This window comes from Balaenoptera acutorostrata, chromosome 2 (assembly GCF_949987535.1).
Source record: "Balaenoptera acutorostrata chromosome 2, mBalAcu1.1, whole genome shotgun sequence".
Classification (NCBI taxonomy): domain Eukaryota; kingdom Metazoa; phylum Chordata; class Mammalia; order Artiodactyla; family Balaenopteridae; genus Balaenoptera; species Balaenoptera acutorostrata.
Window position 1 is genome coordinate 176,124,929 of NC_080065.1, and position 121,896 is coordinate 176,246,824.

Genomic DNA, 121,896 nt, shown 5'->3' on the forward strand with positions numbered 1-121,896 from the left:
AGATCTCTGGGAAGGCAGGGGTCTAAAACAAAGGTGTACCCCACAGTTCTCCCCAAGTGGGCTCTGCCTGGGGACATCCTGTTTCCTGGGCATCGGCATCATGTCTTCCAGGGCCATCTTGAGGGTATTTCTAGTTCTGAGTCCCACCTGAAACCTACTGTGTCTGCTGGGTGGGAAGCGTCTATAGAAATCCAGGTCTGTCCCGCTCGAAAATTTTTCTGCAGCAACGCCAGGTGGCTGTGAGCTGACAGGGCAGAAGAAGCAGTGACAGAAATCATGTCATGGGGCACATGTCCCTCAGCATCAACAGCCCCCACTGTCACAATTAGCAGCTCCACTTACAAGTTACTAATGAAATTAACTTTGGGTGGGGCGACAGTTCTAAAATCCGTTCGGACAACGGGCACTCTATGCGTATTTCCCTCCCCACACAGAGGCTTTCACAGCCGCCTGTCACGCCTCCCAGAACCTAAATACCCATGCTGGCCACAGACTGCTCAGGGCACTCGGCTGCAAGAAACTCTGCTCCTCCCCCTAGTGCTGCACACAATTAGAGCAGCCACTGCCAAACACAGACTCGACCTGCTGGAGTTGGAGGCTCTCACAGGCCCTGAGCTGAAGACCACGTACAGCTGGCTACCCATTTTGCCTTGAGTCATGAGGCAGCACCCTTCAGGCTTGCTTCACCACAGAGGCCACTTCATTGCAAAGATAACAATACTTGCAGAGAGAGTGAAACATGGCCTTCTGGCATATTCCACCAACAGGAGAAAGTGTTTCCCCTGTCCTCAGTTTGATGCAATGGTTCTGAGATCTCCCTTTTTCTAGACACAATGGCCCCTTGAGAAGCCTGCGATCACCTGAGTGACCAGGAGAGTTTGTATGTTTTATGGACGATGTGCTTCAAGCACAATCAGGAGTCCACTGGAGAGCTGCTGCTTTCTATCCCTAAAAAAAAAAAAACACCATCCTCGTTCAAAGAAGAGACCCAAGCATCAGCACAATTAATCAAACTCCTGGAAATCATTCTAGCACCAGAGGATGTCCTGGCCAACAGTCAGGTGCATCTGCACCCTTTTTTGCAAATTATTAGGCCATTGCCAATGGTCTAGCTGTCTGGTTCAACCACCACCAAGACCTTCTTATCCAAGGTCACCCCTTTAGGGATAAAGAACTCATAATATCTTGCCTCACAATTACCCAAATATAAGTCAGGGTCAGACACATCCATGCACATGATAAACCTCAAGCTTCAAAGGCTCATTTCAATACTCAAGCCAATAAATTGACCTGAGTTTCTGAGACACATGCCTACACCTCGGACCTGATGCTATAACCTTGGCCCAGGAGGCCCATAAAATATAAAAAACATTGAGAGGCCTCTGCCCTAAAGGTCTAGATAGAATGCCAGGACCCCCTCTGCCTTAGCTAACTTACAAATGTACCTTATTCCACATTTTTAAATTCCACTGGCAATAAAATTGATGGGTTTACTTCCAAGACTAAGGGTGGGGCCCCTACAGCTGATGGCAAATAGACTTTACAGGACCCTTCACCCCTCTGCAGGAGCTACTCATTACGCTCTGACCATGATAGATGCTTGTATAGGCATATTACTCATCTATGTCACCAGACATGCCACTTCTGAAGCCAAAAGGCAAGAACCCACCAAGATACTCCTTACTGCCTTCACTGTTCTGACCATTTTGTTGTGTTCAATTAATTTCTTAAAATATGCAACACTGGGCTCTTTTAAAAAGGCATATGGTGGAACTTTTACCTCCCTGACAACCTCAGGCTACAGCCCTCACAGAATGCCAGAAAGGCTTGCTTAGACAGACCATGTTAACATTGCAAAATTAATGCACGGTCTTCTAAATAGTTCTTCCTCCTTTTGGAGGCATTAGACTCAACCCCCGGCCTTTAGTACCCACTACTTTGTTGTGATCAGCCTTACTGGCACCTTATTAGTAGAAGCCTTCCTGTACCAGACATTTATGCCAATATGGTCACTCCCACAGGCCTTTGGTTTATTTTAACGGTGCCTGACTGAAGAGGATATTTCTGCCTCTGACACCTACAGCAAATAGTAAACATAGCTGAAACTCTAGGAGAAATGTAAAAGCTTACAGTAAAGTCCTATTTAACTCAGTCCCTTTCATGTAGTATATCAGGTGCAGCTTGCAACAAAAAATTTAAAGGCCTACCAAAAGATGGAAAAAACAAGTTTGAAGAGACAGGGCAAGCAAAGAACGAGGTTCAGATTTAGCAAAGATGTTGGAATTATCAGAACGTGATTAACATGCTATAGGCTCTAATGGAAAGAGTGGACGTCATACAAGAACAGATGGGTAATGTAAACAGAGATGAAAACCCTAAGAATCACAAGGGAATGCAATAAATAGAAAACACTGTAACAGAAATTAAGAGTGCCTTTGAGGGGCTCATCAGTAGACTGGAAATGTCTGAGGAAAGAATCAGTGAGCTTAAGAAATGCCAACAGAATCTTCTAATCTGAAATGCAAAGAGAAAAAAAATGATCAAAAAGAACAGACTCTGGAACAATTAACAAAAGGTGTAACATAAACATAATGGAAATACCTGAAGGAGAAGACAGAAAGGAACAGGAGAAATAACGGAAGATCTCAGTTAATTAATGAGATCTTCCCATAATTAATGATAGACACCAAAGGCACAGATTCAGGAAGCTCAGAGAATACCAAGCAGGATAAAAATTTTAAAGTGGGGACTTCCCTGGTGGTCCACTGGCTAAGACTCTGCACTCCCAATGCAGGGGGCCTGGGTTTGATCCCTGGTCAGGGAACTAGATCCCACGTGCATGCTGCAACTAAGAGTCTGCATGCCACAACTAAAGATCCCTCGTGCTGCAACTAAGACCTGGCGGAGCCAAAATAAATAAATAGTAAATAAATAAGAAAATAGTAAAAAATATGGTAGATATTAATCCAACTGTATCAATGATCATTTTAAGCATCAATGGTCTAAATACCACATGGGAAAGACACAAACTGTCATAGTAGATAATAAAATAAGACCTAATTATATGTTGTCTACAAGAAGCACACTTTGAATATAAACACAGAGATAGATAAAAGTAAAAGGATGGAGAAACATATATCATGCCAACACCAAACAAAAGAAAACTGGCATAGCTATATTAATTTCAGACAAAGCAGACTGCAAAGCAAGGAAGACTCACAGGGATGAGGAAGGGCAGTACATAATTATATAGGGGTCAAGTCTCCAAGAAGACATAGCAATCCTTCATGTGTATGTGTGTAACAACAGAGGGGCAAAATATACAAGGCAAAAACGGACAGAGGGACTTCCCTGGTGGTCCACTGGGTAAGACTCTGCACTCTCAATGCAGGGGGCCCAGGTTTGATCCCTGGTTAGGGAACTAAGATCCCACATGCCACAACTAAAAGCCCTCATGCCGCAACTAATAGCCCAAATGCCGCAACTAAGAAGTCCGTATGCCACAACCAAAAGGTCCTGCATGCCGCAACCAAAAGATCCTGCATGCCTCAATGAAGATCCCACATGCCACAACTAAGACCTTGTGCAGCCAAAATAAATAAATCAATTAATTTTTTAAAAAACTGATAGAGCTGCAAGGAGAAATGAATCCACTACTATAGCAGTAGACTTCAACACCCCCTTATCATGAATTATAAATTCTGGCAAGCAGAAAATCAGGAAGGACAAAGTTGAACTGAACAGCACGATGAAACAACTGGACTTAATTGTAATCTATGGAATACTTCAGGCAACAACAGCAGAATACACATTCTTCTCAAGTTCACATGGAACATTCACCAAGACAGACCACATTCTGGGACATAAAATGTACCTTAATAGATTGGAGAAAAAAAAAGAGAAATCATACAAAATATGCTCAGACCACACTGGCATTAATCTAGAAATCAATCACAGAAAGATAGTTGGAAAACCCCCAAATACTTGGAGATTAAACAACACACTTCTAAATAACACATGAATCAAAGAAGTCTTGAGAACAATTAAACATTATTTTGAATTAAATAAAAATGAAAATACAACTTATCAAATTTTGTGGGATACAGCAAATTCAGTCCTAGAGGGAAATTTATACCACTGAATGCATACAGTAGAAAAGATCTATAATCAATAATGTAAGCATCTAAATTATTAGAGAAATGCAAATCAAATCTACAATGAGGTACCACCTCACACCGGTCAGAATGGCCATCATTAAAAAGTCTACAAATAACAAATGCTGGAGAGGGTGTAGAGAAAAGGGAACCCTCTTACACTGTTGGTGGGAATGTAAAGTGGTGCAGCCAATATGGAAAACAGTATGGAGGTTCCTCAAAAAACTAAAAATAGGGACTTTCCTGGCAGTCCAGTGGTTGGGACTCCACGCTTCCACTGTGAGGGGCGAGGGTTCAATCCCTGGTTGCGGCACTAGGATCATGCATGCCACGCGGCACTGCCAAAAAACAAAAACCCAAAACTAAAAATAGAGTTGCCATATGACCCAGCAATCCTAATCCTGGGCATATAACCAGATAAAACTCTAATTCAAAAAGATACATGCACCCCTATGTTCATAGCAGCACTATTCACAATAGCCAAGACATGGAAACAACCTAAATGTCCATCGATAGATGAATGGATAAAGAAGATGTGGTACATATACACAATGGAATACTACTCAGGCATAGAAAAAGAATGAAATAATGCCATCTGCAGCTACATGGATGTACCTAGAGATGATCATACTAAGTGAAGTAAGTCAGAAACAGAAAGACAAATACCATATGATATCACTTATATGTGGAATCTAAAATATGACACGAACTTATCTATGAAACAGAAACAAACTCACAGACATAGAGAACAGACCTCTGGTTTCCAAGGGGGAAGGGGGAGTAGAGGAGGGATGGATTGGGAGTTTGGGATTAGCAGATGCAAACTACTATATATAGAATGGATAAACAACAAGGTCCTACTGTATAGCACAGGGAACTATATTCAATATCCTGTGATAAACCATAACGGAAAAGAATATGAAAAGGAATGTATATATATGTATAACTAACTGCTGTACAGCAGAAATTAACACATTGTACATCAACTATACCTGAATAAAATAAATTTTAAAAATATAATGTTGGATTTCCCTGGTGGCGCAGTGGTTAAGAATCCGCCTGCCAGTGCAGGGGACATGGGTTCGAGCCCTGGTCCAGGAAGATCCCACATGCCGTGAAGCAACTAAGCCCATACGCAACTACTGAGCCAGCGTTCTAGAGCCCGCGAGCCACAACTACTGAGCCCACGCACCTAGAGCCCGTGCTCCACAATGAGAGAAGCCACCACAGTGAGAAGCCTGCACACCGCGACAAAGAGTAGCCCCCACTCACCGCAACTAGAGAAAGCCTGCGCTCAGCAACAAAGACCCAACGCAGCCAAAAATAAATAAATGAATAAATAAATTTATTAAAAAAAAATAATGTAAGTGTCTACCTAAGGAAACTACAAAAAGAAAAATGAATTAAATCTAAGTAAACGCAGGAAAAATAATAAAAATTAGAAAATGTAATTGTGGGAAATCAACAGAGATCATTTAAAACAGAAGCAACTTGCCAATTTATACATCTATTACAATACATCCTAACTTAATTTCAAATTTTTACATCTGTTTTAAGTAGAATAGTCTTTTGATTCATCCTCTTAGTTAACCTGTGTAAGACTTTCCATTACATGTCAAGAATTAGAACACTGAGTAAGGGGAAACATAGAGATAATGACAACATTTGAATAAAGTGCTTTCTTTCTCAAATATTTATTAACACTTCTATTTTGTATAGCAAGTGAATGCCAACAATATTATTTCTCAATTTTTCAAATTTATTCACATTATTCATTTGTGAGTTCATTATAGAAGGAATATACAGTTCTTTTTAGATCCCAATATAATTTGTGAAGAATCCTATGTGATATGATCCAAATTTCAATTAGAGACAAAATTAAAATTACCTAAGAGGTTTATAACTTCTTTGAAAATGGAGACAATCCAAAGGATCAATATATTCTCTGGTTTACTCATCAGGAGCAGGAACATTAATTTAAATGACAGTCATATCATTTGTTAGTCTTCCTTTAATAAGATATATTGCATTATTTTTTTAAATATATTTATTTATTTATGGCTGTGTTGGGTCTTCGTTGCAGTGCGTGGGCTTCTCATTGTGGTGGCTTCTCTTGTTGTGGAGCACGGCCTCTAGGTGCGCGGGCTTCAGTAGTTGTGGTTTGTGGAGTGCAGGCTCAGTACCTATGGCGCACAGGCTTAGTTGCTCCATGGCATGTGGGATCTTCCTGGACCAGGGCTCGAACCTGTGTCCCCTGCATTGGCAGGTGGATTCTTAATCACTGCGCCACCAGCGAAGTCCCTATTGCATTATTATCTTAAGGAATCTTAATTATAAATAATAAAGGATGTGTATAAATACCACAATCATTTTCTTAGCATTATTAGACACAAACACTACCATGAATTTTAAATCCCAAACCACAATATGAATACTTAGATATTTTGTATATGTGTATCCATATGTGTATCTATTAGTTAACCTGTGTAAAAATATATATACCCATATATATACTTATTAGTATACTATATAGTATGTACATTATATAGATTATATGTATATATATATATTATATATTATTATTATATATATTAATACACATGTTAATATATTATTAATATGTATATTATTTATACATATTATTAATACACATATTATATTAATACACATATACTCATTAGTCTGGATATGTAGATATCTATATATACTTAGTATATCCATATATAGTATTGAATATATATATCCATATATAGTGAGTATGGATAAATAATATAATATGCCTTTACAATTGACATCTATCACATCAACTGCCTCACCCGTATGAACCTCTTCCATTCTTAAACCTACTCCATCCCTGGTTCCTTTGCTTGATTTTCACATATATTCCTCAAGGTTCACTAAGAAAATCATCACCTGGCAAGCCTTTGTGACCATCTCTCTCTGATTAAGGAATTCCTTTTAGATACTCTAATATCTCCCTATGCTTAAGTATATCTGAGGACTGGCGGCTATGATATACATCAGTGATTTTCTGTCTCACCTCTTAGAGAAACACATTTCAAATATCATAGAACTGACAACTCTGCTTTGTATCACTATTTGCCCTTCTTGTAGAGCAGTGCTTCTCAAAGTTTAATGTTTACACTGAACACTAGTGCCTTATTAAAATGCAGATTCTGATTTAGTGGGTCTGGAATATGGTTTGAAATTCTGTATTTATAACAAGTTTCCAAGTGATGGTAATGCTGATGATCCATGAACCACTCTCTGAGAAGCAAGGCTTTGAAGCTGTGATAACAGTGATTGGGACATTCACACCTACGGCCCCAGCATGCGTGCAGTATCTCCAACATGGTAGCACCTCAGTAATGTTCGTTGGATGAATGGATAAATGAAATAGTAACAATGTAACTAAAATAAATATTTTTGATTCAATGAACCATATTAAATACTTCATACTCTGTGTTCTAATTTATTCTCACAACAGTCACATAGGGTAGGTTTCACTGTTTATAAATATTCAAGTGGTTTAGAGAGGTAAATTAAATATTTCGTGGTATGTACAAAGAGCTAGGAAATGTCAGATTTCTTATTCTGACTTCACCATCAACCTTAGTTTATTTTGTAATGTACAATATGTTACTACTGTACCTGCCTATTCTTCCTTCTTATAACCACCAAACAACATTTTCAGATAAATTTTTCAAAGAATATGTGTGTGTTCTGTGTATTTATATGTCGCTTTACCTTTCTACATGCCTCCGTTTCATCGTTTACATAATTTTAATAATAATAATTCCATTTCATTGTGGTGGTGTAGGGATTCAGGTAGAAGGTCCATGTAAAGCAATTGGTAAAATGCCCAGAATGACATGCATTTAATAATTGTGTGACCTAATCACAGAGGGATGGGTCTGGATCCACAGGCGAATAGTCTCTGTTAAGGGGAGAAAATACAGTATAATTGAGATTTGGTTCTGTTTTTCTTTCATGGAAAGTAGTAACTGGCATAAGATATAATGAAATATGACTGTGTTCAATTTACTGTGCAGTTTTTCTTAGAGTAGGTGTGTACAACCAAAGAATGGTGATTCATCTATGGAAAACGGTGCTCTCCACCTGCTAAAGAACTCAAAACATGTTGGCAGATATAAGATAAACATGATGGCGTCTTTATATATATACTTTATATATATATATATATACATATATATATATATATAAAGTGGTTAAAAATATCATGAAACCCAAAGTAATAATATAAAATTCATATACCAAAAAATTAGAAAACAATGTAATTGAGGGAAATCAACAGGCATAATTAATAAAACCAAAAGCTGGTTCTTTGAGGTTAATAATATTGATAAATATCTAGTCAAGCTAACTGAGAAAAAAGAGGGAAGACAGAAATTACTAATCTTAGAAATGGAAGGGGGGGCGGTTAATGAAAATGAAAAAGTATTTTAAAAAACCAACATCCATTTATAAGAGCAAGCTAGGAGAGAGGGGACTTTCTCTTCTTGAGGAGAAACATCCATAAGAAACTTGCAGCTAACATCATAGTTGATGAGAGACTAGAAGCCTTCTCCTGGTAAGATCAGAAAGAAGGCAGGGGTGTGCCCCTCTTCCGAATATCTTTACGTTCTGAATGAATGTGAAACGAATGTCCTCAGAGGAGAACGTCATTAATGTAACGTCACACCTCTGCTCCTGGAGCAGGTGTCTGCAGTTCAAGTCTTGCCTGCAGAGGCTGTGTGCCATCGCAGTGGCGCTGAGGTTCCCTGAGGGTAGCCAGATAAAGGTGTGTCTAAGAGTCACTGAAATAGGCACTGAACAGAACACTGAGTCAAATCTGTGATAACAGGATATTTACCCGTTGCTGAGTGGATGGAGTCAGTAATTTCCATAATGCTGGGGACTGGGAATAGGGGCTTATTTGGTGAGACCAGAGCCTCAAGTTTGCAGCAATCCACTGTGAGGTGTCATTCATTCTTTCCAGGTTTAAGAAAATGCCAAATCTGGCTGTTCAAAGGAGAAGCACCGGGGATAATGATAATTACTCCTTCACTAAGTAGATTTTGTACAATGGTTTCATACTGTAAATAATTATACTTTCCTGTATATTATGATGTTTTGACATCAGTCTTTCTAGCTGAGGAGAGACTGACCCTTGGGGTCAGCCACTTCTTGAGATAGCAAAGGGTCCACCTAGAAGTGTGCCTTTGATATGCAAGCCAACCAATCCAGAGCCAGACTTGGCTTTAACCCATCTTTAAAAATACCCTACCTGGCCTTAACCCATCTTTATGAATTTTCAATCTTGCCCCCATTCCATAAGGCTGGAGGCCAGATCCAGGGCTCACACTCTCCTGGGACCCATCAACCATAAATTATCCAAGGGCCAGACAGTTACTCCTCTGGTATGGGAACCATTTGAGCCTAGACTTCACAAACAAACACAAAAAACCCTGTCAGGTGCAGCTGCACACCATTCTATGGACTATTAGTCTTATTACTACTGGTCTGGGTGCTTTCTCACTGGTTTACAATCTGAAGGTCCAGAGCCTATGAGTAAGCCATTGTTTCAACTAAACACGGCAAATGTCAAGATCCATATCAGCTGGTGGGGATCCACTTGGAAGGGATACTCCAGTCCCATATCCCAGACAACATCACCATAGCCCAGGAGTTGTGAAAGGAAAATAAAAATGGAGTCGGTATTGCTCTCTAAAATGGAAGCGGGAGGCCATTAAGGCACTGTGACTTATGCACATCTCAGTCTGGATGGAATCTGACCTTTTGACCACTTACTGTCCTAATGAAGTCACCAGAACATCTGCCAGAAACTCAAGATATTTATCAGACCCCTACCCTAAAATAACTAGTGATTCCTGTTGATTAATATATCAACAGGACAAGTATATCCTGACTCAGAAATTTCAAGTCAGAGTCAATCACAGTTCTCACCAGGAACTTTTAACAACCTCATGGCTTTTTGTGTTTGCAAGTCCCTGACTTTTTCTATTCTCCAGAACATTCTTCTGGGGTTACCCAAATCTGTGCTTCCTGAACTGCAATTCTTCTTTTGTTTGTTTGTTTTTGTTTTTGTTTTCGGCTGCGTTGGGTCTTTGTTGCTGCAAGCGGGCTTTCTCTAGATGTGGCAAGCAGGGGCTACTCTTTGTTGCGGTGCACGGGCTTCTCACTGCGGTGGCTTCTCTTGTTGCGGAGCACAGGCTCTAGGCGCATGGGCTTCAGTAGTTGTGGCTCGTGGGTTCTAGAGCGCAGGCTCAGTAGTTGTGGTGCACGGGCTGAGTTGCTCCGCGGCATGTGGGATCTTCCCAGACCAGGGATCGAACCCGTGTCCCCTGCATTGGCAGGCGGATTCTTAACCACTGTGCCACCAGGGAAGTCCCTGAACTGCAATTCTTAAGATACCAAATAAACTCTTTTCTTATTTGCAGCCTCCTGCATTATTTTTTTTTGGTTGACAGAGGTCACCACTGGAGAGGACACTGCCTCAAATGACATTGCCCCTGTCCAAGACTTGCCTTTGGAAATGACTTCACCCCCTGCACTGGAGACAACTTCATCCCGACACTAAAACCTCTGCCTCAGTGACCCTATGTGCTGCCTCTCCTAAAGCACAGATTGGACACAGAACATTTATTGCTTTTTTTTTTTCCTTTAAGAATTGTGTTGGGGGGGCTTCCCTGGTGGCGCAGTGGTTGAGAGTCTGCCTGCTGATGCAGGGGACACGGGTTTGAGCCCTGGTCTGGGAAGATCCCACATGCCACGGAGCAGCTGGGTCCGTGAGCCACAACTACTGAGCCTGTGCGTCTGAAGTCTGTGCCCTGCAACGGGAGGGGCCGCGATAGTGAAAGGCCCGCGCACCGCGATGAAGAGCGGTCCCCGCACCGCGATGAAGAGTGGCCCCCACTTGCCGCAACTAGAGAAAGCCCTCACACAGAAACGAAGACCCAACACAGCCAAAATAAAAAATAAATAAATAAACAAATGTGGGGTTAAAAAAAAAAGAAAAAGAAAAACCTAAAGCCAAAAAAAAAAACTATATAAAAAAAAAAACAAAAAAACAAAAGAATTGTGTTGTTTCTGAGCTCACTGTCTGCTTAGCCCATGATCCTGGTATATTCCTTGCTCTCTGCTAAAATGTACACCCCTTACACGCCCAGGCCTAAAGGGAAATCTGGCAAAGGTTACTACTATCTGCACCATCCTGAAAATTAATGGAGACCACTGCTTTCCCCAGGAGGCACCTACCTCTTATCAGTCAACCCCTGGACCCCCTGGTAAGGGAACCACTCACTGCTCAGTGCTTTCCTCTACTCCTCTCCTCCAGCTTTCCACCATGATCTCCACAACCACTCCTTTCCTATAATTACATACAAATACCACTAATCTTTACAGAAGTTACACGTACTAACTTATTTCATACCCTCTAATGGAAGAAAGTTTCACATACTGAGGTATAGGGAAGTCATTCTGGCATACACATGATTTAACTTGAACTTTTTGCTAACTAAAATACGCTTATGGCCTGTCAAACATACACTGTACATCTGCTTTAGCTATTAAAGAAACTATTAAAGAATGAAGGATGAAGCATTCTGTGCTTTGGATATATGGCCTCCTAGATAGTTAAGATACATATCTAAGAAAGAGTTTCAATGACCCCAGATTCTTGCATCTCCCAACAGATGGAAAAACACTAAAACCATTAACTTGAGATATCTGTTCCTTGTGATGAGCAGTAATCTTTCACCAAGATGTATGCTTGTCTACATGTATTTCCCAGCCAAAACAATTCACATATATCCTGGCTCCTCCACTACCTCTTTGGGGCAGTCCCCACAGAGCTACTGAGAGCTGCTTCCCGGGCTACAGTCCTCAGTTTGGCTTGAATAAAACTCTTTTCTTTTTTTATTTTTTTAAATGGATGTTTACTTTTTTAATAAATTTATTTATTTTATTTATTTATTTTTGGCTGCATTGGGTCTTTGTTGCCGTGCATGGCCTTTCTCTAGTTGCAGCGAGCGGGGGCCACTCTTCATTGTGGTGCACAGCTTCTCATTGAGGTGGCTTCTCTTGTGGAGCACGGGCTCTAGGCACATGGGCTTCAGTAGTTGTAGCACATGGGCTCAGTAGTTGTGGCTCGCGGGCTCTGGAGCGCAGGCTCAGTAGTTGTGGTGCACAGGCTTAGTTGCTCCACGGCATGTGGGATCTTCCCAGGCCAGGGATCAAACCCGTGTCCCCTGCATTGGCAGGCGGATTCTTAACCACTGCACCACCAGGGAAGCCCCTTTTCTATTCTTATTATAGATTATTTATTATTTCCATCGACACCTCCAACAACATAACTTGACCTGAGCATATTCCTAACACAGTTCACAACTCCACCAAGATATATTAGAGCCCCCCCCCAACAATTTCAGATTGATTTCAGCTAATGCCATACAATGGGAACCTAATTATGGGCCGGCCTGAGGTCACTCCTTGTACTTCTGTTGTATTCCTCCTTTACTCTCATAATAAATTATTTTCTATGCTGTTTAGGGCAATTTATGCCCTACTCTCTTAAAATCTTTACCAATCTATCATCACCCCAAACTTTCCTTAATATGTCAAAACATCAGAGGACCAACTGTATTGTAAATATCTAAAATTTTCTGATTATGATGTTTTGACATCTTACAAAACCTTTCTGTCTGGGGAGAAACTGTCCCTTCCAAGGCTAGGCAATTTAAGAGGCAGCAAAGGGCCCAGCTGGGAGCATGCCTTTGATATGCAAACTAACGAATTCAGAGCCAGACCTCCTCTGCCTGGCCTGTACCCACCCCCTCACCTCGTCCCCAGCAATATTCCCCTGCCTGAATCATCCCAGGGCCAGGTGCCAGGCAACTAGGTACCACCCCTGTAGTCCAAAGCCCACCAAAATTATTCAAACTAGCCAATCCTAAACTGTTCACTCTGCCCTGCTTTGCTTTTGCTGGAGAAACCCCCAAGAAAGGCTGTAGCCTAAACACTATCCACTCCCACCCTCCAGACTTCTGCCTCCTGACTGCCCTGGTATCTTTCCCACATGGCCCTGCACGGGATGGTGTGGCATGCCATGCCTCCTGTCTCTAGGATGGGTGTAGTGTAAGTGCCCAACAATAAGGCACATTTTTTTTTTTTAAGGATTTTCTTTTTAATTAATTAATTTATTTATTTTTGTCTGTATTGGGTCTTCGGTTCGTGCGAGGGCTTTCTCCAGTTGCGGCAAGCGGGGGCCACTCTTCATCGCGGTGCGGGGACCGCTCTTCATCGCGGTGCGCGGGCCTTTCTCCATCGCGGCCCCTCCCGTTGCGGGGCACAGGCTCCAGACGCGCAGGCTCAGCAATTGTGGCTCACGGGCCCAGCTGCTCCGTGGCATGTGGGATCTTCCCAGACCAGGGCTCGAACCCGTGTCCCCTGCATTAGCAGGCAGATTCTCAACCACTGCGCCACCAGGGAAGCCCAAGGTACATTTTTGACTGTAACATAAGCGCCTGATTTTAAGCTTCTGACTGCTCAGGCATCCATTCAAAGACATCCATCTTGCCAACTACACAACTAGACAGAGCCAGGCTGCACCAACCATGAATTCCCTATCTAGAAAGCCCTGGGTGACCCAGGCAACTGACCACTTGAGTCACCCAGCTTTTCCCACCCTGGGTTTTTCTGGGTTTTTTTTTCAATATCCTCAAGGTTTGTATGTATGTATGTATGTATGTTATGTATTTATTTTGGGCTGCAATGGGTCTTTGTTGCTGCACGCGGGCTTTCTCTAGTTGTGGCGAGCGGGGGCTACTCTTCGTTGCAGTGCACGGGCTTCTCATTGCAGGGGCTTCTCTTGTTGTGGAGCGTGGGTTCTAGGCGTGCGGGCTTCAGTAGTTGTGGCACACTGGCTTCAGTAGTTGTGGCTTGCTGGCTCTAGAGCACAGGCTCAGTAGTTGTGGCGCACGGGCTTGCTCACGGAGTAGTTGCTCCGTGGCATGGGGGATCTTCCCAGACCAGGGCTCGAACCCGTGTCCCCTGCATTGGCAGGCAGATTCTTAACCACTGTGCTGCCAGGGAAGTCCCCCCACCCTGGGCTTTAATTCTCGCTCTTATGTTTTAAATTCTCCAATAATGGGTGAACCCGAGAAACCCTAGCTACCTTGCCCTTGGACCCCAGTAAAGGCTGAGTCTCCTGGTGTGCTCCCCACTACCACCCACAAGCCTTGGGCCCAGAACTTTTTAGTAATTAATCTTGTTTTTTCCAATAACCCTGATGGTTGTTGCTGAGATTCATCTTACCATCATGATAGAACCACAAAGGCCTGTCCAGCAACCACACTGACTCAGATGGGGAATTGTCTGTCAGGGCTCACCACAAGCAGTACAAGCCTAGGTGAGTATCTCAGGCATTCCTGGCTGATCAAATTTTAGCATCACTGCCGTAGGCTGAGACCAACATGAAACAGTGTGAGTATAATAAAATGCTTTTTTTTTTTTCCTGAGCCTCTCCTGTCTCCACCTGTGGCTGCACATTGACTGACCATCTCAAAGAACATAAATCATTCAAGGCCCTGTCAACTGAAAGAAAAATGCATAATGTAAAAGTTGTCAGTTAACTTTTATTCGGGGACCTTACTGAAGACTATAGCCCAGGAGACAGCCTCTCAGAGAGCTCTGAGGAACTGCTCTGAAGAGTAAGGGCGGAGCCAGGGTATATATGAATTTTTTTTGCTGGAAAAAACATGTAGTCAAACATAAAAAAATTACTGCTGGGAATTCCCTGGTGGTCTAGTGGTTAGGACTCTACGCTTCCACTGCAGGGCCATGGCTTCAATCCCTGGCCAGGGAACTAAGATCCTGCAAGATGCGCCGTATGGCCAAAAAAAAAAAAAAAAAAAAATCACAAAGAACAGACATCTCAAGTTACTGATTTTAGTGCTTTTCTATGTATGGGAAGATGTAAGAATCTGGGGTCACTGAAATTTTTCTTAGATATGCATCCTAACCATCCCAGGATCAATATATCCAAAGCACAGAATGCTTCCTGTTTTTCTCCATCCTGAATTCCCCTTAGGATGCACTGTTGGTGGGTGAATCAAGCTAATGGCTTGATTCTTGCAGAACTGGAATCACGGGAAACATTTTTTCTTTACAATGCCCCTTGGGCATAAATCTTATCAAGGTTTTGAGAGGCATTTCATGACCAATTTGACCTCTGGTGCTAGGAAGGCTCATTGCTAGGTCAGGTGAGGATCTCGGTGATAGGCTATTCATGTGCTGTATCTGGATTAGACCCTATTAATAACCCAAAATTCTCTGGATCATCCGTCTTACAAGTCTATTATCAACGAGGAAATGTTTTCCCTTGTTGCTTCTTCCCATATCTAGAGTTGCACTATTACAATTATGTTTGTTTGTTTATTTATTTATTTATTTATTTATTTATTTATTTATTTTTGGCTGCACTGGGTCTTCGTTGCTGTGCATGGGCTTTCTCTAGTTGTGGCGAGCGGGGGCTACTCTTCATTGCAGTGCGTGGCTTCTCACTGCAGTGGCTTCTCGTTGCAGAGCACGGGCTCTAGGCGCGCGGGCTTCAGTAGTTGTGGCTCACGGGCTCTAGAGCGCAGGCTCAGTAGTTGTGGCGCACGGGCTTAGTTGCTCCGTGGCACATGGGATCTTCCCAGACCAGAGCTCGAACCCGTGTCCCTTGCATTGGCAGGCAGATTCTTAACCACTGTGCCACCAGGGAAGCCCATACAATTAATTTTATATAGAGCTATAAATGTGATCAATTGCCTCAAGATGTTTAGCCATCATTAATTTTGTCAGAAGCCTGGTTACACATTGGGTAATGCAAGAGACAACCATCCTATAAAACAGACAGGATGTAAGTAATATAGCTAGTAACATTAATAAGGTCATAGTACAACAAAAAGAGATACAAAGCATAAACAGCTTGAAAACAACAAAGAGAGAACAAATTAAACCAATGATTAGTATAGTATAACTAGTTGTAATCTGGATCACAAGAATTCATCACGTCCAGAGGGGAGCCAGCTGGAGAAGCCAAATTCTGGAGGGATCAGGTAAAGAGAAAAAGATTAATGTTTTATCTTCTTTTACAAAGGTATACTTTATCAAATTGCTGCAGGTCATAGTTAGCCTAAGGGGAAAGGTTTTCCAGCTTAGTAGTATGATCTACAAGTCATCAGAAACCTATATTTGTCAAAAAGTCCTTTTATGACTCTTCCTGAAGATCTTCATTTTATAAAAGCATCAGAGTAAAACGATGATTGTGACAAAAGACTTAAAATGGCTGTCTTAGGTCAGTCTCCCAAGGCAACAGAAATAAAAGCAAAAATAAACAAATGAGACCTAATCAAACTTACAAGCTTTTGTACAGAAAAAGAAACCATAAACAAAATGAAAAGACAATCTATGGACTGGGAGAAAATATTTGCAAATGATATGACCAACAAGGGCTTAATTTCCAAAATATACAAACAGCTCATACAACTCACTAACAAAAAATAAATAACCCAATCAAAAAATGGACAGAAAACCTAAATAGACATTTCTCCAAAGAAGACATACAGGTGGCCAGCAGGCACACAAAAAGATACTCAACATCACTAATTATTAGAGAAATGCAAATCAAAACTACAATGGGGGGGCCTCCCTGGTGGTGCAGTGGTTAAGAATGTGCCTGCCAATGCAGGGGACACGGGTTCGAGCCCTGGTCTGGGAAGATCCCACATGCCGTGGAGCAACTAAGCCCGTGAGCCACAACTACTGAGCCTGCGCGTCTGGAGCCTGTGCTCCGCAACAAGAGAGGCCGCGACAGTGAGAGTCCCGCACACCGCGATGAAGAGTGGCCCCCGCTCACCGCAACTAGAGAAAGCCCCCGCACAGAAACAAAGACCCAACACAACCATAAATTAATTAATTAATTAATTTAAAAAAAAAAAAAAAAAAAGAGTGTAGATTCAGCCTGCCACCTAAGGGCTGCCATTCCCCTTCTCACCTCGGTTTTCCTTTCTCTTTTTAAGGAACTGTCCTTTCAGGAGTGACCGGCCAATGGAGCCAGCTCTTGCACAGAGTATACCCACCCCCCCCCATACCCTGTACTTTGAGGCCAAACAAGCACCACACTCAACAGATTCACTCTAAACACATGGATAGGTTCCCACCAAGACATCGACCCAGGACCACTTTAAGAAGGGCCCAAATCCTGTACCTGCTCCCAAACAACAAGAAATTATCTGAATCTAGAACTGGTGGGGTCAATAATACAACACAGGGCAGCACAGCTCACAGCACGAGCTCCCCATCACCCAGCAGCCCACAGCGCCGGCCGCCATCAGACAGCAGAGCAGGTGAGCGAGTCAGAGCAGAAGACAGACCCACGGGTGGTGGTCATGTGTGGATGTAGTGTGCCCCCCGCCAACACACACACACCAAGGGGGAAGGAAAAGGCTTATGAATCACAGAACTGAGGTCTCAGGGAAGGGCCGGCCTCTCAAGCAGCACTGAAATGGCTTCAGACAGCAAGGAAAGGAGCCTGGCCTGGGTGTTCACTGCAGTTAGGGCTGGGGCAATAGTTCCTGCACTGGCAGGGCTTATGTGGCTGGAACCTCCTGCTCTAAAGGAGAGACCACTCAGGCTTCCTCATCAGTTTGCCCAGGTGGCGGCACAAGGGGAAGGGAAGGGAGGCTTAAGCTAGGGGCTGTCAAACATCAAAAAAAAAAAAAAAAAAAAAAAAAAAACCAACAAGGATCTACTGTATAGCACAGGGAACTCTACCCAATATTCTGTGATAACCTATATGAAAAAAGAATCTAAAAAGGAATGAATATAGGTTTAACTGAATCACTTTGCTGTACACCTGAAACTAACACAACATTGTAAATCAACTATACCCCAATAAAATTAAAATATTTTTTAAAATCATAAAAGAATAAGATCTAACGATTCAAAATATATACAAAAACTTTTTTTAAAAATGAGAACGACTGCTCGTTACAAGGACAAAGGTGGGTAAAAAAAACATGCATTTGTGGGCTTCCCTGGTGGCGCAGTGGTTGAGAATCTGCCTGCCAATGCAGGGGACACGGGTTCGAGCCCTGGTCTGGGAAGATCCCACATGCCACGGAGCAACTGGGCCCGTGAGCCGCAATTACTGAGCCTGCGCGTCTGGAGCCTGTGCTCCGCAACAAGAGAGGCCGCGATAGTGAGAGGCCCGCGCACCGCGATGAAGAGTGGACCCCGCTTGCCGCAACTAGAGAAAGCTCTCGCACAGAAACGAAGACCCAACACAGCCATAAATAAATAAATAAATAAATAAAATTCAAAAAAAAAAAAACCATGAATTTGCAACTGTCTCTTTTCATATAAAGAAACACCAACAGGATGCTCAAGAAATGATCGACACTGGTTATTTGGGGGTGGCTGAAGCTAGAGCGCTGGAGGGACCAGGATTTTCCGGTGATGAGTCTACTTTAGACCTTCTTATCTTTCAGATTTTTGCTAACCTTCTATGCATTTTTTCTTAAGTTTTTTTTTTTTTTTTTGATGTGGACCATTTTAAAAGTGTTTATTGAATTTGTTACAATATTGCTTCTGTTTTGCTTTTTGGCCACAAGGCATGTGGGATCTTAGCTCGCCGACCAGAGATTGAACCTGCACCCCCTGCATTGGAAGGCGAAGTCTTAACCACTGGACGGCCAGGGAAGTCCCCATGCATTTTTAATTTAAAATAAACTGAGTAATTTATAGAAACAATATTACCATTAAATAGTTTTTGTTTATCTTGCTTTTTAAATTTGATTTTAAATTAATTTAATCTTAACTCTTCTACATAGGAAAACATCCAAAGATTTAATCCTTTACAAACTAACAGTTATAAAACTGCAAATCATACAAAATGTTGATGAAATAAAATTTATATTTTAATGCAGGACAAGAAAATTTAAACATATTCTCTCTGCCCATTTGGGCCACTCCCCCCCTTTTATGTGCAGTGTGCCTCTATGTTCTACATTAACCAGATCTCCTCAAAGACAGGAATGCCTGCTTGACCATAAAGAACAATTTTCTTCTGATTCCAGTAAGGATATGCCTTAAAAGATAACATTCCTCTCTCAGTCCTATAAGGGGTCATGATGACCCATCACCTTGTGCATGCAGATCTGGACTATGTAAAATGTCAATATTTCATTTTGATGTATACTTCTTTGCCTCAAAAACGTAGATAACTGTGCTTTGACTTCTAAAAGGCTGAACAGTCCTCCGAGCTTTCTGAAAGACTGTCTCCTGCATATGAATCCTTGGGTTGGCTTGAATAAAATTCTCGATTTCTTTCTTAGATTAAGTATTGATTAATTTTTCACCAGCATTTGCTTGGTGTACTACACCAAGCAGGATATCAAAGATATCCACCAGGGGATACCTGGAGTCTACTCCAAACTGGCACCTGGTACCAGCCTGGACCCTTTGAGCCCCGCCAGCTTCTCAGTACTCCTCAGGTGCTCCGGTGAGTTCTGATATCCAGATCTCATTCCTTTAAGTGACAGTCCTAAAATTTTATTTGAGCTGTTTTTACTTGAGACTTGGTATCTTAAGGGGCACTGGTGCATTCTCATAGGTAGGGGTCTAGGGCAGCAGTCCCCAACCTTTTTGGCACCAGGGATCGGTTTTGTGGAAGACAATTTTTCCGTGGATGGGGGTGGGGGGGATAGTTTGGGGATGATTCAAGCACATTACATTTATTGTGCACTTTATTTCTATTATTATTACATTGTAATATGTAATGAAATAATTATACAAGTCACCGTAATGCTGACAGGAGGTGGAGCTCAGGCAGTACTGTGAGTGATGGGGAGCGGCTGTAAATACAGATGAAGCTTCGCTTGCTCGCTCGCCCGCCACTCACCTCCTGCTGTGCAGCCTGGTTCCTAACAGGCCACAGACAGGTACCGGTTCATGGCCTGGGGGTTGGGGGCCCCTGATCTAGGGGGATCAGGGTAGGAGACACAGGGAAACATAGGTGGCTAGTTTTTGTTAGTTTGGTTAAATTGAAAATCAAGCTGATATACGGTTTGAAGAAACTGCTAGTGAAATGAAAGACTGAATTACTCAGCTCTGAGGAAAAGGGACATTTTTTCCTTCTGGCCAGAAGGTGTCCTCAGGCGTCTGAGAACCTAGTGGAAGTGTCTTGAGTATTAATCCTCATGACGTGCAGGGGTCCCACAGGGAACTGCTCTACAACCATTAAATAAATTTTGCTCATCCGGGGATGCATGATATAAAGGCTGATCACCTAGTGCTCTAAGCACCCGTGGCAGTTTTAGACTGTTGGAGGAGAAACCAAGACATGTAAGAGCTGAACCAAGTCAAGGGTAACGCTCTGGGGAGCTGGACTTAGAAGCAGCACACATTTGATTCATCACACTGTCCTCACAGAGTTGTTCAGATCATATCTGAATTAGGCTACCAAATCAAGAATGGGGAATCATGCCTCAAAGGCCAAACAGCTCCTTGACAGACAGCCACCCATGGGAACCCCAGCTATGTTTATGTATAACACCTATGGAACTGACACTTGCAAGTATTTAACTAAACGGCAAGGTCTGACCAACGATAACTTCTCCCTGAGATGGCCCAAATGGGGCACTTTTGATTTACCTAAATTGGTTTATTTGTGCACTCAATTAGAAAAAGCTAACTATAAGATCAAACAGCCAGAATGGGAAGCATATTTTAATTGGTACCTAGAAACCTCAAAATGAGGGAATGATAGAATGGTTTCATTACAAGACACAAACCAAAAATTACTAGAAACGGTAGCTAAATTAGAAAAGACCTCAGAAGCCATTGCTTCTCCTCCTCCTTTCCCTCCTTCCCTTTCAGATTCTTCGTATCCTCTTCTTTCTGAGTTCCTCTGTCCTGACCTCCCTACTCTTCCACCTCCAATTTCAAAGGAAGAACCTATTGCGTCTAACAAAAAGGATAAAAACAGCCCTAAAATAATAGCTGCCCCCTTTAAGGAGAAACCCACAGATAGAGGGGAACCTGCTCTTATCCATATCCCTTAGACTAGGACAGAACTTAACTAAGGATTTTCCAGATCCTTTATAAGATCCTTTGGGTTTTGCTACAGAATTTGATCTTACAGTAAGAACTTACAAGCCAGAATATTCAAATTTGTACCAGCTTGTACATTGACTAGTCTCTGAAAGTAAAGCAAAAGAATGGCTTCAAGAAATTAACTGGAAAATGCCTGTGGAAGATCTTCATAAACATGAGGTGGCAGATCACCAGAAATGTAGAGAAATTGCCCACAGTCTGTATCAGGCTACTGTGAAAATCTTCCCAAAGAAAATAGGTTGGGCAAAAATCCATCAATGCAAAGGTCAAGAGACACTATTATTTCAAAAGATTTGAAAAGACATTTCAAACAACATTCTGGCATGACTCCAGAGAGTTTTCTGGACCATGAGAATGATCCAGTATTACATTCTATTTTTTTTTTTTTAAGAAGGATTAGATGAAGAATTGGCGTGACTGTTTAAAAGATATGAACTTGATTGGGCTACTCTGCATTCTTTTTTTTTTTTTTTTTTAAACAATTTAATAAACATCCAGGAAATGAGATTTTTTTTTTTAATTTATTTATTTATGACTGTGTTGAGTCTTCGTTTCTGTGCAAGGGCTTTCTCTAGTTGCGGCAAGTGGGGACCACTCTTCATCGCGGTGCGCGGGCCTCTCACCATCACGGCCTCTCTTGTTGCGGAGCACAGGCTCCAGACGCGCAGGCTCAGTAATTGTGGCTCACGGGCCCAGTTGCTCCGTGGCATGTGGGATCTTCCCAGACCAGGGCTCGAACCAGTGTCCCCTGCATTGGCAGGCAGATTCTCAACCACTGCGCCACCAGGGAAGCCCTACTCTGCATTCTAATGTGCTTGTCACCGTTGGTGACAAGCTCTCCAAAACCTTACAGAAATGAGAAAAAGAAAGCTGCCAAGTTCATGAAGAGCAGTTCAGTGGTCCCTTGAAATCACCTGGCCCAAATTTCCATCAGTTTTGAAAAAAACCGCACCCGTTTTTATTGCCAAACACCTGGGCATTTTAAAAGAGACTGCCACAGGTTTAAATTAGATTTAGAACACGGTAAGATTAATAAGGAACAGGGCTGCTCTAAGGATTATGAGAGGGCATTCCCCCTCCTCCTCACAGACACCTTAGGGGAAACTGAAATAACAATCGGAGGGGAGACTTCTAAGGCCCTTGAGGACACGGGGGCTACTTTATCCATTCTCAGCCCTACCCTCATTCATTGCCCTCTCCCCCCAGAGTAAACAGTCAATTCAAATGACAGGTGTTTCTAATTTACCTGTGCTAGTTTTAAAATCAGAAACCGTAATTTTTCAGTTAGGAACTAATCACAGGAAGACATGTGTTCCTTTTGGTGAAATGTGCTCCAACTCATTTGATAGGATGAGACCTTTTAGAGGCATATAATGCCCATATTGCCTGAAGGGCAAAATGATTTTAGAGTTAGAAAACTTAGATGCAGACCAGAACATAATTACCGAGAAATTGATGGTTGTGAAAACAAAAGTTCAGACAGATAAGGGGAAATTAACGATTCACTGTTACAAGTGCCTGAGGAATTATGGTCATCCTCCTCCTCAGATGTAGGGAAAATCAAGTCAGCCGCTCCCATTAAAATAACTACTGATAATCCCAAGCCTCTACCCAGTATTTGACAGTACCCATTTAGACCAGAGGCATTCCTGTTATTCAGGAATTCCTTGAGAACGGACTTACAATTCCTCGTACTAGTCCTCGCAATACCCCCATTTTGCTGGTAAGAAAGCCAAATGTAAAAGGCTGGAGGTTTTTCAGGACCTGAGAGCTATAAATAACACCATGATCCCTCGCCACTCTGTGGTTCCTAATCCTCACACCCTGCTCTCAGCCACTCCAGAAGACACCTATTATTTTTCAGTAATAGACCTATGCAGTGTGTTATTTAATACTGGAAAAGGAAAGCCAATACCTTTTTGCCTTTACATGGGAAGATCATCAGTATACCTGGACCGTTATGCCACAATGCTATACTAAAAGCCCTACTTATTTTTCTCAACCACTTAAAGCTGATTTGGCTGATGTACACTTTCCTAATGACTGTTTTAATTCAATATGTAGACGATTTGCTTTTGTGGTCTAGAGCTGGACAGAGACACTGTTCATCTGTTACAACAGTTAGCCTCTAAGGGGCATAAGGTGTCCAAAGAAGAAACTGTTAATTGACTCTGAAAGAATCAAGGGAATCCTGGCTTTCTCGCTTCCCAGAACAAAGAAACAGCTGAGAGGATTTCTAGGTCTGACTGGATATTGTAGGAACTGGGTATCTAATTTTTCCTTCATGGCCCAATCCCTCTATGTGTTACTTAAGTCTAACTGACCAGACCCAACTGAATGCAGAACAGAAGAAAACGTTATAGATTCCTTAAGATCTGCATTGACTTAGGCTTTGGAATTAGGCCATCCGAATCATACATTACCATTTTTTTCAGTTTGTGCATGAAGGTAAAGGAAACGCCCTAGGTGTGTTAACTCAGAGGCATGGTGACAGGCATCAACCCACAGGATATCATAGTCAGCAGCTAGATTCAGTGGTGAAAGGGCTCCCACCCTTCATGAGGGCTCTTTCAACAACAGCCCTCTTGTGCAAAGCTAGGGAAGAACTTATAATGGGGTCTCCTTTGACTACCTATGTTCCACACTCAGTTGAAATGCTTTTGAATTCTCATCACGCTCAGTACTATGCTGTGAGTCAACTCTCCTCTTACGAGGTATTGTTGCTTTCTTCACCCAATATTACTTTGGCTCAATGTAGTTATCTTCACCCTGCAACTTTACTTCCAGCAACCCAGGATGATAATGACCATGAATGCATTATGCTAACATTATCTTCTTATGCCTAGGAATGACTTACAAGAAATTCCTGTTGATAATGCTAACCTAATTTGGTTTACAGATGGATTTTACTTAAAGGATGTAAAGGGACATTACCTAGCTAGATATGCAGTAATATCCACTGTGGACATAATTGAAAGCTCTTATTTACCAGATGTAAAGTTGGCACAACAAGCTGAATCAATTGCTCTAACCAGAGCTTGCCAGCTAGCTAAGGATCAAGCAGCAAATATTTATACTGATAGCTACTATGCTTTAGGAGTATCTCATGATTTTGGAATGCTCTGGAAGTGAAGGGGATTTCTTACTTCCTCAGGCCAACCCATAAAGAATGGGAAGATAGTGTCAGAATTATTAGACTCTATACAATTACCTAAACAATTGGCAATTATTAAAATACCTGGACATTTCAAATTTGATTCAATAAAGGCAAAAGGGAATTAATTCACTGACATAGCAGCTAAATGAGGTACTTTAAGTTCCATTTCTGTCCAACTTCAAGGATGTCTGCTGCTCAAACCCAATGTAACTGTTAAGAAACTTCTTCTACAAGCTCAAAAATTAGTACCAGAAGATGAAAAACAAAAATGGAAAAAGAAAGGAGGATTCTTTGATCCCACCTCACAAATATGGTTCGGACCAAATAAGAGACCTATAGTGCCTATAAGGGCTCAGTTACCCTTACTCCAGCATGTGCATTCCCTGACCCATTTGGCTCCTGAAAAAATAATTTTAGGGCTTCCCTGGTGGCGCAGTGGTTGAGAGTCTGCCTGCCAATGCAGGGGACACGGGTTCGAGCCCTGGTCTGGGAAGACTCCACATGCTGCAGAGCAACTAAGCCCGTGCGCCACAACTACTGAGCCTGCGCTCTAGAGCCTGCAAGCCACAACTACTGAACCCTGGCGCCACAACTACTGAACCCTGTGCACTCTAGGGCCCGTGTGCCACAACAACTGAGCCCGAGTGCTGCAACTACTGAAGCCCATGAGCCTAGAGCCCTGCTCCACAACAAGAGAAGTCACCACAATGAGAAGCCCACTCACTGCAACCAAGAGTAGCTCCCGCTAGCAGCAACTAGAGAAGGCCTGCGCACAGCAACAAAGACCCAACGCAGCCAAAAATAAATAAATTAATAACTTTTTAAAAAAACACTAAGTGGGACCCTCTTACATGGCCAATTAGTGACACCTGTTCTGAACCCAGCCATAAGTATTCGTTTTCACTAGATGTTACTCAGTCCCAACCAGAACAACGTGCTAGAGTTAAACCTAAAAATGTAACTACCCATCTCTTTGATGGTGTTATCCTCCACTTAGGGGATGGATTTATTTGCCAATCCCAGGATATGGCCACATAAATATGAGGGCCCTTCTTTGCTGGGAGCAAACCAAGTATACCAAATATAATCAACCTAACAGCATTCATAAATTAGGGTGAATACCACCTGAAAATTGTCAACATACTATAACTTTAAGAACCAGTAATTCAGTGGGGAGGGGAAGGGGGGATGAATTGGGACCCTGGGATTGATATATATACACTATCGATACTACGTATAAAATAGATAACTAATGAGAACCTACTGTATAGCACAGGGAACTCTACTCAGTGCTCTGTGGTGACCTAAATGGGAAGGAAATCAAAAAAAGAGGGGATAGGGGCTTCCCCGGTGGCGCAGTGGTTGAGAATCCGCCTGCCAATGCAGGGGACACGGGTTCGATCCCCTGTCTGGGAAGATCCCACATGCCACGGAGCAACTAAGCCCATGCGCCACAACTACTGAGCCTGTGCTCTAGAGCCCGTGAGCCACAACTACTGAGCCCGCGTGCCACAACTACTGAAGCCCGCATGCCTACAGCCCATGCTCCACAACTAGAGAAGCCACCGCAATGAGAAGCCCGCACACCACAACGAAGAGTAGCCCCCACTCGCCACAACTAGAGAAAGCCCGTGCACAGCAACGAAGACCCAACACAGCCAAAAATAAATAAATTAAATAAATAAATTTATAAAAAAAAAAAAGAGGGGCTATATGTATGTTTATAGCTGATTCACTTTGCTGTACAGTGGAAACATAACACAACATTGTAAAGCAACTATACTCCAATAAAAATAAATTAAAAAAAAAAAAAAGAACCACTGATTTGGGACTTCCCTGGTGGTCTAGCAGTTGGGGGACTCCGAGCTTCCACTGCAAGGGGCGCAGGTTCGATCCCTGGTCGGGAACTAAGATCCTGCATGCTGCATGGCGTGGCCAAAAAAAACAAAAAAAAACAGTGGTTGGTTTGGAACTGACTGGTTGAGACAGCCTAGAATATATTGGGTGGCTCCTAATGAAACCCAATGGATCTGTGGAACAAATTTATGGTCTTAGCTTCCCCCAGGTTGGCTAGAAAAATGTGTAATTGGTTTCCCTTGGGCCCAGGGTCAACTACAGGTAACCCTGGAAACAACCCCTGCCAATCTGCCTTTAATGTGAGCACACTGGATTCGATCAGTTTTCCATTGGTATGATCATTTGGCTGAGATATTTGTTCCTTCACTTGGAGTAGAAAATGTTATTACTCACATAAAGGCTTTAACAAAATTTACCCAGCAAGCCTTGAATAATAGTAATCAAGCTATTGTGCTCAATTCAGAAGTTTCCACGATGAAAAAAGTCCTACAGAATCGTATGGCTCTCGATATTTTAACTGCTTCCAAATGGGAAACTTGTGCTCTAATACATCCTGAATGTTGTGTTTTTATACCTGATGAGTTTTCTAACACAACCCATCTTTTTTTTTTTTTTTTTTAATTTTTATTTATTTTTATTTATTTTTGGCTGTGTTGGGTCTTCGTCTCTGTGCGAGGGCCTTCTCCAGCTGCGGCAAGTGGGGACCACTCTTCATCGCGGTGCGCGGGCCTCCCACTATCGCGGCCTCTCCCGTTGCGGAGCACAGGCTCCAGACGCACAGGCTCAGCAATTGTGGCTCACGGGCCCAGCCGCTCCGCGGCACGTGGGATCCTCCCAGACCAGGGCTCGAACCCGTGTCCCCCGCATCGGCAGGCAGATTCTCAACCACTGTGCCACCAGGGAAGCCCATAACCCATCTTATAACACATACGAAGAATCAAATTTCTGCTCTGAATGATCCTCTTCCCAATTTAGGGGAAATACTAGGAAATGGTTTGGTTCTGGAGGATCTTGGCTTAAATCTTTACTGATGACATTGTTACTCCTATTGGTGATTTTGATTACTGTTTGTGTAACTTAGAAAGTGATTGTTGCTTGCCTTTTGTGCTGTGTTATCACCTACTCCTACTAAGAATGATATCTAAACAACTTGAAACTACTGATCACATCTTTAGTTCTCTATAAAATAATGGACGTGCACAATGCACATGCATGGTAAAATAGCCCAAGTCCTACTGGACAACTTTTCAGTGTGACAAAACCAGGGAGGGGCAGTGCTGGCAGGACAGATTAGCCATGAAAGTCTCCCAAGAGGAACTTCCAACCACAGCACTTCCCATAGGGAAGATCTCGGAGGGAGGGCACAAGGATTTCATGTAATGTAGTTCCAGGTGGTTATTCTCAGCTTTCTCTCGTGTAAAATATCCACAGACAAGAAATAAATCTTTTAAAAAGCTGTCCTTGGCTCTGTGGTAAAATGATAATTAAAATACTGCATCTATGGGAGTTCCCTGGTGGTGCAGTGGTTAGGAATCCGCCTGCCAATACAGGGGACACGGGTTTGATCCCCGGTCCAGGAAGATCCCACATGCTGCAGAGCAACTAAGCCCGTGTGCCACAACTACTGAAGCCCGCGCACTCTAGGGCCCATGTGCCGCAACTACTGAAGACTGCACGCCTAGAGTCCGGCTCCGCCAACAAGAGAAGCCACCGCAACGAGAAGCCCGTGCAGCGCAATGAAGAGTAGCCCCCGCTCGCCGCAACTCGAGAAAGCCCGCACGCAGCAATGAAGACCCAACGCAGCCAAAGAAAATAGTCTGTCTAAATTTCAAAAGATACATGCACCCCAATGTTCACTGCAGAACTATTTACAATAGCCAGGACATGGAAGCAACCTAAACATCCATCCACAGAGGAATGGATACAGAAGATGCGATACATATATACAACGGAATATTACTCAGCCATAAGAATGAAATAACACCATTTGCAGCCACATGGATGGACCTAGAGATTGTCATACTTAGTGAAGTAAGTCAGAGAAAAACAAATATATGATATCGGTTATATATGGAATCTAAAAAAAAGGTACAAATGAACTTATTTACAAAACAGAGAGTCACAGGTGTAGAAAACAAACTTATGGTTACCAAGGGGTAAGGGGGGAAGGGATAAATTGGGAGACTGGGATTGACATATACACTCTATTATACATAAAATAGATAACTAATAAGGACCTACTATATAGCACAGGGAACTCTACTCAATACTCTATAATGACCTATATGGGAAAAGAAACTTTAAAAGAGTGTATATACGTATATGTATAATTGATTCACCTTGCTGTACAGCAGAAACTAACACAACATTGTAAAGCAACTATACTCCAATAAAATTTTTTTAATTTAATAAATAAATAAATAAATAGGACAAGAGCCCCCATACAGTCCTAGATACTATCTCAACATAATCCCCTGGGTACACAATTTCCAGATATTAAAGTTGTGCAACTTTTGACAAAATAATAATAATAAAATAAAATACTGCGTCTATTTGAAATGCACCATAGAAGACAAACAGTTGATAATGATGCCGTGACCGGAGGACAGGTGCTTGCGTTTCAAACTGTGGGATGGAATCTGGACATTCAGGCACTGTCAGTCAGTCCTCGGAAGAGCTAGATTTGGGGGACAGGGTCGTAGATTTGAGCCCTGCTTCCCAAACATCCGGAAAACTCAGGAGAAAACGGGGCTGGGGACCCACCCCCCCCAGACCACAGCTCCTCCCGCGCACGAGCCACGAAGACTGAGTCAGGATTGTCCCTTGTTGACCATCCTCGTGGTCACCGCACAATCTGGGGCAAACGACGGGCTGTGGGCGAAGAGCTGCCCAGAAAGGCTCCGGTCCTGGAACCGAAGTTGCCGCCTGCAGTGACGGGACCAGACGCCCGGGGTCCCGACTGCCGGCCCCGTCCCCAGGCTGCGAGCCAGAGGGGACTGAGGTCTGAGCGGCGCCGGAGGCGGACTCGGCTCCGCAAACTCTGGGGTTGACCGAGGGGAGGCCCGGGTTCCGCCATGGCCAGTTTCGTCCAGCTCTTGTCTCTGGACGCCCAGTCTCGCGCACTCACCATTTCCCGGCTGCCGGCGTCCCCCGGAGTCGCCACTACGGCTCCCATGGCGGCTCCCACGGCTGGTGAAGGTCACAACGCGACAGACGGAACAGCAGAGCCACACGGAGCCCTCCAGGAGAGAGGAGACGCCAAGCCATAACCTGCATGATCTGAGTAGGAACGTCCACGCCGTTTACGGAGCGTCGCCCCACCCACCTACCCCAGCGGCGTCCCTGATTGGACAGTTCTTAAGGCTCCGCCCCTACGTGCGGATGTATCTGTGGGCTTGTCTGTTACCACCAGATATTGGTGTTTAACCAGAACTGGTCCTGGACCCCTGGTCGGTCACTACAGCTCCTTCCGAAAGCGGGAAACTGTGCACAGGGAATTCCAGTGTCAGTTTCCAGATGGAGAAACGCCCTTGGCCAGGGCAAGAGGAGCCCCCCCAGGCCAGGTAGACTAGAACAGGAGCGCCTGATATCCTACCAGAGTCAGGGTCTTGGGATAATGCTTCGAGGCCATTCATGGAACTGTGACCCTTGTTTACAAGCACACTTAAAAATTACCTGACGAGAGACTTCCCTCGCGGCGCACTGGTTAAGAATTCGCCTGCCAGTGCAGGGGACACGGTTTCCATCCCGGATCCAGGAAGATCCCACATGCTGCAGAGCAACTAAGCCCATGCACCACAAGTACCTAAGCTCTAGAGTCCATGAGCCACAACTACCGAGCCTGTGCACCACAATACTGAAGCCCCGCGCGCCTAGAGCCGGAGCTCCGCAACAAGAGAAGCCACCGCAATGAGAAGCCACCGCAATGAGAAGCCCGCGCACCGCAATGAAGGGTAGCCCCTGATTGCTGCAACTAGAGAAAGCCCCCACGCAGCGACGAAGACCCAACGCAGCCAAAAATAAATAAATTTAAAAAAAAAAAAGAATAGTCAAGAAAAAATTTTTTAAAAAATTACCTGACCATATGTAATAGAGTCTGGCTCCACTTGCATCCTTGACTGTTGACAGCGCTGAGGCATCCACTCATTCCTTCCCCACTCCCAGACATTTGTTACTTTAAAGATCCCGAGGTCTCGAGAGAAGTTGGCTCTGGTGGGAAGTTTGAACACACTAGCTAGCCTGAGCATAGGGACTCCTCTCAGACCAACCACAAGCTATGAGATGTGCTCAATAAAACTTTCAAGAGTACATTTTACACGGGAAGGAAATTTATATCTGTTTTTTAGTGTTTCTCTAGAGAACTTTGAAATGCAAACAGGTATAATATCCATAAGGCAATCGAATTCTTATTTTTACTGATATAAATAAATAAATAAATAAAAGGTTATTTAAATTGGGATGTACCTGGAAACTTTTTTTTTTTAATTCATTTTTGGCTGCGTGGGGTCTTAGTTGCGGTGGGCTCTCTAGTTGAGGTGCCTGGGCTTAGTTGCCCCGTGGCATGTGGATCTTAGTTCCCCAATGAGGAATCAAACCCATGTCCCCTGCATTGGAAGGCAGATTCTTAACCACTGGACCACCAGGGAAGTCCCCTGGAAACTCTTAATATGCTTAGCAGATTGGATCAAAACTAATGCATTTATCTATCTATTTATTTATTTATTTACTTATTTACTTATTTATTTACTTATTTATTTATACAGCTTTACTGAGATATAATACACATATTATACAATGGACTCCTTTAATTTTAAATTCAATGGTTTCAGGGCAATTCCCTGGGGGTCCAGTGGTTAGGACTCGTGGCTTTTACTGCGGTGGGTCAGGGTTCAATCCCTGGTCAGGCAACTAAGATCCCATAAGCCACATGGCCCACCAAAAAAAACAGAAACAAAAAAACACCCTATGGTTTCAGTATATTCACAGATACATGCAGTCATCACCACAGTCAATTTTAGAACATTTTCATCACCTCAAAAGAAATTCCTCTCCCCTTTAGCTATCAGTTTCCTAACTTCCCATTTCCTCCTCCAAGCCCCAGCCCTAGGTGATTGCTAATCTATCAATACTTTCCATTTCTGTAGATTTCCCTATTCTGGACTTTCATGTGAATGGAATTATATAATATGTGGTCTTTGGGATCAACTTAAGTCACTTAGCATAATTTTTAAGAGCCATCCATGCTGTAGCATGTATCAATAACTGATTCTTTTTTAAAAAAATTTATTATGGTAAAATACACCTGTAATATTTAGTCTTAAGCATTTTAAGTACACACTTCAGTGGTATGAAGTACATTTACATTGTTGTGCAGCCATCACCACCTATCCATGTACAGAGTTCTTCATCTTGCAAAACTGAAATTCTGTATCCGTTAACCAGTAACTCCCCATTTCCCTCTTCCTCCACCTCTGGCAATCCCCATTCTACCTTTTGTCTTTATGATTTTGACTACTCTAAGTACTGCATACAAGTGAAATCACACAGTATTTGTCCTTTTGTTACTGGCTTATTTCATCTTGAGCATGATATCCTCAAGGTTGATGCATGGTGCAGCATATGTCAGAATTTCCTTACTTGTTAAAGGCTTACTAATAAGGAAGGACTTACTGCTGTCATTTTGCTATTTGTTTTTTGTTTTGTTTTGTTTTTTTATTTTAACATCTTTATTGGAGTATAATTGCTTTACAATGGTGTGTTAGTTTCTGCTTTATAACAAAGTGAATCAATTATACACTGCTATTTGTTTTTTATATGCCTTAGAGGTTTCCTGTGCCACATTTACTGCATTACTCTCTTCTTTGTGTTTGTTTGTTTGTTTGGTTGGTTTTGTTTTGGTAGTGAAATCTCATTGGTAGTTCCTCCCTCATTGCCTTTTGTGTATATTCTATAGCTATTTTCATTGTAGTTACCATAGAGATTACGTTTTAAATCCTAAAGTTATGGGAATTCCCTGGCGGTCCAGTGGTTAGGACTCGGCACTTTCACTGCCAGGCGCGGGTTCAATCCCTGGTTGAGGAACTAAGACCCCGCAAGCTGTGCGGTGTGGACAAAAAAAAAAGAAAAAAGTTTTTTTTAATCCTGAAGTTATAATAACACTCTAATTTGAATTTATACCAGTTTAATAACATACAAACACTCTTACCCTTTACATTTCCATCCCCAGTCCTTTCAGTTGTTAATGTCCCCAAATTATATCTTTATACATTGTGTCCAAAAACATAAACTAATAATTTTTAAAACTCATTAGTTTCTTAGATTATGTAGAAACTAACACGTGGAGTTACAAACCAAAGCTACAATAACATTAGATTTTACTTTAATTTTTTTTCAAAAAAATTATTCATTCATGGTTTCACCAGCTATTTGCTAAAAACAAAAGTTAATCTCAGTGAATGCTCCTTGTTATTTATTAAACTATTCCCCTCTAGTGTCTTATGTCTACCAGATATATTAACCCCCTTCTCTAGACACTGCCAGGTATGTATCAAAATGTTATTACTATTCAATTATTTATTTTTGTGTTCTTCATGCAGGTCAACTCCCTAGTTTACTTTATTATTTTTTAAAATAAATTTATTTATTTATTTATTTTTGGCTGTGCTGAGTCTTAGTTGCTGGCTTTCTTTAGTTTTAGCGAGTGGGGGCTACTCTTCGTCTGGTGTGCGGGCTTCTCATTGCAGTGGCCTCTCTTGTTGTGGAGCCCAAGCTCTAGGCACATGGTCTTCAGTAGTTGTGTCACACGGGCTCAGTAGTTGTGGTACATGGGCTTAGTTGCTCTGCGGCATGTGGGATCTTCCCGGACCCATGTCCTCTGCATTGGCAGGCGGATTCTTAACCACTGCGCCACCAGGGAAGTCCCTCAACTCCCTACTTTAACTCATCATCATATTAAGCAGGTAACAACACAGCTTCCTTCTCCCATGGTTAAATTGTAGCCTTGAGACATTTTGGTCACCTTAACTAGATTGAGGCACTCTAGTTTTTATTAAACACAAGAGATGACTTGCTGGTTTTGCAAAAGGCTTGCTGAGTGTCTCATTAATATCCCTTTCAGATACTAACTGAAAGGCAGCTTGGTGGGGAACCTCCCACCCCTGTGCCCAAGAGATCTGAATGTCTCATGATGAGGAAAAGTATTTTAAAATCAAAACACACAAACGCAGTTTCTCATTCTGCCCATCTGGATGGCACCAAAGGTTTGCATTTCTGTCAAGCTCCCATATGATGCTGACGCTGCTGATATAAGCATCACATTCTAAGAACCGCTGCTCTAAAGGTTAAAAGTAATTAAATATGATCATCTACCAGTGCTGTGAGGATTAAAGGAAATACTATATATTAAAGTGCTTGATAATCTTAAACATGCAACTTTTTAAATGTTGGTTGTTACTACTCATTTGTTATGTGAATCTCAAGGTGAATAATTATATTAATCTTTGTTGAGTTTTCAAGAGAAAAATATAAAGAAAGGATGGAATATAAGTCTGATTAGTTTAAATGTTAACTTCATTGACTTCCCAAATTTCCTAATGATCATCTAGGTTTTTGCTAATGACTGTTGTTGATTCTTATTAGAGCTTCCAGAAAGACTGTGTAATCATATATTTAACTCAGTGACAAGGTTGTATCAGAAAGCTCACTCGTTGAAATATAACCTAATAAAATCAATGTAAAATGGATAGGTTCAGCCATCTATAAGATGGCACATTAATTTTTTAATGTATTAGTCTCATAGATCATGTAGAAAATAAAAAGTGGATTTACAAAGTGTTGTTACAATAATACCAGCTTTTATCATTGTCCCTGTATTTACATTTACTGAGATCCTTATTTCTTCATATGGCTTTAAGTTATGCTCTCGTGTCCTTTCATTTCAACCTGTAGGACTCCTTTCAGCATTTCTTGCAGGGCAGGTCTAATGATAATGAAGTCCCTCCACTTTTGTTTATCTGAGAATGTCAATCTCTCCCTCACATTTGAAAGACAGTTTTGCTGGGTATAGGATTCTTGGTTGACAGGTTTTTTTCTTTTAGCACTTTGAGTATATCAGCCCACTGACTCCTGGCCATAGTTTCTAATGAGAATCTGCTGATTATCTCATTGATGATCCCTTGTATATGATGAGTTGCTTTTCTCTTGCTGCTTTCAACATCCTTGCTTTCTCTTTGGCTTTTGACCATTGGATTATGTGTCTTAATGTGGGTCTCTTTGAGTTCATCCTACTTGGAGTTAATTGAGCTTCTTGGATGTTTATATACACAGGTTTCATCAAATTTGGGAAGTTTTCAATTATTTCATTATTTCTTCAAGTATTCTCTGCCTCTTTTTCTTTCACTTTTCCTTTTCTGGGTCTTCAAAAATGTGTACATTTGTCCACTTGATGGTTTCCCACAAGTTCCTTACACTCTGTTTACTTTTCTTTAATCTTTTTTCTTTCCCTTCTTCAGCCTCAATAATTTCCAATGTCCTATCCTACAACCTTGCTGAACTTGATGAAAAACCATTCTAGGGCTTCCCTGGTGGCGCAGTGGTTAAGAATCCACCTGCCGATGCAGAACAGACTTGTGGTTGCTGAGGGGGAGCAGGGTGGGGGAAGGATGGACTGAGAGTCTGGGGTTAGTAGATGCAAACTATTACATATAGAACGGATAAACAACAAGGTCCTACTGTATAGCACAGGGAACTATATCCAATCTCCTGGGAGAAACCATAATGGAAAAGAATATTTTTTTAAAAAGAATGTATATATGTGTTAAAAAAAAAGAAAGAAAGAAAGAAGAGGCCATCTTCAAATAGTAGGAACATTTTATGCCTCTTTTATTCATCCTTTCCTGACCCTCTCCCTGGCATGGTGGTGCCTGTAGTATGGAAGCAATGGCAGCCTGGTTCCCAGTTCCCTCCCTGGAACCCAAAGGAGTAGAGCAGACCTTAATTGCAAATTATTATGCATCTCTGCTCTAACCTGTCTGGAGGATCCCTGAAGGACTGACACAAGGCACTTGTCTCTGTTTCACCTAACTAGGAACCCCACTGGGAAAAGCAGCCTGAATGGCTCGTAAGAGCTGCAAGGTGACCACAGACCTGCAGATGCCCGGGGCAAGAGAACGTGGGTAGAGACATACGATATACCATCTGAGGCCTGAGGAGAAGATGGAGGGAAACTCTTCAGGAAATTAGGACATTTAAAAGCAGCTGTGGGGCTTCCCTGGTGGCACAGTGGTTAAGAATCCACCTGCCAATGCAGGGAACACAGGTTTGAGCCCTGGTCCGGGAAGATCCCACATGCTGCGGAGCAACTAAGCCCCTTGCGCCACAACTACTGAGCCTGCGCTCTAGAGTCCGCGAGCCACAACTACTGAAGCCCGCGCACCTAGAGCCCGTGCTCTGCAACAAGAGAAGCCACCACAATGAGAAGCCTGCGTACCGCAAAGAAGACCCAACACAGCCAAAAAATAGAAACAAATAAATAAATAAATTTATTAAAAAATAAATAAAAGCAGCTGTGGGCAGGGGGTAGGGATAAATTGGGAGACTGGGACTGACATCTACACACTACTACATACAAAATAGATAACTAATAAGAACCTCCTGTATAGCACAGGGAACTCTACTCAATACTCTGTAATGACCTATAAGGGAAAAGAATCTAAAAAAAGAGTGGATATATGTATATGTATAACTGATTCACTTTGTTGTACAGCAGAAACTGACACATTGTAAATCAACTATACTCCGGGACTTCCCTGGCAGTCCCGTGGTTAAGACTCCGCACTTCTACTGCAGGGGGCATGGGTTCGATCCCTGGTCAGGGAACTAAGATCCTGCCTGCTGTGCGGTGTGGCAAAAAATAATAAATAAATAAATAAAATAAATCAACCATACGCCAATAAAAAATTAATTTTTAAAAAAAGCAGCCAATGTACAGGGGAATTTAGAAGGCCATGTGCACACCCAGACAAGATGCACACTCTGAAAAAAGCTAAGACCTCAAAGTTCTCACCCCAGGTTCAGAGCAAGCCCAGCTAAGTGTTGAACGAGTGGCCCAGAGCAGATCCAAACTGCAAAGACCAGGAGTGCTCCTGACAGTCATGAAACACTGTCAAATTATCATACTAAGGGAGGTAAGTCAGACAGAGAAGGACAAATACCATATGCTATCACTTACATGTGGCGTCTAAAAAAAAAAAAAGTACAAATGAACTTATTTGTAAAACAGAAATAGACTCACTGATATAGAAAACAAACTTATGGTTACCAAAGGGGAAAGCAGGAGAAGAGATAAATTAGGAGTTTGGGATTGACATATACACACTACTATATACAAAATAGATAAACAACAAGGACCTACTGTATAGCACAAGGAACTATATTCAATATCTTGTAATAACCTATAATAGAAAAGAATCTGAAAAAGAATATATATATATATATATATATATATATATCTGAATCCCTTTTCTGTACACTTGAAACTAACACAACATTGTAAATCAACTATACTTCAATTTTAAAAAATAAATTAAAATTTAAAATAAATGTAAAAAAAAAATTTTAATTTTAAAAAAGAAACACTGTCAAAACATTAAACACAAGCTAAAGAAACACAGACTTCAGTAATCACAGACAAGGAATGGTGTTTGCAACAATAGTTTGGAAAAGTCTCAAAACAGGCTACTGCAGATTTCTACAATTAAAAAAAAAACACTACAAACCCTAGGTAAGGGAAAGAATTTAATTTCCAGAGTTATCACATTAAAATAGTCAAATCGGCACTTCCCTGGTGGCTCAGTGGTTAAGAATCCTCCTGCCAATGCAGGGGACACGGGTTCGAGCCCTGCAGGAAGATCCCACATGCCGCGGAGCAACTAAGCCCGTGCGCCACAACTATTGAGCCTGCGCTCTAGAGCCCACAAGCCACAACTACTGAGCCCCTGTGCCACAACTACTGAAGCCTGAGCACCTAGAGCCCATGCTCTGCAACAAGAGAAGCCGCCACAATGAGAAGCCCGCACACCGCAATGAAGAGTAGCCCCCGCTCACTACAACTAGAGAAAGCCCGCATGCAGCAACAAAGACCCAATGCAGCCAAAAATAAATAAATAAATTTTTAAAAATAAAAAAATAAAATAAAATAGTCAAATCCCCAATTTTTAACAACAACAACAACGAAAAAAGGACATGCAAAGAAACCAAAAAACATGGCCCACTCAAGGAAACAAAATAAATTGACAGAAACTGTCCCTGAAGAAGTCAAGACATCAGACTTACTAGACAAAGAGTTTTTTTTTTTTTAACAGAGACAAGAAAAACGATGGAGAAAATCAATGACACCAAGTTTGGTTCTTTGAAAAGATCAACAAAACTGACAAACATTTAGCTAGATTGAGAGAAGATGCAGACTACTAAAATTAAAAAATGGAAGAGGGTATGTTACTACTGATCTTACATTAAAAGGATTACAAGAGAATATCATGAATAATTTTCCACAAGTAAATTGGGTAATTTTGATGAAATGGACAAATTCCTAGAAGTATACTATACACCAAAACTGAATCATGAAGAAATAGAAAAACTGAATAGACTTACAACTAGTAAGGAGAACAAATCATTAACCAAAAATCTCCCAACATAGAAAAGACCAGGACCAGATGGTTTGACTGGTAAATTCTAGCAAACATTTAAAGAAGAATTAACACCAATACTTCTCAAATTCTTCAAAAAAAAATTTAAGAGGAGAGAATACTTCCTAACTTATTCACTGAGGCCAGCATTGCCCAGATTCCAAAGTCAGATAAAGACACCACAAGAAAAGAAAACTACAGACCAAGATCTCTGATGAATATTGATTCAAAAATCCTCAAAAAAATTAGCAAACCAGGGACTGGTGGCACAGTGGTTAAGAATCCGCCTGCCAATGCAGGGGACATGGGTTCCATCCCTGGTCTGGGAAGATCCCACATGCTGTGGAACAACTAAGCCCGTGAGCCACAACTACTGAGGCTGCATGCCACAACTACTGAAGCCCATGCACTTAGAGCTCGTGCTCTGCAACAAGAAGCCACCACAGTGAGAAGCCTGAACACCTGAAACTAACACAGCATTGTAAATCAACTATACTCCAATGAAAATTAATAAAATAAAATAAAAATTTGGTAAGGCGTGTTTGTCAAGGCCCCATATGTGACTACACCCAGGCCCAGGCATGCTCTTCAGGTGTCCCTCACCAGCCCACACTGGTGACCCCTTTTTGAGGGGAACTTGGAAACATTTTCAAGGGACGAATATGACAGCTGGGGCTATATGAGCCCAAGACCAAGACAGGGATGCTCTCTCCAGCCTCCAGGTCCAGCCAGGGCTGGTCACAGCCTGGGTGGGGGAACTTAGAAATGTTTTGGGAGACACCTCCAAGTACCAGGCCTGATCTGGGCTGTGGACAGGACCCGGGCATCCTCCCACAGCAGCTGGAGGGCCTCTCTGGCTGACTGACTGGTTACTACAGAGAGACTTAGAAAATGTTTCAGGTGGTGGATTCAGCGAACAGGACCCACATGTGACTGTAGTTCTCCTGGTATAGGGACCTGACCTGGGGCCCTTCCTCCCCTCAGGAAACATTTTCAGGAGGTACAGGTGGTGACCGGGTCCCGCTGAGGACAGCTGACTCCAAGAGCAACCTCCTCAGGCCTCCCTTGCAGCCCACTAAGGATTCAGCCATCTGAGGGAGACAGAAATTTTTTGGAGATTGGAATTGACATATATACACTAATATGTATAAAAGAGATAACTAATGAGAACCTGCTGTATAGCACAGGGGACTCTACTTAATGCTCTGTAGTGACCTAAATGGGAAGGAAGTCCAAAAAAGAGGGGATATATGTAGACATATAGCTGACTCACTTCGTTATACAGCAGAAACTAACACAACATTGTAAAGCAACTATACCCCAATAAAAAAGAAAAAAAAAAAGAAATTTTTTGGAAGGCCCACATGGGAATGAAGCCCCCAGGGCATCTAACTGGAACCTCCTTCACCTGCCAGGGCCAGGGCCACACCCTCACCCCAGGCAGAATTGTTACCATTCCAGCAGCTACTTCAGATGACCAAGCATCTCCTGAGGACCCTGTCCATGGTACCTACCTCTGCACCCCACTGGTTGGCCTGGGATGGTCCCTGCCACTGGAGGGAGGCTTGCAAAGGTTCGGGGGCGGGGGGAGTGCCCAAGAACAGGCCCCAGTGTAACTGCAGCTGGACACTGGGTACCCTCTCTCGGCCTCCCTGTCCCCTCTTCAGAAGGGAAAATTTTCTGGACGCACATCATGCAACAGTGCACCGCGCGATCCTGGCCCCAAGAGGGGGACCTAGAAAAATTCTCAGGAGGCACTCCAGACAAGCGGGCACCAGGTGGGAATGCAGCCGCGTCCTGGGCGCCCTACCCCGGTCACCTGCAACGCCTCAAGTCAGTCCTCGCTGGTGGAAGGGACTTCCGTGCGCCAGTCACCCTGCCCATGCAGTTCCCAGATGCCCCCTCCTTTATACAGCAGAGACAACCTCAGAGGAGCCCGTGTTCGGAGGCAGAGAGTGTCGCATCCCAGAAGACAGCGCTGCCGGCCTTATGGAACTCGCCCTTGGGCTCGGCAGTCGGATCCCACTTCAGTGGAGCTCCCGGGACTATATTTTTTAAAAGGCCACCAGGTGGCGCCCGACAACCAGCGCGACCTGGAGACGGACCTGGACCCCTAGACACCACCACTCCTGGGTCTCACTCGAACAGTGTATCTCGGCTCAGCATCCGGGGTTGGCCTGGTGGGCCCGGGACACCGTCCACGGAACTCCCTGGACGACCGGGGCTGATCTCAGCCTCCAAAGGGGGACTTAGCCATTTTTTAGGAGGCACCCCCAATGACCTGGCCCCACGTGGGACTGTGGTGGGACTGGGGACTGTGACGGGGCTGGGGGCTGTGACTCAGCCTTCTCCACGAGCCTCCAGGGCCATCTCAGTTCAGTCTCCCCCTCCCAAGAGGGCTTAAAAATATTTGGGGGAAGCACATCTGGTGACCCATCCCCACGTGGGACTTCCCCCAAGCCCTGGACAACCTCGGAGGTGGTCCTTAGCCCTCCTGGTCGCTGCCTCTCTGCAGAGGAGGAGTTGGAAACATTTTCCAGAAGCATATGTGATGAAGAGGGCCCACCTGTGACTATGGCTAGACTACATCCTCCCTGGGGCCTCCCTGGATGGCTAGGACCAGTTGTCTCCTCCAAAGAGAGATTTAGAAAAATGAAGCGGGGGAGGAGCACATCCATCAACTGGACCACACAGGTGTCTGCAGGTAGAAGTGGGGAGCCCTCTAAGCCCAGGCCAGTGGCCCTCATCCAGAGGGGGACTTGGAAACTCTTGAGAGGCACAATGCCAACACATGACCACAGTCATGTCTGGGTACCTGCCCCCTTGGCTGACTTCCTGGCTCCGACTAGTTCCCACCAACAAAGGGGGAACCTCTGAAAATGGGACCCTTAAGCAGGACCATATAGCAGGCCTCTAGCCGCTCCCCTCGGCCTCCATGGCTGGCACAGCTGGTCCAGTATTCTAAAGGGGACTTATGTTTTTTGGAATTGTCTCCAGTGACCAGGCCTTAAGTGGGTCATTGGGTGGACCTGGGGCACCCTCCCTGGTTGGCCCAGGCACATCCTCAATCCAGGCCCCAGACAGGCCATGGGCATTCCTACCCAGCCTGGGTTGGCCCTAGCCTAGTGAGGAGGACGTAGAGATCTTTTCAGAAGGCGATCTTAAAAGTTGGCACCCAAGCAGGACCACCATGGGCCGGTGTGCCCTGACCCAGCCTCTCTGCCAGCCTAGGCCTGTGCCCCTGCTCAGGACGGAAGAATGCAATGATCAGGGCAAAACAGGATGACAGCCAGGCCACGGTCACACTCCTCAGGACACACTGGTCCATCCAGTCCTGTCTATTCCACCAGAGGGGACTAGAAATGTTTTTAGTCATGCCACACAAGACCACTGGCATGCTAAGGTCCCCACACAGAACTCCCTGACTATCCCGGAGCCTGTCCACACTGGATCAGGACTTAGAAATGTATTAGGGGCATGTTTCTGCCAACAGGGACCCACACTGGATAGTAAGTGGGTTGCCATGCCCTCGGGCCTCCATGTCTGGCCCAGATCAGTCCTCCCCTCCACAAAAGGTCACATAAACTTTTCAGGAGGGGCTCTCAATGACCATGACCAAACAGTGATAGCACCTGAGCCCGTGGCACACACAATGGGCCAGCAGGTCCAGCCCAGGTCATTGCCTCTTTGAATGGGGATGTGGGTGGGTTTTCAGGAGGCACCACCAGGTACCATGGGTCCGATACCAGCACCTGTGCAGAACCACAGGCTGGCTCAGGCACCCACCCTGAGTCTTTCTGGCTAGGCTGTGCCTGTGCCCACTACCAAGGACACCTTAGAGAGGTTTACAGGATGCATCGGTGATTGGGCTCCATGCACAACTGAGGGAGGACCCAGGGCAACCTCCATGGGTCTCCTTGGATAATGCCCTAGATTTGGATACATTTTCAGAAGGCACATGGATGACCGGACACGAGATGCCACTCCTGGGGCACACTGCCTGGCCCAGCCTGATCCCTGCCACCAGAGGAATATTTACAAGCAGTTTTGGTGGGCACTTCCTATGACAGGACACGATGCAGGACAGCAGGCAGCCCTGGGGCACATGCCCCAGACTATCCTGGTCAGCTCTACTGCTGCCTTCCCCTTCTAGAATGAAATTTTTAAAAGTCTGGGGATGGGAGTTCCCTGGTGGTCCAGTGGTTAGGACTTGGCACTTTCACTGCCGTAGCCCTGGGTTCACTCCCTGGTCAGGAGAACTAAGATGCTGTAAGTCACACAGCATGGGTGATTGCACCCCATGCAGGATGGCAAATAGACTGGGGTGCCCTCCTTGGGCCTCTCTGGTCTATCTCTCTAGGGGGAGACTTAGAAAACTTTTCAAGAGGCACATCTGCCACCTAGACCCCATCTGTGATCTGCCCGGGGGTTCCAAGCCAGCCCAGGCTCATGCCTGTTCCCCCACCAAGGGGGATGTAGAAATATTTTCTGGAGGCACATCTGAGAATCAGGGGCCCGAGCATCCAAACACTGTTCTCTACATGGGCTACAGGTGGGCTTGACATGCCCTCCCAGCCTCCAGACGCCTTCAAGGGAACCACACAAGACTGTATCGACTGGAGGGCAAGTCACTTCCTTTCAACTCTAAACCTCAGGTTTCATCCCAAGGTCTTCTTTCTCTGTAACAGACTCCAGAACACACCAGAACCAGGGTATGCCAGGCTCTCTACCTGTCTCCTGGGAGGCCCGAAGCTCCAGCCCACCTGTCCAAGGCCCCACTTTGGGGCCTGCCTCTAAGTCTTCCTCCACCCCAAGACCTCCCAGATTCCCCACCTTCAGGGTCGCAAGGTAAAGTCTGGGAGGCCCTGGGGTATGTCTGGCTTTCAGGGCCCAAGACAAGCCAGCACAAGCCTGCCCTTAGTGGCTTCTCAAAACAGCTGTGTCAGGGACTTCCCTGGCGGTCCAGTGGTTAGAACTTGGCGCTTTCACTACCGTGGCCCCGGGTTCAATCCCTGGTCTGGGAACTAAGATCTCACAAGCCGCAGGGCATGGCAAAAAACAAAACAGAACAAAAAAACCCCCAGCTGTGTCACAGCCCTAGTGGACGGAGGAGTGACGCAGGGGTGGAGGACAGAGTGGTAGGTGAGGTGGGGTGTGAACTGTGTAGACTCTGGTGAGAGGATTCAAACCAGCAAGTGGTCTTCCTGCAAGGCCTCGGGTCAAGGGTCAGTTAGGGTTTGCTGACCTTTCTGGGTCATAAATTCCACTGCCTTCAAAAAAAAAAAAAACAACCCACACTCAGTTACACCTGGACCTGAGTCTATTCTTGGTAGTGGCATTTTAATGGCTTTCCTTGGTGGTAGCAGCAGCAGCAAGAGGAGAAGGGGGAGAGTTTGCCCCGCCCCTGGAGGAGCAGGCTCAGGCTCTGGGGGAATCTTGCCTCCACCGGGTCTAGCTGTCCTCTTCCCATTGGACTGAGGCCAAGAAGGTGCGGATTTCCATGGGCTGTAGCGTGATGGTGGTGGAGACCAGCCGTGAAGGAGAAGGATGGGGTGTGGGGCCTGGGGAGGTGGAGGGGAGAAAGAGTGAGGGACGTAGACTTCCTTTGCCTTAAAATCCCTATGCCACCCCACACCACGCCTGTGCTCCCTCTCCTGAACACAGACATACCACCTTAAATCTGTCCCCAGGGCCTCACTCGCAGACCCTTCAACTGCTTCCCAGGGCCTAGATACCACCCCCAGATCCCCAAATCCCTCCCCAGTGCCTGGTCACCATCCTCACACCCACAAGTCCCACCCCAAGGACCGTCAAGCCAACGCCTGCCTCTATGGACCTGGTCAACATTCCCACACCTCCCACCCGGCCCCCAGCTCTGGGCAGGCCCCCAACCCGTGTTTGGTGTCCACTGGAGCCTGGAGGCGTGGGCCCGGAGCTGGTTGGCCGCCAGCGTGGTCTCCCGCAGGTCGGTGATGGTGAAGGCGGAGAACAGGTCCTGCGGGCAGTGGATGGGCCGGCCGGGCTGTGTTGGGACAAAGCTGGGGTTTCCCCTCCCGCCTCTCTCCTGTCTCCTTCCCACCTCCTTCCTCCTCACCGTCAAGTCCAAGGTCACCGGAGAGCTCAGGTTGCGGCCCGAGTCCTCCCCTACGGCGAACTGGTGCTCTAAGCGCAGCAGCAGCGTCTCCGGGCCCCAGCGGGCCAATGTTAGTAGATGCACGGAAGGCGGCAGCTCTCGGCGCAACCCGGAAAACTGCGGGTAAGAGTGGCGCGGGGCTGAGCCAGGAGGGGCGGGACTGAGCGGCTGTCAGGAGGCGGAGACCCAGCGTGGAGGGGCGGGCCTTGGCCGCGGTGAGGGGGCGGGGCTTACCCGGGGAGTGGCGGGGCTCACCCAGGACAGAGCCAATGAGGGGACGGGGCGGTGCCAGGTTGGGGGCAGAAAGGATTTGGTCTGAGACTGAGTTAGGGCGGGGAGGGAGAGTGGAGAGACCCGGCTGGAGGAGGTGAGTAGACGAGAGGGCCGGGCCAAGGCTGCCGGGGTGACGGGGCTGAGCTAAGGGGACTGGACTAGAATACGTCCTCCCCAGGACAGTAGGGGCAGGCGAGGTGGGTCCCAGTTAAGCCTAGGTAAATCCGCCCTCAACCCCGCCCCTCCTCTGCAGGCTTCCTTCGGGTCCTCTTTCTGCCGGCCCCACCGCCCCTCACCTGCGTGCGAGGGGCGACCTCGAGGCGGTAGGGGGCGCCGCCACCTCGGGCCAGCACCACCTGCGGGGCCAGGACCTCCTTCTCCGCCTGCAACCGGTGCCCGGCGGCCGCGGTCTGGGCCTTGTCCAGCAGCACGAGGTGGCGCCCTCGCACCCAAAGCCCTGACCCCTCCTCCAGCAACGGCTCCCCTACTCCGCGGGCATCGTCTCTCAGCAGCCTTCTGTGCACCTGCGGGGAGAGTGGCCAGGAGAGGGTGAGGGTCCTTCTAGCCAATTTCTGGGCCAGAAATTGGGTAAAAGCAAGTGGGAATTTCAAGAAAAATTGAAGATTGGGGTGGAACGGATGAGGACGAAGGTCTGGTAGGGGGTCCCCAGTAGAAGTGGGGATCCGACCTAACAAGGGACTAGGACAGAGGGAGGTAAGGATCTAATGCGGGCATGGATAGGGCAAATCAGGGCCTGGAGGGGAGGCTTGGGTAAGGATTGGATAAAAGCACGGAGTAAATGTCTCACATAGGAATGGAGGGCTCCACTTAGCGGGGACCACAAACGGAGGGATGCACCTAGCAACAGAAACTGGCTTCAAGGTCCTGCAGGGGGCCAGGGAGGGAACTGGTGGGAGGACCCTGACTTAGATGGGGCTCGGACCACTCACCATGAGCTCTAAGGAGCCGTCACTCAGGCTGCTGCCCCCCTGGGAGCGGTCAGTCAACACAGTCAGCTGCACGTTCCCATCCTGGGGGGCAAGGGGTGAGTGAGGGGCTGCACTTCCAGCCAGCCCTGGCCCCCAGGCAGGCCTCACAAGGATGGTGGAGACTGCTGAGGACAGTCGGGAGATGTTAAGAATGAGAGGTAACCCCTGCTCTGTAAAGGGGTGTCAGGAAGATGTCGGGAGCAGGATGGGGGATGGGTACCGTGATGTAAATGCGACTGTTAACTGGATAGTAGTTTCCCGCCACTGGCTCAGTCTGGTTCAGCTTCCAGGTGAGTCGATAATCCCGCCTGGGGTGGGGTGGGATCTGATCAGGCCTGGGGTCTGGCTCCCCTTCCCCGTTCACCCACTCCTCACTCCCCCCTCACCCTCTCCCTCCCACACTCATTAGGATCAGCAGGTGCCCCCACTGGCCCTGGGCCCCAACAGACCACAGACCACCCCTCAGTGCCCCCAGTCACCCCACCTCCTCTCCAGGATCTCCCGGCCATTGCTGTCAGTGTAGAAGAGTCCGTCTGTCTCCAGCACAGTGTCAAAGCGACTGATGACTTCCTTCCCCCAGCCATCACTGTACCCAATGGGATGGCAAGGTGGTGAGCCTCACCTTAACTCCACTCTGCCCTTCGCTCAGCCCCCACTCCCAGCCTCCACCACTCACCCCACAGGTATTGGCCCCACCGTCCACTCCAGCTCCAGGTGCCGCTGTCCCGGGTACAGGCGAACCACCTGGGAACACCAGGCTGAGAAGTTCTGGTGCACTTCCTGCACCAAGGCTGTCTGCAGGCATATGGGGGTGAAGGGCAGGTGTAAGCGTGCAGCTGAGCAGAGGTGAGCCCTGCAAATGTCCACTCCTGCTGTGAAGCTCACAAAGGCCTACATCAGGGTCAACCCTGCTAATAGCTTGGGAGCCCCACCCACCTCCCCCACCTGCCTAGGTGTGATGCCCACACTTTGTACCTCAGTCACAGCCATGTAATTTTTTGAGTTTGGCATACATGCTTGCTGCCCACCATTACCCTATCTCTCCTCCTTAGAACAGATTCTAGCTTAGCACATGGCTACTGGGAATAGACTGTACTGTTTCATCTTCCCTGAGGTTCTGAGTAGCTGTGTGACCATATTGGGCCCAGTCAAAGTGGTGTGAACAATGTTCCTTGCCCCTTTCCCTCTTCCAGTGGCTCAAATGCAAATGTGATGGCTGGAGCTTGAGCAGCCATCTTGGGCCATGAGGTGGAAGCTGAATGTTAAGGAGGGTAGAGCAATAAGATAGAAGACTAGGACTTCCCTGGTGGCACAGTGGTTAAGAATCTGCCTTCCAATTCAGGGGACATGGGTTCGAGCCCTGGTCCAGGAAGATCCCACATGCCACAGAGCAACTAAGCCTGTGTGCCACAACTACTGAGCCTGCATTCTAGAGCCCGCAAGCCACAACTACTGAAGCCCGCGTGCCTAGAGTCCATGCTCCACAACAAGAGAAGCTGCCGCAATGAGAAGCCTGCGCGCCGTAATGAAGAGTAGCCCCCCCGCTCTCCGCAACTAGAGAAAAAGCCCACACACAGCAACAAAGACCCAACGCAGCCAAAAAATTTTTTTAAATTAAAAAATAAAAAAAGATAGAAGACTAGATGACTACTGAACCATCCCACCTGCCCGGACTTTCCATTAGATGGAAAGAAACTTCCATCTTGTTTTAGGCATGGTTAATTTGGGTAACTCTGTTACAGGAAGCAAAACTATATCCTAATACAGTGACCCAAGCATGCAGGCGTTCACCTCAAGGAGAATCATGTCAAATGTGAGGTTTGCCGTTACCTGCCCCATTCCCACCCTAAGAGGAAACGTCAACGAGAGGCCCCAGGAAACCCCACAAGCCTGAGCCCCTGTTCCCAGCCAGATACACCCTCAAATATCCACCCTAACTTAGAATCACCCAAGCCCTATCCAAGTGTGAACCTTTAAATATCCACCCCAGATAAAATCCCCTCCTACCACAGATCCTTGGTGAAATCTGCAAGCAGTTACACCTGGCTCTCCCTATCTGTTGGCCAAATGGGAACACCCCACCCCCAATTTCAAAAGCTAAGTATAATCTTGACACTCACAACAGATGTGAATGCCTTTCTATGTGCTTCCATGGCGTGACTGTCACACAACCAGCCATGAATATCAACCCTGTGGGAGGATCCTCAAGTATTCCCCTCGGGTCTTAGCCTTCTTATTTGTTGGAGATGTAAATCCTCCCCCCACCGCACACACGGCACACCCCCCTCCACACACACACCCCCCACATGCCCCATCCACAGGTGCCCACTCATCAGTCTTAACCCCTTACCTTCACAAGGTGGGTTTGAGCCCAGTGGCTCACAAGCAGTGGTTCCTGTCGGTTGGGTCTGAAGATGTAGGCACCTGAGACCTGGGAGCTTAGACTGTTGCCTGTACTGGCGTTGTACCTGGGGCCAGGGCAGGTGAGAGTCAGGCAAGGGACCCCAGTTCTGCTCACACCTGCTCCCTGACCTGGTGGTCCTCCCTCACCAGTAGAAGGCTTGGCGAACAGGCAGCCGGAGGTTCTGGTCCAGGTTCTCCAACTCCATCAAGAGCCCTGAGTCAGGGTCAAACCTAGCCCGGATGTACTGGGGAGAAAAGGGTGGACAGACATTAATGACCACCGCTTCAGCCAACGGCAGCTTCATCCTTCCTGGGGCTCAGGAGAAAACCCTGGAGTCACCCACCCTTCCCTCCTCTCTCTCTCTCACTCCTCATCTCTGACTCTTTTAGCAAATCCGAACAGCTCCGCTTTCTACCTTACCCTCAATCTGACCACTTCTCACCACCTCCATGGCATTCCTGGACTGCAGCCAACCCCTTCCTGGTGTCCCACCTTCCATGCTCACTCCCCAGTCTTTTCCCCCCATAACCGCCAAAAGGTGCCTGTAACACCAGAAGTGAGATCACAGCCCATCTGCTCAGGACCCAGGCTGCTTATGCAACTGACAGAGGAACCACAGTGCCAGGACCCACAAGATTTTTAGGACCCATGGAAAAGTATAAATCTCAATTTCTTTTAGGTTCAGAAGCAAACTTGAATGAAATAATAATGAATATATTATACTGAAGCCTGCATGGTTAATATTCATGTTAATATCCATACTATCATGAAATACAATTTTTAACATATTTTTATGGAAGGAGGGACCCACAAAGCCCAAAGTGCTAGGACCCACAAGAGTCTTAATGCAACCCTGTTTCTCCCATGGTTCCTTCACAGTAAAAGCCAGAGTCCTCCCCTCAGCCTGCCCTTAAGGCTCACATGATCTGACCTATCACCTCCACCCCAACACCCTGTTTCAGCCACACTGAGTGTTCTTTGAACACCCAACACCTGCCTACTTGAGGGCTTTTGTGTCTGCTGCTCCCTACCTGACTGGATCCCTCTTCCCCCAAATGGCCACACGGCTCCCTCACCCAAGTCTCTGACATGCCTCACTTAATTTGCAAAACCCTACCTCCATCAGCTCTGACATTTCTGTCAAGTGTCACCCATGATTACATTGGGTCCTCATAACAGCCCCAGGAGAGGACACTGAGGCTCAAAGGAAGAGGGTCACTCACTTGAGGACACACAATGGGGGGCTGATGATGCTAGACCATGAACCTAAGACCCACTGACCCAGGGTCCATGTGGCTTACTGCCACATCTCAAATTTGTCACCCAGGAATGGAAGGGGATATGAATAGGGTCTCACCTCATTCTGGATGACCAAGACACGAGACCAGGGCTTCTGGGATCTGGGATGGTGGATGTGGGCCTGGGGGCTTTGGCCAGGCACCTGGGTTACTGAGTAGATGCTGAAGCCCAAGGCAGGCACTGAGGCTGAGAAAAGCAGATCCTGACTGTCTGAGCTGGGAATCATCACCACCTCGGGTAAGGGAGGAAGGAAACCAAGTCAAGAAGCTGTGAGTACACATATAAAGCCACACCACACATACAGGGAGGGGTCAAACTTGAGGAGGGGAAGGAGTTCCAGGATGGGGAGAAGAAATTTAGGAGTTGGGCAGAGGCGATGCGAGTGTCAGAAATGCTGAGTTAAAGACTGCAAAGAGGGAATTCCCTGGCAGTCTAGTGATTAGGACTCAGCGCTTCCACTGCAGGGGGCACATGGGTTCGATCCCTGATTGGGGAACAAAGATCCTGCAAGCTGCATGGCCAAAAAAAAAAAAAAAAAGATTGCGAAGATTCATAAGGTGGGAAAAATCCACTAGGAGGGTGGAGCTACTGTGGGAGGTGGGAGAAGTGAGGGAGTAAATGCAGGAAGAGATCCTTGAGACAGGGGAGGGAGGGAAAGACAGATTCTTGGGGGAGGAAGAGGTTAGTGGGAAGAGGCCTTCCAGGATAAGGGGAATATTCATAAACAGGAAACTTTTTCATGGGGGGATATTTAAAAGGGGAAGAGGGCTTCCCTGGTGGCACAGTGGTTAAGAATCCGCCTGCCAATGCAGGGAACACGGGTTCAAGCCCTGGTCCGGGAAGATCCCACATGCTGTGGAGCAACTAAGCCCGTGCACCACAACTACTGAGCCTGAGCTTTAGAGCCCGCGTGCCACAACTACTGAGCCTGCGTGCCACAACTACTGAAGCCCACGCACCTACAGCCTGTGCTCCGCAACAAGAGAAACCACTGCAATGAGAAGAACCCGCACCACAACGAAGAATAGCCCCCTTGGGCTTCCCTGGTGGCGCAGTGGTTGAGAGTCTGCCTGCCGATGCAGGGGACACGGGTTCGAGCCCTGGTCTGGGAAGATCCCACATGCCGCGGAGCAACTAAGCCCGTGTGCCACAACTACTGAGCCTGCGCGTCTGGAGCTGTGCTCCGCAACGAGAGCCCGCAACAGTGAGAGGCCCGCGCACCGCGATGAAGAGTGGCCCCCGCTCGCCACAACTGGAGAAAGCCCTCACACAGAAACGAAGAACCAATACAGCCAAAAAATTAAAAATAAATAAATAAATAAATAAATAAATAAATAATGTATGTTTAAAAAAGAAAAGAATAGCCCCCGCTCGCCGCAACTAGAGAAAGCCCACGTGCAGCATAAAAGACCCAACGCAGCCAAAAATAAATAAATAAAATACATTTTTAAAAAGGGGGGGGGGAAGATACTCATGGGAGGGGGGAATGTTCCCAAGGGATATTAAGGGGTAGAGGGGGAAGATATTCAGAGGAAGAGACAGTAATGGGCAGAAGGTGTTCATGGAGGGGGAGGTATCCAAGAGAGGGAGGTGTCCATGAAAGGAGAGATCCATGGAGGGAAATAAACCTGCGGGAAGTGTCCACGGGGCCAAGAGAGAAATGCCCATGGCGGGAGGTTTCCAAGGGGTTAGGTATTCATGGGTTGTGGTATTCAGGGAAAAATATTTGTCGAGTGGGCTTACATCGCTGGGCACAACTGTGCCACTGGGGTCCCTCACGAGGAAAACGTGTTTGCTGACAGGCAGCCGCACCATCCAATCCACTTTCCGCCCCAAGGGGTTATAAATGGTCACCTGGAACTGGGGTGGGAGGGTCAGAGCAGGCACGGGTCACCATAGGCCTTCTGCAAATCCACCCACCATGTGCAGCAACGTCCCTGGGTGATTCAAACCCCCAAGTGGTGCACTGGTCTCCGTCCTGCCGCAGCATCACTGAGCCCCCAGTGACCTCGCCCCATAGTGATCAGCAACCGGCTGAGGCTTCGAGAGCCCATCAGCCCCGCCTCCTTTCCGCGCCGCCGCCGCCGGGCGGTTTCGCCGGCTCTCGTCCCACCCACCACCCACGGGACCGGTCCCCCCCGGCCCCGCCCCTCCCCGTCCAGGCCAGCTCACGCTCTCCGAGGTCTGGGTGAGCGGACAAACGCTGATGTTGAGCTTGCGACAGAACATGAAGTCCTCCTTGGAGCCACTGAGCCGCGCCAGCGCATTGCTCAGGAGAACCTGGGCAGGCGCGTAAAGTGAAAGGTATGCTCTGGCCGCCACGCGCGTCTCCTCCTCGCCGCCCCGCCCCCAGCCTCGCCCCTGCCTTCTCCGCCCCTCCCATCCCAGGACCCGCCCCTCCTTCCACAAGCCCCGCCCCACGAGCCCTTCCAGACGCCACTCCGCTGTTTTCGACCGCGCCCCGTACTGGCCCCGCCCCTTCTGTTCCAGGGCCTGCCCCTTCCTGTCTCCGCCTCTCCCAGGCTTCGCCCTCGCACCTCGCAGGGCCCCCAGCCTTCTGCAAGTTGGCGAGCGTAGTCATTGGCCACGTGCTGGCGGGAGGTGCCGCTGACCGCATCGTGGTGCTGGAGCACGGCCATCGCCTCATCTGCAGGCAGATGGTGAGCCGGGTGGGGTCTCCGCAGGACTCTCGGCCCCCCACCCCAAGGAGACGTGAAAAGTCATGTGCTGGCAGGCTGGGTTCTTAGGGGCTTTAAGAAGGGACTCGAGGGGGCAGTGGAGGTCTAGAGTCCAGCTTCAGCCTCGCCCCCGTCCCCTCACCCGCTGGACACCTACTGAGGGGTGCACTGTCTCCAGAACCATAGGGTCCCACGTTGGCTGCCGGACCCACCAGCGCCTCCAGCTGGTTGCACACCTGTAGAGCAGGGGGTATGCTGGGGCACCAGGCCTGTCAGGACCCCTGAGCCACCCCTTGAGCCTGGCGCCCACCTACCTGCAGGAAGTTGTAGCTTAGGCGCTCATAGCGTTTGAGGGCAGGCCGGCTGGAAAAGTAACCGGTCCAGAACATGTGGGGGCCGTCGGCGTAGGGGAAGAAATCATCCTCTTTCAGCGACCTGCAACGGCAGCGGCATTGAGGGCAGGGTCACGACCCACAGGGCATGCCACCCACCCCCAGGCTCCCCAGTCCCCCCAAGTACCAGGTGAGGTTGGCCTTGTTCAGCTGCCAGAGATAACAGGCCGGAGTGGAGTAGAGAACATTGACGCGGCTCCCGTTGGCCTGTTGCTGCGGGGAGGTGTCAGTGTGTGAGCCCTCAGGAGCCCAGGGAGGGGGGGGCCCACAAGCGTGCACAAACCTACTCACACACACACATGTGCACACATTCATGCATCCAGTCGGTTCAGATTCTCTTAATACACAGTTTGAGTGCAAACCAATGGCCAAGTGTGAAAATGAATGTTGGCCGAAGCTAAATATTACCAGCTTGGAGAGAATTTCAGGGATGCAAGAATAAACCTGAGATTTTACTAAACTTTAAATAATTCCAATTTTATTATTTAAAACTTTCATGGAAAAACTAAATATGACATTATAGGACAGGAGTAATAACTCCTCAGCACTGTAAGGTTATTGCCAGATGACACAACTGTTACAATGAATGGAGGCTCACTTTCAACTGAGGGAGGTGGAGGAACAAGAAGGTGACCTCCGTGAGTTAAAGGATGTTTGTTCTGCTCGAGTTGTGTCCCTAGTGCCTCGTACACAGTAGGTGCTCAATAAACACTTGAATGACCTAGAGAATATTATACTTAGTGAAGTCAGAGAAAGACAGATACTATATGATATCACTTATATGTGGAATCTAAAAAATAATACAAATGAATCTATATACAAAACAGAAACAGACTCACAGACATAGAAAACAAACTTATGGTTACCTAAGGGGAAAGGGGGGGGGGGGAGGGATAAATTAGGAGTATAGGATTGACAGATATAATCTACTATACATAAAATAGATAAGCAACAAGGATTTACTGTATAACACAGGGATTTATATTTGACATCTTGTAATAACCTATAATAGAAAATAACCTGAAAAATATATATATAACTGAATCACTTTGCTGTACACCTGAAACTAATACAATATTTGTAATACAATACAATATTGTAAATCAACTATACTTTAATTAAAAAAATAAACAAAACAAACACTTGAGTGAATGAAGTGCATAGGACTACATGCCTTTATGTGCAGACACACATCTACACCCCTGAACACACACTCATGTACAGATTTACATACATACACACTGTATTCACTGAGCAAACAATCACTTGATTCTGCAGCATGCTCAGGATTGTGGACACAATTTACAACCAGAGGCTAGCCCTGCTCTCACGGTATTCACAGCCAAGTGCAGAGGAGAGAAACTGAACAGATAGTCAGTTGGTTACAGTCAGCCTAGATGTATCATCACAGGTATTTGTGGGGACTCCTGTGAGCACAGAGGAAAGAGCAAGAGCTTGGCTGGGGCCTGGTGAAGGCTTCCTAGAGAAGAAGACATTGCAACTGGTGTCTTGAAGAAGCAGCAGAAGATTTTCAGCCCCAAATAATAATAATAAACAACCATAATACTTATTATTTACCTGGCACTGGTCTACTGGTCTATGCAAATGAACTCATTAAACTTTCATCAATAGCCCTGTCAGCTGGGAACCACCATTATGCCCATTTCCTAGATAAGAAAATTGAGGCACTGACTGCTTAAGAACATTCCTCAAGGTCACAGAGCCAGTAAGTGGCAAAACCAGGATTTGAACCAAAGGAACTCCATTTCCAGTAAAATGGAGTGTGTGAAGGAGCAGGCAGGAGAAAAACCAAAAGAATGTGATCTTCTGGCAGCCCAGGAACACGGTATTTGCAGGAGGAAGCAGTCAAGGTGTTGAAGCCTCCTCAGGGACCAGGGGCTTGGGGAGGAGTGGGAAATGTCTTCTGGAAGGCCCTTGGTGACGTTACGGAGAGCTGTTTTTGGTGAAACAGCAGTGCAGGGAGCACGTGGAAGGTGAGGACATTAAAGACTGTGCCAGGGCTTCTCTGGTGGCGCAGTGGTTAAGAATCTGCCTGCCAATGCAGGGGACACAGGTTCAATCCCTGGTCCGGGAAGATCCCATATGCCGCGGAGTAGCTAAGCCCGTGCGCCACAACTACTGAGCCTGAGCCCTAGAGCCTGCAAGCCACAACTACTGAGCCCACGTGCCACAACTATGAAGCCTGCGCGCCTAGAGCCCGTGCTCCGCAACAAGAGAAGCCACAACAATGAGAAGCCCGCGCACCGCAACAAGGAATAGCCCCCGCTCACAACTAGAGAAAGCCCGCGCACAGCAACGAAGACCCAACATAGCCATAAATAAATAAATAAATTTTTTTTAAAAATAAATAAAAATAAAAAAGACTGTGCCAGTAGACAACTCTGGGGATGAAATGATGGGGGGGGGGGGAGACGAGGTTCTGTGCTGATGGGAGAGTGACTGCCTGCCCACACAACCACAGACCACTTACAGAGGCCACATCAATACATCCACAGTAGACAGAATAATGGCCACCAAAAGATGTCCATGTCCTAATCCCCAGAACCTGTGACTATGTTAGGTTACATGGCAAAAGGGAATTAAGACTGCAGAATTAAGGCTGTTAATCAGCTGACCTTAAACTAGAGAGATTATCCTGGATTATCTAGTGGGTCCAATGTAATCACAAGGGTCTCTAAAAGTTGAAGAGGGAGGAGAAAGAAGTGAGAGTGAGAAAAAGAGATGTAACACCAGAGGCAGGGTCAGAGAGCTGCTATGTTGCTGGCTTTGAAGATGGAGGAGGGGGCCATGAGCCAAGGAATGTGGGCAGCCTCTAGAAGCTGGGCAAGGCAAGGAGACTTTTCCCTAGAGCTTTCAGAAGGAATGCAGCCCTGCTGACATCTTGATTTTAGCCCAGTGAGACCCATGTCAGACTTGTGACCTACAGAACTGTAAGATAACATGATTTCTGTTGTTTTAAGCCACTAAGTTTGTGGTAACTTGTTAAAGCAGCAATAGAAAACTAAGATAGCACCCATAGATAATGTACGTGACCCAAGGCCCAGGGATACAAGTACAGGTGCCCACGGGGTAGGCACACTCACCTGGGCGTTGACCAGCTGGATGAGCTTGTCAAGGTTCTTGAACCACATGTTGGCATTCTCATATTGGAAGTCTGAGCCCATGGTCATCACAGTGTGGTTGGTGCGGTATTGCTGGCCCTGTAGGTGGGATGGGGGGTGTCCTCAAGCCAGGGTGTCCTGGGCCACCCCTGTGGACAGCTGTGTCTCGATATATATGTGGTCAAGAATGTGGGTGCACAGAGGCATGGGGGGCAGGGGTGGAAGTGTGTCACGTGGGAGCAGAGGGACATACAGAAAAATAGCCACAAGCTGTTGAGTAATTCTCTTGGGCTCACCACCCAGACGTGGGTACTGAGGCACTGTGCCATGCTGTCTCATGATCATGGTGGAGGTGTGCAGTGGTGCAGGGGTCCGCATTTCTAGTCAGGAATGCACACAAATCCAGGAGGAGGGCATAGTGATGGTGAACGGAATACTACCTTCCTCCGAGGATGGTGAGGAGGTGCTAGGGATTGCCTGGGCCGGTGGAAGGGCCCCGTGCATGTACACCAGAGGCACAGGTTCTGGGTACCAGGTTACCTGGGCAGTGGCCAACTTCAGGAAGTAATGGACCAGGTCCTTGGCGTTGTACTCAGGGCTGAGTGGGTCCTCCACAAAGGGCCTGTCGGCACACAGCGTGTCCCAGCACAGACCATCCGGTGGGTTGTAAATGTTGGGGAGTACACCTGTGGACCGCACCAGGCTCAGGGGTGGCCCCACCCCCTAGACCTGCCAGGCCCCACAGGGGACGGACTTCAGAATTTGCGGGGCCCAGTGCAAAGTGCAAATGCTGGGCCCTTGTTCCTAAATTACTAAGAATTTCAAGACAGTGACAGCTGGCTATAAAACCAAGCCCAGGGCCCTTCTGAGCGTGGGGGCAGCCCTCTCCCCACTCCACCCCCTTACTGGTGAAGAGGTCCGCGGTGGGGGGCTTCAGGCTGGCGCTGGCCCGCCACACCTGCTCCATTTCCATCTTCTCCTTCCGTGCACTCTTGTCTTGATAATCCAGGCGTCCGAAGAAGAAGCCGTCAAAACCCATCTAGAGGTGGGGCAGGATGAGGAGCGGGATGGGAGAGCAGGAGAGGGCAGGATAAATAAGGGCCTAGCCCTCTCCTCACCAACCGCCACCCCTTCAGAGCACGGATAGAAAAACCAGGTCTAAAACCAGGGAGGCCCTCCAGTTCATTTCGAACTTGGGGAGGGTCGGGAAGTCCTGCGGGAGCGCCGGGAGGGAACTGATCCAACGCTAGAACCCACCACCTTCCCCAGCTCAAGGAGGTCTTACCCTTTCCGCAGCCTAAGCACGGGAAGGAGGCGGGGTCATGGCACAGGTAATGAAGCCAGCGGAAAAACGGTAGGCCATCGCTTGCCACCCCACTTGGGGAGGAGCCAGGATCAGAGCAGACGGGGTGGGGTCGGGGAGGGGGAGGAGCCAGCTGGACATGAGGGTGCGGGGGGGTCAGCCTAGGCTGGGACAGGGCAGGGTCAAGGCCAGAGCAGAAAAGGAATGGGATTCACAGGTCACCCAAGAGGCAGGGTCTCAAGGGGCGAGAGGGCCAGGGGCAGGGCCTGGTCCGAGTGAACTTTCAGGGAAGGGAGGGGCTTGAGTGACCGGGGGAGGAGTCAGAGGGAATGACGGGGCTGGCCCAAGAGGCCAGGAAAAGACCTGCGCGAACAGCGAGGCCTGCTCCCTAGAGTGGCCGAAGGGGTCGATGTGCCAAGCCACACGGGGGCGCCCGTCGCTGCCAAACGTGTCCTCCAGGAAGCGCAGCCCGAGTGTCATCTGGTCGATGATGGCTCCGTAGTGGGTGGCCGCCTCATCGTTCATCACCCAGCCACCATTGGCAAACTCTAGGCGTCCTGTGCCGGGAGGGGCAAAGTCCAAGTCAGCTGTCAGGGCCAGGAGTGGAGCCGGGGTTGGTGATGCCGGGACGAGAAGACCTGCCTGCATGCCCAGGCCTGAGAGGCGAAGAGAGGTCACCCCCAGGCCAGTGTAGAGAGATACTGAACAGAAGGCCTCCTGGCATGGCAGGCTTTCCAGAGGATTCACTGGAGGTGGGGCCTTACAGGACGCACAGGAGTTCTCCAAATACAGAGAAATTCCAGGCAGGTGCAGCCACATACAGGCAACACTTGGTATGATAAAAATCTCAGAAGCCAGAGTAGTAGAAACAGAAGTTGGGCTGGGTTTCCTCTTTTCACTTCCTTAGGGCAGGCTCACCCTGGCGCACCAGGTCCCGCACGATTTCCTGCGTTGCATTTGTCTGCTGTCGCCACCAACGAGAAAAGAAAGCGATTTCCACATAGATGAAGCGGCGGGTGGGCTCCGCCAGCAGGGAAGAGATGACCGAGTCTAGGATGTACTGCACGCCCGCGTGCTGGACATCATTCTGGACTGTGGGAATAGGGGTCAGGCAGTCAGGGACCAGCAAGCCAAGGGGCATATTCCTAGACACAGGAGCCCAAGCTGGGCATTGCCCCCACCCTAATGTCCAGGGCTGAAAAAGAATTCGAGGGGCTCCGAGGGGCCATGGGAGTCCTAGGGGTCAGTCCCCACCCTCTACTCACTGCCGTAGAAGTACTGGTCCACCGTCTTGAGCCAGCCCACATCATCATGTGTGTGGGGCACCAGGTGCACGTTCAGCATGTCCGGCTCCACCTTGGGGCATGTCTGCACAGGGACCCCAAACACAAACACACATACCCTGTCAATAACCCCAAGGTTAAGAGGCAGGCTGCAGTGGGGCGTTGGGGAGGACATAAGGTGAGCCTTGATTTAGAGGCAAGTGACTCAGGTGGGGCCAGGCCCTCCCAGGGAGGACACACATAGTTGTGTCACAGATGCAACTCCCACCTGACACAACTCAGAGCACCTCTCATTCACACCCTGGGGGAATAATAGTAGTAGCTAATGTTTATTAAGCATTTGCAAATACCAAGCAGTCAGCCTGGGGGGTGGGGGCGATATTATCTCCAGTTTTCAGATGAGAACACTGAGGATCAGAGAGGGGAAGTGACTTGGCCAAGATCACGCAGCCAGGAAGTGGAGGAGCCAAGCTAGAACTTCAGGCAGCTGACTCCCAGCTCTCCACCAGTCCTCTCCACACATACAGCTCCTCGCCCGCTCACGTCCAATCACACAGGTAAATGCATGCAAAGTCCAGAAGCAAGGGAGGCAGACACAGACAGCCCCATTCTCAGACACGCACAGCCAGACTTCTCAATGACACAAAGCATGCACTCAGACCACACTGTCATATTAGCAACCATTCACTATGCACCCACAAAACAGACCCACCCACACCTTCGGACCCTACTGGAGGCTTCACTCTGGCTCTTGTACATTTCCGCTCGCTGGCCGCGCTCACCTGGTATCCCGCGGCCCAAGCGCTGGGCGTCGCCAGCAACAACAAAAAGAGAAAGGAGAGAAGCGGGATCGATGGCCACAGCGCCCAGGAGCTCGTCCGGGACCCCGCCGCGCCCCGGCCGCCGCCAGCGTAGACCCCCGAAGACCGCGCGTCAGCGCCCATGGCTCTAACGCCGCCGCTGCCGCCACCGCCGCCACCGCCGCCACCTCCTCCGCCTCCGCCTCCCGGGGGTTCCCGGGCCTGGCTGGGGCCGGGTAAACGCCCCGCCTCCAGAACCCGGCTTGGCCAATGGGCACCGGTGGGGCGGAGCTAGGGAGTGGCCCGGCGCGTCACGAGACCAAGGCGGTAGCTCTGGGTACCGCTGGGGGCAATGCGGGCGCTAGGAGCGCAGGGAGGCGCTGGGCGCGTCCCACTCTCGGGGTGCTGGTTCGGCCAGAGGAGCCTTTAGCCTCTCGTGGCCTCTATGGCCTCCATGTGTACTTCGAGTGCCCTTTTGTCCCCCTGGGAGCAGAGGTCTCAGATTTTCCTACGGATGCTGTGTTTGCCTTGGAGGTAGAGTATGTGCCTAGGATCCTAGGGTAATTCCGTTGACTTTCTGGGCTAGGGTCCGCGAGGGACCTAGCTTGGCTAGGAACAGAGGTTAATGGGGGCTCTGTTCTGTCCTATGCATGGAGACGTAAAGTAACCACCCTTACGGTGCTGGGGAGGGGAGGCACCCAGCCTTGTTCGAGAGATACCGGTGTCCTCTGATGAGTGAGAACATGGCAGGTGGGGGAGAACTCAAGTCTTTCATGCCTTCCCCCAGTCCCTACCAGTCCATCCGATTTGCTGACATTACCCCCATTCCTCTGATAAGAAAACCAAAGCACAGATTCCTTAGATCAGCAGGGCTGTCTGCTGAGTTGCCAGAGGGCAGGGATCACTGTTCAGTCTCTGGCAGCTGACTTAAGGCTGGAGTCTTGTGAAATTAGCGAGTGAACTAACCAAAAGGCTCCAGACTGGGGACCCCACCCCAAGCCTGACTGAGTGGAGGAACTGGAGCCCTTCCCCCTGTTATGACAATGCACAGAAGGAGAGAGAGGTCTCAGAGAACAACCAGAATGCAAAAATTTATTAACTGGTTTCAACAAGAAAATGAGTGGATACACCTAGAAACATGGATAGTATCTCCTCCAACAGCAGGCAGGGTGGGGAAGGAAGGCAGGAGGGGTAGGCCTAGGAGATTGCCCTCTCTGCTCCAGCGAAGTGGGATCCCAAGGACAGGGCCAGGTTCCCTCCATCCAGCTGCAGGCCCCAAGACTACCTCACCCAGGGAAGCCCAGGACTGCAGCTGAGGGCAGGAGGCTGAGCAGCCACGGGCCAGGCCTAGGGCAAGGTGGATAGAGGGGTCCAGGATGTGACCCCTCTAGGCTGACATCACCAGGGGGGCGTCATGGGCTGAGGGTTCTGCAGATATGACATCACCACGGCAGAGATGGACAGCCTGAGATGGGAGAGAGGTGTCAGTCCAGGATGGATAGGCTTGGGGTCCCCTTCCCCTCACCCAGGAGTCCCTCCCTCTCCAGATCCAGCCTCACATGAAGCTACTCATCATCTGCTTAGTGTCCTCAGAGCTCCGGGAGTTGGCAAAGCTGATGAAGGAGCAGTAGACAGCGACCCAAGCGCACCACTTCAGCTGGAAGAGGTAGGTGGATGGGTGGGTTAGGTCAGTGAGAGGCACCCCAGTGAGCCCCCACAAGGGCCATTCCCAGACACCGGTTCCAACCCCAGTTCCACCTGATGCAGCTCAAACCCTGAGCCCCAGGAGTCTCAGTTCCAGATCCCCATAGTTAACTCCAGGTACCTGAGTTATGGTCCTACTCCCTGTCCTGCATCTCTGACCCCATCATGTCCCCTCTGGCCTAAGGAGCCTGGCCCTTGACATCCCCCGTCGTGCTAAGGACCCCACATTTTCTCCACCAGTCCCCACCAAGTTGCATTAAAGCCTGGCCCCACCCTCAGACTGACGTCCTGTGTGCCACCCTGACCCGGACACCTGGCTTCCCCGACAGCCCTAGCCTTCTTCACCCAGCATCACCCCAGCCCTGCCCCCTCAGCACTGGTCCTGCTTCATTCTGAATCCACGCCTTCCCCACTGTCAGGCGGAGCTGCGGGGAAGGAAACTCAGCCCTGCCCACCTTGAGCATGAGGCCACACATGCTGAAGATCATGCCGAGGAGGTTCATGTAGTCCGGTGTGGGGTCATCCAAGGCTGGGTTACACTCGCTCGGCGGGGGCTTGTACCTGCAGCAGGCTCAGGGTCAGGGGTGCTCAAATTCTGCCCCCAGGATGGGCAGGTGCTCCCCTGGGTCTCCAACCCACAACCTGAGGCCCATTCCCATTGTTAAAAATAAAACCACAGGCCCAAAATGGAGTCACTTATGCTAGGCCATGCCACTAAACTGGGGCTTAGTACCTAACCTAATTGGAGCTTCAGCCTCCCCCAGAAATGTAGTCCTAACCAGTCAGTCAGGAATTTTCTGGTCAGTACCAATGAGGTAGTCTGTCACATGGGCCCCTCTCCGCTCTCCATCCCCCAAAGGAAGAGGTAACCCACCTAATAAGACCCTTTTTTCCCAAAAGGGAGGTGACTTAATCTGAAATAATCCTTTTTTCTGTTTATGACTTCCTTGTCCTGTCTTTAAAAACCTTTCCCTTTCTGTAGCCCTTTAGAGCTCCCCTCTACTTGCTAGAGGAGATGTTGCCTGATCCATGAAGCCTTCAATAAAGTCAATTATATCTTTAAAATTTATTCAGTTGAATTTTGTTTTTTTCAACAGATCTGGTGGCAGCGACAGGATCCAAAGTGAACTTCTGACAGCATTTGGGGACAATGAGAAACATAAGCATGGTACCCATGAACCCCTTTTTGAGTCCACTGTCTTTCTCGCCGTTTCTGGGGGCCATGGGTAAGTTCCTCTCAGTTCTGAGCTCTGCTCTCTTTGTGTCACTCCCAATCTAATTGGCTTTCCAGCCAATTCCCCATTTGTCTGGAATCACTGGTTCCATGTTGGGAGCTGCTGGAAGTTCGGACCACAGTTCCTCATTTGGTTGGAAACCCCCAGCCTTGGTTCTATTCCCAGATTCCACGTTGGGCACTGCTGGTGGCAGCTGCGGTTCCCCATTCGTTTGGAATCAGCCCACAATCCCCATTTGGGGTCTGCTGGTTCAATCCTGTCCCCCAGCCCCAGGTTCTGTGTAGGCAGTTAGTGGTGGTGTGCACAGGGCCTTTTTCTTGGCCAGGCCGCAGTAACTGGTTACAGCTGGAATGTTAAGGTATTCATGTTTGTCTGTCTTGCTTTGTGTAGATAAAGCCAGCTAAGAGAGATGGGAGCTTTCACCTTTAATGAATCAAGCATGCCACCCATCAGCATACCTGCCTTTTTTATGTCTAAGAACTATAATCCCAAAAGCTGTAAATATCTACAAAAATGGCAAAATATTACTAAAAACAACCTAGAATTACAGTGGCCACTGTGGGGAATGTGTCAGTGAGACAAGATTGTTTATTTCAGAAGTGCCCTTGAGGGACTTCCCTGGTGGCACAATGGTTAAGAATCCGCCTGCCAATGCAGGGGACACGGGTTCGAGCCCTGGTCCGGGAAGATCCCACATGCCGCGGAGCAACTAAGCCCGTGCCCCACAACTAGTGAGCCTGAGCTCTAGAGCCCACGAGCCACAACTACTGAGCCCACGCACTGCAACTACTGAAGCCCGGGGGCCTAGAGCCCATGCTCCACAACAGGAGAAGCCACCGCAATGAGAAGCCCACACACCGCAACGAAGAGCAGCCCCCGCTGTCCACAACTAGAGAAAGCCCGCACGCAGCAACAAAGACCCAATGCAGCCAAAAAACAAATAAATAAATTTATTTAAAAAAAAAAAAAAAGTGCCCTTGAAAGTGAGGGTTTCCAAATTAAGCAAACAGAATGGGATACCTATTTTCATTGGTATATGGAAGCTTCCAAAAGGCTTCAAGTTTCCAAAATAGCTTCATTAAAAGATGGGTTACAAAAAGGCTAATGGAAAATCAAAAACACAAGAAGTACCTAAAACAAAAAAGGATAGGGCTGACATGACTCCTACTGCTCTCCTCTCTCCTTTTTTTTTTTTTAATAAGGCTTTTTTTTTTTTTTTTGGCTGCGTTGGGTTTTCGTTGCTGCACGCGGGCTTTCTCTAGTTGCAGAGAGTAGGGGCTACTCTTCGTTGCGGTGCGCAGGCTTCTCATTGTGGTGGCTTCTCTTGTTTTGGAGCACGGGCTCTAGGCGTGTGGGCTTCAGTAGTTGTGGCATGCAGGCTCAGTAGTTGTGGCGCACGGGTTTAGTTGCTCCACGGCATGTGGGATCTTCCCGGACCAGGGCTTGAACCCGTGTCCCCTGCATTGGCAGGCGGATTCTTAACCACTGCGCCACCAGGGAAGCCCCTCTCTCCTTCTTTACCTGAGTACTCATGTTTTACTGATTTTCTTTCTGAACTGCCTTTCCACTCTGAAGGGACTATTCAACAGTTACCATGTAAGAGAGAACTACCCAAGGTTGCAGACGAACCTCCTCGGGTATCTTTCACTCTTTGGTCAAAAATGGAACTAAGGGCCATAGTTAAGGCATTTCCTAAACCTAGGGAGGAACCCCAAAAGTTCTTTGAAGAATCTGGAGTCATTATCAGGGCCTTGACCCCAGGCTGCAAAATCTTTATCAGCTTGTGCACATGCAGGTAGGACCTGGTGAAGCACCAAATGGACACAGGAAGCAAAATGGCAAAACCCGGAGGATCTTCAAGATCCTCAACCAGAAAAAGCTGGTAAAACAGCACCTGACCTTTTATAAGCCATTCCTAGAATCTTCCCTACCCCAACTGATCGGTCTATTATTCAAACATGCAAACCAAAGAAAGATGAATCGGGCCAACTTTAAGGCACGCTTGGAAGCCCTCCACCTATGGCGTTCCGGTCCCATATAAAAGAGTCACTCAACCTGCTCTTAGCTGCCCTATTTGCAAATAGATTATCTCCTGAGATTATTAGCGCATTGATAAAAAGACAGAAAATAGGATGGGAGACCACCAGTCTGATGGAGCCAGCGACCATAGCTGAGCACTTTGAAACGACCTTAGAGCAAGACCACAAGCAAAAATTTTCCAAGTTGTTGGCCTTACAGCTACAAAAGCTCCAAGGCCAGAGACCTAACATAACACCCTCCTAGGGGTCCACCATCAAAACGCTGGCCCGAGGCCCAATGTCTCACATGTAATCAACTGGGACACTGGAAAAAGAGATTGTCCTCAAAGGTCTTATGCAAATTCTTCAACTTGAGTGCCCCACATCTACCCCCTCAGTATTCCAAGGGATTCTCCAGTAAGCTGTTATCAGTAATTCCCTTAAACAGCCAAGGGGAAGCTAAAATTAAAATTAATGGGAAACCCTGCCAAATTCCAGTCGATAATGGAGCTACACTTTCTACTTTTATTTATGTATTTATTTTTTAGTTGCAGCAGGCGGGCTTCTTAGTTGCAGCATGCAGACTCTTAGTTGCGGCACACATGCGGGATCTAGTTCCCCGACCAGGGATCAAACCCGGGCCCCCTGCATTGGGAGCGTGGAGTTTACCCACTGGACCACGAGGGAAGTCCCTACACTTTCTACTTTAAACCCCACTCCCATAGGACGACAAATCCCTCAGAGTGAAAAAGAGGTTTCCTTAGTAGAAGTATCTAATAAACGTTAAGAGAGAATTTCTACCTCAACCAATACAAATGACTCTGGGACCTTTGACTGAAAAGCATTCTTTTTTGCTATGTGACATAGCCCCAGTCAATCTATTAGGTAGAGATCTGCTTTCTAAGTTAAAAGGGCTAATACATTTTGTTTCCAATGGAGACCTCACCGTAAAATTTCCTGACCAACCTGAACCTTATGTTCTTTTACGTTCTTACAATCTGTCCTTGACGTGGAAGAGGAAGGATTCCAACAAAAGTCCCCTAATTTAACTGAGGTGCCCAAAAACCTGTGGGTTATTTCTAATACTGACACTGGGACAATAAAAAGTACAGAGCCTATAAAGATTCAGAGACACATAACTAAACCTCTTCCTCAATTACCTCAATATCCACTAAAGCCTGAAGCCACACAAAGCCTCACACCTGCAACAAAAGATCTCATCTCCCAGGGGGTAATCATACCCTGTATTAGCCCCCATGACACACAGATCCTGCCAGCCTGGAAACCTAATGGGTGAGGATGGAGATTTGTCCAGAACGTAAGAGTTTTTTTCCTTTTTCCCCCTAGGGAAAGGTTTTGTTTGTTTGTTTGTTTGTTTTAGTTTTTATTGGAGTAGAGTTGATTTACAATGTTGTGTTAGTTTCTGCTGTACAGCAAAGTAAATCAGTTATATATGTTTATATATCCACTCTTTTTTAGATTCTTTTCCCATTTAAGTCTTTACAGAGTATTGAGTAGAGTTCCCTGTGCTATACAGTAGGTCCTTATTAGTTATCTGTTTTATATATAGTAGTGTGTATTTGTCAATTCCAATCTCCCAATTTATCCCTCCCCTCAGGACTTAAGAGCTATTAACGAGATAGTTATTCCCCATTTCCCAGTTGTCGCAAACCCAGAACACCCTTTTGTCATGAGTGACACCAGACTCAAAATGGTTCACTGTTGTAGACCTTGGTTCAGCACTGCTGTAGACCCCAACAGCTGATTATCTGTTCGCCTTAAGTTGGAAAAATCAGCAATACACCTGGACAGTCATGCCTCAAAGGCTCACTGAGGCCCCTTATTTCTCCCAAGTGCTCCACCAAAATGCAAGGAGCCGCCAGTCCCGGGGAAATCAACTGTTTTACAATAGGCAGACAACCTCTTGCTGTGCTCAGTAACCAAAGAGGCATCCATAAAAGACTCCATGTATCTGCTGCAACAGTTAGCTGAGAAGTGATGGAAGAAATTTCCACATATTGAGGTATGGGGAAGTCATCCTAGCTCATACATGACTGGGCTTGAACTTTTTTTTTTATTATTAATGTATTTGTTTATTTTGGCTGCACCGCGTCTTAGTTGCAGCATGCGGGATCTTCGTTGCAGCATTTGGACCTCTTAGTTGCAGCATGCATGTGGGATCTAGTTCCCCAACCAGGGATCAAACCCGGGCCCCCTGTATTGGGAGCTCGGAGTCTTACCCACTAGACCACCAGGGAAGTCCCCTGGGCTTGAACTTTATGCTAATTAGAACAGACCGTCTTGTGGCCTGTCAAACAGACATTGCACATCTGCTTTAACCATTAAAACAAACAGACAAAAAAAGGAATACAGTTATCAGACTGTTCAGAATGTCCACTTTGAAGATAGGGATAAATGTCCATTCACCCCAACCCTAAGATGCCAATGCATCAACTCCTTTGAAGATGAGGTTCCCTTCCCCAAAACTAAGGTCATGCTGACTCACTGTGTATGTGCTAATCTGTCTCTTGAAACCTCGAAGGAATGTACCCCGTTATGTTTGATGTTTGTTCTTTGTTCTGACAAGACAGAACTGTGCTTCAGGCATCCAAATGGAGCCGGGTGGTCATTGTGGATGTGGATATATTCCTGCATCACTGAGAACTTGAATTTTCTGAACTGTATCAAACTTAACTACACCACTAGCTATTCTCAAGACAATATCTGCTAGCAGCTGCCAACTGCAACCTTATGGTCTCAAGATCTCCCACTGTAACTATACAACCACTTCAGACCCCAACCAATCCTTGCTTGACAGGCACCCTTACTTCTTGCCAGTTCCAGTTATAATTCCCTTTTTATTTTTTGGCTGCACCTCGTGGCATGCGGTACTTCCCTGACCAGGGATCAAACCGGTGCCCCTTGCAGTGGAAGGGTGGCGTCTTAACCACTGGACCACCAGGGAAGCCCCAATTATAATTCTTGACAAACAAGTTATGTAACTGCAGTTTTTGCCTATATAAGCCTCTGCCATTTTGTAGTCTGGCAAAACACAATTCAAGGGCTTCTTGAATCTGTGTTTCCTGGGCTACAGTCCTCAGTTCGGCTTGAACAAAATCCTTTTTTAAAAAAAAAATAAATTTATTTATTTGGGTTTTTTTTGGCTGTGTTGGGTCTTCGTTGCTGTGTGTGGGCTTTCTCTAGTTGCGACGAGCGGGAGCTACTCTGTTACGGTGCGCGGGCTTCTCATTGTCGTGGCTTCTCTTGTTGCAGAGCACAGGCTCTAGGCGCGTGGGATTCAGTAACTGTGGCACGTGGGCTCAGTAGTTGTGGCACACGGGCTTAGCTGCTCTGCGGCATATGGGATCTTCCCAGGCCAGGGATCGAACCCATGTCCCCTGCATTGGCAGGCAGATTCTTAACCACTGCGCCACCAGGGAAGCCCTAAAATCCTTATTATAGGTTGGTTGTTGATTATTTCCACTGACAAAAGGGACATAAACTCCGCAAGGAAAAATTACAATTATCTCTGTATACTGTTCATTACCTAGTGCTGAAGGAACCCAGCTATCTCCAAAAAGGATTAGGCTAAACCAAGAATGTCCTATGCCTATAACTAAGCGACAGCTTTGTGGATTTCTAGACTTGATTGGCTATTGTAGACTATGGGTTCCTAATTTTTCTCTATTGGCTTTCCCACTCTATGAACTTACTAAACTTTTAGTGCCTGAGCCCCTTCCTAGGGAAGATAAGCATAAGCAGGCTTTTCTAAGACTAAAACAAGTGCTGTAAGAACCGCCAGCCCTAGGCCTACCTAATTACTCAAAACCTTTCACCTTATTCGTGCATGAAAGAGATAAGCAAGCCCTGGCAATGCACACACAAGAGCACAGCAATAAACATAGCCTGTTTCCTATCACAGCATATAACCGGATTCAGTTGCCAGTCCCTATACCAACTGTCTTAAGGCTACAGCTGCAGCTGCAAAGTTAGTAGGAGCCTCAGCAGATCTAACCCTAGGTAATGGCATTTATTTACAAACGCCTCATGCTGTCCAAAGTCTTCTTAACTCTGAAATGACTCAACATTTCTCTGCAAGCAGATTAACCTCCTATGAGATCCTTCTGCTTCCACTACCTACTCAACATCTTAAATGTTGCAACATCCTTAACCCTGCTACATCACCACCTCTGCCTGACAAAGATGAGCCCCATGACTGCCAGGTAAGGACATCCTGATCTAATCTTGCTGATGGGTCCTACTCTAAAAATGAAAAAGGGATACTTTGTTTCCAAGCTGGTTACGATATTACTAACCAATATGAATAACTTGAAAGGGAAACTTCCCACAAACTAAAGCAGCAAGTTATCAGATGACAGACTGTTAATATTTATACCAATAGCTGGTATGCCTTTGGGGTCATCCATGATTTGGGGATGTTATGGAAACAAAGGGATTTTCTTATGTCCTCTGGGCCCCCAATCAAAAATGGGCAACAGGGCTTCCCTGGTGGTGCAGTGGTTAAGAATCCACCTGCCAATGCAGGGAACACAGGTTCAAGCCCTGGTCCAGGCAGAACATGCCTCGGAGGAACCAAGCCCGTGCGCCACAACTACTGAACCTGCGCTCTAGAGCCCACACCCCTAAAGCCTGTGCTCTGCAACAAGAGAAGCCACTGCAGTGAGAAGCCGCGCACTGCAATGAAGAGCAGACCCCACTCACCACAACTAGAGAAAGCCCGCGCACAGCAACGAAGACCCAACACAGCCAAAAATAAATAAATAAATAATTGTTTGTAAAAATGCTGAAAAAAATCCATTTTTTTTTTAAAAAGGCAACAAATAAACTACCTTCTTATTGCTATTCTCTTACCTTCTGAAATTGCTGTCATTAAAATTGAGGTTCAGACCAAAAGGACTGAACCTGAGTTCCAGGAATGCCCTAGCTGACTTTCATGTAAAGACAGCAGCAACAGAGTCTATAAATATTATGGCACTGGGAATTCCCTGGTGGTCCAATGGTTAAGACTGGGTGCTTTCACTGTGGTGGCCCAGGTTCAGTCCCTGGTCGGGGAACTAAGATCTCGCAAGCCGCACGGAGCAGCCAGTAAATAAATAAATAAGGCATATATGGATGAAGACGATTCTGCTTCAGCAAAAAATGACCCCTCACTGCCTGACTGTGGCCAAGAGAGACTTTTTTTTATTATTTATTTTTTTCTTTTTTGGCAACACCATGGGCGGCTTGTGAGATCTCAGTTCCCCCGCCAGGGACTGAATCATGGCCCTCGGCAATGAAAGCACAGAGTCCCAACCACTGGTCTGCCAGGGAATTCCCTGAACAGAGAAATTAAGATGCACAAACAATGGTTGTATATTAAATGAACAGACCATACTTTGACTAAACATGAAACCCTTCCTCCTTTTTCTTTTCTTTACTCTGGTATTGACCTGGAAAGATAATGTTTTCACCCTTCTCTCCCAGGCCATTGCTAAGGGAGGTAAGCTTTCAGACTGCTGGATTTGTCAACAAAGATTACAATATATCCATGATGCTAGAGACCCCCTGGTCCTTCCTGTGACCAATTTCTCTTCTATTCTCAAAGTCAAAGCAAACTACAATCGAACCCCCTAAAAATTTCTTACGCAGTTGAACTTGTACAGCCAGAACAACCTATGCCTTGTTGTTTCCTTTCTCCCATCATAACTTACATACTCAGTTAGACACAATTACCTAGGAAATCTTAGTGCATTTGCACCCCCATGTTCCCATGATAATCTAGATCAGATTTGCCCCCAATCACTAAGAGATCTCACCAGCAGCAACCATCTTTGCAAGGCATTTAGAACAACACTTTATTTCAGGATGGGAGATTCTCTTCCCGTACGTGCTGAAAACCTAACTGACACCTGGTTGGAATGGGTAAACGCAGTAATTCCTGTGACTGAATCCATTAACAGTACCTCCTTAACGGGAACGGTTTGTGTCCCCATAGGGTCTGTCTTTGTCCATGGTGGTTATCATTCTCTTTGGGCCTCTGAATGCCTAGATAGTCAGTGCACAGGGGGCAATACCTCTTAGGTTATGTAACAGGGCCCCTAACATTCCACAAGGGAACTAAGACACCTCATTGGTCAAATCCCCTGGATTTACATCATCAAGTTAAAAATAACGATGAGCGGGACTTCCCTGGTGATCCAGTCGCTAAGACTCCACGCTCCCAAGGCAGGGGGCCCAGGTTCGATCCCTGGTCAGGGAACTAGATCCCACATACCACATGCTACAAGGAAGATCCCACATGCCGCAACTAAGACCCACCGCAGCCAAATAAGTAAATAAATAAATATTTTTTAAAAAATAACGATGAGGGGCTTCCCTGGTGGCGCAGTGGTTGAGAATCTGCCTGCTAATGCAGGGGACACGGGTTCGAGCCCTGGTCTGGGAAGATCCCACATGCCACGGAGCAGCTGGGCCCGTGAGCCACAATTGCTGAGCCTGCGCGTCTGGAGCCTGTGCCCCGCAACGGGAGGGGCCGCGATGGAGAAAGGCCCGCGCACCGCGATGAAGAGCGGTCCCCGCACCGCGATGAAGAGTGGCCCCCGCTTGCCGCAACTGGAGAAAGCCCTCGCACGAACCGAAGACCCAATACAGACAAAAATAAATAAATTAATTAATTAAAAAAAAAAAAAAAGAAAATCCTTAAAAAAAAAAAAAAAATAACGATGAGGATTTCATGACTCAGGATTCATTTCCTTCGGCAGGGCCATCAGCCCAAGAAAGATCCTTAGATTCTCTGGCCAAAGTTTTTCTTTATAATAGAATAGTCCTTGATTATCTTTTAGCTGAGCAAGGAGTGTCTATGCTGTGCAATACCACCTGCTGCACCTGGACTAACCCTTCTGGATTAGTTGAAACTCTATTATATAAAATCACTGAACAAGTCAGTTGGCTTAAGAAGGTGACTCCTTCAACGGGAACTTTCTTTTTTTAGCAGGGATCGAACCAGTGCTCGCTGCATTGGAAGCGTGGAGTCCTAACCACTGGACCCCCAGGGAATTCCCAATGGGAACTTTCTTCGACGTATTTGATTTTGCCTGGTTTGGATCCTGGGGACCATGGCTCCGAAGTGCACTCCAAACATTGTGAATTATCCTGTTTATTATAATAATCTCCCTGGTGCACTTAATCTCTCAAAAGCTTTAAATGCATACTCACTGCCACTAACCACCAAGCAAAAGATCTCCCTAAGACTCGAACATCAGAAAAGTAACAAAAAAATGACCAACTTAAAAACTGTGAACCTGAAGCCAGCCAGGACCTGCGACTATCACAGGGGTTAAGCAAAAACATCATAACCTATGGTTAGCACACAAAGGAACAGGAAAAACTGCAAGAACCTCAGAGCAGTAGCTGAGAGTGGCACTCATGCCTTAAGTTTTGATCACATCTCTCAGTTAAGCTGAGAGTCTGATTAAGGTGGGGAGGGTGGGAGGAGGGGGCATTGTTAAAGAGAAAACCACGGGCCAAAAATGGAGTCCCTTATGCTAGGCCAAGCCACCAAAGCAGGGCTCAATACTTAACCTAACCGAAGCTTTAACCTCCTCCAGAAATGTAGTCTTAACCGGTCAGTCAGGAATTTTCTGGTCAGCACCAATGAGGTCGTCGGTCACATGGGTCCTCTCCCCTCTCCATCCTCCAAACAGAAGACGAGGTAACCCCACCTAATAAGACCCTTTTTTCCCCAAAAGGGAAACGACCTAATCTGAAATCACCCTTTTTTCTGATTATGACTTCTTTGCCTTGCCTTTAAAAAACCTTTCCCTTTCTGTAGCCCTTTAGCGCTCCCCTCTACTTGCTAGATGGGATGCTGCCCAATTCATGAATCATTTGATAAACCCAATTATATCTTTAAATTTTATAGCTGAATTTTGGTTTTTTGTTTTTGTTTTTTAACACCATGACAACTAGGATCCTCACCTCAGCACTTTGTTGGGCCTCCGTGGGTCCGACATATTGTTCGCGGACATAGCGAGTCGCGCCTCTTCCGCTGCGGGAGTCTCAGCTTCCGGCGGCTTCCAGCATGGAAACGGAGGATGGCTTTTAGAGTAACACCCTCAGCCCTCGCGCTTCCGTTCCTGCCGGCGGGAGCTGGAACTACCCCCGTCCAGGGGACAGAGAATTCGAAGAAGCCAAAAATATTCCAAGAAAACAGGACGTGGGGAAATAAACCGGGAAGCTGGAAACAAGCTTCAGTGTTTCCAACGCTTTCTCCAAAAAGCCTAAACGTTGAACCCGGAAGTGAGAAATAGGAAGTAGACTATGGAGGACAATAATAAGGTTACACCAAAGCGTGGGTTCCCAGGGCAGAAAGCCTCGGTGCAAGCTACTCTACGGTGGCAAGGAAGGGAGGGCGGAGCAATGGCTTTCCCGGAGCCAAAACCGCGGGGCCCGGAGCTGCCTCAGAAACGGTTGAAGACGTTGGACTGCGGGCAGAGGGCGGTGCGAGCCGTGCGATTTAATGGTGAGCGCCCTTATCTTCGTTCCGGGTCCTACCTCCGCCTCCTGAAGTCGGCGGCCCAATAACCCCCTCGTGGTGTTCCCCAGTGGATGGCAATTACTGTCTGACTTGCGGCAGCGACAAGACCCTGAAGCTGTGGAGCCCGCTGCGAGGGACGCTACTGCGGACGTACAGCGGCCACGGCTACGAGGTGCTGGACGCGGCAGGGTGAGCCGGGGGCCAGGCCGGGATCGAGGCGCTGAGGCCGGGATCAGAGCTGGACGCTGATCTTCCCTGCTCTGCCCTCTAGCTCCTTTGACAACAGCAGTCTCTGCTCCGGCGGCGGGGACAAGGCAGTGGTGCTGTGGGATGTGGCATCGGGGCAGGTCGTGCGCAAATTCCGGGGCCACGCGGGGGTGAGTGCAAGCAAGAAAAGGCCGCGTTAGAACGGACCTGAATTGCGTGTAGGTGGTGACAGGGACTCTCCCCCTCCCCACGCAATTACAGCGCAAGGATCCTTCCCCACGGCTCCGTCTTCACCAAGCCCTGTCCTTGCAGTTTCTCCAAAAACTTTCATCTCCCCTACCCCTAGCCTTTTCCCTTGCTTTAACTTGCACTGAGAACCCTGCTTTTATCCCCATCCTCCAAAGTCCAGCCTTCTCTAAGCTGCTGTTCCTGTTTTGCAGAAGGTGAACACGGTGCAGTTTAATGAAGAGGCCACAGTTATCCTGTCTGGTGAGTCCGGGGCCTAGGCAGGTGGGCGCAGGGGGCTGCCCCGGTCCCCCCCCCCCCAAACCTGATCCACCTTCATGCTGACCTCACAGGCTCTATTGATTCCACCATCCGCTGCTGGGACTGCCGCTCGCGGAGACCTGAGCCTATACAGAAGCTGGACGAAGCCAAGGATGGCATATCCAGCGTGAAGGTGTCAGACCATGAGGTCCTCGCAGGGTGAGTGGGGCCAGGACCTTGCCCCTCCCCAGGTGCCATTGGGGATCATAGCTGTCTCTGTACTTAGATTAAAATTTACTCTCCTCACTGCACTCACAAGGCCTTGCATGGTCTGGTCTCTGTTGTGCTCTCAGTTTTTATTCATTCCCAGGCTCATTTCTGTTAAATATGCCACACATGCTCGCACCCCAGGACCGACTTTTGCAATTGCTCTTCCTCTGCCTGGGCTACCCTTCTACTACTTATTCAGAGTGTGTTTGAGCACCACCTGCAGGTCACATTTTCAGTCAGTGAGCATACAGGAGTGAAAAGACAGGAAAACAAGGAAAAATCCCCACTTACATAGAGTTGATATTCTAACTGCAGGAGACAAACAATTAAAAAAAAAATATTCCCATGCAGGGCTGCCCAAATGTTGCCACAACCTGAGGGAGTGCCGATACCACCACTGGGGGCATTTGGGCTGCATGGCCTGTTGGCCTACCCAGTTCCCACACATCCCACCTTGGACTGCACATGGTTGGCTCCTTCTCATCCTCAAGTACCAATTCAAACGTCACCTCCTCGGGGAGCTGATTACCCTCAGTCAGCAAGGCTCCACGTTGGCAGCAAGTGCTCCTGGCTTGGTAGCAGCTGTGTCCCAAGCTCCCACACAGGGTTGTAGCCCAGAGAAGGAGCTCAGTATAAATCAGAAACAGATGCAGTGGGACCTGATTGGCCCCTGGGGCTGAGTCTCAAAGCCAGTGCCTCAGAATTCCACTCATGAATTCACTTCAGTGCATGTTTTCTGTGGCCGGTCCTGAACATGACATGACAGTGAAGGGTGCCCAGGAAGGGCAGGCACCCAGCCTTGCTCTCAGGGCCCTGGCCAGGTGAGAGGGTACAGGAGCACCGAAGCTGGAGCCCTGGACCTACTGGCCCCTGTGATGCTTCAGCTGGATCCACCCTCTCTTGCAGCTCCGTAGATGGCCGGGTAAGGCGCTATGATCTGAGGATGGGGCACCTCTTCTCAGACTACGTGGGCAGTGAGTGTGGCTGGGGCTGTGAGGCAGGCAGGGAAGGTGGGGGCAGCACGGGAACCCCAGCCTGACCTGCTTGCCCACCCCTCCCCTTCCCCCAGGCCCCATCACCTGCACCTGCTTCAGCCGGGACGGGCAGTGCACCCTGGTGTCCAGCCTGGACTCCACGTTGCGGCTTCTAGACAAGGACACAGGGGAGCTGCTGGGCGAGTGAGTCCTCAGGGCTGTGGGGCCCCTCCCCCACTCCCAGTAAGGCCCCAAACCCCCACTGATGCCACTCATATCCAGGTACATGGGCCATAAGAACCAGGAGTACAAGCTGGACTGCTGCCTGAGCGAGCGCGACACGCACGTGGTCAGCTGCTCCGAGGACGGGAAGGTGTTCTTCTGGGACCTGGTGGAGGTGAGCCTCTGCACCGGGGGGCCTGCCCTGTCCTTACCTGAGTCACTCCCAGGCCTCTATAACGGAGTGCTGTTAGAACTGGGGGCTGGAAGGAGTGAGTGAGGGGATGAGGCGAGAACGTTCCTGGCAAAGGGCATAGGACGTGCTAAGGCTCGGGGTTGTGGCACACACGCACTGGTCAGGAGATAGAAGCACTTTGGATGGCATTGGCGGCAGCAGAATCCAGGTCAGGCAGGGCCACTGGGACTGACCCTGGGGTAGGAGGAGCGGATAGTGGCATCTGACCTCAGGGGAGACAGGGCTGTAGTTGTTCAGGAAATCTGAGCTACCTCTGACCATCCGTGTGGTATCCAGCCCCCAAGCCCTGTGAGCCCTGTCCTCATGTGTCTCAGCCTGGTGGGGGCGTCAGGATGCGAACTGACCAGCCAGGCGTAGTGGGGTCAGAGCTGGGGCTTGGCCAGAGAAGTAAGCCTCCTAAGAGGATGGAGGGAACCGGGGGGCCCTGGAGAGTCCAGGGGCCAGCTCTCCCTCTGGGAACTAAGAAGGTGCCAATGTTCTGCCTACTTCTCGAGTTTCCTGTAGACCGGAAGTCACCCTGAAGGGGAGGGCACATGAAGGGACACTTTCCAGGTGGAAAGAGGAATGGTGGCCTGCTTGAGGAACTGTGTTTGTTGAGCTATGACTGCAGGGTGATGAAGGGAGCGGGCATTGAGGCTATCAAGTGGGCGGGCGAAGCCCAGATGGTGGCAGAGGGGGAGGGAAGCTGGGACCCACATGTGACCGGCCGTGGAGGAGGGCAGTGGCTGTGAAGGTGGAGAGAATCAGCAATCTCTGGGCATGGTCTAAAGGTAGAACCAACAGGATTTACCGACAAAGGGATGTGAGATGTAAGAGAAAGATTCAAGATGTTTGACCTGAGCACCTAGAAGGACAGAGTGACTGAGGGGCTGAGTTTGTGGCTGGTTAAGTTTACAGTGTCTCGGAAGCACTTAGACGCATGTGGCTGAAAGCGGGGGAGAAGCAGCTGAGGGGAGGGAGACACACTGGTGACACTCCCAACCCCCTCACTCCACAGGGTGCCCTGGCGCTGGCCCTGCCTGTAGGTCCCGGTGTGGTGCAGTCGCTGGCCTACCACCCCACGGAGCCCTGCTTGCTGACCGCCATGGGGGGCAGCATCCAGTGCTGGCGGGAAGAGACCTACAAGGCTGAGGATGGCACAGGCTGAAGCCAGGGGACCCACGACCAAGGACAGAGAGAGAGACACAGCCTGAGAAGGACCACTGAGACCATTTATTCTAGACATGCTGCTGACCAAGGAGTTGGGAGGAGCTGGGTCTGCAAACTAATAAATAGAGGAGGTGTTGAGGCCTCCCTGGGGCTGCACCGTCCAGCGTTCAGTCCTCGTTCTTCTCGGGCGTGAAGGCATCTACCTTCTGGGCAAAGGTTTCAGCCACGAGCAGCGGAAAGACCAGGGAGGCATCAGCATAGACCTGTGGAGGGGACTCAGGTGAGCCACGGGACCCAAGGCCGTACCCTGGGAGACCCTGTGCCCCAGCTGGCTGGCCGGCCCTCACCTTGACAGGCTGTGCGTCCACCCGGATCTTGCCCCAAGAGACAGCTTCATCTGGCCGGGCGCCCGAGTCAGAGCCATCAAACTCCTGGGCTGTGTTGATGTAGACGGCATAGTCAGCCCCATTCCGCTGTGGGGAGGGGCAGAGTGGGCTGTCAGCCACACAGGCTCCAAGGCAGGGCACTGTAGCTAGAGGCTGAGGGACGTGTTCCAGATGAAGGAAGCCCTTGGCGGCCCCTCACTCCAAGGGAAGGGCCCCACATCAACATCTGGGTAGAGTGAGGGGTCACGGGATGCTGGGCAGACAGTGGGCAGTGTTGCTCCAGACTCACCTCCTAGGTAGCAAGAGCCCTCCCACATCTGCCACCAGCTCTACAGAAGACCTCCAAATCCAACTTACCTCTCCCCTCTCTATGGCCCCCACCCTGGCCCCCTCATTTGTTCCCCCCAGAGCAGCCAGAGAGCGCCTCGAGAGCACCTGAGTGGCCCTCAAGGCCCTGCACTTTCTGCCTGTCACCTCCTGCCTCACCTCCTCCCACTCTCGCCTTCACCAGCCTCCTAGCTGTTCCCTGACCTACGTCAGGCACCTCAGAACCTTTACACTGACTGGTCCCTCTGCCAGGAATTCTATCTCGCCCCCACACCCCAGGACAACCACATGGCTCATGGGACCACCCCCTGAAAAACCTCTGCTCGCAGGTCACATTTCCCAGGAAGCTTTCCCTTTTATGAACAGCACCCCTTTCACTTGCCATCTCGACATCCTCCCTTATTTTTCTCCATAGCAATTACTGCCACCTGATATGCATGTCAGCTGTTTGCTGTCTCCCCCCACTAGAACATCAGTTCCAGGAGGGCAGGGATCTTGGCCTGTCTAGTCCACAGCTGTCTACCCAGCACATGGCATAGGCCTAGTACACAGGCCTGTCTGCATGACAGGCCTGAGTGCCACCCCCTACTAGGGAGCACACACACTCCATCCCTGCTCACCATGAGGTTGGCGTTGGCAATGTGGTGCTTGACCATGCCACCGCCCAGGATGATCATCCCAGTGCGCTTGGCGAAGATGGCCTGTGTGTTGATGAGCCTCAGGTCTGGGAAAGAGGGCTGTGTCAGGCCGCGGGCCCAGGCAGCCCTCCTCCCCCTCTCCTCTGGGGCCCCAGCACCTTACCTTCAACAATGTCCAGGACCAGGCCTGGGTTCTTATAGGAATGGAAGAAGATCATGTCACCCAGCGAGCCATCTGTGAGTGCCGGGCTCAACACAGGGATGTGGTTCTAGGAAAGAGCAAGACAGGAGAGCGGTTAGAGCTCAGAGCCCTGCAGGGGCAGTCTGGGGGCATTCCCTCCTCTCTGCCTGATTCTGGGCAGGGAGCTTAACTTCACTTGTGCCTGGCACATAAAGAATGGTAGCTCTTATTTTTCTGATTGCTGGACCCCATAGCCTCTGAGGAGCATGGGACCCTACACCAGGTCCCATGGGGGCTGCTAAGCACTGCCCCCAACTGCTTCCCAGTAGTCTAGGAGTAGAGCCAGAATACAAGGACCACACTCAGCAGCTGTGGGACCTCAGGCAAATTGCCTAACCTCTCTGTTTCTGAGGTTCCTCACCTAGGAGTGGGAATGATAAGAATAGTACCAACTCCCCAGGTGGCTGTAAAGATGAAACAACACATGCCAAAGCATGGCAACTTTGCCCCCACCCAGCCCCTCACCTTCTGGGCCCAGTAATACACTGACTCTGGGTTGTTTATCTCCTTGCCAAGCCGGGCGATCATCTTGGAAGGCGTCCACTTCACACCCTAGGAGGAGACATCAGCTTCAGCTAGCGGCACCTCCCCTGACACCCACCGTGCCACCCCCCCCCCCAGGTTGCTCCAGCCTCACCTCCGTGTTCTGCTCCAGCACCATCTGGTCCAAAATGGGCATCAGCCAGTCCTCAAACTTGCAGTAATTGTCATTGGGCACCAGCAGGTTTCCGATCCTGGGGACAGGAGGCATGTGGGCATCAGGGTCCAGGACCCTCAGCCTGGCTCCCCTACCCAGCACCACTCAGGGCCCCCACCTGTGTTTTTTTGTTTTTTTTTTTAAAGCCAGGTTGCATTGTTTTATTTATTTATTTATTTATGGCTGTGTTGGGTCTTCGTTTCTGTGCGAGGGCTTTCTCTAGTTGCAGCAAGTGGGGGCCACTCTTCATCGCGGTGCGCGGGCCTCTCATAATCGCGGCCTCTCTTGTTGCGGAGCACAGGCTCCAGACGCGCAGGCTCAGTAATTGTGGCTCACGGGCCTAGTTGCTCCGCGGCATATGGGATCCTCCCAGACCAGGGCTCGAACCCGTGTCCCCTGCATTGGCAGGCAGATTCTCAACCACTGCGCCACCAGGGAAGCCCCTCCCACCTGTTGATCCCGTTCTCACGTAGCTCCTTCCCCCTGAGGCTGAACTCGCCCAGGTATGTGGGCGCCAGGCACTTGATGAGATCCTCCTCCACACCCCCAGCCGTGGTCACCAAGACGTCCACCTGCAGTCATAAGGCAGTGAGGTTGGCCAAGGAAGGGACGCCCTGCTTTCGTACCAGGCAGGACTCCTAACTCCCAACTCTCATCCAGTGACCCTTGTGGGGAGCTCTGCTGCAAAACAAAACTGACCCATAGTTCCCTATCTCACTTCTATGACCAGTAATCTTATTGCCCATTAAGACCCAGAGAGGCCAAGGCCACAACCCCACCAGGTCCCCACCATGTTGTGCTGCACGAGGTAACGGATGGTCTCACGAATGCCCGAACTGATGAGGTTGGATGTGTAGCCCAGAAAAATGGTGCAGCCGGTGAGTGGGCGGCAGCTCTGGGTCAGGTCTGCATGTTGGTCTTCATCCTGAGCCAGCGGCTCTAGTTTCTTCTCTATCTAGGTGTATAAGGGCAGGGTCGAGTTAACCTCTGGCCCCAAACTCCAGCCCAAGGACCCCAGGTGGGTTTCAGAGACAGACTCCGCGCCCAGGCCCTGCCCACTGAGGGATATGGGACCACTTCTACCTGGAACCAGGGAATGAACACCCCTGTGCAGGCTCCGCCCTTTCCACAGCCCAAGTCTCAGGTCACACACTCAGGCTTCGCCCCTTTTCAGGAATCACTTTTGCAGGCCCGACCCCTCTCCCCAGTGGGAAAAGCAAATCCAACCTCAGGTCCCGCCCTGCCTTAGGCTCCTCCTTCAATCCCTTCCTCAACTGCGCGGTCTGGCTCCAGACTCCGCCCATTCCAAAATACTTGCAACATGTTGCCTATAACGCGCCCCCTACCTAGAATCAGTCCCAACCCACTCCCCAGCACAAAAACTCCAGCCCAGGAGGGGGTCCCCGTCTCTCTCCAACTATCGGACGAAAAACACACCTCCTCCCAGGGAAGTCCCGCCCCCAAGTACCCCACAGTGCTACTGGAGGCCACGCCCCTCAACCCAGGAAGTCCCACCCAGGCCTCACCATGGCGTTGACTTGCTGTACCGCGCGCCCGAAGTTGGTGGCCTGGAAACCAGTAGTGCCGAAGGCCTCCAGCAGCGCGCGGTAGTTCACGCCACGGTTGAAGTCGTAGCCTCGGACCTGGGCGCTCTCGGACGGCAGTGCCGAGCTGTGCTTCAACACGGCGGCCAGCGCCGCCGCGGGCGCCCCCCTCTCCAGGGGACCCTCCATGCTCCTGCGGCCGCACTGTCAAATCAGAGCCGCCCCAGGCCAGGCCTCCGGCGGCCTCGAACACCTTTAAGCCCCAGCACGCACAACCTGCGGAGGGCCGGAAGTTGTGTATGTCACATGACCCGCCGACGCCCGGATTCCAGGGTGCAGCCTTCTTTGCTTGTGTATTCCGTAGTACGGAAGCCTCAAGGAGCCAGTATCTCCTGTTTCTCGTGTTCTCAGTCTCAGATGAATGAGGAGCCCGCTGGAGACCCACCACGTTGCGTGGCGCTTGCCCATTCGTTTCTGTCCTCTCAGAGAGAGAGGATGGCTTCTTAGACGTCGCCCTTGGACAGAATTCGAATCACCAGGAAGTATCAGATAGTTTCTGCCTCTGAGCGTCTCTCGTCAAATGGTATAGTGATCCCTGTTCGTGTCTTGCAAGTCTCCAGAGCCTCAACATGCTGCATAACCTTCTGGTCTTCCTTCCCCTGGCAGCTGCAGCTGTCACCTCCTCTGGGAAGCCTTCCCTGACCTTTTTCTGGGTAAGAGACCTCCTCTGAGATCCAGGGCTGACATCTCTTTCCCTCCAGCAAGACTGAGATCCTGGAGGGTGGTGTCTATATCTCATAGGTCCTCCAAACCATGCATAGGGTCTGGTCCAGAGGGACCCCTTTAATCACTCACTCTGCAGTTTATGGAGTCTACACTATACATTGGGCTTTGTGCTGGGTGCTGCATATTTATCAGTGAACAGAATGCAGACCCTGCCCTTCTGGAGCCCACAGTTTGGGGACCTAGAAGGGTAACAACAGTGGTAAGTGCTATGTAGAATTAAACGGGCTGATGTGAGAGTCCATGGGGTTGGGGGTGGGTGGAAGAGTTGGTGGTTTTATTTGGAGGGAGAGGTGGTTGGGGAAGGATGCCAAGGAGGTGACATTTCAGCCAAGGTCAGAAGAGGCCCCATATGTGAAGATCTGGGGGAGGCCATTCCCACTGGGAGAGAGAACAGCCAGTGCAAAGGCCCTGAGGCTAAAAAGGAGCCTACTTAATTAGAGGAATAGAACATTCTCCTTGACAGCCCCCACTTGGATCTCAAACTCCTGGCCTCAGTTCCCTCGCCACCTAACCCTGATCTTCCTGCAGTCTGCCACATCTCTGCAAACAGCCCTACCTTCCACTCATCTAGTAGGCTGAAAACTGGGGAGTTGAGCCTGGTGTTTCCCCTTTTCTCACAACCCACATCCATCCCTCCACATGTCTGCCAAATTCTACCTACAAAATAGGTGCTTTTCTTTATTTTCTTTTCTTTTTATTTATTTATTTTTGGCTGCATTAGGTCTTCGTTGCAGCGCGCGGGCTCCAGTAATTGTGGCACGTGGGCTTAGTAGTTGTGGCTTCGCAGGCTCAGTAGTTGTGGCTCGTGGGCTGTAGAGCGCAGGCTCAGTAGTTGTGGTGCACGGGCTTAGTTGCTCCGGGACATGTGGGATCTTCCGGACCAGGGCTCGAACCTGTGTCCCCTGCATTGGCAGGCGGATTCTTAACCACTGCGCCACTAGGGAAGCCCTTCTTCTTCTTTTTTTTTTTTTTTTTTTTTTTTTTTTTATATTGAGATGTAGTTGACATATAACGTTATATTAGTTTCAGGTGTACAACATGATTCAATATTTGTATCCAGGTGTTTTTCTTCATCCCCACAGCCTCCATGCTGGGCACCTTCCCCTTCAGTTCATCCCCCAGCTGTAGCCAGAGAGTTCCTTAAACAAAAATCAGGTATGTCATTCTCTGTTAAAACGCTGTTACCGTGGTTTCCTCCTACGGGTAAACTCCGAGCTCTTCACCGTGGCCTGAGAAGGCACTGACTTGCCTGCCCTCGTGTCCCACCACTTGCCCTCACTCACTTTTCTCCAGCTACACTGACCTTCTGGCTGTTCTAGAACCCACCAAGCTCTTTCCTGACCAAGGGGCGACGCACCTGCTGCTCTGCCTGGAACACCCACTTCCCCAGCTCCTTCTCCTCTGGGCCTCAGTCCAAATGTCACCTCCTCCAAGAGGCCTGCCCTGACCACCTGCTCTCACCTTTACCTTGCTTTTGTTGTCTTTCACAGCACTTAATACATTTTGTTTGCTCTTGTTCATTGTTCCCTGACTAGAACAGCAGCTCCGTGAGGGCAGGATTTTGTCTGGTTTCACGCTGTTCCTTTTACTTTGCACAGTGTGGGGGCACATATTGGGACCTTGGCAAAAATGGACAAACAAACACACACAGTGAGGTCAGGGTGATCCATGAAGAATGAAGGGGGAAGGGGTTGAGAAGAAGTTAATTCAGAGAGGGCAGAAGGTGCCAGACCAGGCAGGGCCCTGTGTGCTATATAGTAAGGAGGGTGGGTTTTACTCTAAGAGGCTGGGAAACAATAGGAGAGTTTTTTAAACGGACTGAGGGGCTCTGATTTATTTTTCTCCGATTTTTTAAAATAATTTTTTTTTTTTTTTTGGCTGCCTTGGGTCTTTGTTGCTGCACATGGGCTTTCTCTAGTTACGGCGAGCGGGGGCTACTCTTCATTACAGTGTGTGGGCTTCTCACTGCGGTGGTTTTTCTTGTTGTGGAGCATGGGCTCTAGGCATGCGGGCTTCAGTAGCTGTGGCTCGCGGGCTCTAGAGCACAGGCTCGGTAGTTGTGGCGCATGGGCTTAGTCGCTCCGCAGCACATGGGATCTTCCTGGACCAGGGATCAAACCCGTGTCCCCTGCATTGGCAGGCGGGTTCTTAACCACTGCGCCACCAGGGAAGGCCTATTTTTCTCCAATTTTTAAAATTGTGGTAAAATACACATAAAATTCACCATTGTAACCATTTTTAAGTGCACTGTTCAGAAGCATTAAGTACATTCACATTGTTGTTCAACCATCACCACCATTCATCTCCAGAACTTACCCATCAAACACTAACTCCCCATTCCCTCTCTCTCCTCAGCCCCCAGCAACCCCCATTCTGCTTTCTGTCGCTATGGATTTGACTACTCTAGGGACCTCACATAAGTGGAATCATACATTATCTGTCATTTTGTGACTGGCTTATTTCACTTAGCATAACGTCCTCAAGGTTCATCCGTGTTGTAGTGTGATTTATTGAACAGATCCCACTGGCTGACTTGAGGAGAACGGGGTTGGGGCTGTGCAGGGCAGGGGAGACCAGGCAACTGCACTGGTCCAGGCACACTGAGCTGGGGGCGCCAGGACCCGGATGCTACCAACAGGGTGGAGAGAAGTGACCAGTTTGACAACTTGGAAGTTGATCTGTGTATAGCACAGGGAACCCTATTCAGTACTCTGTAATGACCTATATGGGAATAGAATCTTAAAAAGAGTGGATATATGTGTATGTATAACTGACTCACTTTGCTGTACAGCAGAAACTAACACAACATTGTAAATCAACTATAGCCAATTTAAAAAAATTAATTAAAACAAAAGAAAGTGGATCTGATGGCTCTTGAGAAAGGATCAAATGTGGGAATACTGGAAGAAAGGAATGAAGGAGTTAAAGATTTGAGCCAGAGAAGTTGGATGGATGGTGGTGAATTTGGGGGCTGGAGGTTTCGGGGGAAGATGATCCGGAGTCCAGCTTTGGCCAGGTTAGGTGGGAGACAACCGAGAGATGGGTGTGATGGACCGAGGAGGGAGGAGGTTCCTCAGGTGGGTCTGAGGTCAGGGGAGGGGCTGCGATGAGGCAGGGGAAGCCATCAGCATGAGTGAGTGGATTGAGTCATCTGTGGATGAGAACCCTGGGCCATGAGTGTAGCTGGAGAGAGGAGAGACGGGGCTGCACCTGAAGCAGGTTACACTTTGCACCTCCACCCATCGGAGTAGGGCCAGAGCCTGCCAAAGAAGGACCGTAGGGGCCACTTAGCAGCAGGGGATCAAACAGGTCAGTGAGAGCCCAGGGCCCCTACACTCCCCCAGCCAAGGTGACACGTGACACCAGGGCAGCCACTGGGCTTCTTGGAGCAGGGACCCCCCCCACCTCAGCCTCAGCAGCTGCTGCTGCTGCTGATGACATTTCGCTCCATGAGTGTCCTGGCTTCAAAGTCTCTGCAGGGGTTGGGGAGGGAGAGGAAGGGGTTGGAGAGGCCAGGGTGGTGGGGGCGGGAGCCAGAGCGGGGCTGCAGGAGGAGGACTGAGCAGCCAGGAGCCAGCCGGAGTCCTCAGCTGAGGTATGTGGTCCTGACAGGGGTTGGGGAGCAGCCACTCCCATCCCTCAGTCCCCAGGGGACACAGGAGGATGTGTGGGAGCTCAGGGTTTGGGGTTCAGCCTGCTGCCTGTGGCTCTGCTCACAACTCCCCCAGATGCCCGGCAAGGTGACCATTGGCAGCGACATCGGGCAGGCCCACTGAGCCGTGGAGCAGCTGCAGATGGAGGTGGGCATCGACCGTGTGAAGGTGAGGCCAGGGCAAGGCGGGTGCATCTGAGCAAGGGGGCAGGTGGACAGCCCAGCCCAGGTCTGGCTAACCGGGCTGGCCTGCAGGTATCCAAGGCGGCCACTGACCTGCTGCAGTTCACGGAGCAGGCCAAGAGTGACCCCTTCCTTGTGGGCATCCCAGCTGCCACCAACCCCTTCAAGGAGAAGAAGCCCTGCACCATCCTATGACCCTGTAGCCCAGACCACCCAGGGGGCCTCAATAAACATGAAGTGAATGCTCCTCAGGGCATGGCTTGGCCAGGTTGCGATGGGGGGCAAAGGGGGACTTTGGGCTTGCAGGGACCAGTGTGGTGTGCAACTGGCCCAGCCTCCCTCCCCGCCCACTCCAGGGTCACGGCCACAGGGGCCCACACACACCCTGGACCCTGGACAGAGGAGCACGCCCCTCCCTCACCCCTACCTGCTGCCCGCCCTCCAGCCTATGGGGTAGCATTAGCAGATCCCCTGTCCCACTGCACAGACACACCCGGGATTAGAGTCGCAATCTACATGCCAGCGCGTGCCACACGCATACACGCCCACATGGCGCACACACACACACACAGGTGCCATCATACAGGTGCCACGTTCTCAAGTGTCTCCCTCTTCCACACAGACATACACAGACAGGAATACTATAACAACACACACAGCCAGACCGGCCTCCCCGGGGACACTCAGACGCACGTGATCCCTGAAATGCACTCGGGCGGGCACAGGTGCACCGCCCCCCACACACACACAGCAGTGGCTGTCGCTGAGGCTTTCATACACCAACTCACAGACACACGCACATCCCTGGCATCCCAGCCCCAAGCAGCCTCGGGTGGAGCCCTCAGGTGACACCAAGCTCACGGTCCAGGCCGGAGCACCGGTACATCAGGTTTATTTGTCCTTTGCTCTCCAGGGAGAGCAGGCATCCAAATCATAACACAAACAAGGGCCCAAGGGTGGGGAGCAGCCCCCTGGGTTGGCCAAAACACAAACCTCACCTCCCCTGGCATGGGGCCCAGCCCAGGGACCTCCCCCCCGGACCGTGGCCAGGACCCCTTGTGCCCTACGCCTGTGGGGCGGGGCAGAGGCAGCACCAGCGTGGGGGAAGGTCCCCCCGAGAACGGAGGCTCCAGCCCAGCCTGCCAGCCGGCAGATCCACGTCCACATCTGCCTGCTCAGGCCTGCAGCCTCCAGACCTCCAGCGACAGGCCCCCAGAGGCGGCCACCACCAGGTTGCCCTCAGCGCAGATCTGCAAGGGTGGGGACATGAGGAGTCAGGGGTCCTCTGAGCAGCCAGGCAGGGTGCATGGGACAGGGCCTTACCCCATTCAGCACGTTGTGGTGGCTTCGAGTGCAGATGGTCCTTGGTGGGTCTGTGGGCACATGCACCTGGTGAGGGGCAATGGGCAAAGGTCACGAGGTGTGCTCCTGGAAAGTGAGGGCGGGTAGAGAGGGGGGACTGTCGCAGGGCCTCACCCGGATGGTCTTGTCGGTGGACGTGGTGTACAAGGCCCCCAGGGAGTGCTTGATCCCTGTGATCTGAGACCTGTGGCCCACATCAAAGGACTGTGGAAGGGAGGGACAGGTGACACTCAGGCGTGGCTCTCCCAAGGCCAGTCCCCCACTGCCACCCAGGGGTTAAGAGGTAGGGAGGCAGCCCAGGGCGGGTCGGGCGGGGGCAAGGGCCTTGGCAGACCCGGACGAGCTGGAAGCAGCCATCCCGGTTGGCGAAGACATGCAGCAGGCCCTGGTTATCGCCGGCCCAGAGCTGAGGCTCCTGGTAGGACATGCAGAGCAGGTAGGAGTCCAGCTGTGGGAGGGACATGGGACGGAGCAGCTCAGGCCAGTCCGGGCACCGCCGCAGCCCTGGTCCCTCCAGCCCCCCTGGGGAGCGCCCACCTGCAGCCGCTGCAGGACGCTGTTGGCTCTGCGGTCAAACACCACCAGCGTGTGGTCCTCGCTGCCTGAGATGATGTGCCGGTCGTCCGCCAGCAGCGCCAGCACCGCGCTTGAGTGCAGCCGCCGGCTCTTCAGCAGGGCCGGGCCAACTTCATGGGCGATGGGCCAGGGAGGAGGGGGGACATCAGAGCCCCTTGGAGGCCCCCTGGCCCACCCCAGGACCCTGGGTCTCCATCCTTCCTGGCAAAATACTACTCTGTCTGCTCCCCCAACCCCCATCCCACAGGTGACCCTGTTGTTCCTCTGCCACCCCAGCTGGATCCGGGCCTCACAGGACCACCAGACCCCCCCCAACCCATCTCCATCCCCTCTCCTTCCTCCAGTCCCATCTGCTCTCAGTACAGAATGGACCTCAGCAAGTCCCAGCATAAAATGCTTCCCTCCTCCTGCAGGTCGGCCTGAGACTTGCCCCCACCCCATCCCGGCTCTGGCTCTGCCTGGAAAAGTTACACTGGGCCCTTCAATTAAAATAAGAATGAATAAAAAAATAAATAAATAAGAATAAATAAATAAACAATGGAAAAGGCTTATGTGCCGGGCCAAGTTCATTCTAGGCATTTTAATGTAAACATTTAATCTACCGAAGTTCTTATTGTCATCTCCTCCCATTAGCCCTACGCGGCTGGAGTTATTATTATCTGGATTTGACAAATGGGGAAACCGAGGTTCAAACCTGACTGGGGTCACACAGCTAGGAGGTGGGGGAGCCAGAATTCTCAAGGACTGTCCTGCCTCCTATGGGACTCAGGCTCAGAGGCCCCTCCTCTGGGAGCCCTCCAGTACTTGACCCCATCCCATGTGGAGGCGGGGCTTCCTCTGCCCCCAATACCCACCCCCACCTGTCACCTTTGTGGCCCCCAGCACAACACAGGCCACTCTGAGTGGTCAGCCTCTCGTTATGTGACTGTCACCCCAGTTAGACTGTGAGGCCCAAGTGTCTCCTTCCCCAGGATGACCCTGGAGACACCAGGCAGCCCTGCTCTCCCACCTAGGCTTCAGGGTCCCCAGCCCACCTCTGGGGTCGTAGACGGTCACCTTCTTGTCATAGGTGCCAGTCACCAGGATATCAGGCCGGTAGGACAGGCACAGCACAGCTGCCTTGGCCCTGGGGACACACAGACCACAGGGCTGGGGCTGTGGCCAGACAGACCCCTGCCCACCCAGGCCCCCCTGCCCAGAACCCCTCACACTTTATCTCGCCAAACTGCTGCCCATCAGCCGCCATGTCCCAGAGCTTCACCGTGCTGTCCCAGGAACCAGAGCACACTCGGTGGTCCAGCGCCGCCAGTGACCACACCCAGCCCTGTGGGACCAGACCCGTGTGATCTTCCCCATTTCACAGAACCCAGAGCGAGTCAGCACTGAGTAGAGATTAGAGCCTAGGTCTGTGGGTCTGCCCTCAGAGCCCAGGACATGCACACCCCAACCTAATAATATTCCTAAATCAAGTTCTGCAGAGCCTCAGCAGTAGCGGTGGTTTGAGGCCACATGACAGTGTGATTAAGAATGGGGCCTCCATGGGAATTTCCTGGCAGTCCAGTGGTTAGGACTCCGAGCTCTCACTGCCAAAGGCCCAGGTTCGATCCCTGGTCAGGGAACTAAGATCCTGCAAGCTGCACGGCACACACAAAAATGGGACCTCCAGGGAGTTCCCTGGTGGCCTAGTGTTTAGGATTCTGGGTTTTCGCTGTTGTGGCCCGGGTTCAATCCCTGGTCGGGGAACTAAGATCCCGCAAGCTGCTTGGTATGGGGAAAAAGAAAAAAGAATGGGGCCTCCACTCCATGACCTGGGTGAATGAAGTACTGTCCCTCAGTTTCTTCATTGGGAAAATGGGCATAAAAAAAAGTCCCTGTGTCAGGAGCTAAAATTCACAGAACGCAGCTCCCCACTGACTCATTCCTCACCAAACCCTCTGAGGAGAGTACTATGATGTGTCCCGTTCTACAGATAATGAAACTGGTGCACAGAGAGGTTGAGTCCTTCACCCAAGGTCACACAGCCAGGAAATAGCAGAGTGGGGATTTGAACCCAGCAGCCTGGCTCCGAGACCAAGCTCTTGGCCACCAGCCTAGACCACCTCAATGGCTGGTGGAGGTGCCCCTCCATGACCACCTCTCATGAGATGACAGTCATGCTCAGAGCTGTCTGATCCCCAAGGGTGGCCTCATAACTGCCCTACCTGGGGCCATTCAAGGTATACCTGACATCTCCTAAGCACCTACTGAATATGAGCCTGAGCAACGCTCTTAATGCATATTCATTTCATTCGTCCTCATCCTAATTGACCTCTGGACAGAAGCAGAAACTAAGGCCCAGAGAAGTCATACATCTCACTCAAAGTCACACTAACAATAGCAGAGCAAGATTTAAATCTGTGAGGTCTGGTGCCAAAACCCATGCCCTTAGCCACGGTACCCTACCCAGGCCGCACGCCTCCTACCTCTCCCTGGCCTCCTACTCCCTCACCTTGTGAGTGCTGTTCTTCTGGGTGCCCAGGGCCTTGACCAGAACCCGGCTGGGCTCCACCCCCAGCTGTTGCAGGTCCCACAGGTTGACATTGCGATCTCGGGAGCCTGACAGGCAGAGTGTCCCACCCTGGGAGAGGAGTGAGGTGATGTTGTTGGGGTCACCCTGGCCCACCACTGCCTGGCCCTCCACCGACCCCCGTCTCACCTGGAGCAGCAGCACTGAGTCAATGGAAGCAAAGTGCCCATCAGCCAGGCAGAAGTACTCAGCCCTGCGCCCATCCTCTGCCCAGCGCGACAGGTGCTGCTCCAGCTCAATGCAGGCTGTTGGCCAGTCAAAGTCCTCCTCTGTGGGGCGCAAGAGCAGGGTCCCCAGTGGGCAGGAACCCTGCCACCACCCACACCAGCCGTCCAAGCTCACTGCGCTGGCTTCCGGGGAGCACAACCTGAACCAGACTTGGAGAGAACCCACCTGGATCCCTTACCCCACCAAAGGAGGCCAAGGCTCTAGCTTTGGGACCACCAGCCCATGCACCTGCCAAGCAGGTCTAGGATTGCTCCTTACCCAGTTTCCAGAAATTGGGTAACTGGAGCCTCAGGATCACCTTCCCGGGCCTCATCCCCCAACCCAAGTCTGGGGGATAGCAGCCTCAGGACGTTAAGGCCCTGCCTCACCCCTGGCTAAGGTCCAACCTCAGCCCTCCCAACCCTCAGGCTGGGCACAAGAGCTAGGACTTCATAACGAACACTTCCTGCCTCGGCCATCTGAAACAGACCCATGGAAGTGTTTCCCAAATCAGCATCCCAAACCTGGGAGCTTTGTCAAGATGCAGAACCCAAGCCCTTGACCCAACCAAACATCTATGTTTTATCAAGCTGTTCAGTAAAGTCCCATCAATTCAAGATCACCAAGCTGCCTTATCCTCTAGGGACCAAAGACCTTGGGGGCAAGAGAAATTACCACCAGCCCCTGCCTAAGATCCCAGGTTAGAACCTGGACTCGAGGGTCTGTGATTGCTAATATCAGGGATCCCAACCTCTAAACCCTAGCTTAAGTTCAAGGGTTGCAGGCTCTGGACCTGAGTCCTGCCTCACCCTCACCTAGGCGAAGACTCTAGAGGTAAGGGGATTTGGCATCACTAGTTACTGCCTTAGCACCTAGACCCAGAACCTGGGGATTCTTGGGCTTCCTCTGAGCCCCAAGGAGATTCTGACAGCCTAAGACTTCAAGTCCCTGTGTCAACTCCAAGCCTGAGGATCGTTGGATTCCGAGTTCAGGGACCCCAGCTACCCAAGTAGATTTCCACAGCCTCAGGACCCCAAGTATCTGCCTCATAGTCCACCCAGAGGTCAGGGGCTTTGGTACCACCAGTAAGTACCTCAGCCACCGCTGAGCCAGGACAGCCAGGTAGTCTGCTCCAGTGGCTGTACTTACAGCACCCTGGACCCTCCCCCCGCCCCAAGCTTGACCTGGGCGGGCCACCCTGGCCCCCGGGCGCGCGCACCTTCCACCACTGGGTAGGGCGCGCGTACGCGGCGCTGCGCGCGTAGCCTCCAGGTGACATGGTCACGCACGAGGTCGCGCAGCGCGTGGCACACGCGCGGCAGGACGTGGAGCACGAGGCGCGCGTCCAGGTAGGCGCATATCTCGAGCAGCAGCTCCGGAGGAAGGCTCAGCAGGCCCGGAACCGCCACCGCCCGGCCCTTGGACGCGGCCCGCGGTTCCAGAGCGCCAAGGGACACAGCGGGCGCGGGCAGCGGAGGGGCGCGCGAGGGCGCCAGCCCGAGTTTCGGAGGACTGAGCACGCGGGCCACGTAAGCCTCAGCCTGTGCGTCGGGGTCAGGCTCCGGCTCCGGCTCCGAGTCATCGTCCCAGGCGCAGGGATCATCGCGCGGCCCTGGAGGCAGCTCCATGGCGACCGGGTGGGCGCGGCCGGCCCGGCCCTGTCAGCAGCCGGGCCCGCGTCCTGTCTCCTAGGCAGCGCGAGGGTACTTCCGGCGCTGCCTGATGACGTTAGGGCGCCAACCGGAAGCGACCGGCTCGTGTGGAAACTGGCCGCAGGCTGAAAGCCAGCTCACTGGAAGGGTCTCGTTCTTCAGCCGCGTCGGCCCGGAGCTGGAAAATGCAGATTCCTGGTTCCTGCGTTTTTTAAACTAGCATCTCTGATGGTGCTGATGCAGAGGGCCGGCGGACTCTGGTTTGAAAAACACTGGGCTTCCCTGGTGGCGCAGTGGTTGAGAATCTGCCTGCCAATGCAGGGGACACGGGTTCGAGCCCTGGTCTGGGAAGATCCCACATGCCGCGGAGCGACTAGGCCCGTGAGCCACAATTACTGAGCCTGCGCGTCTGGAGCCTGTGCTCCGCAACAAGAGAGGCCGCGATAGTGAGAGGCCCGCGCACCGCGATGAAGAGTGGCCCCCACTTGCCGCAACTAGAGAAAGCCCTCGCACAGAAACGAAGACCCAACACAGCCATAAATAAAATAAATAAATAAATAAATAAAATAAAATAAAAATAAATAAATAAACAGGAGTTGTTTAAAAAAAAAAACACGGCCCTGTCGAAGGCACTTCTCACAGGTGACAATGACCTTACAAATAGAAGACCCCTTTTTCCTGGTTCGCAGTCTGGGCATGCTAGTGACTCGAACTCCTGTTCTTTTTTTCCAGAGCCAGAAACAAGCAGTTACACTGCAGAGACCTCGGTGAAAGTTAACTCTGAGTTACACAAAATCCTACTGATAAAAACAGCATCTCATTTACCGACAGCCTCTTTTGAACCAGGCAGTGTTAACGCACAAATTCTAAGCAGCACTAGCTATTCCCTCCCCCTGACTTTTTTTCTTTCTTTTTTTTTTTTTTTTTTTTGATTTAATTGTATTCATTTTTGGCTGTGTTGGGTTTTCATTGCTGCGCACAGGCTTTCTCTAGTTGCGGCTAATGGGGGCTACTCTTCGTTGCAGTGCGCAGGCTTCTCCTTGCAGTGGTTTCTCTTGTTGCAGAGCCCAGGCTCTAGGCGCGCGGGTTTTAGTAGTTGCGGCTCACAGGCTCTAGAGCCCAGGCTCAGTAGTAGTGGCACACGGGCTTAGTCGCTTCGCGGCACGTGGGATCTTCCCGGACCACGGCTCGAATCCGTGTCCCCTGCATTGGCAGGCAGATTCTTATCCACTGCGCCACCAGGGAAGTCCCCGCCTGACTCTCCTAATAACCACGTGGCTCTTTGCTCAAATCACCTTCCCAGAGTACCCTACTGTTAAGACTGTGACCATTTTCCATAACGTTCTTTCTCCTCTCCCCGCTGTATTTTTCTCTATGGGACATATCGCTGTTTCACTGATTAGCTTTCCTCTCACTAAAATGCACACACTTGTTAAACGAAAGTTGGTTGTGTGTCAGCATTTTAAAAAATTTTCCCAGGTTGATGCAGGTGATCCTTGGGCTGTACTGAGGTTGCAACAAGATTTTATCCTGAGGCCTGTGCGTCCCCAGATGACAGTTTCTCATTTGCCTTTAACTGTTGCACATATTTACCTATGTCCCATAGGCTTGGCGCTGAGCTGAGCATTCTACAAAAATGTCTAACCTGCCCAGCAATCCAGAGTTGTGAAGTCAAAGATGATAAGAATGCTGCAAGGTCTTGCTCCTTGCCACTCAGTTTAGTCTTTAGTAGATGGGGATCTTGAATCTGGGCTGTAACACTAATGGGTCCCCTTTAGTGAGCTCAGGCTCTAGTGAGCTGTAATTATGTCCCAGACACTGCATTGCACGTGTTACGTTACCACATTTAATCTTTAACCTTACTTACTTCCCCACTCCCACAATTATTTCCTGACCTGATTCCTGTGCATCCCTATTTCTAAAACTTCCCAGGCCCCCCTCCACGTCTCTTCTCTACTGCCAAAGCCCAGGACACAAGAGGCCAGATGGAGACCAAGGGTTTCACAAGAAACTGATCTTTACTCAACAAAGTTCTACACAAGTGGAATCTCACGCCACCTTGGCGCCAGTCCCCAGCACAGCACGGTAACAAATGGACAGACCCTGGGAGCCCGCAGGAAGAAGAGGATGAGGGGGAAGGAGGGATGTGGGAACGAGAGGGACTGCAGATCGAGGCCAGTCAGGGTCCGCAGCCCTGCGCAGGGGAAAAGGTTGAGAAGCTGAAACTTCGTTGTGCAAAAATCAACCAAAAAATAAATTAAAAAATTAAATAGTTTTCTTAATTAAAAAAAAAAAGAAAACGAAAAAAGATAACTAGAACCAGGCTCCCCTTCCCTGAAGGTGGTTGGAGGCCCCCCATCCTGGATGGAGAAGGGGTTACCAATCCCATCAGACAGCCAATTCACACACCCCAAGACCCAGCAGAGGATGCTCCAAAGAACTGGAATTACCAGAAAATTAAATGGTATTTAATTTTTTTTTCTTTTCTTTTTTTTTTACAAATGGCTTCCAGAGACCTGCTGGAGTTTCACAGCGGGGGAACCAGCTGAGTTTATGGAATGTGCACCAAGTGCCCCTTGGAAGAGAGGTGGGGCCTGACCCTGTCTGACAGGAGACACAGGGCTGTGATGAGGGTGTGATCCAGTGCTCGAGAGGGATGCATGGAGCAGGCCCCAGAATGCAGGAATCCAGTCAAACCCCCAAAACCGCAAAAAGAGGCCCCCAGAGAAGTATAGAAAGCAGGGAAGAGGAAAACAACATTAAGGGGGCTTCAAGGCTTGGTTTCAGTTTTGAGGCCAACTGGGAAGTAACCACACCCCCTCTCTCTAGGGGAGCCTCTCCCACTGTGACTGCATCCCCAACCAATCCCAGAAGTTTCCCAGTCTGGTGGGGTCTTGGGGCCTACTGGGAGCTGTGATGATCAGGAAGTCCCAGGGCCAGAGTGGGGTAAGGGAATACACCACCCTTCCCTTCCTCCAAGCCTTCGCTTTCCCTCTTGCTGGCAAAGCATAAGCCTTTGTTTTCTATCACCATCAATTAAATGCCTCAGCCTTGGCCCTTGTGTTAAAACCCAGGCCTGGAAGAGGGCTCTCGGAAGCAGAGAAACGGACTGCCTTTGAAACAGACTTGCTTAAGGAGAGACACAGGGGTAGATGTCAGCAGCTCTGGCTGCCCCCAACTCTCCTCAGGGGGAAAAGGTTCCAGCCCAGCATCTTCGAAAGTCACTGGAGCACAGGGGAGGGAGAAAAGGGCGACCTCTGGCCAGCCCCGGCCATTTCGGTGGTCCCCTCTTCTGGCTGGGACGGGACAAGGAGGGAGACACACTGGCTGAGGCTGCCACAGAGCTGGCAAGAAGTGTGCGGAGCAGGTCCAAAGCATGTGCGTGCTGACTGGGCGGCCCCAAGGTGGCCGTCCTCTTCCCCCCCCGCCCCAGGGTCCCAGCGGAGATCCCCAACCCACCCAGCCCTCCCTAATCACCGCCAATTCCGGCAAAACAGCAGAAGCTTCTTAAACTCTAGATGCAGGTTACACGGAAGGCCTTACGAGTTAACTCAGGGGTTCACTAATTCTACTGTCTCCATGCAGTCGGGGAAATGGTGGGGCGGCTGGCCCAGCCTGGCTGGCTGCAGCGCCCGCACATGCGTGTAGCCACGTGTGTACGTGTGAGTGTACGTGTCTCTACAAGGACCCCCCTCCCCACCTGCTTTTCCCTTGCCTCATCCTAAGCCGGATTTGGTCGGCCGTGTTGATTCTTCCCTCCCACACGTGGCTGGCCCAAGTAGGCTGCCTGAGGTGACCCCAATTAGAGCAAGGGGCCCTTGCTGCCAAGAAGTCCCACCCCCCTCCCATTTATAGGATGAACGTGGAGGCCCCACCCACCTGCCCACCCGCTGACCGGCCTATGGCCGGGCATGGCAGGTAGATGGACGGGGAGGGTGTCTGGATTTGGGTCCCACTCACTCCTCCCTAACCCCCCTCGACCAGGGCACGGCGACTTCTGGACGCAGCGCGCTCCCCAGCAACCCCTCTGACGACGACGCAGACAGAAACCTGTGAGGAGAGGAGGGGGTCAGGGCCTGCGCCCCTTTGGCTCCCACAACAGCGCCAGCCCTCTCTGCACACGGCCTCCTCACCTGGCAGTCGCGGTACTCATCTAGACCCCGTAGAAGGCAGCTAGCCTCTCCTTAAGCAGCGGCGGGAACTGCTCTGAGAACTGCTGCCAGTTTTCCTCCCCAACTTGGTCTTTGAAGCCATGGAGAATCTGCAGCGAGGGAGGGGGTGAGGGGCGCCCCGGAGTGGAGCAAGATGAAGATGAACTCGGTCTCTCCCCACCCTGCCACCTTCCGAGACTAGATCAGGGCCAAGCGGGAGCCCTACCTTATAAAACATGTCCCGAAGGTCATCCTTCGGGCTCACCCAGGAGGCTACAGCGTCGCAGAAGAAAATAAAGTCCTGAAACGTGACGGATCCCACGTGAGGGGCCGTCCAAGCCCAGCCCCAGCAACTTCCCTCAGAGCCCAGCTGCCCCAACCTGCACGACACCCCCGGGGTTGACGCCTATCATCATGCAGATGCCTCGGAAGGCCGAGTCCTTCTCCTCATTGTCCCTGATGTTCCTGAGGGATGTGCACCTGTGGGGAAGGTAAGCAGTGGGGAATCAGCCAGTGGGCCTGGGGCAGGGTGGACATCTGTGGGGGACAGCGGGGAGCAGCGGGCCAGTGGGTGGTGGGGCTGGGATGGGACATGTATCTGTGAGGCATGGGGGAAGCAGGAGATCAGGGCTCGGTGGGGCTGGGTCGGGCATCCACGGGTGGGCAGGGTAGGGCTGGGCGGGCACAGGCGAGGGACTGGGTCGGGCCTGTCACAACCTCCCCCCACTGCCCAGCCCACCGTACGGCAGGCCCCACACAGGTGGGCACACACCAAGGCCGGATGAACTGCTGCAGCATGGGTGCCACCTCCTGTGGGCACACGTAGCCCAGGCGGCCGATGGTGATGGCTGGAATGGCAGAGGGACTCGTCAGGCGACCTGCAACCCCGAGCGGCCCCGGTACGTGGCAGGGCCTCTAGCACGAGACACCAGCCCCGCCCCACGGGCCCCAAGAGAATAGCTCCTGCTAGCTCCCTGGGCCCCCAAGCTTGGCCCAGTCAGGGTCTCCTCCCCACCCCACTTGGGTCTCTCCCAGGTCTCCCCCGAGGCCAACATCTTTCTTAGGCCTCCTCCCATAGCCCCATTCCAGGCCCTTCCAGTCACCCTCCCTGGTTCTTTCCCAAGGCCTCTTGTCAGCTACCCTCCCAGCCAGGATACCCCACCTCCAGGAGGCGGGCAAGGGGATGGCAAGGGCCCAGGCCTGGGGCCCACCTGTGTTTTCCAGCAGCGTCTTGGGCGTGTTGGGCCGGTTAATGATCTCCACCAGGTTGTTGAGGACCATCTGCACGTAGGGCTGCATCTCTGCCCCTGGGGGACAGGCCAGTCAGAGCCCCACACAGCCCACGCCACCCACACTGACCCTAGTTGTATCCAGACACTGGCCAACCAGTGAGGGAGCAAGCAACCTTCTCCAGCTATCTGCTGCCCAGGGTCCATGGCCAACCAGAGACAGACCCACACCCTCCCAACACCAGAAGCTTCCCTGGCGTCACTGCTGGACACCAGGGTGAGACCACACTACCCAGCCTCCCTGTGGGGTTAGGCAGAGAGCAGAGAAGCAGTCACAGTCTCCCAACCAATCCCAGGGGGCCTTTCAGCCAATTGCTTGGAGGGGAGGGAGGTGACAAGTAGTCCAATAAGTACAGGCCTCCTGTCCTGTGCCTCTTTGGAGAAGCCAATTACAAATGGCCTTTCAGCCGTTTGTCCCCATCTCGGATGAAAACGCTCAGAGGTGTCCCCTTGTCCCTGGCCAACTGGAGCCTTCCTCAAGGAGCACCAGGGCCCTCTAGAGGGAACCTGTCAGTCAGAGCCAGACTCCTGCCCCCAGGCTGGGAACAAGCCAATGGGGAGGAACAGGGCCTGCCCAGCTGTGGGGCACTTACCCATCTGCATGCAGATCTCGCCAATGGCCCAGGTGGCATTGTTGCAGACAGAGATGAACTCGGGGTTCAGGTTGGTGCCCAGGATGGGCATGAACTCAGCTGGTAGGGAGAAAGAAGGGTGCTGAGCAGGAGGGCCAGCCAGGGTAAGCTTCGGAAACTTGCGGGGCAGGCCCCATCAGACAGTACGAATACACCCCAGTTCGGTCACAGTCCTCCCAGGTCATCTCTCCATCACTTGAGGCCAGGGCTGGGGTCATGGGGTAAGGACGAAATGGGGGTCGTACCGATACAGGGCTTGACATGGATGAAGCAGGCTTTCGTGAGGTCTCCCAGGAGGGCGAAGGAGCTCTGCCGGACCTCAGGCATCGAGTCCTGGGGGTTGGAGCAGGGTCAGCGTGGCCGGGCTCCCCTTCCCCCAACCAGCCGGGATCCCAGCTAACCCCTCAGAGCAGGGCAGCTAAGGGAACAGTTCCTGGAGCATGACCTGACCCTGCCACTTCCCAGTGCCAAGGCTGCAGGCCCCATCCGTACATCTGGGACTCAGGGGGCATGTGAACGAGAATGCCCAGCTCAGGGTACCACTACAGAAGAGAGCACTTGGAACTGCTGCCCATCCTCAGTACACTGGGGGGTAGGGGCGCGGTATTGGAGGGGCTTGTGCTTTCACATTTCCTATTTTCTACTTTTTAATTTCCTACATTGTTGGGTTTTTCAATGAGATTTTACATGTCTTATTTGAATCACTTTTAAAAATAATTACAAGCTTTTTTTTTTTAATAGGTCCTTTCTCCCTGATGTCCTCAGGGCATAACCAAGGCCCTGAGTCCACCCAAGGCAGCCCACAAAGGCTGCTGGGTGTCACCATTGTCCACTTAGAGGCCTGCGAGGGGCCCACCCACCTGCATGCACTGAAAGAGCAGTGTCATGATGTTGCTGCGGGCTACCAGCTGCTCCACGTGCCCGCCCAGGCCCTCAGCCAGGCCGCTGAGCAGGTCCAGCGCCACGATCATGAAGTCCTTGTCAGGGGCCTCGTACTGCTCCGGGTGCTGGGTGTACATCTGGGCACAGAAGGGGGCAGGCAGGTGAGGGGAGTGGGCCCAGGCTGGGGCAGCAGCAGAGGAGCGGGTGGTGGGGTGGTGGTGGAGGGAGGCTCACCATGGCCTGGGCCAGCGTCTTCTGCACCAGGGTAACGCAGCGCTGGTAGACGGGCTCGCAGTAGGGCAGGAAGCCACTCTGCAGGGCGGTGGCCACTGATGACAGGCACTGGAGGGGAGGAGGGCAGGAGAGGTGAGCTCAGGTGGGTGGGACGGGGCCTCGGGAGAGGGCCTGGAGCTCACCCACCTCCAGCAGAGGGAAGAGGTCCTTGTCTTCATCCTTGAGCTCGTTCCACTTCTGGATCAGCGGAGGCATCAGCTTCTGGATGTATTCCTGGAAGGGGAGCAGGAAGTTGGGGCTCCCTGGGTGTGGGTGGTGGCCTGGGAACCAGCAGGGCTCCCTGTGACTCAGAGGTGCCCGTCATCTGAGCAATGAGGTCTAGGCTCCTCGCTTTGGTTCATGGGGCCCTGCGAGGCCTCGCCATCCAGCCAGACTTCCAGGCCCTTCTAGTTCACTCCCTTCTCACCCATCCCGAGCCCCACCCCCGCCCCCCTCCTGCCCCTCGGAGCCTGAGTCAGCGCTTCCTGCTTCCCGCAGGCCCCTGAGCTCCCCCGGCACAGCACTTACCACGCTGTCTCATAACTGTCTGTCTCCCCCACTAGACTGGGAGCAGGGCGAGGGCTGGGGCCGGGTCTGTCTGTCTGCCTGTCGAGGTCATGGCCACGTCCCTGGCGTGCGACACGGGTCGCCGCCAGGTCACCGGATGCCAAGGGGCACAGGGATCGGGAGGAGGGAGCCGCTGTGGGGTCTCACCGGCTGGTTGAGGTGGTGGCCCACAGAGTCGGCCAGGGTGCCGATGGCATCGTAGAGGATGAGCAGGTTCTTGTGCTGGTACTTGCCGAAGGCAAAAACGAGGGTGTCCAGGATGTAGCTGAGGTAAGGCACCAGCTCCGTGCAGGCCTCCTCCTCCAGGGTGGCGAAGGCACTGTAAGGGGGGAGGGGTTTAGCAGGCAGCCGCAGGCGGGGCTGGGCTCTGAGTGGGGTCAGGGAGGGTGCGCTCGGGATCAGCCAGTACGAATACGTGAGAAATCAGCACAATGTCAGGGGTCATGAGTATCATCACTTCCCAGAGAGCAGCCAGTGGGGCCGGGTGAGGTGAGGGCTGTGGGGGCAGGGGTCGAGGGTCACCTGCAGGCCGCCTCCTGTACCCTCTTGTTGCCATCCAGGATGCGCTTGAGCAGCTCCGTCATCAGAGGCTTGAGGTGCATGTCAGGGGGCTGGCTAACCACCCAGTGGGCATAGCGGCTCAGGGTCCAGCAGGCGATGGAGCGGACCAGGGCCTTCTTGTCCGATAAGCACTGGATGAGGTGTGGGATCAGCTCTGGCAGGTAGGGCACCATGCCCTGCATGCAGCCTGCAAGGAGCCGGCACAGAGGCAAGGCTGAGCCCAACTGGGCCAGGCCACATCCACCCTCCTGGGGAGAAGATCAGCCGCACCTGACAGATGGGGAAACTGAGGCTTGGAGGTTAAGTAACTGGCTCAGAGTCACAGAGCCAGTGAAAGGCAGGGTGGGGATGGGAAACGGCATCAGAGCAAGACTTTCCATCAGCTCCACCCCACTGCAGGGCTTGTGATGTTTTTACCTGGTCACTAGTTCATTCATAGATGGCCAGGCTGCACACTGACTTGGGCTTTATGGGCAGTAACAACCCAGATGGACAGAAAGGACCTTTCCTTTGAAACCTTTCTTGGATGTTTGTGATTTTTTTCTACTTTACATCTTCTCTTTTTAAAAACCCTTAACCATGTCTCTCTTTTCATTACAGAACACATATAATAAATAGCACACCCTCTGATAATCCCAAGCCCTGAGATCTATTTTTACCACTTTAGGGTCAGTTCCTTGAGATCTTTTCCCATTATATATGCAATACACTTCACATAGTCTATTAACATACATATGTGCATTGTGTAACATGTTAGGTGTCCTGTTAACATAAGACACATTACTTATTATATGAGGAAACATTTCCTTAGACAACTCTGAAAAGCTCTCCAGGGTGAGGGCTTCTGCTGCCCTCTCTGCTTGTTCTAGCAGGCCTGGATGCTGAGGGGGTCGTGTGTGATCCCTGTAACAGTTCTGCAAAGCCCTCTGGTAGTTCACGCTGTACACCCCATCCATCGGGACAAGGGGAACCTGGAAACCGTGTCGATACAGCACAAGCACACCGTGTGAAGTTTAAGGAAATACCGCTGCACACTTCTGATTCTGGCAGGCCAGCCTCGCAGCCAGAGCAGGTTTGAGGCCCAGCTTCACTCTGGGTGACGAGGGAAGTGCCGTTACTTCTCTCTGCACCTTAGTTCCCCCATCTAAGAAACCCACCTCCTCAGGGGGTAGTGAGCCCGCAGGACAGGGCTGCCTGCTCTGGGGCAAGCACTGCAGAAGTGCCTGTTCTTATTATTGTTGCTGTAAGTATGCTTACGGCCTGTCCATGAGAATTAAGGAGAGAGCTTGCTTTCGGGGGTCCCTTTCAGGCCCACGGGCTGAGGGAACATTCAAATCCCAGAGCTGTTTGGAGTGGGGTGAGCAGGCCTCTGGAGAGAACCTGGGGATGGCGTCACCCCGCACAAGCCTGCCTGGGCCAGCCCCAGTCTCACACCGGTGTGAGGATCAGAGGTCAGGCGCAGCCAGGCTGGCAGGTCACTTACCCTCAGCAATGGCGCCCAGCACCAGGATGCCCGACTCCTTGACCACCCACTCGGGGTGGAAGAGGAGGCCCTTGAGCAGGGGGAGTAGGTGGGGCAGCAGTTCCTCCCGGAAGACGTTAGCCAGGACGTCCAGTGCAGCCGCCGAGCACTTCCCTGGGGGGGGAGGGGAAATGGGGGGGGAGGGGCGGCAGGCTCAGGGAGGCACATCAGGCAGGCCACCAGCCCTCCTCTCTGTACCCCCCGGGATCAGAGACCATGATTAGAATCTTCATGATTTGCTCCGTATAGGCTTCTGATTACCTCCTGAGAGGGGAGCCCAGGGCTTGCTGCCCCCTACTTGCCCCTTCTCACCCCAGGCCAGGCCACTTACTCAGATTCCAGTCGGACAAAGCATCATCGTCATCATCATCCTCTGCATCCTCAGAGCCATCAGGCCGCTCAGCCTCATGGGGCAGCGTCACCGTGCGTGACTTATGGAAACGTGGCTTGATATCCTGCTCGCTGTCGGGGACGGCCTCATCCTCCTCCACATCCCCCTGTGGAGCCAGTCAGATGGCTAAGCACCACAGAGGCCCCCATCCCCAGTGCCCCAGCCTTCATCCACCTGCCTGTGCCTGGTGGTCAGCCCTAACTAACCTTGAGCAGGATGATGTCGATTTCTGAGTACTTCATCCCGTTTACCAGGATAGGGATCAACCTGTTGGAAGACAGGCTGTTAATCAGGATGCAGGGGCCCCAGAGGGGGCTTACAGCCTGGGGAAGAGGGAAGCAGAGGTGAGGGGAGGAGGTCAGGGAGCCAAGGAGCAGACTGTACACGCTGATCCTGCTTCTCCTACACCCATTCATTTCCCTTAGCGGGTACTATCTCAGCCGAGTCTCAGCCACTGTGACTGGGTCAGAGCTGACACTACTCCTAGCTCCACAGGAAGGCTCTGGACCCAGACCCCTGGCCACTCAGTGAATTCCTGACCCCTGAATACACTGAGAAGCCTGGAATAGTGCCTGACCCCTAGCACACCATAAAGCAGGGACATGTGGCCCTGTCACCAGGCACTTCCCTAGGATGCGGCCTGGTTAGGGGACCAAACAGGCAGAGCAGCCTGCCCCCTCAGCTGGAGCCTATGCACCTCGGGATCGGAGATTTTGGTTACAGCCCTCACTGACTCGGGGATAGAAAAGTGATCCAACTTGGTCAAGGAGATCAGCCCTAAGACTTTTGCGGAGATACTGGTTGAGAGAGCATTTCTTTACTCTGAGGCTCCTGAGCTGGAAGGCTGCAGAAGGCCACAGTACTACGACGAGGGAAGGCTGTGCCTGAGAACAAAGTCAACATAGAGGAAGTAGATCTGAGACCTGACAGATGCCTTTCACATCCTTTGAGCACCTGGATCCAGCTATGCCCAAAGCCTCTGTTGACTCTTCACTTTTTTCCACCTATAACAACCTAATTTTTAAGTCATTAAAGCTACATACTTATCGTTTGCAAAATAAACGTGCACAGGAATAAAAGTAAACCGAGATACAAGATGTGGACTGAGGCTAGCGCAGGAGCTGACCAGAAGGAGAGGCATAATAGGCATGGCAAGGGGTGGAGGCTGGGGTGGGACAGAGGGCAGAAGCAGCACTCACTGGACCAGGTGGGAGGCCAGGACTTCCTTGCAGATGGGCTGCTCGGCCAGTGTCAGCCAGAACTCGCAGGCCTCAAGGGCCACGTTCTCATCGTGGTCCTGGGTCCTCTGCAGCATGTACTGGGGTGGGATGGGAGAAAGGCTAAGGCCCGGCCCGGCTAGGGGTGGCTCCCCACCTGCCTCCCACCCCTGAGCGCACACACGCGGGCTGGCCCTGCAGGCGCACCTGGATAATGCTGTGCATGTGGGGGATGAGCCTGTCGATGCGCACTTCCAGCAGCATCACCAGTGCACGGCACACGTTCTTCCGCACCTCAGGGTCATCATCCACAGCCAGGGCGAACAGATGCTGCAGGGAAGCCGGGGTCAGTTGCGGCTGGGCCCTTGGCCCTCCCCCTGCTCCCCTCCCCAGCCCAGTGGCCCACCTCGATGAAGGTGTCGATGTTGTCCATCAGTGCCTGGGCCCGGTCCATGATAAACTGATTCACACAGGCGATGGCATGGGACCTGGCAGGGGGCAGGCAGCACATGGGTCACCCCTGACCCCACCCGTCCCAACTGCTCCAGGCCCCCTGCAGACCCCTGGGGAGCCGCACCCACCGGATCTTGGGGCTGCAGTGCTTGAAGAACTGTAGGAACTTGGGAATCATGATGTTGAGGGGCCTGTTGAGGGCATCGCTGTCCAGAAGTTCGGATGAGTCTTCGCAGATCTTCTGCAGGGCTCCGAAGGCTCCCTGAGTGGAGGGGAGCAGGCACATGGGTGTGGGTCCCGGTCTGGCCCCAGCTCCCGCTTAGGCAGGCAGGCCATGGCTCGTCCCCTACCTCACAAGTGTTGTAATCCTCCGAGTTGAGTAGGTTGCACAGCTGGGGCAGCAGCTCGGGCCACATCTGCAGCTCGCCCTTGGAAGCGATGGTGGTGATGAGAATGCCTGGGGCGGCCAGGAAAGGACGCTGCCTCAGGCTGGGTGCGGGCCTGCCTGGCGCCCCAGCCCTCCTTGCTGCTCACTCACTCCAGCACACACACTTTCTGTGCGCTACCCCCCTGTAACCCTACACACTCTTTGAGATCCTCTGAGTCTTACCGTGAGCCAGCCCTGTTTCAGGCCCTGGGATGCAGCACAGAACTAAACACAAAATCCCTGCCCTTAGGACCTGACTATCTAGTGAGGGAGGCTGTGAGGTAAAGATAAATCAGCAAAAGACCTGGGCAGCTAGATGCCAAGAGATAAGGGAGGAAATAAAGCAGAGAAGATGGTTAGCAAGTGCTGAGAATGAGGGTAGCAATTTTTAATTGGGTGGCTAGAGAAGGCCTTACTAGATGACTCCTTGATATCTGAGCAAAGACCTGAGGAGGTGAGGGAGAAGCCATCTAGGTTCTGTTCTCAGAAGTGAGAACAGCTGTTTCAGGAGGGAATGGTTCAGAGCATGGACCTGACCTAGTCACTTCTGAGCTCTCCTACTTGCCAGGCAAATCCCTTAACATCTATGTGCCTCAGTTTTCTCATCTGTAAAATGGCAGTAATAACAGTACTACACTACCATCCACGGTGCTGGAACATTCAGTGAATCAATATCCTTAACACACTGAGAAGTTTCTTGGCCAAGAGTGACAGCTCAGGGCATCGTCACAGGCTGACTCCCGCTGCACCCTCTTACCTATGGTGGCCCGGATGAGCGAGGAGGCATCACCGATGTTGTTGAGACATTCCTGTTTGATGAAGTCGGCCACAGGTGGTGGAAAGCTCTGGTAGTGTGCCTTCACGTTGTTCTTGAGGATCAGGCCACTGAGAGAGCGAGTTGGCTCATCTGGGGGAAGAGGGCTGAGGCTTAGGGAACCACAAGGGAGAAAGTGGAGTCAGGCTTGTGTGGAGAGGCACCAAGGGCATACCTTCCGACTTGAGTCTGGTCAGGACGAATATCAGGTAGTTGTTGAAGTCGGGAAACTGGTTCAGTTGTTTGAGTTTCTGCTAGGTTGTTAAGGGTCTTGGGAGACAGAGGTCTTCCCCAGGCAGAGCCCCCTTACTGCCATATAGCTGATACTACTTCTGACTATGGGGACCAGGCAACCAGCTCCTGGAACCCCATCTGTCAACCCCCATGCCCAGAATAACACAGCATTTCAAGCACATGAGATTCATACAGCGGGTGGGGGAGCACGCCTAAGCTTCCCACCACTCCTGAAGATCTGGCCAGAGCAGGAGAGGGTTAGCAAACTCAGCTCTCTAGGAAGTTAGCAGCTCCACTCACTAGCAATCCAATGTTACATGCTTTTTTTTAAAACAAAAAAGAAGGGAATTCACACTTTGAAGTGAAACTTACTAATGGTTTAAATAATTTAAAAGTTTAACTTATAGCATTTTAAATGACCAATTGAAAAAAGGAAATTTTACCCATGAAACTCAACTAAAGCCAAGCGCCAGCTAAAAGTGTCCCCTTCTCCTGCCGGGCCACATTTCCTCTGGGAATGGGACCCAAGAATCCTAATCCTTAATTCTCTGCCAAGGCCTGCTCCTGCCACAGCAGAAAGAGTCTAAGAATTAGGGAGTAGACCCCTTCCTCTCTGGCCTTCAGGAGCTGCAGATGTCTGCCCCGTCCCCCCAGACCCGGAAGGAAGGAAGGATACATCCTGCACGATGCGCTGCGTGGCTGTGTTGGGCGACTGCGAGTCTTTGAGCAGCTGCAGGACCTGCTGCAGGCCCTGCTCGTCTGGCTGCCAGTCCATGGCGCAAGGTGAACTGCGGGGGTAGGGGCCAGGATCAGCGCTGGATCCCAGGGGCTCCGTGTGAGTCCCAGGCTGAGCCCCCGCAGAGGTGGTGGCGGCAGTAGCAGGGCGGGAGCGTCCTTGGCGGACAGGGGGAGGCCGCCGATCCACGCCCGCCCAAGTGCGGGGTCCCCGCCAGCTGCGCCATCCACGGCCGCGCAGTCGCGGGCTCGGGAGCGCGGGCGGGGGTATGTGGAAGCGGGCCATGCGAGGTGGCGACGGGACCCGGCGGATCCTCATCCCACCCAACACTGGACCTTCATCCCACCGCGGCCCATGCCGCCGCCCTCGGCTGCGGACCCTAAGGCTTCCACTTCCCTCGAAGCCGCTAGGCGAGGGCCCAGCCACCTCCCCATCCAGGGGCCCTGCCCCAGAACACGATAGCGCCCCAGCCCCCGTGGTCTCTCCCGTGCCGGCACGCAGTCCAGCGATTCCCACTAATCAGACCCAAAGCACTCTCCAGACAGGTCCCTGATGCCTCTCCGCAGGAGAGTCAACCAAGTCCACCTATCCGGCGACAGAAGGCCCCTGGACGGGTCCCTGTCGCTTCCTCAATCAGGTCTGGCAAAGCCTCCCCCACAGCGCTCCAACCCCCCGCCCCAGTCAGCAGCATTAACTCCCGCTGACGGGTCACTGCTGCTTCCCCCAATCAAGTTCGACCAAGCCTCCCACCACCTCGAACCGAAAACCCTCTTCGTCCGGTCCCTGCGGCTCCCCACAATTAGACCTGGCCGAACACCCCCCGGGGCATTTCCTCCAACTGATCCCAGCGACGCCTCGCAGTCAGACCCAGAAAAGCCCTCTAGGCCGAAGTCTGAAGCCCTTTCCCTATCAGGGTCCAACAAGCAACCCCCCAACTTTTCAGTGCGGCCTCCCCCAGTCAGACCCAACCATGCCCCATCGAAACAGCCCCCTACACACACCCAATCCTCGCGACGTCCCCCAATCTGTCCCTAAGCAGTCCCCATACGATTCCCCCAATCAGAGCCCCTCCAGCCCGACCCCAGCCGCCCCACTGGCCCGATTCTCGCGGCACCGGGACCTGGCCCGGTTCCGAGGCCCCACCCCCTAAGCCCGGCTCGGTTCCCCCCTCCCCCGCCCCGGCCCATTCTCGCTGCCTCCTCAATCGGGCCCAACCGGGTTCTCGGCCTTTCTCGGTCAGGCGCGGCCCCGACGCCCGGGCCGCGCGCCGCGCAGGCCTGAAGCCCTGCGGGGGTCGACGCAAGCCGGGGCCCAGCCGGTTAGGGTCCGAGTGAGGCTCACTTACCCGGCCTCGGGCAGCAGCAGCGGGGCCTTAAGCCGCGGCTTCTCCTGAGACTCGCGAGGAAGGAGGGAGCCAAAGAGAGGGAGCAAAAAAAAAAAAAAGGAAAAAAAAAAACGCGGCCGTATATGAACCGCAGAGGCTTCCGTACGCCGTTCAAACTGGCCTAGAAAAGCCAATCAGGAGAAGCAGCCGTCACACGTGGCCTGGCACCGGGAGACCTAGGCCCCGCGGAGGCCGGGTCACGTGACCGAAGAGTTGACTGCTCTCTAGGCCTCTCTGGCCGGCCGGTCCTCCCACCATCTCGTTTTCTCAGCCTGTCTCACGCTGGCCTGACAGGAGCTCTTTTCTGGAACTAGGAGTTTGGTGGCGCGTGGGACTTTTTGGTGTATGGTGGACCCGGAAACCCTTCAGTCAGAGCCACCTGCGCCTTTGTCACCCCCCTCCTCTCAGAATTGAGCTGTGCCTTCCTCCCTCCATCCAGACGGTACTTGGGAGGAGTACATGTGCGTGCAGAGAAAGAGTGGAGGGGACTGAGCCTGGGATGGACATTACACCCGAGACAAAGGAGGGAAAGCCAAACAAAAGGAGTGCCTGAGACGGGCTGGGTTCCTGAAGAAGCCTCTGCCATATTTTGCGTTACTTATTTTTCAGTACTGTTTGACAACTTTTAAAAGGATATGGGGAAAAAAACCCCACGAGGATATAAAATTTTAAACGAAATGAACTAATAAAATAAACGCTAGAGCAAAAGGCCTATCTCCTTTCGATCCCTGAGGCTGAATGAAGTGAAACAGTTAAGGAAATTTAGGTAAGGGAAGGAAGATGAAAAAAGACATTCCGTGATTCTTGCGCCGTCTGAGGACAAAGTAGGGCACCCCTTTTCTTTCTCTTAAGAGTAAAGTGGAGTAGGGAGGAGCATGAGCGTCCCCGTTCCCCCCTCCCCACGTCTCCGCCCTCCTGACAAAGTTGGGCGACCTTCTGCCCCTCGGAGCTTTAGTTTCCCCATTTGTCGAATGGGTGTAAGAATAGTTTGCTGGGTTAGAGATAATCCAAGTTAAGCATTACAAGACCTGCAGTAAATTGTTCAAAAACGTGGCTTTTACTCCGAGGCTCAAGGCCGTCCTTTTACTGTATTTGGCCCCTCCCTAAACCAATATTTACTGAATTTACTGAATCAACTAGGGCTCTAATCCCAAAGAACAACCCAGCCCTGCCCTGAGGGACGTTTTGGCCTCGGGAGAGGCACAGGTCAATTCTTGCCCCAGCCTGGAGGAGGGGGACAGTTTTCTCAGTCCACTTGCCATTGGCAAAGTCAGTCCTGGCTCCGTTCATTCATGAAAAACAGGTACCTAAGGCCTCTCTTGCCGAATACTGGGGCCGCCAGGGTTTTGGGAAGGGTCAGCTGGCGCCAAACTCCACTTCAGGAGTTGGGATCCCTAAAGTAGCAGACTGGATTCCCACCTCAGCCGGCTCCGCTAGACAGGAAACCGGTTTGAGAGACACGTGCGGAAGGCCGCCGCCTTCGCATGCGCAATGGTCTTCCCTCACGCATCATGAGGGCCTAGAACTACAAGTCCCATCTTGCCGTGCGCCCGCGTCGCCGCGCTTACGGTCTCTGGCTGAGACTCGAATCTGAGGGGTTGGAGAGCCCCCCAGAGTTGGGCGTTGAGCAGAAGGAAGAATGAGGCTGAGGGGCTGGGACGGGATCTGGAGGTTTCGGGAGAGGATGCGAACCATAGGAGTTTTCTGCTCACGGTTGGGGGTTGCCTCAGACAAGGGTCAGGTGGGGAGCGAGTTGGAGATGCAGGAGAGAATTTGTTAATGCTCACCCCCTACTTTTAATATGTCTAGCGTCCAATGGCCCCGAGCAGGCCTCGGGGGAGAGAGGAGTCTGGGCAGAATAATGTAACCCCTGCTGCCTGGATAGTCCACAGTATTGGCCCTCGTGTGATCACAGGTCTTTCTTCCTCTCCCCAGATGGTGAATTTCAGTACTGAATCGAAAATCAAAAAAAAAAAATTTTTTTCCCCGTATTTATTATGCACCTACTTCCTGTCAATGTACACAACAGCGCTGTGCACGGCAAACTTACTTCAACTAGAAGCGCTCAGTGCAAAAAAGAAACTCAAAGAACTAATGCCCAACCGTGAATCTGAGATGGGAGACAAAACACCTCTCAGTTTACAACAGCCTCCCTGCCTGAGCATCTCATCACACTGCACCTTCCTATCAAGGTATTTCTCAAACACGGTCCCCAAACACAAGCCAATTGCTTCACCTAGAGAAGCAATAACAGCCACTTTGATTGTCAGAGTTAACGATGGCTGTATGAACATTGACCTTACTTTAGAACTTCACTCTACAAGGAGTTTCAGTATTTTATCCCTACTTTATAGATGAAGAACCTGAACCACAGAAAGGCTAAATGACTTGCCCAAGATCACACAGCAAACACACCAGAATAGTTTGAAGCTGGGACTGTGTGACTGACCAAAACCTGAATTTGATTGTCCTCCCTCTTCAGACTTTCCCAAGGTCAGGGCAGGTGAGCTCAGTGAAAGGAGGTGCTGGGACTCCATCAGCTCCCTCTGCCTCCTGATACTCCAGAATAGAGGCTGAGCTGCTGCAGGGGCGACCTACTTCTCCCACTTATGTTTCTTTTTAAAGATCCAGAGGCTGTGGGTGGCTTTGAGGGAGGAGGAGGTAGAGTTGGCTCCATTGGCTTCCTATGTCCTCTCCCCCACACTACATCCCCAAGGTTAAAGTCACACTTGGGCCAGCTCAGCATCCTGAAAGTAGGAGGGAGACCTTTGAGGTGATGTGGAAAATAAACCAGACAAGCCTTACAGTGTGTTAGCAAGAAGTAAGGGGGGGACATGTTGCCTGTTCCAAAGGCTGTTTGCTCACTCTTCAAGCCGGGCGTGGTTTCAGCTCAGGGTCTTTGCACCTGCTGTTCCTTTAGCCTGAACACTCTTCCAAGGACCATCTTCACTGCCTGCCCCACCTCCTTCGGGACTTGGAACAAATGGTGTGGCCATTCCCGACCAACTTAAAGTTGCCATCTCTCCCACTCTCATCACAGTCCCCCTTTCACGCTTTTTTCCCCCACCATAGAATGTATAACCATGTGGTGTTCTGTATTTTGTTTCTTGTCTGTTTCCCCCAACCAGAATGTTTGCTCCACTAGGACAGGGAGTTTGGTGTTTTGGTGCTCAGTATTTGGAATGCCCCACGCCCCACAGGCTGAATCTGGCAGTGTGAGGCTGGATAGGTGCTACCTCAGCCCTCCTCCCCCTGCCTCCACGGGTGGTGGAGGGCCAAGCACATGGTTACCACCTGATCCTGAGTCATGATGCTCCCCTGTGGTAAGAGGGACGGGAGCCTGGCCCTAGGATGGGCAGGAGTGTTGAGCTGCTCAGCATTCGTGCCTGGGAAGGCCTGGGAGATGGGCCCACAGCTGGGGGGCCTAGATGTTGCTCCAGGTCTAATAGGTTTGAAAAGGGGTCAGGAGGCAAGGGCATCTTAAAACATCTGTGGGCTCCAGGGAAAGCAGGCAGCCAGGCAGCCTTCAGCTCCAGCAGGATGAGCAATGCGGCCAGGAAGACACAGAAGTAAAAGGAGTACTAGAGGGGCACTAGGGGCATCAGGTTTCCTTTAGGACGCCTTGTCCCCTGATATATCAGCTGTCATGTTCTGCAACGTGGGACAAACAAGACCCTTTGCATTCTTTCTCCTATTATATATACGACTCGGTGGGGCGAACCCCAGCTTCCCTGGAAGGGCTACAGGTAGCTGGCAGGACAGAGCAGCCCCACGGGAATCCAAATCCTAGCCCTCTTTCCTTCCTCCACTGCCAACACCCCATCACCTCCCCTTGCCTGATCATGGCCTGGCCTCCTCCATCTCCCAGGTTCTGCCCAGACCCCTTCAGCCAGAGGGATCCTGTTAAGACATACTGAATGAAACACATCATGTTGCTCCTTACCTCACAACCCCCCCAAAGGTTTCTCACCCAAATTCTCACCCTAGCACACAAGGCTCTGCATATAATCCACCCATGCTCCTCACTCAGCCAGCTCCAGTCATAGGGGCCTCCTCAAAGCTCCCCATAAGGGCCAGGCACTCTCCCTGTCTTTATGCTGGCTGTTCACTACCCCTGGGACAGGCTTCCTCACCTCCCTCAGGACTCTGATCAGATGTCAACTAAAATAGACCCCTCCCTGCAGCCTCTATCCTGTCCTTCTTCGCAGTCACCTCCCAAAATGGCTTCCCCCTTTCATCTGTGTCTGTTTCCTTCCACAATGGCAGGGAGCATGCATGGTCTGTTCTGTTCACTGCAGCAGCCGCAGGGCCCAGAAAAACCCAGGCACACGGTAGGTGCTCAGTGTCTTCTGATTTGAACAAACTGACAGCTTTGGCCCAGCACAAATGGGACTGTGAAGAGACACTGAACAAGAACACCCAACAGTGGGGGGGAAGTCAGGGGTGAGACCTGAGGAGAGTTCAGGCCTACAGGAGGTGATGCACCCTCGTTCTCCCCCCACACCCCCAAATCCCTCCCTCACTGGGCCAGATCCAGGCTTTGGTGGGTGCAGTGCCAGCCATGAGGGGAGGGCTTAGGTTGGAAAACAGCAAAGAAGGCAAACCAAGCACACAGCTCCAGCACTAGGTCAAGTTCTTTACTTCCCAGAAGTGATGGCTAAAGGGAGGGAGGAGAGGGTGAGACGAGGAAGACAGAAAGAGCCAGAGAGAGGGAGGAGCTGGGAAGACAGGGGACAGTAAACCACTGTTCTATGAAGTCTCAGGAGGCAAGTGCTCAAGGTAAAAAAGAGTCCTGGAGAATCGTCCGCAGCTGCGGCAGCTGCGGGAAGCATCTCGGTTTCCTTCTGTATATAAGTCCTTGGGGAAAAAGGCTGCCGCGCTGCCGCTGCATTAAATAGTTATGTACATCGCAGAGTCCCAGGCCGTGGGCAGGCAGGGAGGGGGGTCATTTCACCAGGGGCCGAGTTTTATCATCATCGCCGCACTGGTGGGCTTTGTACTTTTTCACCTCTGCCATGTACTTGGCCCATGCATCACCTTTACTTGTTAATACCTGTTGGGGGGAGGGGAGGGACACACGGGGGTTGGGAAGGAGATGCCAAGGAGGCCAGGAACCAGGGTCAGGACTGTCCTGAGACAGCTGACCCACCCACAGTGTCACCCCAAAGGTCTTGGGTGTGAGGTAAAGATATGGAGAATCAAGTTATCTGGGAACTTTGTTGAAAGCCCTCCTCCCCCACCCAGTACACCCATCCAAGGGCTAGATACTGAAGAGGGAGGGACAGGGCACCTGGGCCAGGAACTGAGGCTGGAAGGAAAAGGCAACGTGGGCGGCCCCCCACACCCAGCCTGCTCACCTCATCCTCCGTCTTCTGCTTCTTGGCTACTATTCCCGTCTTGAGGGCTAGTTTGTTCCCGCCTCTGCGCTTGCCCACCTGGGTGAAGGGACAGAAGACTGCAACGGTTACAGGAGCCGGGGCCCGCCCTTGGCGGCGCTGAGGCCCACTACACCTTCCTAGCCCGGCCCGGTGGCCCGTCCCGACGCCGCGCCCAGCTCCACCAGCCGGCCGACCTGCGCAGCAATCAGAGAGGAGCACACGCGACTCAGCGCCTGCCCTGGGCCCATGATGCCCAGGCAGTCCTGGGCCCCCGGGCTGCCCTCCCAGGGAGAGAAAAGAATTCCCACATCGGTGGGGACGAGTGCTGTCCTCACCCTCCCCTAGTAGGAACCACACAGGCAGCAACAGCTCCCTTTATTGAGCACTTACTGTATGCTAAGCCCTGTGCCAAGTGCTTTGGATATACTATCTCCTTCCACTTTCACAGTCACCTTACAATGAAGGTTACGATCCCCATTGTAAAGATGAGGAAACATCTCTGAAAAGGAGAAGCCTGTACCCTGGATCATGCCGACAGCAAACAGTGGAGCTGGATTCAGGGTCAGGTGTGTCTAGGCCACAGAGCAGCATTCTTAACCACCAAGCGACACTGTTCCCCTACACGTAACCGGGCCTGGCCTCTTCGAGGGTGCTCCTGCAAATGGCCCCTTGATGAACAAATGAAACAGGCAGTGACAACTACTGCTATTCTCACTCACAGAGGGGCACTCGGCCTCCACCCAGTTCTCACACCAGCCCAGGTCCTGCCACTTCCCCTTCCTCAAACATAAGTCTTACTCTGAACTTTCATCCTGGTCCTCTGTTTTCTCCCACAGACTTGAGGGTTTCTTGTGCCCCAGGGGCTGCAACAGGCTTTACAGACATCCCATCCCTATCCCTCAGCCAGGCATTAAGTGACCTGCGCTGCTGGGACTATTCTCACACTCATTTTTGACGGATGAAGAAACTTGACCCCCAGTTCGTTACTCTCACACCACACTTTGTTCTCCACACCACAGGAATTTGCTCTCAACACCAGAGAAAAAGCAAGCTCAGAGTTGACAATCAATATAGGTACCATTTCTTTGGCCTAGAGTTTCTCAATCGCATATATTAGTGACATTTTGAACTGGATCATTTTTGTTGGGGAGGGGGAGGAGACGGTTGTTCTGCGCATTGTAGGATGTTGAGCACCATTCCTGCCCTCTACTCATAAATGTAAACAGCACTCCCTCCCCCAGTCTGACAACCAAAATGTCTCCAGACTTTGCCAAATGTGGGGATGATGTGAGGGGAATCGGCCCCAGTTGAGAACCACTGGTTTAGCCCTTCCTATAAGAAAGGCCCAGTGCTAATCACATCAGAAGATGCGATGATGCCCATTTTTGCAAGCAGGGAAAATGAGGTTAGGCCAGATCAGACGCCCCAGGAAAGCAGAGATGCCTGTCATAATCAACACAGCATACCCATCACCTAGCACACTGCCCAGCACAAGGTAAGGTGCTCAATAAATGGACACTGGACGAATGAGACTCAGGTAAGTCAAGCAAATCTCCTAGGGTCACACAGTAAGCAGTCTGAGTCTCTCATCCACACAGCTCAGACTCCAGACTTGACTATGCCCCCCATCCCCATAGTGGGAGATGGTCCCAGTATCCAAAGTTCGGGATTCCACTCAAACAGGAATCCTGGTATCCTGGTTTCCCCATCCTCGGAGCGCTGTTTCCAATGGAATTCCCCCCAGCTCCCAGTTCTTGCGGGCATACTGCGGGGGTCCCCACCTCCGCCCCCAGACCTCTCTCGTCGAGAATCCAGTTTCCGAATCCTCAGCGGGTGACCCGGACGGCTCCCTCATCGGGGTCGGAGGGTGGACCTGGATCCCGATCCCCTTTCTCGAGCCCGATTCCCCCTGCCAAGGAAGGCCCTGGCGCCCGCCCCCACCCCCGCGGCTCCTTACGAAGCTGAGCGTGGGGCCCGGGCCGCCCTTCCTCTTCGGATCCCCGGGACCCGCGGCGGCGGCGGTGGCCGGCTGGTCGGGTCGCTGCGGGCCCGGGGGCGGCTCCTCCTGCCGCTGCCGCTGCTCCTCCTCCATCTTCCGCTTGAACAGCTCCAGGAAGCTGCCGTCGTTGGCGAACAAGTTCACGCCGCCCGACACCGGGCTCGAACCCGCGCCCGACACTTCATCATCCCCGCTCTCGGGCGACGTCCCGGGCCCGGACTCAGCCCATCGGCTCCCGCCGCCGCCGCCACCCGCGGGGCCCGGCGCCTCCCGGCCCGGAGGTTCCGCCCGTCTCCCTCGGGCAGCCATTTTGTCGCCAGGTACCTCGCAAAGGATTCCGGGAAGGCCGCTCCGGGCCCGCGCTTGGCGCCAGACTTGCCTCGTCCCGGGCAATGCATGCCGGGAAGACCTGTCTGGCCCTCAGGCATCCGCAGTGGAGGCGGGGCATGAGGGGCGGGGTGAATGAGGAGTAAGGTTTGTCGCTGCGCGCCGGCGGGCAGACGCCCCGCCCCGCGGATCGTTATAGCCCTGCTAGACTCCCGCAGACGTTACGCAGAGATGGTCTCTTCCGGAATGAGACTATTGTCCGCGCCTGGGGCTGTAGCTGGCTCTCGGAGTGAGGTTCCCGCTTGGGACTTGGGGGCGTATTAGCTTTTCGGGGCTAGAATCCCCTTCTGGCACCAGGGATAATCTCAGTGAGGGGTGGGACCTCGCCTGAGGCTGTGTGTTCAGCTGACACCTCGGAAGCTGGGTCCCTAACTAGGACTAACTAGAGGGCATATCTAGCCTGGGACCCCAGAATAGAAATGGGGGTGTCTCTGGATTGGGTACCTGTCTCTGGGGTGAAACTTTTATTTGGGAATAGAGACACAGCTGACTCCAAGGAGCTGGGGTCCCCATTTGAAAGTCAGGGTATTATTTTATGTGCTAGAGTACTCAAATGAAACCGCGGATATTCCTAGGCTGGAGTCTCTATCTAAGAGTGTCCGCTAAGGGCCTGGGACCCAGCCTGTATTCCTGCCCAGGGCAGAGTTTCAAACAGAGAATTGCCTGAACTGGAATTTCCCCTCGGACAGAGAGCAAACTGGAAGGAGGTTTTCGGGAACAGGGTCCCTTCTACGACAAGGAGCGCAGTTGCAAGTGTTGTCCCTGCCCTGTCCTGTCCTGCACGGGGGCTCAGGGCTCACTGGACAAGGACCTGCGGACCTCGCCCACAACTGGAGTCGTCCTCCCTTTAACCCACTAGCAGCCCCAGGACCTTCTCCAGCCAACTAATCGGTTCGTTTATAATTGGTTTGCGTCAGGAGCGCGGTGGCTCCCAGCCAATTGAATAACAGAAGAGACGGACCTGAGGCGGTGTTGGGACCCAGGTTGGAGAATGGGGGGGCGGGGGGGGGGGGAAATGATCGACATGAAGTTGAGCCTATGGAGTCAGGTCAGGGTGGACCTCGGATCTAACTTCTTGAAAAAGGTATGCAACGGGTGTTTGGCCGGTTGCTAAGGAGAGGTTGGCGGCTACCGGGACCTGAGAGTGATTGGTAAAAGTAAGAGAAGATGTAGCCAATGAAAGGAGCGCTGCAAGACTTAGGGGCCAATCAGTAAAGGGGAGTAACCTGGGATGTACCAATATGTTAATTAGGCAGGGGGAGTCTTTGAAGAAAATATAGACAAGAGGCTGACAAGCCGAACCTTGGAAGGGGAAGACGTTGGAAATATAGCTTCTATTAGCTCCTAAAAGTTAGGCCATGGGAAAATTAATTCAATCTTCTGGCCTTGATGGGGTTGTGATAGGAAATTTCCCCTGTAGGTGCTTTGCATGGTGCGCTCCGCTTGATCACGTGAGCCGGTTCCAAGATGGCGGCGGGGGTGGCCGGGTGGGGGGTTGAGGCAGAGGAGTTCGAAGATGCCCCTGATGTGGAGCCGCTGGAGCCCACGCTTAGCAACATCATCGAGCAGCGCAGCCTTAAGTGGATCTTCGTCGGGGGCAAGGGTGGTGTTGGAAAGACCACCTGCAGGTACGGAGGCTGCGGTGGTGGCCGGGAAAACGGGTGGGATGTACCACAGGGCGAAGGGGAGGCCAAGGACCGCGTCTTCCACCACCAGACGGGCAGGAGGGCTGGGCCGGGGCCTTCCGGGTTGTACTCTTCGGAAGTTATCTGGAGCAAATGGAAGCTACCTCCTGAATGGAGGCCTGGCACCCTCTGCGTTGGACCATCCCTGTTCAAGGGCTGAACCACACTGGATCCAGCGCACGGGAGCCGGGAGAGCGTTTAGATGTCCCAATCAGCTAGACTGTACCACAGTGAGCCCAGAGTAGGGGGAGGGGCACCGGGGCAAACTATCCTAGTCTGGTGAACCTTGCCATTCTATGCCCACGTGGGGGTGGGGGTGGAAGGCGGGAGAGAGGGCACATGATCAGACTACCCATTCAGCTGGGAAGAGGGGGAGGGGTCCCCGGGGCAAATTACCCTGGACAAGTGGACTGAACCATCGAATTTAGCAGGAGGTGCAAAGGACCCCTTAGCTTAGCGTTGAGGGAGGGGACACAGGGTCAAGTTGGCTGGATAGCTGGACCATGTTACTTTGTGCCAGCAAGGAAGCAGGCATCAGGCGGGACGGACACATTCAGCTGAACCTTACCACTATATAGCCAGCTGGAGGGCTCAGTAGGTGAGGTCTGAGAGGGTTCCTCTGCAGGGATTGAGGCTTGATCCCACAGTCATCCGTACTCTTCTCTCAAGGCCCTTGCTGATCCAGGTCCCCTGCTCCTGGGACCCTTCTTCTCCCCATGCAGACCTAAGGAGCAGAGCCTAACCTTTCACTTACCACCTTTTGGCCTTTGCCCAGCTGCAGCTTAGCAGTCCAGCTATCCAAGGGGCGGGAGAGTGTTCTGATCATCTCCACTGACCCAGCCCACAACATCTCCGATGCATTTGACCAGAAGTTCTCCAAGGTGCCTACCAAGGTCAAAGGCTATGACAACCTCTTCGCCATGGTGAGTGCAGCAGGGCTCAGCCCCGTCCCCCCGCACCTTCAGGCCTTTCCTGTGAACACCCACCATCAGCTACCATGTCCTGCCCATTCTCCATCCTCTGTCTCTCCACTTTCACTCCTTCTTCAACATACCCACAGGGGAACGAGTGAGGAACGTTTGTGGAGCAGAAAGGAGGCCAGAGTGACTGGAGCTTAGTGAGCAAGGAAGGAGGGGAGACATCAATCAGGACCACATGGTGTAGGACCTTGCAGCCCACTGAGATCAGTTTAGCTTTGTTTCCAAGTTAATGGGAAGCTGTTTGTTTTAAGCAGAGTAACGTCATGGCCAAATTCGTTTTCCAAAAAGTTCCCTGTAGCTCTCATCCAGAAATTGGATTGTAAGTCAAGGATGGAAACAAGGAGACTGGGGCAGTGACCAGGCTATGAATGGTGGTAGCCCAAAATTAGGAGGAGGGGAGAGAAGTGGTCAAATTTGGGATGTATTTTGGAATTAAAGCAAGTTAACTGCTTGGTTGTAATGGGTGAGGGAAAGAAATGAATTAAGTATAAGTACATGTCTTAGTTGGCTCTCTGGGCAGCTGAGGTGGGGAAGACTGTGAGAGGAGCAGGTTTAGAAGGCCAAAAGTCAGGAATTTTATTTGGCCACAGTGAGACCAAGGTGCCCACTGGTCATCCAAGTAGAGACATCAGGACAGCAGCTTAGTTATGTGAACCTAGAGCTCAGAGGAGGTTGGTGTTGATTTGAGAGTCATTGTCCCAAGGGTGGTGTTTAAAGCTGTGTGAGTGGAGGAACACGTGAAAGAATAGAGAGGCCCAGAAACAACCCCGGGGGCACATCAGCATTTAGGATCCAGCAGAGGAGAAGGAAGAACCATTGAAAGAGGCCAAGAAGGAGCCACAGGTGAGATGGGAGGAAAGCCAGAGAGTGTGGGCTCCTAAGCTCCAGGAGGACAAAGGGACTTGGGCAGAAAGATTGTCAGCTCTAGCAGGCACGTCAGTTTTAAGCAGATCACCCTGGGAATGGGGGCAGAAGCCTGCCTGGAATGGGTGAGCTGAGGTGGACACAGTGATCACCATGATGGGAGCAGAGAAATGAGCATGGCCATCCCTGGAGGGGGAAGGGAATGAGGGTTAAGGAAGGCTTTTCTGAGGAAGGAGGTGCTAGAGCATGTTTGTTTGCTGCTGCACATACTTCAGGGAATTCCCTGGCGGTCCAGTGGTTAGGACCCTGGGCTCTCCCTGCCAAGGGCCCAGGTTCAATCCCTGGTCAGGGAACTTAAGATCCCACAAGCTGCGCAGTGCAGCCAGAAAAAAAAAAAAAAAAGCTTCAACTGGGAGGGACAAGTGATGTTGCAGGAAGGAGTAAGGATACCGGCTGAGGACGGGCCTCAGGCAGGCGTGAGCTCGCTCCAGCGCACAGACCCAGGACTTGGGCTCTGCCAGGACCAGGGGCTTAGAAGGAATCTGGGGGGACTGGGGCGTTTCCTGGGGGGAAATGAGGGTGTTGGCAGCCAGTGGCTTCGCTTTCTCACTGAGGCACAGGCAAGGCACAGGCCTCAGCAGAGGGTGAGGGACACACGGGCCAGAAGGGGTTTGAGGAGGGAGAAGATGTGGCATTAACATTCCCATGGGTGGATTTTCTGGCTCGTCGAGTGCCTGTTGGAGATTTGTGATCAGAAATGGGGAGCAAGGTTGAGTTCTTTGTCTGGGGTGTTCCCCTGATGTTCACCTTGGTGTAGCCATGCCAGCGAGCTACGAATAACCAGGGTGGGGCTTTTGCCAACCACAGAGGGAGAAGGGAGTGTTTGCAGAGGCATCTTGTGGAGACTGGGCTGAATAAGAGTTCCGCCCAAGAGGGACACTGACGGTGAACAAGCGGGCAGAGATGCGGGGATGAGGTGGCCCAGGAAGGTCTAGAATAACAGGAAGTGAGAAGGCTGGGGTCAGAGAGTGGCCTGGTGACTAGGAACAACCCATCAAGGGTGTGACTGTGGGGGGGTGATGTGTGGACAAGCTCCCTGCAGGGAAATGACCTCTGAGGCCAGGGAGTGGAAGGCTTCGCCACAGGAAACATGAAGTCAAGTAGAAGAGGTGACACAGGCAGGAGAGAGAGAGGCAATGAGTGCAGGACGGGCCAGGGACCCCAGGCTTGGTCATCCCCTTCATGGAATCTGCATCCATGTTGAGGACCTACTCTGTGCCAGACACTTCCAGGCACTGGGGACATAGCAGTGAACAAGACAGAAAAACCCCTGCCCTCGTGGGGCTGGCATTCTGGTTAGGGAGACAGGCGATAAACATGCTAAGTAAACCATGTGAGGAGAGGCCAGATGTTAAGAAGAAAGGAAGGCAGGGCAGAGGGGGCTAGGGCTGCACTGTTAGATTGGGCGGTCAGGGAAGACTTACATTAGAGGAATGATCTGGAAGAGGTCACAGGCCCGGGTTGGGGAACAGCCCGTGAGAAGGCCCTGCAACGCACTCTGGCTTCCCTCTGGGGCACTGAACACAGTTGGCGATTTTCCATCTGCTTGTGAAAGACTTTAACAATCTGTGCCACCACCCGAGACCTTAAGCGCCTAAGGGAAGGGCCATGGCACCTCAGGGGTCTCCCCAGCTGTGACCTGATGAAGGGCTGTGCTCAGGGCGCCCCACAGGCTCCCTTGGGCTCCGTGCCCAGGTGGGAAGGCTCCAGCAACAGCAGCCTGAGTCTTGACCCTCTCGGCCCCCCAGGAGATTGACCCCAGCCTGGGTGTGGCGGAGCTGCCGGACGAGTTCTTTGAGGAGGACAACATGCTGAGCATGGGCAAGAAGATGATGCAGGAAGCCATGAGCGCCTTCCCAGGCATCGACGAGGCCATGAGCTATGCAGAGGTCATGAGGTCAGGCCCGGCGGGGACTCTGGGTGCCCGGCGCTGCCTGGGGCTAGGGTGGAAGAGGGGGCAGAGCGGGCCTGATCCTCATCTCCCTGCAGGCTGGTGAAGGGCATGAACTTCTCGGTGGTGGTGTTCGACACAGCGCCCACAGGCCACACGCTAAGACTGCTCAACTTCCCCACCATCGTCGAGCGGGGACTAGGCCGCCTCATGCAGATCAAGAACCAGATCAGCCCCTTCATCTCACAGGCAGGCAGAGCCCCAGGGCATCCAGGAGTCCCCTGAGTCAGAGTGGGCCTCCGGACCCCCAGATGTGCAGTAACACAGGCATTTCCCACATACGCTCTCAGTCAGCGCTTCCCAATGGGTGGGATGGATCTTCACTGCGGGGGGACTGTCCCCCCTACTCCGCAGCACTCAGTGTCCCCACCTCCACCCACTGAGTGCCCCAGACAGAGCTTGAAAGCACATATCCCAGAGCCAGGTGGCCCGGGTTCAAATGCTTTGCACTCTGGTGTGACACAGCTGTGTGACCTCAAGTCACTTCCCCTCTCTGGGCCTTCTCTGTCAAATGGAGAGCATGTGAATCCCTCCATGGATTATTATTAGCACGACATGACAACCCTGATGCCTTCACACTTTCGCACACCACTGCCACCTCCTTGGTTGTGTGTGGTCCCCCGGCGGGGACCTGTGCCTCAGTCACATTTGTGGGGCACTTACTGTGTGCCAGACACTGTTCCAAGCACGTGACATGTCATATAGCACAACAGCTCTACACATGGGGAAACTGAGGCTCTGGGAGGTCAAGCTAACCTGGCCACAGTCCCGCAGAAATGGCGGAGCTAGAGTTGGACCCCTGCGATCTGCTCAAGGGCCCACACCTTTAACCACTGGGGGGGTGTCAGGAGTCGTCCCCCGGGTGTCTAGTGAGCCCAACCCAGGGAGTATAATGCACCCCTGGTAAACCATGAGCCCTCTCACATCGTCCCCACAGATGTGCAACATGCTGGGCCTCGGGGACATGAACGCAGACCAGCTGGCCTCCAAGCTGGAGGAGACGCTGCCTGTCATCCGCTCCGTCAGCGAGCAGTTCAAGGACCCTGTGAGTTGCGGTCCAGGCGGGCGGCGAGAAGCTCGGGGGAAAGAGACAGGGCTGAAATCTGCCCCTCCCTGTCCTCTCTTGGATCCTGCAGGAGCAAACCACCTTCATCTGTGTGTGCATTGCTGAGTTCCTGTCCCTGTATGAAACGGAGCGGCTGATCCAGGAGCTGGCCAAGTGCAAGATCGACACGCACAACATCATCGTCAACCAACTCGTCTTCCCTGATCCCGAGAAGCCCTGCAAGATGTGTGAGGCCCGCCACAAGATCCAGGCCAAGTACTTGGACCAGGTGCGCACACCCACCCTCCCACCCAGCCCTCATACCTCTGACCCTGGAAGCTGGGGTCTGGCCCAGCCCAGCCAAGGCACTGCTGACCTTTTACTGTATTCTATGACCTTTTGCTCCAGCCCACCTTCTGTTCCTCGCCCCAACCCCCTGCCCTTCACCCACTGCTTCAGACCTTATGATTCTGGCCTTCACAGACTGGCTGGCCTGGCCTGGCTACCTCTCACCCTGGGGAGTGGGAGGTCCAGCCCAGTGGTCTCTGACCTCACTGGCGCCACTCCCACCTATGTCCCTGTGAAGCCCTTGCTCATATTCTCTCCCTGACTCTGGGAGACCCCTAGCCCGACCCTTTACATTGATCACATTCTGTCCCTGCCCTGTGGCCCCCTGACTGCTGCCTTCTGCCCTCTGCCCCTGCCGCAGATGGAGGACCTATATGAAGATTTCCACATTGTGAAGCTGCCACTGCTGCCCCATGAGGTTCGGGGGGCGGACAAGGTCAACACCTTCTCTGCTCTTCTCCTGGAGCCCTACAAGCCCCCCAGTGCCCAGTAGCACCACCACCAGCCCCAGCTGCTGCCATTTCACACTCACCCGCCACCCGCCGGGGCAGAGTTTGCACAAAGTTCCCCCATAATACAGGGGAACCACTCGGGGGAAGGGAGGCGGGGAGGGGGTCTTTTCCCCCTGGTGGGGCTGGGGGAGCTGTAGCTGCCCCCGCACCTCTCCCCGCCTCTCCTCCCTCAATAAAATGATCTTAAACTACTGTGGATGTTGACATGGGGGGTTGGGGCCTAGTACCTCCATGTACATTTGCAAAGGTTGTACACTGCACAAAGATGTCACATCCAGAGAGGCATAGATGTATGTTTAGGTCTGTCACAACAGAGACCAAATAGAGATGTGTGTTTATTGTGGTAATTTTGGAAGGAGGGTTTTTCTGTAAAGGGGTGCCTTTTTCTAGCTCTATATGGGTAAGGCTGTCCTCTGGGGCTGTAAAGCCTGGAGTAGAAGAAAGGGGCATCTGCCCACTTCCTTCAAGGCTCAGAGCGTGGGAACTGGGAGGCCCCTTGGCCAGCCCCAGGCTGGTGGGGAGCGGATTAGGTTGGCAGCGGGCCCAGCACTGCCTGCTGTTTGGTTTGGGAATT

The 121,896-nt window shown here is 50.8% G+C and overlaps 9 protein-coding genes, 1 long non-coding RNA gene and 2 other non-coding genes across 28 annotated transcripts; 4 read left to right on the forward strand and 8 right to left on the reverse strand.

Moving 5' to 3' along the window:
• Positions 1-43,237: 43,237 nt before the first annotated feature.
• On the reverse strand, positions 43,238-58,913 carry MAN2B1 (mannosidase alpha class 2B member 1). Of its 2 annotated transcripts, XM_007171938.3 has the most exons (24): positions 58,692-58,912; positions 57,892-57,994; positions 57,545-57,718; positions 56,990-57,183; positions 56,230-56,362; positions 55,864-56,009; positions 55,306-55,422; positions 52,329-52,414; positions 52,124-52,244; positions 51,967-52,045; positions 51,669-51,778; positions 51,304-51,411; positions 50,875-50,991; positions 49,190-49,363; positions 47,979-48,076; positions 47,779-47,896; positions 46,105-46,223; positions 45,913-46,014; positions 45,649-45,736; positions 45,390-45,470; positions 44,736-44,963; positions 44,128-44,283; positions 43,926-44,028; positions 43,353-43,594 (listed from the first exon to the last, which is right to left on the reverse strand). In XM_007171938.3, the coding sequence occupies exons 1-24, from the start codon at positions 58,851-58,853 to the stop codon at positions 43,485-43,487; spliced, it is 3,027 nt and encodes a 1,008-aa protein (XP_007172000.2). In that variant the 5' UTR covers positions 58,854-58,912; the 3' UTR covers positions 43,353-43,484. The 2 variants fall into 2 exon arrangements, with proteins under 2 accessions (XP_057397574.1, XP_007172000.2); XM_057541591.1 differs by lacking the exon at positions 43,926-44,028 and having other exon boundaries at positions 43,238-43,594; positions 58,692-58,913.
• Positions 44,466-47,044, forward strand: LOC130707360 (uncharacterized). Its single transcript, XR_009007252.1, has 3 exons — positions 44,466-44,533; positions 44,693-44,988; positions 46,771-47,044. It is a non-coding gene; the product is annotated as an uncharacterized LOC130707360 (long non-coding RNA).
• Positions 58,914-59,775: 862 nt separating the features above from the next.
• Positions 59,776-71,777, reverse strand: WDR83OS (WD repeat domain 83 opposite strand). The gene is made up of 4 exons (XM_007171939.2): positions 71,644-71,777; positions 60,869-60,974; positions 60,269-60,366; positions 59,776-60,174 (listed from the first exon to the last, which is right to left on the reverse strand). Exons 1-4 carry the CDS (start codon positions 71,691-71,693, stop codon positions 60,108-60,110), a joined length of 321 nt encoding a protein of 106 aa, XP_007172001.1. The 5' UTR covers positions 71,694-71,777; the 3' UTR covers positions 59,776-60,107.
• Positions 71,778-71,849: 72 nt separating this feature from the next.
• On the forward strand, positions 71,850-75,919 carry WDR83 (WD repeat domain 83). Of its 3 annotated transcripts, XM_007171942.3 has the most exons (9): positions 71,978-72,187; positions 72,271-72,391; positions 72,474-72,579; positions 72,850-72,898; positions 72,988-73,114; positions 74,072-74,139; positions 74,235-74,343; positions 74,422-74,536; positions 75,612-75,919. In XM_007171942.3, exons 1-9 carry the CDS (start codon positions 71,986-71,988, stop codon positions 75,759-75,761), a joined length of 1,047 nt encoding a protein of 348 aa, XP_007172004.2. In that variant the 5' UTR covers positions 71,978-71,985; the 3' UTR covers positions 75,762-75,919. The 3 variants fall into 3 exon arrangements, with proteins under 3 accessions (XP_057396510.1, XP_057396509.1, XP_007172004.2); XM_057540526.1 differs by lacking the exon at positions 72,474-72,579 and having other exon boundaries at positions 71,958-72,187; positions 72,271-72,374; XM_057540527.1 differs by lacking the exons at positions 74,072-74,139; positions 74,235-74,343; positions 74,422-74,536; positions 75,612-75,919 and adding an exon at positions 73,517-74,057 and having other exon boundaries at positions 71,850-72,187.
• DHPS (deoxyhypusine synthase) lies at positions 75,805-79,907 on the reverse strand. Of its 4 annotated transcripts, none has more exons than XM_007171940.3 (9): positions 79,579-79,906; positions 78,843-79,007; positions 78,503-78,624; positions 77,993-78,089; positions 77,821-77,907; positions 77,278-77,383; positions 77,097-77,200; positions 76,111-76,236; positions 75,805-76,026 (listed from the first exon to the last, which is right to left on the reverse strand). In XM_007171940.3, the coding sequence occupies exons 1-9, from the start codon at positions 79,783-79,785 to the stop codon at positions 75,931-75,933; spliced, it is 1,110 nt and encodes a 369-aa protein (XP_007172002.1). In that variant the 5' UTR covers positions 79,786-79,906; the 3' UTR covers positions 75,805-75,930. The 4 variants fall into 4 exon arrangements, with proteins under 4 accessions (XP_007172002.1, XP_057396508.1, XP_057396507.1 ...); XM_057540525.1 differs by lacking the exon at positions 79,579-79,906 and adding an exon at positions 79,399-79,471; XM_057540524.1 differs by lacking the exon at positions 79,579-79,906 and adding an exon at positions 79,136-79,279.
• Positions 79,908-79,991: 84 nt separating this feature from the next.
• GNG14 (G protein subunit gamma 14) lies at positions 79,992-86,775 on the forward strand. Of its 3 annotated transcripts, none has more exons than XM_057540529.1 (4): positions 79,992-80,309; positions 81,465-81,537; positions 84,111-84,203; positions 86,403-86,775. In XM_057540529.1, the coding sequence occupies exons 1-4, from the start codon at positions 80,226-80,228 to the stop codon at positions 86,576-86,578; spliced, it is 426 nt and encodes a 141-aa protein (XP_057396512.1). In that variant the 5' UTR covers positions 79,992-80,225; the 3' UTR covers positions 86,579-86,775. The 3 variants fall into 3 exon arrangements, with proteins under 3 accessions (XP_057396512.1, XP_057396513.1, XP_057396511.1); XM_057540530.1 differs by lacking the exon at positions 86,403-86,775 and adding an exon at positions 84,290-85,091; XM_057540528.1 differs by lacking the exon at positions 86,403-86,775 and having other exon boundaries at positions 84,111-85,091.
• On the reverse strand, positions 85,093-90,646 carry FBXW9 (F-box and WD repeat domain containing 9). Of its 2 annotated transcripts, XM_007171944.2 has the most exons (10): positions 90,148-90,644; positions 88,851-88,990; positions 88,644-88,772; positions 87,367-87,479; positions 87,190-87,281; positions 86,117-86,265; positions 85,914-86,027; positions 85,694-85,783; positions 85,541-85,606; positions 85,093-85,467 (listed from the first exon to the last, which is right to left on the reverse strand). In XM_007171944.2, the coding sequence occupies exons 1-10, from the start codon at positions 90,554-90,556 to the stop codon at positions 85,393-85,395; spliced, it is 1,377 nt and encodes a 458-aa protein (XP_007172006.1). In that variant the 5' UTR covers positions 90,557-90,644; the 3' UTR covers positions 85,093-85,392. The 2 variants fall into 2 exon arrangements, with proteins under 2 accessions (XP_007172006.1, XP_007172007.1); XM_007171945.2 differs by lacking the exon at positions 85,914-86,027 and having other exon boundaries at positions 90,148-90,646.
• Positions 90,647-92,579: 1,933 nt separating this feature from the next.
• Positions 92,580-106,199, reverse strand: TNPO2 (transportin 2). 7 transcript variants are annotated; one of them, XM_028163895.2, is made up of 25 exons: positions 104,670-105,715; positions 103,935-104,010; positions 103,703-103,852; positions 102,869-102,975; positions 102,647-102,780; positions 102,472-102,553; positions 102,273-102,395; positions 102,048-102,166; positions 101,055-101,115; positions 100,789-100,954; positions 100,419-100,571; positions 98,897-99,122; positions 98,522-98,693; positions 97,955-98,041; positions 97,769-97,876; positions 97,513-97,671; positions 96,898-96,985; positions 96,614-96,712; positions 95,943-96,038; positions 95,504-95,579; positions 95,112-95,211; positions 94,958-95,032; positions 94,740-94,841; positions 94,460-94,630; positions 92,580-92,774 (listed from the first exon to the last, which is right to left on the reverse strand). In XM_028163895.2, exons 1-24 carry the CDS (start codon positions 105,045-105,047, stop codon positions 94,547-94,549), a joined length of 3,021 nt encoding a protein of 1,006 aa, XP_028019696.2. In that variant the 5' UTR covers positions 105,048-105,715; the 3' UTR covers positions 92,580-92,774; positions 94,460-94,546. The 7 variants fall into 7 exon arrangements, with proteins under 7 accessions (XP_028019696.2, XP_057396036.1, XP_007172010.1 ...); XM_007171948.3 differs by lacking the exon at positions 92,580-92,774 and adding an exon at positions 106,075-106,199 and having other exon boundaries at positions 94,467-94,630; positions 94,714-94,841; positions 95,504-95,609; positions 104,670-104,781; XM_057540055.1 differs by lacking the exon at positions 92,580-92,774 and adding an exon at positions 105,945-105,965 and having other exon boundaries at positions 94,467-94,630; positions 94,714-94,841; positions 95,504-95,609; positions 104,670-104,781.
• Positions 96,782-96,856, reverse strand: LOC130707435 (small nucleolar RNA ZL2). The gene has a single exon (XR_009007329.1). It is a non-coding gene; the product is annotated as a small nucleolar RNA ZL2 (small nucleolar RNA).
• On the reverse strand, positions 98,768-98,837 carry LOC114236442 (small nucleolar RNA SNORD41). Its single transcript, XR_003622402.1, has one exon. It is a non-coding gene; the product is annotated as a small nucleolar RNA SNORD41 (small nucleolar RNA).
• A 4,530-nt stretch (positions 106,200-110,729) lies between the features above and the next one.
• On the reverse strand, positions 110,730-113,876 carry TRIR (telomerase RNA component interacting RNase). 2 transcript variants are annotated; one of them, XM_057540056.1, is made up of 3 exons: positions 113,449-113,861; positions 111,471-111,548; positions 110,730-111,166 (listed from the first exon to the last, which is right to left on the reverse strand). In XM_057540056.1, exons 1-3 carry the CDS (start codon positions 113,797-113,799, stop codon positions 111,059-111,061), a joined length of 537 nt encoding a protein of 178 aa, XP_057396039.1. In that variant the 5' UTR covers positions 113,800-113,861; the 3' UTR covers positions 110,730-111,058. The 2 variants fall into 2 exon arrangements, with proteins under 2 accessions (XP_057396039.1, XP_057396040.1); XM_057540057.1 differs by lacking the exon at positions 110,730-111,166 and having other exon boundaries at positions 111,472-111,548; positions 113,472-113,876.
• Positions 113,877-115,314: 1,438 nt separating this feature from the next.
• GET3 (guided entry of tail-anchored proteins factor 3, ATPase) lies at positions 115,315-121,514 on the forward strand. Its single transcript, XM_007171949.2, has 7 exons — positions 115,315-115,505; positions 116,338-116,485; positions 119,215-119,363; positions 119,456-119,606; positions 120,355-120,462; positions 120,554-120,751; positions 121,172-121,514. The coding sequence occupies exons 1-7, from the start codon at positions 115,345-115,347 to the stop codon at positions 121,301-121,303; spliced, it is 1,047 nt and encodes a 348-aa protein (XP_007172011.1). The 5' UTR covers positions 115,315-115,344; the 3' UTR covers positions 121,304-121,514.
• The last annotated feature ends 382 nt before the right edge of the window (positions 121,515-121,896 follow it).

Excerpts from the sequence above, each read along its gene's own strand:
- MAN2B1 (XM_057541591.1), bottom strand. The coding sequence starts at position 58,853 with ATGGGCGCTGACGCGCGGTCTTCGGGGGTCTACGCTGGCGGCGGCCGG. Across the intron at positions 52,046-52,123 it reads TAAGCTACAACTTCCTGCAG|GTGTGCAACCAGCTGGAGGC; the intron begins GTAGGTGGGCGC and ends CCTGCTCTACAG. Across the intron at positions 46,224-47,778 it reads CTCAAACCCACCTTGTGAAG|ACAGCCTTGGTGCAGGAAGT; the intron begins GTAAGGGGTTAA and ends ATATGCCTGCAG.
- WDR83OS (XM_007171939.2), bottom strand. The coding sequence starts at position 71,693 with ATGTCCGCGAACAATATGTCGGACCCACGGAGGCCCAACAAAGTGCTG. Across the intron at positions 60,975-71,643 it reads AGGCCCAACAAAGTGCTGAG|GTACAAGCCCCCGCCGAGCG; the intron begins GTGAGGATCCTA and ends AGCCTGCTGCAG. Across the intron at positions 60,175-60,268 it reads CAGATGATGAGTAGCTTCAT|GCTGTCCATCTCTGCCGTGG; the intron begins GTGAGGCTGGAT and ends CTCCCATCTCAG.
- WDR83 (XM_007171942.3), top strand. The coding sequence starts at position 71,986 with ATGGAGGACAATAATAAGGTTACACCAAAGCGTGGGTTCCCAGGGCAG. Across the intron at positions 72,580-72,849 it reads AATTCCGGGGCCACGCGGGG|AAGGTGAACACGGTGCAGTT; the intron begins GTGAGTGCAAGC and ends CCTGTTTTGCAG. Across the intron at positions 72,899-72,987 it reads GGCCACAGTTATCCTGTCTG|GCTCTATTGATTCCACCATC; the intron begins GTGAGTCCGGGG and ends CTGACCTCACAG.
- DHPS (XM_007171940.3), bottom strand. The coding sequence starts at position 79,785 with ATGGAGGGTCCCCTGGAGAGGGGGGCGCCCGCGGCGGCGCTGGCCGCC. Across the intron at positions 77,384-77,820 it reads TGTATTACTGGGCCCAGAAG|AACCACATCCCTGTGTTGAG; the intron begins GTGAGGGGCTGG and ends GCTCTTTCCTAG. Across the intron at positions 77,201-77,277 it reads GGTCCTGGACATTGTTGAAG|ACCTGAGGCTCATCAACACA; the intron begins GTAAGGTGCTGG and ends CCTCTTTCCCAG.
- GNG14 (XM_057540528.1), top strand. The coding sequence starts at position 80,226 with ATGCTGCATAACCTTCTGGTCTTCCTTCCCCTGGCAGCTGCAGCTGTC. Across the intron at positions 80,310-81,464 it reads CTTCCCTGACCTTTTTCTGG|CCTCCATGCTGGGCACCTTC; the intron begins GTAAGAGACCTC and ends TCATCCCCACAG. Across the intron at positions 81,538-84,110 it reads GTTCCTTAAACAAAAATCAG|ATGCCCGGCAAGGTGACCAT; the intron begins GTATGTCATTCT and ends CAACTCCCCCAG.
- FBXW9 (XM_007171944.2), bottom strand. The coding sequence starts at position 90,556 with ATGGAGCTGCCTCCAGGGCCGCGCGATGATCCCTGCGCCTGGGACGAT. Across the intron at positions 88,991-90,147 it reads GCCCTACCCAGTGGTGGAAG|AGGAGGACTTTGACTGGCCA; the intron begins GTGCGCGCGCCC and ends TGCGCCCCACAG. Across the intron at positions 86,028-86,116 it reads GCGTCCTGCAGCGGCTGCAG|CTGGACTCCTACCTGCTCTG; the intron begins GTGGGCGCTCCC and ends TCCCTCCCACAG.
- TNPO2 (XM_028163895.2), bottom strand. The coding sequence starts at position 105,047 with ATGAGGATCCGCCGGGTCCCGTCGCCACCTCGCATGGCCCGCTTCCAC. Across the intron at positions 104,011-104,669 it reads CGCAGCGCATCGTGCAGGAT|AAACTCAAACAACTGAACCA; the intron begins GTATCCTTCCTT and ends ACAACCTAGCAG. Across the intron at positions 99,123-100,418 it reads GCTGGGCGCCATTGCTGAGG|GCTGCATGCAGGGCATGGTG; the intron begins GTAAGTGACCTG and ends GGCTCCTTGCAG.
- TRIR (XM_057540056.1), bottom strand. The coding sequence starts at position 113,799 with ATGGCTGCCCGAGGGAGACGGGCGGAACCTCCGGGCCGGGAGGCGCCG. Across the intron at positions 111,549-113,448 it reads CGGGCCCCACGCTCAGCTTC|GTGGGCAAGCGCAGAGGCGG; the intron begins GTAAGGAGCCGC and ends CCCTTCACCCAG. Across the intron at positions 111,167-111,470 it reads AGCAGAAGACGGAGGATGAG|GTATTAACAAGTAAAGGTGA; the intron begins GTGAGCAGGCTG and ends TCCCCCCAACAG.
- GET3 (XM_007171949.2), top strand. The coding sequence starts at position 115,345 with ATGGCGGCGGGGGTGGCCGGGTGGGGGGTTGAGGCAGAGGAGTTCGAA. Across the intron at positions 119,607-120,354 it reads TCAGCCCCTTCATCTCACAG|ATGTGCAACATGCTGGGCCT; the intron begins GCAGGCAGAGCC and ends TCGTCCCCACAG. Across the intron at positions 120,752-121,171 it reads AGGCCAAGTACTTGGACCAG|ATGGAGGACCTATATGAAGA; the intron begins GTGCGCACACCC and ends CCCCTGCCGCAG.